Source organism: Tachypleus tridentatus, chromosome 9 (genome assembly GCF_004210375.1).
Source record: "Tachypleus tridentatus isolate NWPU-2018 chromosome 9, ASM421037v1, whole genome shotgun sequence".
Lineage (NCBI taxonomy): Eukaryota > Metazoa > Arthropoda > Merostomata > Xiphosura > Limulidae > Tachypleus > Tachypleus tridentatus.
Genome location: NC_134833.1, coordinates 167484284 through 167628462, shown reverse-complemented (window position 1 = coordinate 167628462; position 144179 = coordinate 167484284). Strand labels below are relative to the sequence as shown.

Here is a 144179-nt window from a genome sequence, read left to right as displayed (position 1 = left end):
AGTAGAAATATCACAGAAAAAGGAATGATCATTGGGGAAATATCACAGGAAAAGGAGTGGTTAAAGTAGAAATATCATAGAAAAAGGAATGATTATTGCGGAAATATCATAGGAAAAGGAATGGTTAAAATAGAAATATCATAGAAAAAGGAATTATTATTGCGGAAATATCACAGGAAAAGGAATGGTTAAAGTAGAAATATCATAGAAAAAGGAAAGATTATCAGGGAAATATCACAGGAAAAGGAATGGTTAAAGTAGAAATATCATAGAAAAAGGAATGATTATCAGGGAAATATCATAGGAAAAGGAATGGTTAAAGTAGAAATATCATAGAAAAAAAAATGATTATCAGGGAAATATCACAGGAAAATTAAAGTAGAAATATCATAGAAAAAGGAATGATTATCAGGGAAATATCACAGGAAAAGGAATGGTTAAAGTAGAAATATCATAGAAAAAGGAATGATTATCAGGGAAATATCACAGGAAAAGGAATGGTTAAAGTAGAAATATCATAGAAAAAGGAATGATTATTGGGGAAATATCACAGGAAAATTAAAGTAGAAATATCATAGAAAAAGGAATGATTATTGGGGAAATATCATAGGAAATTTAAAGTAGAAATATCATAGAAAAAGGAATGATTATCGGGAAAATATCACAGGAAAAGGAATGGTTAAAGTAGAAATATCATAGAAAAAGGAATGATTATCAGGGAAATATCACAGGAAAAGGAATGGTTAAAGTAGAAATATCATAGAAAAAGGAATGATTATCAGGGAAATATCACAGGAAAATTAAAGTAGAAATATCACAGAAAAAGGAATGATCATTGGGGAAATATCACAGGAAAAGGAGTGGTTAAAGTAGAAATATCATAGAAAAAGGAATGATTATCATGGAAATATCATAGGAAAAGGAATGGTTAAAATAGAAATATCATAGAAAAAGGAATTATTATTGCGGAAATATCACAGGAAAAGGAATGGTTAAAGTAGAAATATCATAGAAAAAGGAAAGATTATCAGGGAAATATCACAGGAAAAGGAATGGTTAAAGTAGAAATATCATAGAAAAAGGAATGATTATCAGGGAAATATCATAGGAAAATTAAAGTAGAAATATCACAGAAAAAGGAATGATCATTGGGGAAATATCACAGGAAAAGGAGTGGTTAAAGTAGAAATATCATAGAAAAAGGAATGATTATTGTGGAAATATCATAGGAAAAGGAATGGTTAAAGTAGAAATATCATAGAAAAAGGAATGATTATTGGGGAAATATCATAGGAAAATTAAAGTAGAAATATCATAGAAAAAGGAATGATTATCGGGAAAATATCACAGGAAAAGGAATGGTTAAAGTAGAAATATCATAGAAAAAGGAATGATTATCAGGGAAATATCACAGGAAAATTAAAGTAGAAATATCACAGAAAAAGGAATGATCATTGGGGAAATATCACAGGAAAAGGAGTGGTTAAAGTAGAAATATCATAGAAAAAGGAATGATTATCGGGGAAATATCACAGGAAAAGGAATGGTTAAAGTAGAAATATCATAGAAAAAGGAATGATTATTGGGGAAATATCACAGGAAAATTAAAGTAGAAATATCATAGAAAAAGGAATGATTATCAGGGAAATATCACAGGAAAAGGAATGGTTAAAGTAGAAATATCATAGAAAAAGGAATGATTATCAGGGAAATATCACAGGAAAAGGAATGGTTAAAGTAGAAATATCATAGAAAAAGGAATGATTATCAGGGAAATATCACAGGAAAATTAAAGTAGAAATATCATAGAAAAAGGAATGATTATTGGGGAAATATCACAGGAAAATTAAAGTAGAAATATCATAGAAAAAGGAATGATTATTGGGGAATTATCACAGGAAAAGGAGTGGTTAAAGTAGAAATATCATAGAAAAAGGAATGATTATTGGGGAAATATCACAGGAAAATTAAAGTAGAAATATCATAGAAAATGGAATGATTATTGGGAAAATATCACAGGAAAAGGAATGGTTATAGGGGAAATATAATGGAAAAAGATACAGTAATAGGATAAATTCCATAGAAAAAGAAATGATAATAGAAGAAATATCATAGAAAAAGAAATGGTAATAGGATAAATATCATAAAGAAAGGAATGCTTCCAATGAATAAACAAACAGAAACCATACATGAAAGCAATACAAGTCACATGACAGCAGAAAACCAAGATAGAACATAATATGTAATCCAGATGAAAATGAAGATAAAGGTGGAAAATGAGTGTGAAGACAAATTTTCCCCCATATGTGGCCAAAATTTTGGGCAGTAAAAACCAATCCAGGTAAAGTATGACAAGAGAACTGGGATAAAATGTGCACAAGGTATTATGAGTGAATAAATCCTAACTCTGGAATCTGTATGTCAAAAGACAGAGGAAAAAAGATCATTGAAGAGATATGATATACACATCAGGAATGTATGGGCTCAAATGATGGAAGTGTGAGGGCATAGAGGGCAACAATGAGATTCCAAACAGGAAAGCAACAGAGTGCAGAAGAAGGTGTAGGTAAAATATTGAAATTTCCAAGGTAATGAGGAGATAAGAATGTAAAACCAAGGATTCAAGACTTCCACCTTCATCATCCACAGACCAGGAGTATAAACTCTAGGAATAACTTTATGGTGAGTTGAGGAAAGTCAAAAAAGCAGTTCAAGGTCAATAGTGAGGCACCAGTCCTTGGTCTTCTTGGTGATGGTGAACAAACTGGAATATAATTCTGGCTGAGAATGATCTACCTGTACCACAGCACTGTTGAGAACAACCTTGGAGAGATGCTGGGTAGAAATGGGATGAGGGAACAGAGAAAAAGAAGAAAAATGAAGAATGTGGTCTGTGATAAAATCCAGAAGTCTTGCCCCCACCAGACCTGTATCTACAACATAGTCATCAGGACCACTGTCACTGATGAAAAGTCAAAAGTTTACCTCAGAGACCTGTCAGGTAGGAACCAGTAAAGGAGACAAAGGAAAGGGATGAGAAATGGGTATCAGTTCAGAAGAAGGACGAGACAAAAGGGAAAACAACAAGAAGACGTGCAAAGGGTCAGACTGGACTCTATATTCTCTAATTCTTTATTTGAAAATTTTGTTTCCTGTAACAAACTGTTATTTTCATTAAAAAACTTTTGCCTTAAAAAAACACTTACTGAAAATGGATAGCAGGGCAAATGATAACTTATCTCTAACTGATAGCAAAATTATGTATGTTGTAAAGGTCTCTTTACACTTATATCCCTACAAGCACACCTGTATACTGTAAAAGTCATTTTTCATGTACTTCCTCACAAGAACTACATCACCTGTATACTGCAAAAGTCATTTTTCATGTACTTCCTCACAAGAACTACATCACCTGTATACTGTAAAAGTCATTTTTCATGTACTTCCTCACAAGAACTACATCACCTGTATACTGTAAAAGTCATTTTTCATGTACTTCCTCGCAAGAACTACATCACCTGTATACTATAAAAGTCATTTTTCATGTACTTCCTCACAAGAACTACATCACCTGTATACCGTAAAAGTCATTTTTCATGTACTTCCCCACAAGAACTACATCACCTGTATACCGTAAAAGTCATTTTTCATGTACTTCCTCACAAGAACTACATCACCTGTATACTGTAAAAGTCATTTTTCATGTACTTCCTCACAAGAACTACATCACCTGTATACTGTAAAAGTCATTTTTCATGTACTTCCTCACAAGAACTACATCACCTGTATACTGTAAAAGTCATTTTTCATGTACTTCCTCACAAGAACTACATCACCTGTATACTGTAAAAGTCATTTTTCATGTACTTCCTCACAAGAACTACATCACCTGTATACTGTAAAGGTCATTTTTCATGTACTTCCTCACAAGAACTACATCACCTGTATACTTTAAAAGTCATTTTTCATGTACTTCACCACAGGAACTACATCACCTGTATACTGTAAAAGTCATTTTTCATGTACTTCCCCACAAGAACCACATCACCTGTATACTGCAATGGTCTTTTTATGCATATATTATCACAAGAACTACATCACCTGTATAGTGTGGTGATGGATAATGTAAAGGTCTTCTTAAATCTCCAAAAGCATTACATTACCCTTAGAGTGTGCTAGAAAGATTTATTTTATATGCATATTACAACAAAAATTACAGGAGTTTGTTGCTTCAGGTCACTAGTGCAAAGAGTACAACAGATCTGTTGAGGTATTCAAATAAGAAGTTAAATTCTGAAGCTACTTTGTCAATGTTGTTTTGAGAAATCTAATTACAGTTGTAATTTTGTGAGGGCTGTCAACTTAAGAATCTTGGATTTAGCTGTATTCTGTGGGGGACACTCTCTTTACCTTTCACACTACGGTTAGAATAAAGATTTACTGAACGATAAAGCTGTTGGATCTTGAGGAAAGGTGGGATCTGTATGTATGTTTAAAGGTTTTATTAGTATTTTACTGTATTTCATACAAAGAAAGCCTAAAAAGAAACATAAGCTGCATTATCTGAAAAATATTTTTAAAAGATAAACTGAAATTTAAAAACTTACTGCTAACAAATCCATCTTTCCTCCATCATGAACATCCAGGATGGCATGGTTTCGTGAAACTTTTTTGTCTGCACACTGTGAGAATGTAATTACTGTTAATGTTGGTAATTAAAGCACAGTGATAAAATATAATCAAAGTATAGCACAACAATTATGAAACATAACTATCATAAAGTTGAACACCAAACATTGGTCCTATCCAAGTTTAATTATCAGTTTCACATTGTTCTTTCTTTCAATCTTTAGAACATAATGTGGGACTTGAACACTTTATATATAACACATATATCTGTGGTAATTACATAAAACATTAAGTAATGTGACCTGTACATAATGTTACAAACATTCATACACAAAATAAAAACTAAATACTGGTCACCTATGTGATGACCCTGTATTGATACAAAACAATTATGTAGTCATTTCTCTTTCACTAAACATACCTCGGGCCCATACACAGAATGTGTGAAGTCCTAATTTATAAGGTTAAAAGCTTTGTGCTGAGCACAATTGACATGTAAAGCATGCTAATGCTATCATATCCTCTCCCCAGAAAATATATAAAACATGGGTGCTAAGACAGTAAATATGGAAGTTATCTTGTATTAAATACAGTTTAAACAACTGTATGGGTGTTTACATAAAATCCACAAACATCTAAAGAGAAGTCAACAAATCATATTTCTTCATTGGAGTTATACTTAAATCAGAATAAATATGTTTATTTTATTATAGTTAAGTACCATACTATCTACATGCAGTGTAGTTATTAATTTTATAAAATGTTAAATACCGTAAGTGACTGCACCGTAACTATACAAGCATCATTTTTTTACATCACAAAAGAGGAGGTTTGCTAAACTCTATCTACCTATGAGCATGTGTGTAGTTACGGTAACTTATTTTCATCATTACATATGCAGTGTTATGTAAGTGACAAGATAGTTCAACTAGTTAAACTTAAGTTAGTGTTAGTAAAGCTTCTAAACAGTTGTGTATATAAAAATAATTATACAGTTAAATAATGGTCAGTGGTAGTTAAACTTAAATATACTGACTAATATACTTAAACTTTAAGTACACAGATAACAATAACACTGATTTTAACACAACCATACATGTAGATGAACCCAGTTTCTGGATTATTTATTATAATGTAAATTAATAATCAGAAGAAAGTAAGTCATATTCAAGTATAACCAAGACTTTCACAAACCAAAACTACATACATTTAAGTTTTTAAATTACATGACACAAGTTATAAACAGCCTACAAGTAATGTAATTTGCATTTCTGTAACTTAAAGATACTAAGTATAATTTACTAAACTAGTAACAATGATTAGGAGTCTAACACTAGATGTATTACTCTACTTAGTACTATGGTAGTACTAGTATTAGATATAAAGATTAAAATACTTTTAAGGGCAAATTAGATATGAAAAGCATAAAACATAAAGTTAATTATGTGACAGGTTTTTTGAAACACAACATGAATCAAATTAAACTTGATGCATCAAATCTAGTCAGGTAATTATCTTTATATCTGTGTTGTTGTTTTTACTTAATTTGTGGCAAATTGTTCATTAATGTTTATAAAATTGATAAGTATTTTAAAAACTTAATTGAGAAAATGTGGAAAATTTTTAAAGAAACATTTTTCAATATTCAAAACAAATATATTCCTTACAGAGAGAAAAAGGTAGCTGCTAGTAAGAAAAAACAGGTTGGTTCACAAAGTTTAAGAGAGAAAATTAAAGAAAAGCATTACAAATTTAATAAATTCAAAGTGGCTGGTGCTGTTAAACATAGGATTACAGAAGATTAATGAAGTTAGTGAAATTAGGACATACAGAAAAAAAAACATTAATGGTGAACAAAGGATAGAGACAGGACTCTTAAGGGGTAACAAAGGAAGACTTGTATCTGATGATTATGAGATGGCTAGTTACTAAGTTCTACTTTTCCCTTAGTTTTTATTAATGAAGACTTGAGCAGTATTCCTCATCTTGAACAACTGATAAATGAAAACAAAGTTTAACAAGACAACTAAATAAATTCTGAACTTATTAAAATAAAATAGAGATATCTAAAGAATCATAAGACTCATGGGGCAGATAATATTTCCCAATGGATTTTAAAGGAGGTCAAGGATTAGATATGTGAGATGCCACAATACTTTGTAAGTCTTTGAACAGTGGACAAGTATAAACAAATTGTAAATTAGCTATTGTCACTCGTATCTTCAAGGGAGATAATATAAGTTGACTCAGTAAGTATAGGCTTATTAGTCTTACATCAAATGTGGAAAAAGTTTTAGAAAGTCTGATAAAAGATGTTTAATAAATGTGGTTTTATCGAAGGGAAATATTTTTATATTCTTCATATGTACATGAGGGAAAGGGTGTAAACTTGGTTTACCTAGATATTCAAAAAGCATTCAATAAGGTGCCACATTAAAGATTTCTAAAGAAACTTATCTCTATAAGTGTGGGTTATAAGTTAACTAAGATAGATACAAGTGTGGGTTGATGTAAGAAAGTAGAGGTTTCTAATAAATACAGTTCAGCCACACTGGTTTAATGTCACAAGTGGTGTACCTCAGAGTTCAGTCTTAAGACCAATGCTCTCTTTAATTAACATTAATGACACAGATGAAGAAGTGGTCAATAAATTGTATGAATTTACTGATGATATCAACATCTTGGTTGTTGTTTGCTGTGAAGAGGATATTGTTGATTTAGATCATTTAGTGGGCTGGGTAAATGTCAGATTGGTTGTAATAATGATAAATGCATGACACTATATGTGGGTTATCATAATCTAATTATAAGTTGGATGAGAATAACCTTAACAGTATCATGAAAAAAAACAGTCTTGGTGTAATGGTTGGTCAGTCTCTTAAGCCATCCAAGCAGTGTGCTGTTCCTGATAGTAAGGTAAAAATGATTTTAAGTTATATCTACAGAAATATTTAATACAAGTCTAAATAGGTTATAATTTCATTGTATAGACACTGGTTAGGCTACATTTGGAGAATTGTGTTCAGTCTTGGGTTCCTTACCTCAGGAACCAAATTAAATTGTTGGAAATGGTTCAGAGGAGGATTACTAAAATGATACCTGGACGGATGGTTAGTCATATAAGGATAGATTAAAAACCTAAAAATTGTTTTTATCCTAAAACGAGAAGAGTTAGAGGAGATATGTTTGAAGTGTTTAAGATTGTAAAAAGAATTGATGATTTTTTTATACTTAACAGTGAGAATTATAGAACTCAGGAACGCAAAATATAGATTTAGGCAAGGTAGAAGCTGTCTTCAGCCAAAACAATTTTATTTTTCAGAGTGGTTAGCCTCTGGAATGGGTTGCTGTTGAATGTTGCAGAAGCAGTAAGTTGAAGTGAGTTCAAAAGAAAGTTAGATAGATATATGAATAATGAGAGACGGCTTTAATTTCTTTTTTTCAGTTTGGTTTTGAGGACATGGACCAACAGGTCTGTTGTCCCTAAACATTATGTTATGTTAAACTTGTACTGCCTAATTTAATTAGCAAATATTAGTAATACTAACGCCAAGCAGAGGTCCTCTTCCTATAACTGTTTTTCCTGATGGTATTTCAATATCTTTTTGCCTCTTGTCAAGGCGTCTTAAAAACATTTTGACCATTGTAACTCGCGTATTATTACCGAAAGTCGACAAGTTCACAACGAAATATATCAACAAACTGCACCAAACAAATAGAATGATACCGATAGTGCTGGCATCTAGATAAAGATAATAGTATTCAAAATTTAATGTTATAAATATTTATCACATATTTATATAGGCCAGGGGTTCTTAACCAGGGGTGCGAAGATGATTCCCAAGGGGTGCGAGGATGCCCATGAATAATTAAAGCAAATCTATATTTTTACATAAGAGTATGCTTTATGTTTCTCCTAAGAAGAAGTTTCCTAAGTTTCCAGGGGGTGCGAGAAATGATTACTGATTTGAAAGGGGTGCAAACAATGAAAAAGGTTAAGAACCACTGATATAGGCACTGAGTGTTTAAATTCAATATGTTTTGACGTATTTTATACAAATTTTAAAATTTTAGTGACACAACAAAAATATTTTATTTGAGGAGGTTTCAAAAGGAAACACTGTGATCCAATGCTAGCAATCTAAATAAAGTATTAGCATTTCTAAACGCAAATAAATATTATGATTTTATTAATTCTTACTCTAAAGGTTTGACCGAAAAATAATTTTGTTATAAGCTATATTTTCAATGTTTCAATTTGGATGTTAGCAAGATGGTGCGATATATCAAAATCAAATAAGTTTATAAAAGCAGGCATGAACGAAAGAATGATTTGTATTCAAGTTCGGTTTATTTGTTTGTTTAAGCAAAGGAGAAAGGTCGAATATCTCAGCCATGCTACACTGCTATTTTCAATGCTGACGAGGCCTTACGCCAAATCCCAGTGTTCATGAGTTCTTTTGGTATATCTAAGTTTAATATTTATATATAGTAAAATTTTATGAACAACGACTATAATGATAAGAACCAGACCGAGTAAGTGACTTGCTCAGCGATTATCACTTTCTGCAGTTCGATTCAATATTTATAAACAATTCTGATCATTCTAACTAAGTCATTTTTAGAAGAAAACAAGTGTGGAAACAAGACTCAGAAATAAGTGCCCTATTACTTTTAAAATAATAAACAACCAACAATAGGACAAAACTATGAGCAAAACAATATAAATGTAATAGTTCTACAAACTCAAATACTTGCACACCGTTATAAATTTGCTGTAAACCTAAGTTAAGAACGACGTTAATTAATGTAAAACAAATCAGTTTGTTTGTACCACGATAACTAACACACTAACTGACCCATTTCTAACTTTAATAAAACTTTACACATTTAACAACATTTCATATTTATAACCAAGCTTCTTATATAACATCATATACATATAATATTTTTTGCCATTCTACACTAAAGGGCCAGGCATGGCCAGGTAATTAGGGCACTTGAACGTAATCTGAGAGTCACGGTTTCGAATCTTCGTCACACCAAACATGCTCGCCCTTTCAGCCATTGGGGTGTTATAAGTAACGGTCAATCCTACTATTCGTTGGTAAAAAAGTAGCTAAAGAGTTAGCGGTGGATGGTGATGACTATCTGCCTTCCCTCTACTCTTACACTGCTAAATTAGGGACGACTAGCGCAGATAGCCCTCGAGTAGCTTTGCGCGACATTTAAAACAAACCAAACCCTCTAGTCTTACACTGCTAAATTAGGAATGGCTAGCGCAGATAGCCCTCGTGTAGCTTTGTGCGAAATTCGAAACAAAACAAACCAATACTGCCCCATTACTGGATTGGTAAGTGCTCTGGACACTTCTAATACAAGAAAATAAAACACTACACTAAATTGTTCACTGACCAAGTCTTTTTCGCAGTTGTCTCTAATGAGAACTATTCATTTTAAACGTTGTTCACGTCTTCTTCTACTGCTATTTACAACGGCACGATCCTGGCTGGCTTGCCAGATGTCAGGATTTTGAATTTAGGCTGCGATTCTTAACCAGATATGTCTGTGACGTGTTGGCGATAAATTCAAACAATAAATAGATGCCACAAAATCCACTTGTTTTAAAATAATATATTAAAAATAAGACAAATATATGTATAAACATTTTTTTACGCTACGGAATATCACATTTGTGTAAACAATTCTAAATAAGTATATTTTCTTGTGAAAAGTCCACACAGACTAATTCAGTTACTTTATAACTAAACTGAGAAAAAATCATTATTTTACTCTACACTGTTTCTTAGTATACAGTCTGTAATAAATTCACTGAAGTTGCCCCGTGGGTTATCATAGTTGTATCCATAACGTTAAGCCTGCCAGTGGCACAGTGGTATTTGCAAATTTATACCGCTATAAACTGGATTTTCATCCCCGTGGTTGGCAGAGCACAAGAAGCTCTTTCTCTAGCCTTGTGCATAATACTAAGAAAAACTAACAAACAAACCAGAATTTTAAATAATTATCTCATTTTTACCAAAGCTTACGCAGACGAATTCAATTAATTTAGAACACCCTTTGACGAGACAAATTATTCTCCTTATCTCTCTCTCTCCAGGTGTTTGGGTATATAAATTTGTATACACTAAACCTCTTCCTCCTTCCTTTTCATTGTTAGAGTGGACTTATTAATACATTTAAAGTAAATACACGGGGGCCAGAGTGATGAGCATAACTCAGGCCCTTTTCAGGGCAATGTCCATGTATATTGTTCTTTCAGATTTTTTTAGTCTAGAACATAGGTGGCCTGTTTTGTTTTAGCACTTGTATTTTTTTATTTATATTTACTGTTATTATTTTTTTACATTGCTTTTTATTATTTTTATTGTTTTTTATTTTTTTAGCTTAATGATCTAATGTATAAATTTATCGGTGAGACGTGTTTAGGATTCTCTTCATATATGCAATATATGTTTAGTTTGCATAATAGCTCATTTTTTCTCCAATTTTTTATCAACATATTTTATTGTACTATGTAGAAGTCTATCTGGTATTGTTTGTGTATTAGAGTATTTGTGCATGAACTTTGAGGAAGTGGTTTTGGGTACTCTATATGCTGTTGTAATTAATGTATATTGCAATAATTGTAGTTTGTTTTGCAGTTGTTTTTTACTTACCTTAATCTATGCAGGAGCTACGTAGTGTACTACTGGTCTTATATATGTTTTGTATATTTTAAGGATGTTTTCAGGTGTTATTCCATACTTTTTACCAGTTAGACTCCTAGCATAGTGTATTCTTCGCCAAATTTTAGTTTTTATGTTATTTACATGTTTTATCCAGGTAAGTTTAGAATCATATGTTAGTCCTAAAAATTTTGCAGATGTAGCAGTCTGGAGAAGCTCTCCGTTCGTGTAAATTTGTGGTTGTACTTTTTGATGTTTCGTTGATTTTGAAAACATCACTAATTGTGTCTTTGCTGTGTTTATTTTGATTCTATAATTTTGGCAGTATTCACTTAATCTGTTTAGTTCAGGTTGTATGTTAGTGGCTGCAATTTCTGGTGTTTTCCTTGTCTCTGTTAGTGTGAAACCCTGTTTAAAATACTGCCCATTACGACTAAACTAACAATCACGCAGTCTAACTGAACTTTTTATGAATTAATTTCACTTAATTTCTTTAGAAATCGACCGTCACAACTAAACTGACAATCACTCAACACTGATCCGTCTAACTATCTCTCACTTAACTTTTTCTCTCTATTTATAACACGTAATAGAAAAACCCAGAAATTTCTAACCCTCTCTAGCAGCAATAATATTACACATAAATAGAAAAAGTTGGAAACTTCGAGTAAGATGACGTAAAAATATTAACAAAGTCTTATAAGATGGTTAAACTCCATACTATGACTCGTATCGAGATATGTAATGAAACTTGTCATAACTACTGCTCTTAAAACAATAAACCTTCAACATTATTGTCATGAAACCTGGAACAATCATTAAATGCTAAATCACTAAATAATAATTCATAAACTGAACAGTCTTGTATATCCAATATTTTTCATAATATACACAGACTGTTTTCAGTTCATATGCTCAGCCTCCTCATGTGATCATGCTCAGCTTCCTCATGTAGCCTACACCAACATTTACAGTTCCTTTCTTGACATGATATATCCAGTAGAACCCCATCTTAACAGAATGACTCATCTCCACTTATTGTCTTGCCTGATACACCTGTATACTGGCACAATATTCATGCAGTATGTTCTTCACTTTTGTTGACATCCTTGTATGTTTTATTTCCAAACAATGGTAGTATGCTTAATAGGTCTTTATCTTCTCTGGCAAAGTTATTGTAGCTTCTGGTTCTTCATCTTTAACCACCACACCCGCCATGTCTATTTGTACCCTAATAGCTGCATCCATTGTGGGTTTTTTTCCTCTCAAAGTACCTCCTTAATAAACTGGCATGATAAATATTTGTTTTCTGTCCACTTTCACCTGCACAGCAAAATGTCTTTCCCACTGAAGGGTGAGTTTTTGTTAGCTGTGGGTATCACACCTTCTGTCTGACATCAAAATGTCAGTCCCTGACGTTTTTGTCATATGAGTATTTCTTACTGCCTTTGGTAGATATATCTTCACCAGCAGAACTGCTTTGACAGGTCTGGTTCAACCTTCCTTTCTGATCTTCTGTTTAATAAGTCTCTTTTTATCTTGTATTTTGCTCAACATCTTCTCAGACATTGTCACAAAGTTGGTACAGGGAAAAGTCTTTCTTCTGCACTTCCTTCAGCTCTCATAAACAAGTCTGATTAAAACTTCCATCCTTGCTCCAAGTGAATGTCCTTGAGTACACCAGAGCTTGAAACAGGTGCAGTGATGAATTTCCTTGTTAGTGATTTCTGGCTTCTGGTTAAAAAACAGTATTTGCATCTGGTAATCTTGTGAAATGGTCTACCACAGCCATAATGTATCTGTTCCCAAATATTTTAACTATCTTAAGTGATGCTCCAATACAATACTGTTGTAAATGTCTATGCTGTTTCTTTTGTGAACATTTTTGCCCACATCAGAGATCACACGTTTCACTACAATTATCTATAAACTCTTGTATATCCTTTTAAACACCTATATATTCAATCAATGTAAAGTTGTGAAGATAATGGAGTTCTTTAAAATGTAAAGACTGGAAGTACTAACCATAACCATTGTTTGTCTTTATGTTTACAATGTAATAAACCCTCTTGTAAGAAAAAGGAAATCTATTGAACATATTTGGTTTCTTGCTTTACAGAACAACTGTTTAATGTGAAGATTTTTATACGATTATTTAGCTACCGCATAACTGATTTTAAACTTGAAACTTTTTCTTAGCATTAAATATCACTAATGAATGCAACATATTGGACAACATTTTGATAAACTTTAAATCAAATAACTCTACTATTTTATTTTCTCTTTTCATTAGCACATTATCATAACTATGGGTATGTCCAGGGTGATGTATGATTATATTCCTGGAGTTTTTGGAGTCATCTTGCTATCTGGTCTTTGGAGAAGCAAAAATTCATAAACCATTTCATTCCTGTATGGAATGCACCCCTTTGTCCTTGTAGAAAATTATGGAAATGAACAGCACTTAATTACTCGTTTAGAGTCGTAAAATACTTTTTCTGTGTCATTCATTGCCTTGTTACAGTAGGCAATTACATGTTTTCATTTTTTTATTATAATTATGAACTGTGTAAGGTCGTTTTCAAGATAGAGACTTCAATCAGTCAGTTGGTTTTTGTGTAGTGTTTGTATCTGTGTTCATTGAATTGCTTTGCACAAAGAAGGTGATGACTTGTTAGTTAAAAGCAACTTGTAATGTGGACCTCCAATAATTTACTACAGCATACGAGTATTCAAATTTATAAATATGTTAAAAGAGGAAATAAATTAATTTATTTGAGTTTACATGGGCTAGAATTATTTTCACTGGATAACTTGATCAAAAGAACCCGCTAACAAAATAATAAACGTATATGTAACAAGTAAACACATACACTACAGAGTAATGACAGTATCACAAATAAAATATTGTTTATAATATAGCACACTATATGTTACACTTAATGTTGTCAAAAATAAAATATTGTTTATAATATAGCACACTATATGTTACACTTAATGTTGTCAAAAATAAAATATTGTTTATAACATAGCACACTATATGTTACACTTAATGTCATCACAAATAAAATATTGTTTATAATATAGCACACTATGTGTTACACTTAGAGTCGTCAAAATCTTTCAATACATTGTTGTTTTGAATTAAGTACAAAAATACACAAAGGGCTGTTCGTGCTCTGCCCACCACTAGTATCCAAACCTGATTTTTACCGTTTAAGTCCTCAGACATAAGCTGTGCCACTGGGAGGCCTTCTAATATGTTCACATGTGACAGGAAATATGCTTTCTAGTAATACTTGAGCAGTATATTATAACAATAAGTTAACAAACAATAATTTATAAGCAAATTCAAGTGAATTATTTTGGGAGAAACATATTACACGTTTTGATAGAACACTTGTTTGTGTTTATAAGTTATGATTTTTCTCGTAATGCTTCTTATGAGTATTTTTGTTAATAAGGTAACAGACCTATGCTATTTGTGGTTTTAAATACTTAACATAAGGAGAGTTACATACAATTTATTTTGTTTGATCTAAAGGGCAGATGTGCTGTTTTCATAAGTTAATAATATCAATCATCTAGAATTGTTACTACAGTTGTAGAGAAACACATGTAGAGGGCCCAATTAATTTTTAAGCAGGATGGTCCAACCTTTGTACTTATACCATTGGTTACAGGCCAAGGCCTCAATTAATTTATAAGCTGTAAGTGATAATGTGAAAACACATCATTAAACTGCTATTTGCTAATTTCCTGACTACATGTTTTAATATGTAAGGTACATAATGCATCATAAATAATGAGACGACACGTATTATTACCGATACTGAAACATCATTCCATACAATATCTTGATGACATAGGCTGGTTAGAAATCATGATTAATTTTGTTAACTGAATCACTTATCGTTTTTCCTTTCAAACTTAAAGAACGTTCCAGAACATCTAATAGTTGCATACTACTAGGCATTTAGTAAAAATTCCTGATAGCTTAAAATTCATACTATAGCTCTGTTATTTACTAAATACTCAGAGACCATTAGTGTAGTGTTAAAGCAATGAATAGCTAACTCTCTGCAATCCTAGGTGTATTTTCTGTCCATAGGTTGCCTTGGTAGGATATCTCTAGAAATGCTGTTTTCTCTTCCATACATGGTTTGTGATCTTTGTCAGTTGGTGCTTATTGTCTCATGTGCCACAAAGAACTTTGACTAGAAGAGGACATTCGCTAACAACATGTCCAGTTATTCTCAGCTGGTTTTGACCAAAGCTGAATAAATAACTATGACTGAGCAGCACTTACGTTTTCTGATTGCCATGGTTGTGTGATTGAGTTACTATGGCTGATGACAACCTGGGAATCCTGCATAGACAATCTAACAATCTTGGACTTCATTGGTTGGTCTTTAGAATTTATTGGTGCAAAGCCACAGGGCCATCTGTACCTAACAACTGGTATAATAATTTAAGAAATAACAACTACAAAATGGACACATGCTAAATACTAAACATCAGATAAAAATCAAAGAGAACCAAACGTTCTTCCTACTGATTATTACGGGAACTAGACACCCAAACAACAACATTAGAAATGATTTGGAGAAGCTTGTTATAGAGTTACCCCAAATCAACTACCAGTTGGTGTGAAGCTGTACCTTGACAACAGTCTATATACATGAGTGCAGACAGACTTTGTAAAAGGAGATAAGAAGAATACTTTCTACTGACCTTCCAAATCCTGTCAAGACAATCTTGGAACTGGTAGAACTAAAAATGCTGATAATGAAGTTAAATCAAGATTTCTTTTGAATTTAATGCATGATGTTGGAATGTGCTGGTCAATCAGTAGTGTCATACCTTCATGAACTTGTTCATAACACAACCTGTCATTTCTATATAAATAAAACTACCAAAATGCAACAACATAAGGATCCCTGAGGAAATTTTCTTGTAAGGAGAGATACACGAGATGACAAAAGTTGATCAAGGCCTTAATTTCATCCAAATTTGAAAGCAAACTTCGACAGTTCCATATATTGAAGAGGACATTTTGATTAGAAGTAGAAATACTGGGTAGAGAACCATTTTTTTGTGATCGCAATGTTTTTCTTAAGTAGAAAAATATATCGACCTCTGTGGAACCTGCTTTGAATTGATTTGTCAGAATAAGAACACTTCAGAGATTGAATGTGTGACTGAATAATGCACATTGAGACTGAATGAGAGGGCCCTGAGCAGTCACTCAATGTGATGTTGGAGACTGAAGCAGGAGTAGATGTAGAGTTTTCAACTCTTGCATTCAAAGAGGGCAAAAGAAGATTTACATGGTGAGAGAAAGGCTCTGTTGGAAGATATGTTTGTGTTCACTCTGTAGCAGAAGAACTGAGTGCAGTAGCGTATCTGAGATGAAATGGGGGACAAAACCTCTGGACCTGGGAATATGATATGTTATTAACAGTGCATAAAAGTCATATGTCTTTCTATTTCACTCATTCTGGGAAAGAACAGAAGTATGAGGGGTTAAAACCAGCATAACTGACACAGTAAGAGTTGAACTGCCACTTGTAATCACCATGGTCTTTTCACCACAACAAGCAAACTTCAAAGGACCATGACAAAATGCCTAAGAATGTTCGAACCACTGAAAGTGTTAAAAATATAGAGCCATAATTTAGGATCAGATAATCTACCTTGACAGATGCAGGTGGATTTTGCAATGTAAACATCAGTATAAGAACATTAGTAGCTAGCATAATTCCATCCTTATTAGTGGACATACATTGTACAGTACAAACTCCTTGGCTGGATAATCAGTGAGGATTTCTGATGAGGATGTTCTTTAAATCCCTCTTAGCAGTAACTTCTCATGAGTAATTCATGGGAAGTAACCTCAATAGGTGTATCCCCAATGGCATTCAATTTCAGGAGTTTGCTATGATATTGCAAAAATGTTTACCCCAAATTGTCCCCAGAGTGTAATTTCTTGACAGACATTAGGGAGCCAACCAGGCCCTCTAATCGTTTTTGGATAGAAAGGTAGACATTTGCTTCAAAGGTTTGTTAGATGTAGAATGAAAGATCAAAAAAACAAGCTACAAGAACAATCTGGGGTAGTGACTGCAAACAAGAGTCTTCCATATGATATCACTTTTGAATCAACTGTTTTTCATTTTGTTTTTATTATATGGAGCCATACAGTGGGAGCACTATATTGCCAAACAAAGGCAGTGCAGTTATGCCAGGGTTTCACAGGCATTATAACCAAACATCAGCATCAGACACAATGTTCATGACACCTGTTGAGAATGTCCAATACTGGCATTTGGTTGATCTGAGCCGAACCTGTTGACCTTGGAGGAGCCACATGTCTACAGTTGTCTGTGTTCCTCTTGCACTGAGATTAAATGTCAGATGAAGTGCATGACCTGCCATTCAGGACACATAAAATGTTTTCTAACCTTTGTCAGTGACTGGTCGCAGTGCAGAGAGATCATCAGTAAAAGTCTGACATCTACAATAAAACTTATCTATATTTGATAAATCTGTTATAACTCGTAAAAGGCTTGGCATGGCTATGTGGTTAGGGAGCTTGACTCGCAATCTGAGGGTCGCGGGTTTGAATCCTCGCCACACAAAACACACTCGCCCTTTCAACAGTGGGAGCAATCCTACTATTCATTGCTGAGAGTAGCCCAGGAGTTGACAGTGGGTGGTGATGATTAGGTGCTTTCTTTCTTGTCTTACACTGCTAAATTAGGGACAAATGGCACAGACTCTTGTAGTTTTGTGTGAAATTCAAAATCAAACTAACTTACAAAAAATCTCGCACCTAAAGTCAGAAGCATTTTCTAAACTTGACACAAAACATCAAATACAGCAATACACATGTCATCAGAAAATAGAAAAAAACTTTGCAGTATGAGTCTTTCTTCTAGAACATTATGTGGTATTTCATTAAAAACTAATTTTCTGAAGTAATAAGTATGGTAGATCTATTGTATAACAACAAGAGCACCAAGAATATTTCAAAGTAATACAGAATTTTTCTAAAATTAACTGAACCCATGCTGAGAAAATAAGGGATTGTACATGATGATGTGGATACACAATGAAGTAATCTGTATTTATGTCAGAAACACAAATAGTGTGCGACTTGTTTTCTTGTAGAACTGTTCCTTTTATTAGAACATTGAATATCTTTCATCAGATAATATACATCAGACATTTTAAAGATATGTTTCAGTCTTCCACTATTTAAACTCAGCATTTCTCAATTAACACATAATGCCAGTTTTACCCGGAAAAACTAATGCTATCCCTGTGACTTGGTATTCTCATTCAAATATAAAGGAAGTTATAACCTAAGATACCACCTACCTTACCATCAATATGTATACAACATGAGTCATTACGATCATGCTCTAATAAACAAAATGTATAACATTTGAAGAGAATGAAAAAATAAAGGCACTTAGAGTGAAATAAACTGAACAACATTCTTAACCATGTGTTTTCTAAAACCTTTACAGCTTTAAAGTAAATGAAAAATTATAACATATTCTATATTAAAATTGGAAGGTATAAAATATGTATCTGCATAGCCTGGTCAGATTTGAGATAACCAACTACTTCTATTATATCAAGTCACACTTGTATATTTTCATACCAGATGGTATGATTTGTTATATGTATTAAAAATATGCTACAAATATAGCTGTTATTTCATTATAGCATAGTAGTGGCATTGTTATTTTGTAAAGCTATTGAAACTGGACAAATTTCACATCAATGTTTCTTTATTAAGCCAGCACCCAGTATGTACTCTTCTTCACTCCCAATTGTCACACAAGTTCCAATAATTCTTGTTTTATAATGTTTGGTTAACTATTTCTTGTTTGTTGGCTTTAAAACTCATCTTTGTGGTATTATCACTTTAGGTGAATAACACCTATTTATAGTTTTGTCTGTAATGGAGAGGTTTCCAAATCTATAACAATTTCTTCTTTTTGGCATACTTTAGAAGGGATTTTTATTTTTCGTTTCTAACAATATATCCTTTGAAGTTACATTTAAACAATTATTGTCTTATGGCTTATTTCCTCAATTTATTATAACTAATCTTTTTGCTTCTTTTACACTATTATCAGAAGTTCATATTTCAATAGTACTCAACCTAAAAATTTTCTGACTTTAAAATGGAATGTTTAGTCATTTATCTGCAATTTTAATAAATTCTAGTTTAATTTCTAACTACAGAAATTCTCTTAAAGACCTACACCTACTTTGTTTCAGCCTAATTCTATAAACTGGTTGCATGTGAACGATATATTAGATAACTGACTAAACATTTTCAAATATGGCCAAGGTTACTTCTCTGTATCTTATGAAATTTACTTTGGATACTTCCTTCTGGTGTGTCAGTGTCATTTTACTCACTCACTAAAACTAAATACTTCAAAGGCATTCTACCTGGAAGCAAACTTGACCAATTTGATGCTAGCCTACTAACTGACAAGCCAAGCCTACTAACTGACTAGCCACCTTGTGAACTGACAAGCTAAGCCTACTAACTGACTAGCCAAGCCTGCTAATTGACTAGCCACCTTATTAACTGACAAGCCAGGCCTACTAACTGACTAGCTGGCTTACTAACTTACTAGCCAGCTTACTAACAGACTACCCAAGCCTTCTAACTGACTAGCCACCTTATGAACGGACAAGCAAAGCCTACTAACTGACAAGCCAGGCCTACTAACTGACTAGCCAAGTCCATTAACTGACTAGCCACCTTATGAACGGACAAGCAAAGCCTACTAACTGACAAGCCAGGCCTGCTAACTGACTAACCAAGTCCATTAACTGGCTAGCTGGCTTACTAATTGACTAGCCAGCTCACCAACAGACTAGCCAAATCTTCTAATTGACTAGCCAGCTAACTAGTATCTATGCCTGATGTTTTACTTCTATATATTTTTTTTAATTTAAAACATTTTTTGCATTTAATTTGTTTGAAGGTAAGCACAAAGAAACACAATGCCCATCACAGGTATTGTAATCTGGGTTCTAGCATTGTAAGTCTGCATACATGCCACTGTGAGGCCTGTAATGGTAAGAATAACAGGAATGTATATTCTGACTGGGCAGGAGTCATCTTCATTTAAGATAGTGTTATTCTTCTAACAGAATGGTCAGTCTCTGACAGGACAGGATCTAAGATAGTGTTATTCTTCTAACAGGTTGGTCAGTCTTTGGAATGTGTTACCTTCGAATGTGAGGGAACCAATACACTTATGAGAGTTTAAAAGACGGTTTTATAAGTATTTGAATGGTAAGGACTGACATAGAGTTAGTTATCTCAAGTTTAGTTTAATAGGTAGGATATTCCAAGTAAGATCCCTTAATGTTCCTGATTTTTCCACTATAGCTGAAACTGTTGTTTTGATTATGTTTGCAAGTTACTATTTCTGCTACTACTTTGAACACCTGTAGCAATACAATGGAGTGTGGTGACATGTACTTAAACAAGAAGCATCACTAAGACACGAAAGGACAATTTGTATTACAACTACAATAACTTCCATTCTTTATGATCAAAACTTGGTAGAAACAATCAGTGGATGTTACACCACCTATTATGTGTGATGTTTGTGCAAGTAGTAACAAGCCTACATTGTGAGATAATCCATTGATGAAATACTATCTGATTATCAGTCCATTTCAAACTTAATATTTTAATGGATTCCCACCTGTATTAGAAACAAACAGTTAAACGAAACAGTAAAGCCATCATTTATGATGATGCTAAGTATTGGATAAAGGTGTTTATAAGAATATACAGTTTAATTCTGATAACACTATAATGGTAGCATTATCAGAACTTATGTTTGCTGAAAACGGTATAACGCTATAATGATAGCTAAACCAGCTCAAGTAATTTTGAAAAAAATGAATAATGCAGAATAAAATTGTAGAATGATCCATTTGTTTTGAATGCATTGACATTTCTAGTATCCTTCATCTGGGAGGCAAACAGTTAGTTTGGATGAAGACAGAAAAATTAACGTTTTCCTTTAATTAAGTGGAAGTCCCAATTTCGGGAATTTAAAACTCTTTAAAGACTAAATCTCAGATGATTGAAATATCTTGTAGGCAGAACGTTGTAGGGGTGTCTGCCACCCATTCTTGTGGATATATCCCTACTAGAATGATCTACAAATCAGCTAATTCTTACAATGTGTAACAGTATTAACATAATATTTTACCCTTCTATAACCAGTGTAGATTTATAAGTTTTCAAGTTGTTATGCAGGTGTTCTGCCTATAGTAAACATTAGATATACATGGATGTTTACACTTAAGTTCAACTTAAGTTAAGTATAACTGGCACATTCGAGAATAACCAGCTAATGTCAAAACCAGGGATGGCTCACCAGAAGCAGGATGCCACCAAAGGTAACAAGAAGTCAACAGGCAAAATGGAGAAGAGATGCTATACTTGTTATAACATAGGACAGAATACAAGTGAGTTCAAGTTTGTCACCAACAAGCAAACATAGAAATCTCAAATTAAAGAAGGTGGAACAACCAATAAACATGGTGTTAGCAATAAACAAGAAAAGAGTGCCTGGCACCAAGAAACAGAATAAAAACAACTCATTGGATTCATTATAAGAAGGAACTATTATCACCATGACTAAACAGATTGATGGTCAGAAAATGGATCAACAGTGCCAGTAGGGATTGGAGCATGGGACAAACATAGAGAGGTGCTAGACCTACAACACAGATGAAGGCTATGTTGGGTACAAGAAAGTGAAGTCTTACAAGACACTGGGTGTAGCAGTGAGAGTCAGTCTATTAATTGATGAACAGATGGTAGGCAAGGTACATCTATGTTTACTGATCAAAGAGACAGTGAGAAAGTTTCCAACAGCAAAAATAAAGATGGAAACTCCATACTGCATGGAAGATCTTGTATGAAGCCACTCATCTATGCCTTGGTGATTGGCAATATACCAGGCAGAAGTAGTTTGGAGGAACCAGACAGAAAGGAGGTTGATAAGACACCTGCAATCACCACCAGAACTCAAGTAAAGAAAAGCAAGCAAAACATCAAGTCGTTGCAAGTCTAAAAAGGTGACACCCCAAATGTAGATCTACAAGAACTGAAGGAAGATAGGTGAAAGATCCTTTACTGTAAAAACTTTGGGACAGTGCCCTGAAGAAAGCAAAACAAGACAAAGAAAATATGGACTTGTAAAATAGAGGACTGGAAGGAAATGCTGTGCCAGTTCTATCAATGAAGTCATACAGATCATAGCACTAAAAGAATACAGGACTCAAGTAAAGATGTCTCAGTAACCAACTGGAGGAAACCCATCAACTTGCTAGACAGAACTTGTATGCAGCTCAAGACATCAGAAGCACTTTTATGACAAACAGGCCAAGAACTGATGTTTCAAGATTGGACAGAAAATCTTAGTTCTGTTACCCACAGACAACAATGGGAAGGATTTTGTTGAAATGCAGGGAGTGATAAACAGATTGGTGAATGTGGATGGGAATACCTAGATCTACCATGACAATCTATTGAGGAGCACTTCAAGAGAGAAGCAAACCTAACAGATGCAACCATTGAGACACAGATGGAAATTATTTTGTTGGACATAAGGTGGAGAACGAACAGGTAGAGATGGAAGTAAATAAGCTAATCCACCTCCAGCAACTAAGCACCAAATTAGTTCCTTCCTGGAGTACTAAAGGAAGTTCTTCCTAAACTATGTATACTCTTCATCCCAGTGTAAAATGTGGAGAAGATAATGGCAATAAAGAAGAGGAGCACATCAGAGTGAGAGATAACAGTGTCAGGCTTGTGTTCTGAATCATAGAAAATAAATATATTTCATTCCCATGAATAGAAGTGAATAAAACAACTGGTGTGATCTTTGGTGTAGAGTGGCTAAGGTGTGATGATAAGTCAACTACATCCAAATCCCATGCTGCTGGGAACTGTAATCCCTGCAGAGGAAGGAGATGAGAATCATACCATCTTCATCTTCAACCCAAGAGACTGGGGAAATTGAGAGTCACTCTTTCGTCCAGTTATGACACAAGTATTGACACTGAGCTATCAATCTAGGGACCTTACATCTGGTATTGAAAGGATGTCTATTGCATGTAATCAACTTCCCCAACCAGGATCTGCCCAGAACCATCCAAAAGGCAATAACATCCCTGTATGAAAATAAAATGAGGGTGCCAAAAGGTCAGAAGTGTTACAATCCCACTTACCATGTCTTTGGCCCACACAAAGACAGAAGAAATCAAAGAAGTTAAGACAGACAATCTAAAACATAGTTTAACTCTAAATCCAAAATCCAGCTACGGGATACTGACATCCGCATGGGGTAAGATGAGGGTTACCAATTAAAGGGGTAGACTGCATTTTTTGACATACAACTCGTTTGTAATTGTATATTACAAAGAGAAGGACATTATGTCAACTACACTCACACAACACCACCACTATACTCTCACTGAATGGTTATAGTCATCTTTGTGTGGAACCATCCATGGTCAAGCAGCTTGGAACTGGAAAGTTGTAAGGACTCCTATAATCCACTAAAAAGGAAGATGAAAAGGCAGTGGAGAGTTTAGAGGAACATCGTAACCTGAGACAGTGCTACGGGTGACCACAAAACCCTATTTTAAAAAGCAGACCATACCAAGCTATTCACTACAGGGATGGACAGCTATTCTCTTATGCTTGTAGCCTATGGGTGGTATGGTCTGGGACTTGCATGTTTATGAAGCAAAGTATCACAAGGTTATTCATCTACAAGTGATCTTGTGGAACAACCCATCTTAACTGTGAGCATTGTGAAGCCATGGAATATAAAGCACAAGTCAGCATGGCACTACAGAGCAGATTTCAAGTTAAAAAATACCTTACCATTACTTGCCACAGAGTGGAATCTATAAATGGTGAATGAAGAAAAGGCCTCTGAAAATAAATTTCAACATCTCATGCATCAGCCTGAATGATAAAATGGTTCAGAAGTCATGAGGTTCCCCTCATCTGATCTTTAGATCTGACCCTCTCATTTCTGGAGGTTTCAAAGCTCTTGGGACTACTTCTATCATTCCCTCCTCCTCATCAATATGGGATTGTAGCTAATTTTGTGAGAAAGACAAGTATCACATCACAGGTTTTAGTTTTACTGTTCTGAAAGTGTATTTCCTATGGGTAATTACTTCCTTCCTGACTTTAATCTTATGCTTATGTCTTCTGCCATGGATTGGTGATGGATCGGTAGAGAGGTATAGAGAGAGTCACAAGCATCACAACAACATGTCATGTTCGTACTGGTGAGGAGTGATGCATGGATAATGATCTTATGCTTATGTCTTCTGCCAAACATTGAAGTGACGGATCGGTAGAAAGACATAGAGAGAGTCACAAGCATCACAACATGTCATGTTTGTACTGGCAAGAAGTGATGCATGGGATCGGTAGAGAGGCATAGAGAGTCACAAGCATCACAACAACATGTCATGTTCATACTGGCGAGGAGTGATGCATGAGATCGGTAGAGAGACATAGAGAGAGTCACAAGCATTACAACAACATGTCATGTTCGTACTGATGAGAAGTGATGCATGGGATTGGTAAAGAGACATAGACAGAGTCACAAGCATCACAACAACATGTCATGTTTGTACTGGAGAGGAGTGATGCATGAATAATGATTTCCATGAGAGATGTAGAATCTTTTAATTCTATTTTGGGGAGCAAATAGCTTGTGGCATGTGTACATAAAAAGTTCTTATATAGAGGGCAGCAGTGAACGAGAATAGCTAATTCTGTGAGAGGAAGCAAGCACTGTATCGGAATAAGTATTAAAATAACTGTATGTATCGGAATAAGTATTAAAATAACTGTATGTATCAAAATAAGTATTAAAATAATTGTATGTATCGAAATAAGTATTAAAATAACTGTATGTATCAAAATAAGTATTAAAATAACTGTTGTATTGGAATAAGTATTAAAATAACTGTATGTATCAAAATAAGTATTAAAATAACTGTATGTATCAAAATAAGTATTAAAATAACTGTATGTATTGGAATAAGTATTAAAATAATTATGTACACCTACACTAAAATTAATATAAATGTATATTTCCAAATAAGTACTAAAGTTTTTGGTAAAGTACTGATTCCAAAGGAAAAAGATTATCAGGAGGACTTACTAATTTTTATTTTCACATATCAAGTTAGGTGCCATGATTCTGAACTTTTCAGTCCTACACATATGTAAGATTTTCAGACTCAGCCAACACTGATGAAGTTAATAACTCATACACTAACAATTTGTTATTTGAAGATTTTACACAAAGAGGGCAGTAAATAATGTACAGTATAAGTTATTCAACCCAAAGTGTGCTTTTCTAACCCATATTTAGATTGTATTATATAAGCACTGAAAAATGTTGTACATATTAAAATGTAGTTTCTAAGTAATGTTGGAAGAAGACAGTTAATAAAAACACATCATTCTTACATCTGCTTGAGAGAATCAAAAAAACCTTTATTTACTGCTAATACAATTGTTCAAACATGAGAGATAAGCTATCAAGAAAAACAAAACGTTGGAAGAAAGTATCTGTGCAGTTTGGTAAAACATGTAATACCGTATTAAATAAAGGATGGTATTACAACATGAACTGATTATACTAATTTATTTTAATTTTACCAGGTTTATCATTAATAAGATAAATAAAGCCTAGATAACCTGGTTACAATCAATGACATCATCAGAGTCTTCATCGACCTCAGGACATGCACATGTTCGTTGTCCAGTTCCATTTGGTAGACACAAGTACTGACATCCACCGTTATGGCTGCCACATAGAGTTGTGACTGTGTGGGCAAAAAATAAGTTTAAAAGCATGAAGATTAGTAATATTATTTACTTATTTTGTAAATATAACATTTTCCTTTACCAAATTCTTAGTAACAATAATACTGATTAATGTTGTACCTCTAGGACACTGAGATGGCACTGAAGTGATTCCATATAATTTTCCATTGCCACCTAGAGGAAGTTCGAGAGGTTCAGCATCTCCCCCATTTCGATTCACTCGTTGGATAAAGTGACTACAATAAAAAAAATAAATAATATGAATTAAAAGGAAATAATCTACAAAAGAGAAAAATTTTAAACATTCAAGATACACACATTATTTATAGTGTGAAAACAGTGCCTGCAAGTGAAAAACCAGGTCGAGGCACAAAGAGTATAACAGATAAACATAAAAGATAAGCACTATAAATTTAATAACATTAACTTAACTGGTGTAGCAGCAGACATAGAAAAATAAAAGATTAAGATAGTTCATGGAACAGGACATCAAAGAGGATGTATGAGAAAAAGTTAGCTGAAAATCAAGAGTAAGGATTTATTTAAGTGTATTATTGGTAAGATGGAATCCTTGAGGGATGACAAGGATTATTTAAGTGTATTATTGGTAAGATGGAATCCTTGAGGGATGACAAAAGAAGACTTGTATCTGATGATTATGAAATAGCTACATTATTAAATTTTCCTTTTTCTTTGGATTTTACTAATGAAAGTTTAAACGGTATTTCACATCTCGAACAATTGATAGATGGAAACAAGAACAGATGAGGTAAATGCTTCACTTCCGAGTTAGTTAAAAGAAACTGGGAACTTCAAAAAGAAATAAGGTTCCTGGATCATAATTCCCAAATAGTTGTGGAGGAGATTAAAAGGATTGGATAGTGATCCACTAACTACTATATTTTGTCAGTCCTTGAATAATGGACAGGTACCAGAGGATTGGAAGTTAACTAATGTAACTCCTACTTTCAAGGCAGGAGATAAAATTTGTATCAGTAACTATAGACCCATTAGTCTTACATCAGTTGTGGATAAAATATTATGGAAAGTCTGACAAAAGATACCTTATGAAGTCATTTAACAAAGTTTATAAGATAGTAAACATAGTTTTATTAAGGGGAAAGTGTCATATATAAACTATGACATTCTTTGAACAGATTATATATATCTTATATAAATAGGGGTAAGGGTGTATATGGATTTTCAGAAAGCATTTGAAAAGGTGTCATATTTTTATTTTACTTATAATAATTTAGTTTGGAGGATGTGACAGCCAAGATGTTGCACCTAAACATTATGTGTTATGTTGTCTTAAGTTAGAAACTATAAAAGACTACATTACCTATACATCATTTCATATTGTGTTTCAAATTATAGCAGGATGTAATAACTGAAGATGAATATAACACATACTATAGCAGGTAACTGAAGATCAATACAATCTGCACTATAGGAGGATGTAATAACTGAAGATGAATATAACACATACTATAGCAGGTAACTGAAGATGAATACAATCTGCACTACAGGAGGATGTAATAACTGAAGATGAATATAACACATACTATAGCAGGTAACTGAAGATCAATACAATCTGCACTATAGGAGGATGTAATAACTGAAGATGAATATAACACATACTATAGCAGGTAACTGAAGATGAATACAATCTGCACTACAGGAGGATGTAATAACTGAAGATGAATATAACACATACTATAGCAGGTAACTGAAGATGAATACAATCTGCACTACAGGAGGATGTAATAACTGAAGATGAATATAACAGATATTATGGCAGGTAACTGAAGATGAATATAACACATATTATAGCAGGTAACTGAAGATCAATATAATACATACTACAGCAGATAACTGAAGATCAATATAATACTACAGCAGGTAACTGAAGATTAATATAATACATATTATAGCAGGTAACTGAAGATCAATATAATACATACTACAGCAGGTAACTGAAGATCAATATAATACATACTACAGCAGGTAACTGAAGATCAATATAATACATACTATGGCAGGTAGCTGAAGATGAATATAATACATATTATAGCAGGTAACTGAAGATCAATATAATACATACTATGGCAGGTAACTGAAGATCAATATAATACATACTATGGCAGGTAACTGAAGATTAATATAATACATATTATAGCAGGTAACTGAAGATCAATATAATACATACTATGGCAGGTAACTGAAGATCAATATAATACATATTATAGCAGGTAACTAAAGATCAATATAATACATATTATAGCAGGTAACTGAAGATCAATATAATACATATTATAGCAGGTAACTGAAGATCAATATAATACATATTATAGCAAGTAACTGAAGATGAATATAATACATACAATAGCAGGTAACTGAAGATGAATATAATACATACAGTAGCAGGTAAGTGAAGATTAATATAATACATATTATAGCAGGTAACTGAAGATCAATATAATACATATTATAGCAGGTAACTGAAGATCAATATAATACATACTACAGCAGGTAACTGAAGATCAATATAATACATACTACAGCAGGTAACTGAAGATCAATATAATACATACTATGGCAGGTAGCTGAAGATGAATATAATACATATTATAGCAGGTAACTGAAGATCAATATAATACATACTATGGCAGGTAGCTGGAGATGAATATAATACATATTATAGCAGGTAACTGAAGATCAATATAATACATACTATGGCAGGTAACTGAAGATCAATATAATATATATCATAGCAGGTAACTGAAGATCAATATAATACATACAATAGCAGGTAAGTGAAGATTAATATAATACATATTATAGCAGGTAACTGAAGATCAATATAATACATATTATAGTAGGTAACTGAAGATCAATATAATACATATTATAGCAGGTAACTGAAGATGAATATAATACATATTATAGCAGGTAACTGAAGATCAATATAATACATACTACAGCAGGTAACTGAAGATCAATATAATACATACTACAGCAGGTAACTGAAGATCAATATAATACATACTATGGCAGGTAGCTGAAGATGAATATAATACATATTATAGCAGGTAACTGAAGATCAATATAATACATACTATGGCAGGTAACTGAAGATCAATATAATATATATCATAGCAGGTAACTGAAGATCAATATAATACATATTATAGCAGGTAACTGAAGATGAATATAATACATATTATAGCAGGTAACTGAAGATGAATATAATACATACAATAGCAGGTAACTGAAGATAAATATAATACATACAATAGCAGGTAACTGAAGATGAATATAATACATACAATAGCAGGTAACTGAAGATGAATATAATACATACAATAGCAGGTAACTGAAGATTAATATAATACATATTATAGCAGGTAACTGAAGATCAATATAATACATACTACAGCAGGTAACTGAAGATCAATATAATACATACTACAGCAGGTAACTGAAGATCAATATAATACATACTATGGCAGGTAGCTGAAGATGAATATAATACATATTATAGCAGGTAACTGAAGATGAATATAATACATATTATAGCAGGTAACTGAAGATAAATATAATACATACAATAGCAGGTAACTGAAGATGAATATAATACATACAATAGCAGGTAAGTGAAGATTAATATAATACATATTATAGCAGGTAACTGAAGATCAATATAATACATATTATAGCAGGTAACTGAAGATGAATATAATACATATTATAGCAGGTAACTGAAGATGAATATAATACATACAATAGCAGGTAACTGAAGATGAATATAATACATATTATAGCAGGTAACTGAAGATGAATATAATACATATTATGGCAAGTAACTGAAGATTAATATAATACATACTATGGCAGGTAACTGAAGATGAATATAATACATATTATAGCAGGTAACTGAAGATCAATATAATACACACTATAGCAGGAAGTAAAAACCAAAGATGACTATAATAATAATTGAAGATGAATTTAATATACACTATAACAGGAAGTAATAATTGTAATGATTAATATAATACATACTATAAGAGAATGTAATAATTTGGTTAAGTACTAACATTTCCCAATCTGTCCAGTATATGTTTCCATTTATGATAGTGATGCCAAATGGATATGCAGCAGGTGTGTACACAACCCTTCTGTTTTCTCCAGAGAACCCAGCACATTCAATGCGGGCAAGTCCTTCACAAAAATAAAATTATGGTATTTAGTTGGTATTCTATATTGGAAAATTAGTTATTTGTCTTAAGATTCATTCAAACAATTATCTTTCAAAAGGTTTTGTTTACTGGTTGGCAGGAATTAAAAGTTCCTTGATGTAAAATAAATTACAAAAGTTGTTACTTATGGTTCAATATTTGGTTTAGAACAACATGGAAAGTACAGTAACCTTCTATAAGTAGAGAAATAACTACAAAACCAAAGCTTCTAGTTTATAACAGCATATAGCTTGTCATATACAGAGAAATAACTACAAAACCAAAGCTTCTAGTTTATAACAGCATATAGCTTATCATATATAGAGAAATAACTACAAAATCAAAGCTTCTAGTTTATAACAGCATATAGCTTGTCATATATAGAGAAATAACTACAAAACCAAAGCTTCTAGTTTATAACAGCATATAGCTTGTCATATACAGAGAAATAACTACAAAACCAAAGCTTCTAGTTTATAACAGCATATAGCTTGTCATATATAGAGAAATAACTACAAAATCAAAGCTTCTAGTTTATAACAGCATATAGCTTGTCATATATAGAGAAATAACTACAAAACCAAAGCTTCTAGTTTATAACAGCATATAGCTTGTCATATATAGAGAAATAACTACAAAATCAAAGCTTCTAGTTTATAACAGCATATAGCTTGTCATATATAGAGAAATAACTACAAAACCAAAGCTTCTAGTTTATAACAGCATATAGCTTGTCATATACAGAGAAATAACTACAAAACCAAAGCTTCTAGTTTATAACAGCATATAGCTTGTCATATATAGAGAAATAACTACAAAACCAAAGCTTCTAGTTTATAACAGCATATAGCTTGTCATATATAGAGAAATAACTACAAAACCAAAGCTTCTAGTTTATAACAGCATATAGCTTGTCATATATAGAGAAATAACTACAAAACCAAAGCTTCTAGTTTATAACAGCATATAGCTTGTCATATATAGAGAAATAACTACAAAATCAAAGCTTCTAGTTTATAACAGCATATAGCTTGTCATATATAGAGAAATAACTACAAAATCAAAGCTTCTAGTTTATAACAGCATATAGCTTGTCATAAAAGATGGAACAGATACCACCACCCCCACCCCAATTGTATGCTCTAACCTCACATTACATTGTTTTGCACATGACTGTAGGCTAGGTGATACAACACTATGTCTTTACTTTAAGATAATTATACCAACATGCACTACACTTATAAGATTTTGTGGCACCCCCTATCACTGCCCCCTAGCACTCATATCACTAAAGTTGTAACCAAACTATTCTATCTGGATAAAGGTTTTGGCTTTTTATGACTCCTCCTATTTTGAGAAATGAAACATGATGTGACACACAATGGATTTAATACAGCCTAGATAAAATATATTATCATTGCTGTTATATTCCTTTACTAATTTTTATTGTTTCTGTACAGTTTTACCTCGTTGTAGAAAAAAATAGCTTCTGCAGTACTGACACTTCTATCACATTATTTCAACAGCTGTTACATTGTTTAAAGTTTCAAATACTGTTGATTTCAATGTTTACTTCTGATTTTCCGTGTGTTTGAAGAACAGCCTTATGAGAGATGGTTGTTGAAAACATCCATTGAAAAAGTAACATAACATTGTTGAACTATTGGTAGGTTTTTCAAATCACTTGGTGAAACCATACAGTCCAAATAAACTACAGTGACTTATTTTCTTTCTGAAACATTCCTACACTTATACACTGTTAAAATTGTTAAAAGTCTTTGTTACAAATAGTGTTCAAACCTCTTTAACAACACTAAAACTAATTTAAAATACATTTACTTGTACAGAGCAATTCAGTAAGTTTGATAGCTAACACAGTCCAACAACTTTATCTGCAGTCCAACATGTCTGATCAAAACTATTTACATATGTCAAATGAAACTAACCTGAGTCAGTCCAACAGATTTCACTTCTTTCATAGTCAACTGCCAACATGTTTGGTAACTTGAGATTACTCCCAATCAAAATACTTCTTTCTGTTCCATCCATGTTGGCTGTTTCAATCTTTGGTGATTCTCTGTTCCAGTCTGTCCAGAAGATGCGTCTACAAATATTGATTAACCAGTTAAAAATTAAAAAAAACATATAATGAACTTAACAATTCTGAATAAACAACAAAGGTAAATGTTTTCATTAATTTCTTGATTAAAGGACAAGCTAGAGTCTTGTCAAGTACACTTTTCAACCAACCAGTAACTGTTAAATAGGATTAAATCATTCTTAAAATCCATACCAGACATCTGATTGTGATCCCATCAAATCATTGTCAAAAAACACAAAAAATTCTGATTGACATTTAATTAAATCATTTTACACTATAATACAATGGCCACACAAATACCTGTTTAAATGTTTAAAGACGGGATCTTTGCTTTGTTCATGTAGTGTTTCTATAAATACATGTAGTTTACACTATAATACAATGGTCACACAAATACCTGTTTAAATGTTTAAAGACAGGATCTTTGCTCTTCATCATAATGTGTTGCTATGAATATACAAAGTCAGAATGCTGGTACAAGGACCTCATAAGTACCTATGTAAATGTTTATTGTGCATGACGAGGTATAATCCACATTGACCAACCAGTGATCATGCTTGATTTCAGTTATATTATAGCCTTTCTTATCATGGACCAGATCTACAATTCCAGATGCTGCCATTGTTGTGTGTATACTGTCATCAATTTCATCAGATAGTTGGATAAAGGGACTGACATCAGTAAAGCAGAGAATGCTGATACCCCATAGTGTTATCTCTTCTTACCACATCTACATATACTTACATAGCTCTAAATTACATCTACACACACTAGTATACATTTACACAGCTACTGTACATCTACACACACTAGTATCCACTTACATTACATACATCTATGAACACTAGTATCCACTTACATTACATACATTTATGAACACCAGTATCCACTTACATTACATACATCTATGAACACCAGTATACACTTACATTACACTATTGTACATCTATGAACACCAGTATACACTTACATTAGACTATTGTACATCTATTAACACCAGTATACACTTGCATTACACTACTGTACATCTATGAACACCAGTATACACTTACATTACATTACTGTACATCTACACACTAGTATATACCTATATTACACTACAATACATCTACAAACACTAGTATACACTTACATTACACTATTGTACATCTACACACACTAGTATATACTTAAATTACACTATTGTACATCTACACACTAGTATATACTTACATTACATTGTTGTACATCTAAAAACACTAGTATACACTTACATTACACTATTGTACATCTACACACTAGTATATACTTACATTACATTGTTGTACATCTACACACACTAGTATATACTTACATTACACTATTGTACATCTACACACACTAGTATATACTTACATTACACTATTGTACATCTACACACTAGTATATACTTACATTACACTATTGTACATCTACACACACTAGTATGTACTTACATTACACTATTGTACATCTACACACTAGTATATACTTACATTACATTGTTGTACATCTACACACACTAGTATATACTTACATTACACTATTGTACATCTACACACACTAGTATATACTTACATTACATTGTTGTACATCTAAAAACACTAGTATACACTTACATTACACTATTGTACATCTACACACTAGTATATACTTACATTACATTGTTGTACATCTACACACTAGTATATACTTACATTACATTGTTGTACATCTACAAACTAGTATATACTTACATTACATTGTTGTACATCTACACACTAGTATATACTTACATTACATTGTTGTACATCTACAAACACTAGTATACACTTACATTACACTATTGTACATCTACACACTAGTATATACTTACATTACATTGTTGTACATCTACACACTAGTATATACTTACATTACATTGTTGTACATCTACATACTAGTATATACTTACATAGCTCTATTGTACATCTACACACTAGTATATAGTTACACTACACTATTGTACATCTACACACTAGTATATACTTACATTACATTGTTGTACATCTACAAACACTAGTATACACTTACATTACACTATTGTACATCTACACACTAGTATATACTTACATTACATTGTTGTACATCTACACACTAGTATATACTTACATTACATTGTTGTACATCTACACACACTAGTATATACTTACATTGCATTGTTGTACATCTACACACCCTAGTATATACCTACATTACACTACCATACATCTACAAACACTAGTATACACTTACATTACACTATTGTACATCTACACACTAGTATATACTTACATTACATTGTTGTACATCTACAAACACTAGTATACACTTACATTACACTATTGTACATCTACACACACTAGTATATACTTACATTACATTGTTGTACATCTACACACACTAGTATATACTTACATTACACTATTGTACATATACACACACTAGTATATACTTAAATTACACTATTGTACATCTACACACTAGTATATACTTACATTACATTGTTGTACATCTACACACACTAGTATATACTTACATTACATTGTTGTACATCTACACACTAGTATATACTTACATAGCTCTATTGTACATCTACACACCAGTATATACTTACATTACACTATTGTACATCTACACACTAGTATATACTTAAATAGCTCTATTGTACATCTACACACTAGTATATACTTACATTACACTATTGTACATCTACACACTAGTATATACTTATATTACACTATTGTACATCTACACACTAGTATATACTTACATTACATTGTTGTACATCTACAAACACTAGTATACACTTACATTACACTATTGTACATCTACACACTAGTATATACTTACATTACATTGTTGTACATCTACACACTAGTATATACTTACATTACATTGTTGTACATCTACACACTAGTATATACTTACATTACACTATTGTACATCTACACACTAGTATATACTTATATTACACTATTGTACATCTACACACTAGTATATACTTACATTACATTGTTGTACATCTACAAACACTAGTATACACTTACATTACACTATTGTACATCTACACACTAGTATATACTTACATTACATTGTTGTACATCTACACACACTAGTATATACTTACATTACACTATTGTACATCTACGCACACTAGTATATACTTACATTACACTATTGTACATCTACGCACACTAGTATATACTTACATTACATCGTTGTACATCTACACACACTAGTATATACTTACATTACACTACTGTACATCTACAAGCTAGTATATACTTACATTACACTATTGTACATCTACGCACACAAGTATATACTTATATTACACTATTGTACATCTACACACACTAGTATATACTTACATTACACTATTGTACATATACACACACTGGTATATACTTACATTACACTATTGTACATATACACACTAGTATATACTTACATTACATTGTTGTACATCTACACACACTAGCATATACTTACATTACATTGTTGTACATCTACACACACTAGTATATACTTACATTACATTGTTGTACATCTACACACACTAGTATATACTTACATTACATTGTTGTACATCTACACACAGTAGTATATACTTACATTACACTATTGTACATCTACCCACACTAGTATATACTTATATTACATTGTTGTACATCTACACACTAGTATATACTTACATTACATTGTTTTACATCTACAAACACTAGTATACACTTACATTACACTATTGTACATCTACACACTAGTATATACTTACATTACATTGTTGTACATCTACACACACTAGTATATACTTACATTACATTGTTGTACATCTACATACTAGTATATACTTACATTACACTATTGTACATCTACGCACACTAGTATATACTTACATTACATTGTTGTACATCTACATACTAGTATATACTTACATTACACTATTGTACATCTACGCACACTAGTATATACTTACATTACATCGTTGTACATCTACACACACTAGTATATACTAATATTACATTGTTGTACATCTACAAACTAGTATATACTTACATTACACTATTGTACATCTACGCACACTAGTATATACTTACATTACACTATTGTACATCTACACACATTAGTATATACTTACATTACACTATTGTACATCTATGCACACTAGTATATACTTACATTACAATATTGTACATCTACACACACTAGTATATACTTACATTACACTATTGTACATCTACACACACTAGTATATACTTACAGTACACTATTGTACATGTACACACACTAGTATATACTTACATTACACTATCATACATCTACACACACTAGTATATACTTACATTACACTATTGTACATGTACACACACTAGTCTATACTTACATTACACTATTGTACATATACACACTAGTATATACTTACGTTACACTATTGTACATCTACACACACTAGTATATACTTACATTACACTATTGTACATCTACACACACTAGTATATACTTACATTACACTATTGTACATATACACACACTGGTATATACTTACATTACACTATTGTACATATACACACTAGTATATACTTACATTACATTGTTGTACATCTACACACACTAGTATATACTTACATTACATTGTTGTACATCTACACACACTAGTATATACTTACATTACATTGTTGTACATCTACACACACTAGTATACACTTACATTACATTGTTGTACATCTACATACTAGTATATACTTACATTACATTGTTGTACATCTACACACTAGTATATACTTACATTATATTGTTGTACATCTACAAACTAGTATATACTTACATTACATTGTTGTACATCTACAAACTAGTATATACTTACATTACACTATTGTACATATACACACACTGGTATATACTTACATTACACTATTGTATATATACACACTAGTATATACTTACATTACATTGTTGTACATCTACACACACTAGTATATACTTACATTACATTGTTGTACATCTACACACACTAGTATATACTTACATTACATTGTTGTACATCTACACACACTAGTATATACTTACATTACACTATTGTACATATACACACACTGGTATATACTTACATTACACTATTGTACATATACACACTAGTATATACTTACATTACATTGTTGTACATCTACACACACTAGTATATACTTACATTACATTGTTGTACATCTACACACACTAGTATATACTTACATTACATTGTTGTACATCTACACACACTAGTATACACTTACATTACATTGTTGTACATCTACATACTAGTATATACTTACATTACATTGTTGTACATCTACACACTAGTATATACTTACATTATATTGTTGTACATCTACAAACTAGTATATACTTACATTACATTGTTGTACATCTACAAACTAGTATATACTTACATTACACTATTGTACATATACACACACTGGTATATACTTACATTACACTATTGTATATATACACACTAGTATATACTTACATTACATTGTTGTACATCTACACACACTAGTATATACTTACATTACATTGTTGTACATCTACACACACTAGTATATACTTACATTACATTGTTGTACATCTACACACTAGTATACACTTACATTACATTGTTTTACATCTACAAACACTAGTATACACTTACATTACACTATTGTACATCTACACACTAGTATATACTTACATTACATTGTTGTACATCTACACACACTAGTATATACTTACATTACATTGTTGTACATCTACATACTAGTATATACTTACATTACACTATTGTACATATACACACACTGGTATATACTTACATTACACTATTGTACATATACACACTAGTATATACTTACATTACATTGTTGTACATCTACACACACTAGTATATACTTACATTACATTGTTGTACATCTACACACACTAGTATATACTTACATTACATTGTTGTACATCTACACACTAGTATATACTTACATTACATTGTTTTACATCTACAAACACTAGTATACACTTACATTACACTATTGTACATCTACACACTAGTATATACTTACATTACATTGTTGTACATCTACACACACTAGTATATACTTACATTACATTGTTGTACATCTACACACACTAGTATATACTTACATTACATTGTTGTACATCTACATACTAGTATATACTTACATTACACTATTGTACATCTACGCACACTAGTATATACTTACATTACACTATTGTACATCTACACACACTAGTATATACTTACATTACACTATTGTACATATATACACACTAGTATATACTTACATTACACTATTGTACATCTACACACATTAGTATATACTTACATTACACTATTGTACATCTATGCACACTAGTATATACTTACATTACACTATTGTACATCTACGCACACTAGTATATACTTACATTACACTATTGTACATCTATGCACACTAGTATATACTTACATTACACTATTGTACATCTACACACATTAGTATATACTTACATTACACTATTGTACATCTATGCACACTAGTATATACTTACATTACACTATTGTACATGTACACACACTAGTATATACTTACATTACACTATCATACATCTACACACACTAGTATATACTTACATTACACTATTGTACATGTACACACACTAGTCTATACTTACATTACACTATTGTACATATACACACACTAGTATATACTTACAGTACACTATTGTACATGTACACACACTAGTATATACTTACATTACACTATCATACATCTACGCACACTAGTATATACTTACAGTACACTATTGTACATGTACACACACTAGTCTATACTTACATTACACTATTGTACATATACACACACTAGTATATACTTACAGTACACTATTGTACATGTACACACACTAGTATATACTTACATTACACTATTGTACATCTACGCACACTAGTATATACTTACAGTACACTATTGTACATCTACACACACTAGTATATACTTACATTACACTATTGTACATGTACACACACTAGTCTATACTTACATTACACTATTGTACATATACACACACTAGTATATACTTACATTACATTATTGTACATATACACACTAGTATATACTTACATTACACTATTGTACATCTACACACACTAGTATATACTTACATTACACTATTGTACATATACACACACTGGTATATACTTACATTACACTATTGTACATATACACACTAGTATATACTTACATTACATTGTTGTACATCTACACACACTAGTATATACTTACATTACATTGTTGTACATCTACACACACTAGTATATACTTACATTACATTGTTGTACATCTACACACACTAGTATATACTTACATTACATTGTTGTACATCTACACACAGTAATATATACTTACATTACAGTATTGTACATCTACGCACACTAGTATATACTTACATTACACTATTGTACATCTACACACACTAGTATATACTTACATTACACTATTGTACATATACACACACTAGTATATACTTACATTACACTATTGTACATCTACACACATTAGTATATACTTACATTACACTATTGTACATCTACGCACACTAGTATATACTTACATTACACTATTGTACATCTACGCACACTAGTATATACTTACATTACACTATTGTACATCTACGCACACTAGTATATACTTACAGTACACTATTGTACATGTACACACACTAGTATATACTTACATTACACTATCATACATCTACACACACTAGTATATACTTACATTACACTATTGTACATGTACACACACTAGTCTATACTTACATTACACTATTGTACATATACACACTAGTATATACTTACATTACACTATTGTACATGTACACACACTAGTATATACTTACATTAGACTATTGTACATATGCACACTAGTATATACTTACATTGCACTATTATACATCCACATGTGAATATACAGAAGTATAAGACGTAAGGCTGATGGAAAACATTGAAAATTGCAATTTCATGAGATATGGTGAGACATCAAACTAAAAGCATATATTTAATAAGAAGGTCTCAGCTTTATAAAGTCACAAATATCTCTGTATACATTTGGAAAGCTGCTTCACAAAGTTGCAGCTACCTGACTAAATGTATAAGAACAGAAATATCCTTGACATAATAACAGGTATCTGTTGAAAGAGATGCCAAGCATGAGAGATGTTACAAGTGTCTTTAATGTTTCCTACTTTAACATGTCTCTTCCCAACATACCCTATCCCAGGATGAACAGCTATTCCTCGAGGGTTAACAAGATCTTCTCCAATAAGTACCATGTGTTCTCTTCCATCCAAATTGGCTACTTCAATAGTATCTTTGACTGAATCTGTCCAGTAAATGTTCCTAGAAGCCCAGTCAATAGCAACTCCCTCTGGTGATAAAAGATCTGTGAACAGGAAACAAGAGAAACTACATGATAAAAAATATGCTGCCTCAATTTCGTATAATTGTTTAATTTGAATGTCTGTTTTACTGCAACAAAGGTGCACTACTGTTGATTCTAGCTTCAGTAATATAATATTCTAGTCATCATGGATTAATATAATATTACGCTTACACACAAGCATAATGTTATATTACTCTATTGTGCAATTACGTATACTAGTATTCACTTAGCTCTATTATTCATGTACATACACCTGTATACACTTAAATAGTTGTATTGTATATTTACATACACTAGTACACACTTAAATAGCTGTATTGTACATTTACATACACTAGTATACACTTAAATAGCTGTATTGTACATTTACACACACTAGTATAGACTTAAATAGCTGTATTGTACATTTACATACACTAGTATACACTTAAATAGCTGTATTGTACATTTACATACACTAGTATACACTTAAATAGCTTATTGTACATTTACATACTCTAGTATAGACTTAAATAAATGTATTGTACATTTACATACACTAGTATACACTTAAATAGCTGTGTTTTATATTTACATACACTTGTATACACTTAAATAGCTGTATTGTACATTTACATACACTAGTATACACTTAAATAGCTGTATTGTACATTTACATACACTAGTATACACTTAAATAGCTGTATTGTACATTTACATACACTAGTATACACTTAAATGGCTGTGTTTTATATTTACATACACTTGTATAAATTGACAGTCAATATTTAAAATATATTGATTGGTATGTACTTCAAACATAGCTATACAATGATTAGAATATATAACATAAAAAGCTGTTTACAAGGAAACTGTATATATAATATGTAAAGTTGGTTTGACTAGGTGGTGAATGAAACTTTATTATATGTAACAAATATATAATGTTTACCATCATCAGTGTATAATCATTACATATATGAAACAATGCTATATAATAAATAGTACATATATCAAAGAAAGATTAATGGTCATCACTACATATACTAACAGAACTGATTCAATGTACACAGCTTAAAATCATCATAAATTTTACTGATTTAAATGGTAAAACGTTTATGTAATAAAAGTGTTAGTATTTACTGACAAAAGTTAACATTTTCCTAAAATGAAAACTTATTTTCAATAACATTTAGTTCCATAAACACTATAGCTATTTCCCATTCTCCAGAGATTCCACTATTTGCCCATCTAAGCATCAAGAACACTTGCTTCAATCGTTTATACCCTACTCCAATGCTTTAGATAAATTATAATTTGCAAATTTCTTCACCAATTTCAATGTGCCCTCTATCTAGATACTGTACATGGCACGTTATTCATATAATGTAATCACTTTTCCAAGAAATAAACTGGCTTATAGGAGGGAAACAGAGTTAGGGGGTGTCAACAGAGGTAAGTGTTATCAAAAATACAATTTTGTTATGACAAGAAATTCACTTGAAGTAAAAATGTATTCTCAAGATGGCTGGTATGGGTATTAAAACTTTAATTAAAATAAAGTACAGAACAACGTTTCAATCTTTGTAGGTCATCTTCAGATATATATGTACTCTGGTTGGATCCAAACCTGTAGCCAAAGTGATGCAATTCAAACAACATGAATCATGACAAGAATGTAACCAGAACCTAAGTGTACAAACTTTCTTTTCCACCTGAAGAGGTTCAAAAGGCGATACCCCAGGCTTGGAATGACAGGATTATGTACACCATAATCAACCAAAGAAACAGAACTCATCTGGTCTGGAATTATGTACATTTATCCTCACACCCCAACCAAGTGGTGAAGAAGTATTCCACTTGGCTATGGGATTATAAAGATAATATGGAACCTGTGCTCAACCAATGACCCAGGATAGTGCTATAAACAATATACAAAACTGACATTGATCAAAGAGAAGGGCCATGCACTCCACAACTGAATAGCTTCATGTCAAATCTGAACTGGAATAAGAGGAGGCTCCTGATGAAGACTGGTGCCACTCTTACTGACACCTGGAAAAAACATATAGAGACCCTTGTACGAGGGCTCCTTTCTCCAAATGTGGAGAAACATGTTTGAACACTGGAGGAAAACCTTCGCCTGTTTCCTCAAGCAAACAGGAACTGAGGAGGATAAGGACCCCAACCCACTAGTAGAGTTTGGGGAGAGAAAGGGATAAGATACATTGAGCAGCCTAAGGAACAGTGCACAGGAAACTTTGCAATAGGTGAACCAGGTTTCGTGCATGTTTTAAAACAAATCAATCCTAATTTATTCAACCTGAAGACCTGCAGGGACAGGCAGGATCCCTTTACCTTTACTCATGGCTGTCCATAAGTGGTAGTGTGTAATAAAGTAATACCATCTGGTAGGCACCTAGACAGTCTTGTGCAACCACCTTATTTCAACATAGCAAGGTGCAATCTGTAGATATTATAACAAAAGTGGTTGATAATTGATAATAGAAAGCATACCTGATGGGGCAACACTCACCACAGAGTGGGAACCAGTGAAAAATAAAGGGGCCCTTGAAATAAAAGATTATATGATTGAGGAATGTATTACCAGTAGACCACTTATTAGCCCACACAAGATCTTTCAGAGGAAAATTCAACCTTTAGCTAATGACACACTTAATACCAACACTAAATGATAGATTATTACTCTATTAACAGACTACAACATTTTATAAAATAAAACTGTTTTCAATACCAACACTAAATGATAGATTATTACTCTATTAACAGACTACAACATTTTATAAAATAAAGCTGTTTTCAATACCAACACTAAATGATAGATTATTACTCTATTAACAGACTACAACATTTTATAAAATAAAACTGTTTTCAATACCAACACTAAATGATAGATTATTACTCTATTAACAGACTACAACATTTTATAAAATAAAGCTGTTTTCAATACCACCACTAAATGATAGATTATTACTCTATTAACAGACTACTACATTTTATAAAATAAAGCTGTTTTCAATACCAACACTATATGATAGATTATTACTCTATTAACAGACTACTACATTTTATAAAATAAAGCTGTTTTCAATACCAACACTATATGATAGATTATTACTCTATTAACAGACTATTACATTTTATAAAATAAAGCTGTTTTCAATACCAACACTAAATGATTGATTATTACTCTATTAACAGACTACAACATTTTATAAAATAAAACTGTTTTCAATACCAACACTAAATGATAGATTATTACTCTATTAACAGACTACAACATTTTATAAAATAAAGCTGTTTTCAATACCAACACTAAATGATAGATTATTACTCTATTAACAGACTACTACATTTTATAAAATAAAGCTGTTTTCAATACCAACACTATATGATAGATTATTACTCTATTAACAGACTACTACATTTTATAAAATAAAGCTGTTTTCAATACCAACACTATATGATAGATTATTACTCTATTAACAGACTATTACATTTTATAAAATAAAGCTGTTTTCAATACCAACACTATATGATAGGTTATTACTCTATTAACAGACTATTACATTTTATAAAATAAAGCTGTTTTCAATACCAACACTATATGATAGATTATTACTCTATTAACAGACTACTACATTTTATAAAATAAAGCTGTTTTCAATACCAACACAATATGATAGGTTATTACTCTATTAACAGACTACTACATTTTATTAAATAAAGCTGTTTTCAATACCAACACTATATAATAGATTATTACTCTATTAACAGACTACTACATTTTATAACATAAAGCTGTTTTCAATACCAACACTATATGATAGATTATTACTCTATTAACAGACTACTACATTTTATAAAATAAAGCTGTTTTCAATACCAACACTAAATGATAGATTATTACTCTATTAACAGACTACTACATTTTATAAAATAAAGCTGTTTTCAATACCAACACTATATGATAGATTATTACTCTATTAACAGACTACTACATTTTATAAATTAAAGCTGTTTTCAATACTAACACTATATGATAGATTATTACTCTATTAACAGACTACTACATTTTATAAAATAAACCTGTTTTCAATACCAACACTATATGATAGATTATTACTCTCTTAACAGACTACTACATTTTATAAAATAAAGCTGTTTTCAATACCAACACTATATGATAGATTATTACTCTATTAACAGACTACTACATTTTATAAAATAAAGCTGTTTTCAATACCAACACTATATGATAGATTATTACTCTATTAACAGACTATTACATTTTATAAAATAAAGCTGTTTTCAATACCAACACTATATGATAGGTTATTACTCTATTAACAGACTATTACATTTTATAAAATAAAGCTGTTTTCAATACCAACACTATATGATAGATTATTACTCTATTAACAGACTACTACATTTTATAAAATAAAGCTGTTTTCAATACCAACACAATATGATAGGTTATTACTCTATTAACAGACTACTACATTTTATTAAATAAAGCTGTTTTCAATACCAACACTATATAATAGATTATTACTCTATTAACAGACTACTACATTTTATAAAATAAAGCTGTTTTCAATACCAACACTATATGATAGATTATTACTCTATTAACAGACTACTACATTTTATAAAATAAAGCTGTTTTCAATACCAACACTAAATGATAGATTATTACTCTATTAACAGACTACTACATTTTATAAAATAAAGCTGTTTTCAATACCAACACTAAATGATAGATTATTACTCTATTAACAGACTACTACATTTTATAAAATAAAGCTGTTTTCAATAACAACACTATATGATAGGTTATTACTCTATTAACAGACTACTACATTTTATAAAATAAAGCTGTTTTCAATACCAACACTATATGATAGGTTATTACTCTATTAACAGACTACTACATTTTATAAAAAAAAGCTGTTTTCAATACCAACACTACATTTTATAAAATAAAGCTGTTTTCAATACCAACACTAAATGATAGATTATTACTCTATTAACAGACTACTACATTTTATAAAATAAAGCTGTTTTCAATACCAACACTATATGATAGATTATTACTCTATTAACAGACTACTACATTTTATAAATTAAAGCTGTTTTCAATACTAACACTATATGATAGATTATTACTCTATTAACAGACTACTACATTTTATAAAATAAACCTGTTTTCAATACCAACACTATATGATAGATTATTACTCTCTTAACAGACTACTACATTTTATAAAATAAAGCTGTTTTCAATACCAACACTATATGATAGATTATTACTCTATTAACAGACTACTACATTTTATAAAATAAAGCTGTTTTAAATACCAACACTAAATGATGGATTATTATTCTATTAACAGACTACTACATTTTATAAAATAGTTGATTGATTGATTTAGTGTTTTATGGCACAAAGCAGTGAGGCTATCTGCGCCAGACATTCGGTAAAAATATAAAAAAAATAAATAAATAAATAAATAAATGTAGTAATAGACATAAATGGAAATGAAGATAAAACAAAAAAGTATAAAACCAATGTTGACACCTAGTCTACAATGTTAAGATAGAAGGCAGAGTATAAGAAGTTGTAAGGTATTTACTCTAGCAAAATGGTAATGATCATAACCCGGCAGGAAGACTAACAGGTAAGTTCAGGAACCACCATCAATCACCTGAAGTTAGCCTTTCCAGTCCTGGTCCGAGTTATGTGTCATAGCAGCTATTATCAAAATGTAAAAGAATAAAAGTTTTAAAAGACACTCCGCAAAATCTTAATAATGAGTAGCCAAATGTCCAGTAAAAAGATAAAAGTCAAGTAAATGGAGTAAAATTTGTAAAAGTAATTGAAGATAAAAGCAAAACGGCAATTAAAACAGAAAATGGCGTAAAAACCAATGTTGACATTCTATATGATAGATTATTATTCTATTAACAGAGTAGAACATTTTATAAAATATATTTTTAATACCAACACTATGTAGTAGATTATTATTCCCATAACAAACTAATATATTTTATAAAATATATTTTTAATACCAACACTATATGGTAGATTATTACTCCCATAACAGAGTAGTACATTTTATAAAATATATTTTTAATATCAACACTATATAGTAGAATATTATTCCCATAACAGACTAATACATTTTATAAAATATATTTTTAATACCAACACTATATGGTAGATTATTATTCCCATAACAGAGTAGTACATTTTATAAAATATATTTTTAATAACAACACTATATAGTAGATTATTATTCCCATAACAGACTAGTACATTTTATAAAATATATTTTTAATACTAACACTATATAGTAGATTATTATTCCCATAACAGACTAATACATTTTATAAAATATATATTTAATACTAACACTATATAGTAGATTATTATTCCCACAACAGTATAGTACATTTTATAAAATAAAGATATTTTTAATACCAACACTATATGGTAGATTATTATTCCCATAACAGACTAGTACATTTTATAAAATATATTTTTAATAACAACACTATATAGTAGATTATTATTCCCATAACAGACTAATACATTTTATAAAATATATTTTTAATACCAACACTATATGGTAGATTATTATTCCCATAACAGAGTAGTACATTTTATAAAATATATTTTTAATAACAACACTATATAGTAGATTATTATTCCCATAACAGACTAGTACATTTTATAAAATATATTTTTAATACTAACACTATATAGTAGATTATTATTCCCATAACAGACTAATACATTTTATAAAATATATATTTAATACTAACACTATATAGTAGATTATTATTCCCACAACAGTATAGTACATTTTATAAAATAAAGATATTTTTAATACCAACACTATATGGTAGATTATTATTCCCATAACAGACTAGTACATTTTATAAAATATATTTTTAATAACAACACTATATAGTAGATTATTATTCCCATAACAGACTAGTACATTTTATAAAATATATTTTTAATACTAACACTATATAGTAGATTATTATTCCCATAACAGACTAATACATTTTATAAAATATATATTTAATACCAACACTATATAGTAGATTATTATTCCCATAACAGACTAATACATTTTATAAAATATATATTTAATACCAACACTATATAGTAGATTATTATTCCCACAACAGTCTAGTACATTTTATAAAATAAAGATATTTTTAATACCAACACTATATGGTAGATTATTATTCCCATAAGAGACTAGTAGATTTCATAAAATAAAGATATTTTTAATACCAACACTATATGGTAGATTATTATTCCCATAACAGACTACTACATTTTATAAAATAAAGCTGTTTTCAATACCAACACTAAATGATAGATTATTACTCTATTAAGAGACTACTACATTTTATAAAATAAAGCTGTTTTCAATAACAACACTATATGATAGGTTATTACTCTATTAAGAGACTACTACATTTTATAAAATAAAGCTGTTTTCAATACCAACACTATATGATAGGTTATTACTCTATTAACAGACTACTACATTTTATAAAATAAAGCTGTTTTCAATACCAACACTATATGATAGATTATTACTCTATTAATAGACTACTACATTTTATAAAATAAACCTGTTTTCAATACCAACACTATATGATAGATTATTATTCTATTAACAGAGTAGTACATTTTATAAAATATATTTTTAATACCAACACTATGTAGTAGATTATTATTCCCATAACAGACTAATACATTTTATAAAATATATTTTTAATACCAACACTATATGGCAGATTATTATTCCCATAACAGACTAATACATTTTATAAAATATATTTTTAATACCAACACTATATGGTAGATTATTATTCCCATAACAGAGTAGTACATTTTATAAAATATATTTTTAATACCAACACTATATGGCAGATTATTATTGCCATAACAGACTAATACATTTTATAAAATATATTTTTAATACCAACACTATATGGCAGATTATTATTCCCATAACAGACTAATACATTTTATAAAATATATTTTTAATACCAACACTATATGGTAGATTATTATTCCCATAACAGAGTAGTACATTTTATAAAATAAAGATGTTTTTAATACCAACACTATATGATAGATTATTATTCTATTAACAGACTAGTACATTTTATAAAATAAAGATATGTTTAATACCAACACTATATGGTAGATAATTATTCTACTAACAGACTAGTGATTAATGTCTAAAATTTTAATAAATAATTAAAACCAATGTAGAATGCTTCAATGTTATGCATGTGCTTCTTTCTTTAATTAGATAAAGTACATTTTTAAAGTGAGTGGCCTTGAGGTTTCAATAATTATTTGAATTTGTAAAAATATGAAATGACTAATTGTTTGTTACATATTAGGTTAATATTTATTACAAGATATAGTTTTCAAAAGAGCAACACTATATGCTATTTAATAATCTGATTGACATGCCATTCTAATATATTTTTCTTACTTTTCCTTATAAATACTTCAGAGCTTGATCCATCATAGTTAGCACGCCGAATCACCCTGTGAGCAACATCAGTCCAGTAGACATGACCCTTCTGACAATCGGTAGCAATGCCTATGGCTGTCTGGTAGGGTTCCATTAATACCAACTTTCCTGGATTATTTCTTGTGGGATTGAATGGCATCTGAAGTAAGGACATCCCTTGGGTAAAGAGTAGATACTGTCCCTCAAACTTTGGAGTAGCTGTCCAAATTACAAAGATTTTAATCACTGCCCTCTAGCACAGTGACTGATAAAGTTATGAATAAATTAATCATTACTTAAACACAACAGAAACACATTCTGATTACTTAACTTCATGCACGTAACAGATACACATACATTACACAGTAGTGACTCAATCATTAGTTCAACACTACAGAAACACATTCTGATTACTTAACTTCATGCACGTAAAAGATACACATATATTAATCAATAGTGACTCAGTCATTAGTTCAACACTACAGAAACACATTCTGATTACTCAACTTAACACACATAACAGATACGCATACATTACACAGTCGTGACTCAATCATTACTTCAACACTACAGAAACACATTCTGATTACTCAACTTAACACACATAACAGATACGCATACATTACACAGTCGTGACTCAATCATTACTTCAACACTACAGAAACACATTCTGATTACTCAACTTCACACACATAACAGATACACATACATTACACAGTCGTGACTCAATCATTACTTCAACACTACAGAAACACATTCTGATTACTTAACTTCATGCACGTAACAGATACACATACATTACACAGTAGTGACTCAATCATTACTTCAACACTATAGAAACACATTCTGATTACTTAACTTCACACACATAACAGATACACATACAATACACAGTAGTGACTCAATCATTAGTTCAACACTATAGAAACACATTCTGATTACTTAACTTCACACACATAACAGATACACATACATTACACAGTCGTGACTCAATCATTACTTCAACACTACAGAAACACATTCTGATTACTCAACTTAACACACATAACAGATACGCATACATTACACAGTCGTGACTCAATCATTACTTCAACACTACAGAAACACATTCTGATTACTCAACTTCACACACATAACAGATACACATACATTACACAGTAGTGACTCAATCATTACTTCAACACTACAGAAGCACATTCTGATTACTTAACTTCACACACATAACAGATACACATACATTACACAGTAGTGACTCAATCATTAGTTAACACTATAGAAACACATTCTGATTACTTAACTTCACACACATAACAGATACACATACATTACACAGTAGTGACTCAATCATTACTTCAACACAACAGAAACACATTCTGATTACTCAACTTCACACACATAACAGATACACATACATTACACAGTAGTGACTCAATCATTACTTCAACACAAGAGAAACACATTCTGATTACTCAGTTTCATGTTAATCACAAGTACACATACATCACAGATATTACTAACTCATTACTTAAAGACAAGAGTAATGTATGTGTTTTCTCATAACATATACATAAAGCACAAACAAAGCATTTGGTCTCTGTGGCAATGGTGTTTTCATAAATTTGACAACTCACTGCACTGTTTGGGTAAACATTTCCATATTACACATATCAACACTGCACACTCATATAACTAACTATTATCTTATTTTATCACAGTTAAAGCAATTATTTTCTTATTATATGTTATCATGATAACATTACTAAGTTTTTGCTGAGAGGACAGTACAGAAAAGAGAAGAAATTGGGAAGATAAGATGTTATATTGTTATAGATTTTTGAATATCATTTGATATTAATATTATAATTTGTAGTCATTTGGGTTGAATAAAAATAATTAACTACATTCAGTATGATTGGTAAATAAAAATAGTATAGTTAAAATTTTAATTTAAAGGTTTGTGTTATAATGTGCACTACAATGTTAGATTTAGGATGTGTGATTGGTATTTCAAACTTTGGTGTAATTTATATGACTGGTTAATCAAAAATTGGTTCAAACTGACTGTTTTATTAAAAGCTGGTATGCAAAGACTAATTAATAATATCTTCATGTTATAAACTTAATGTGTTTACTTGACTTTTAAATTTGTTTATAAATTATAGGAATGTTATAAATCATGCTAAGCAGACTGTGTATTACTGGTGTTACATAAATGCTAAATAATGTAAAGACTGGTTATTTGTCACTTCTGTAAAATTAAAGTTAAAATTGATTACTTTAGTGTGAATATAAAGTAGTGGTGAAGAAACATATCTGATTCTAGAATATTAGGCTTAACAACAAAAGTGTTGGCAGTAGGCTAATGGCACTTACAGTTAGTATTGAACATTTATTTCTAGGCTACAAATACAGTGGTTAGGTCTGATGTTAGTGTTAATTATTCACAGTTTGTTAGGTTTGATGGGTGAAAGGAATGTTTCATTTGGGAAATCAAGAGTGGCATATACTTATAAGGAAGTAAGTACTAGTAGTGATGTGTAATTTGTACATAGATTTTATAGGTTGAAGGAGAAATAGGAGACTATCCTAATAAGAGTAGATATAGAGAAGTGTAGACTGTGGGAAATGGCAGCAGAATTGCAAGAGGAGCTTAGGCTTTGAACAGTAAACAGGTATCAACAGATTGGAAAGTAGCTGATATCACTCATATCTACAACAGAGATAACTAAGATAATGTAAGACTAATAAGCCTATAATTACTGAGTCAGCTTATGTTATCTCTGTTGTAGATATGAGTAACATCAGCTACTTTCAGGCTTATTAGTGGGAACAGTTTTAGAAACTCTGTTAAAAGATGCTTTGTGAAGTAATTTAACAAAGTTTAAAATTTACTGGAGAGTCAACATGGTTTCACTAAGGAGAAATCTTGCTTTACAAATTTTTTTTACATTCTTTGAAAATGTTACTGCTTATGTAGATAAGGGAAAGGATGTAGATTTGGTTTATCTGGATTTCCAGAAAGAGTTTGATAAAGTGCCACATTAAAGATTTCTAAAGAAACTTATTTCTATAAGTGTGGGTTATAAGTTAACTAAGATAGATAGAAGTGTGGGTTGATGTACGAAAGTAGAGGGTTATTACAAATGTAGTTCAGTCACACTGGTTTATTATCACAAGTGGTGTACCTCAGAGTTCACTCTTAGCACCAATGCTCTTTTTGATTTACATTAATGACATACATGAGGAAATGTTCAATAAATTGTATAAATTTACTGATGGTATCAAGATCTTGAATGTTACTGGCTGTGAAGAGGATGCTGCTGGTTTACAAAAGGATTTTGATCATTTAGTGTATTAGGTAAATGAATGACAGATGTATTTTAATTATAATACATACAATACAATGCATGTGGGTCATCATAATTTGAATTACAAGTATAATCTGATGGAAACAACCTTACTTGTGCCATGAAAGATGAGGATTTTGGTGCAATGGTTGATCAGTCTCTTAAGCCATCCAAGCAGTGTTTGTTGCTAGTGGTAGGGTAAATAAAGTTTTAGGCTGTATCTACAAAAATATTAATAAAAGTCTAAACAGCGCATAATTCCATTCTATAGGTTACTGGTTAGGCCACATTTGGAGTATTGTTTACAGTCTTGAGTTACTTATCTTAGAAAGAACATTAAACTGTTGGAAGGGTTACTAGAATGAAGCCCGGGATGGAGGATTTGTCATATGAGAGATTAAGATCTCTGAAATTGCTTTTTTATTGAGAAAAGAAGAAATAGAATGTATTTGATGAAGTAGGTACGATATTAAAGGGTTAGAATATATCTGATGAAGTGTGTACGATATTAAAGTGTTAGAATGTATTTGATCAAGTGTGTATGATACTAAAGGGTGAGAATGTATTTGATGAAGTTTGTATGATATTAAAGGGTTAGAATGTATTTAATGAAGTGTGTAAGATATTAAAGGGTTAGAATGTATTTGATGAAGTGTGTACAATGTTAAAGGGTTAGAATGTATTTGATGAAGTTTGTATGATATTAAACGGTTAGAATGTATTTGATGAAGTGTGTACAATGTTAAAGGGTTAGAATGTATTTGATGAAGTGTGTACAATGTTAAAGGGTTAGAATGTATTTGATGGAGTGTGTAAAATGTTAAAGGGTTAGAATGCATTTGATGAAGTGCGCACAATGTTAAAGGGTTAGAATGTATTTGATGAAGTGTGCACAACGTTAAGCTGGGTTAGAAACGTATTTGATGGAGTGTGCACAATGTTAAAGGGTTAGAACGTATTTGATGGAGTGTAAGATGTTAAAGGGTTAGAACGCATCTGACGAAGCTGATATTACAACGTCAGCCGGTTAGAAACGTATCTGACGAAGTGTGTAAGATGTCAAAGGGTTAGAACGTATCTGACGAAGTTTGTATGATATAAAAGGGTTAGAACGTATTTGATGAAGTGTGTACAATGTTAAAGGGTTAGAACGTATCTGATGAAGTGCGTACAACGTCAAAGGGTTAGAACGTATTTGATGAAGTGTCCAGGATAAACAAAAGGGTGAGAAACGTATCTGATGAAGTGTATATATGATATTAAAGGGTTAGAATTTATTTGACGAAGTGTTTAGGATAATAAAGGGTGAGAACGTATCTGATGAAGTGTGTATGATGTTAAAGCTGGTTAGAACGTATCTGCCGAAACGCAACGATGTCAGCTGGTCCGAACGTATCTGATGAAGTGCGCACGATGTCAGCTGGTTAGAACGTATCTGATGAAGTGCGCACAACGTTAAAGGGTTAGAATGTATTTGATGAAGTGCGTACAATGTTAAAAGGGTTAGAACGTATCTGATGGAGTGTGTAAAATGTTAAAGGGTTAGAACGCATCTGATGAAGTGTGTACAATGTTCAAAGGGTTAGAACGTATCTGATGAAGTGCGCACAATGTTAAAGGGGTTAGAACGTATTTGATGGAGTGTGTACAATGTCAGCTGGTTAGAATGTATCTGATGGAGTGTGCAAGACGTCAGCTGGTTAGAACGCATCTGATGAAGTGTACAATGTCAAAGGGTTAGAAACGTATCTGATGAAGTGTGTAAGATGTCAAAGGGTTAGAACGTATTTGATGAAGTTTGTATGATATTAAGCCGGTTAGAATGTATCTGATGAAGTGTGTACAATGTCAGCTGGTTAGAATGTATTTGATGAAGTGCGTACAATGTCAGCTGGTTAGAACGTATCTGATGAAGTGTCCAGGATAACAAAGGGTGAGAACGTATTTGATGAAGTGTGCATATGATATTAAAGGGTTAGAATTTATCTGACGAAGCTGTTTAGGATAATAAAGGTGAGAACGTATTTGATGAAGTGTGTATGATGTCAAGGGTTAGAAACGTATTTGCTGAAACGCGCAACGATGTTAAAGCTGGTCCGAACGTATCTGATGAAGTGCGTACGATGTCAAAGGGTTAGAACGTATTTGATGAAGTGCGCACAACGTTAAAGGGTTAGAATGTATTTGATGAAGTGTGTATGATATTAAAGGGTTAGCATGTATTTGACCAAGTGTGTATGATATTAAAGGGTTAGAATGTATCTGATAAAGTGTGTAAGGTGTTATATGGTTAGAATGTATTCGATGAAGTGTGTACGATGTTAAAGGGTTAGAATGTATTTGATGAAGTGTGTACAATGTTAAAGGGTTAGAATATACCTGATGAAGTGTATATAATGTTAAAGGGTTAGAATGTATTTGATGGAGTGTGTAAGATGTTAAAGGGTTAGAATGCATTTGATGAAGTGTGTACAATGTTAAAGGGTTAGAATATACCTGATGAAGTGTGTACAATGTTAATGGGTTAGAATGTATTTGATGAAGTGTGTATGATATTAAAGGGTTAGAATATATCTAATGAAGTGTGTACAATGTTAAAGGGTTAGAATGTATTTGATGAAGTGTGTACAATGTTAAAGGGTTAGAATGTATTTGATGAAGTGTGCAACGATGTCAGCCGGTTAGAATGTATTTGATGAAGTGCGTACAATGTTAAAGAGTTAGAATGTATCTGACGAAGTGCGCAACGATGTCAAAGGGTTAGAACGTATCTGACGAAGTGTGTACAACGTCAGCTGGTTAGAACGTATTTGATGAAGTGTGTACAATGTCAGCTGGTTAGAATGTATTTGATGAAGCGTGTACAATGTTAAAGAGTTAGAACGCATCTGATGAAGTGCGCACGATGTCAAAGGGTTAGAAACGCATCTGACGAAGTGTGTACAACGTCAAAGGGTCAGAACGTATCTGATGAAGTGTGCATACGATGTCAGCTGGTTAGAACGTATCTGATGAAGTGCGCAACGATGTCAGCTGGTTAGAACGCATCTGATGAAGTGCGCACAACGTTAGCTGGTTAGAACGTATCTGATGAAGTGTGCGCACAACGTAAAGGGTTAGAACGTATCTGACGAAGTGCGCAACGATGTCAAAGGGTTAGAACGCATCTGACGAAGTGTGCACAACGTTAAAGGGTTAGAAACGTATCTGATGAAGTGCGTACAACGTCAAAGGGTTAGAACGTATTTGATGAAGTGTGCAACGATGTCAAGAGGTTAGAATGCATCTGACGAAGTGTGCAACGATGTCAAGCTGGTTAGAACGCATCTGATGAAGTGTGTACAATGTTCAGCTGGTTAGAACGTATTTGATGAAGTGTGCACGATGTTCAGCTGGTTAGAACGTATTTGATGAAGTGCGTACAACGTTAAAGAGTTAGAACGTATTTGATGAAGTGTGTACGATGTTCAGCTGGTTAGAACGCATCTGATGAAGTGTGCACAATGTTAAAAGGGTTAGAACGTATTTGATGAAGTGTGCACAATGTCAAAGGGTTAGAACGTATTTGATGAAGTGTGTACGATGTTAAAGGGTTAGAACGTATTTGATGAAGTGTGCACAACGTCAAAGGGTTAGAACGTATCTGATGAAGTGTGTACAACGTTAGCTGGTTAGAATGCATACGATGAAGTTTGTATGATATTAAACCGGTTAGAACGTAGTTGATGAAGCGCACAATGTCAAAGGGTTAGAACGTATCTGATCAAGTGTATGATACCTAAAGTGTGAGAACGTATTTGATGAAGTTTGTATGATAATAAAGGGTTAGAACGTATTTGATGAAGTGCGTAAGATAATAAAGGGTTAGAACGTATTTGATGAAGTGCGTACAATGTTAAAGGGTTAGAACGTATTTGATGAAGTGTGTATGATATTAAAGGGTTAGAACGTATTTGATGAAGTGTGTAAGATGTTAAAGGGTTAGAACGTATCTGATGAAGCCTGTATGATATTAAAGGGTTAGAACGTATTTGATGAAGTGTGTACGATGTTAAAGGGTTAGAATGTATTTGATGAAGTGTGTACAATGTTAAAGGGTTAGAATATACCTGATGAAGTGTATATAATGTTAAAGGGTTAGAATGTATTTGATGGAGTGTGTAAAATGTTAAAGGGTTAGAATGCATTTGATGAAGTGTGTACAATGTTAAAGGGTTAGAATATACCTGATGAAGTGTGTACAATGTTAAAGGGTTAGAATGTATTTAATGAAGTGTGTATGATATTAAAGGGTTAGAACGTATTTGATGAAGTGTGTATGATGTTAGCTGGTTAGAACGCATTTGATGAAATTTGTATGATATTAAAGGGTTAGAATATATCCAATGAAGCGCAACGATGTTAAAGGGTTAGAACGTATTTGATGAAGTGTGTACAATGTTCAAGAGGTTAGAACGTATTTGATGAAGTGCGCACGATGTTCAAAGGGTTAGAACGTATCTGATGAAGTGTGCACAACGTTAAAGAGTTAGAACGTATCTGATGAAGCGCAACGATGTCAAAGGGTTAGAACGCATCTGATGAAGTGCGTACAATGTCAGCTGGTTAGAACGTATCTGATGAAGTGCGTACAACGTTAAGCTGGTTAGAACGTATTTGATGAAGTGTGTACGATGTTAAAGGGTTAGAATGTATTTGATGAAGTGCGTACAATGTTAAAGCTGGTTAGAACGTATTTGATGAAGTGCGTACAATGTTAAAGGGTTAGAACGTATATGACGAAGCCTGTATGATATTAAACGGTTAGAACGTAGTTGATGAAGTGTGTACAATGTTAAAAGGTTAGAATGTATTTGATGAAGTGTGTACAATGTTAAAGGGTTAGAATGTATTTGATCAAGTGTGTATGATACTAAAGTGTGAGAACGTATTTGATGAAGTTTGTATGATATTAAAAGGGTTAGAATGTATTTGATGAAGTGTGTAAGATATTAAAGGGTTAGAATGTATTTGATGAAGTGTGTACAATGTTAAAGGGTTAGAATGTATTTGATGAAGTGTGTATGATATTAAAGGGTTAGAATGTATTTGATGAAGTGTGTAAGATGTTAAAGGGTTAGAATGTATTTGATGAAGTTTGTATGATATTAAAGGGTTAGAATGTATTTGATGAAGTGTGTACGATGTTAAAGGGTTAGAATGTATTTGATGAAGTGTGTACAATGTTAAAGGGTTAGAATATAACCCGACGAAGTGTATATAACGTTAAAGGGTTAGAACGTATTTGATGGAGCGTGCAAAACGTTAAAGGGTTAGAATGCATTTGATGAAGTGTGTACAATGTTAAAGGGTTAGAATATACCTGATGAAGAGTGTACAATGTTAAAGGGTTAGAATGTATTTAATGAAATTTGTATGATATTAAAGGGTTAGAATATATCTAATGAAGTGTGTACAATGTTAAAGGGTTAGAATGTATTTGATGAAGTGTGTACGATGTTAAAGGGTTAGAATGTATTTGATGAAGTGTTTAGGATAATAAAGGGTGAGAATGTATTTGATGAAGTGCTTATGATATTAAAGGGTTAGAATGTATCTGATAAAGTGTGTAAGGTGTTAAAGGGTTAGAATGTATTTGATGAAGTGTGTACAATGTTAAAGGGTTAGAATGTATCTGATAAAGTGTGTAAGGTGTTAAAGGGTTAGAATGTATTTGATGAAGTGTTTAGGATAATAAAGGGTGAGAATGTATTTGATGAAGTGCTTATGATATTAAAGGGTTAGAATGTATCTGATAAAGTGTGTAAGGTGTTAAAGGGTTAGAATGTATTTGATGAAGTGTGTACAATGTTAAAGGGTTAGAATATACCTGATGAAGTGTGTACAATGTTAAAGGGTTAGAATGTATTTGATCAAGTGTGTATGATACTAAAGGGTGAGAATGTATTTGATGAAGTTTGTATGATATTAAAGGGTTAGAATGTATTTGATGAAGTGTGTAAGATATTAAAGGGTTAGAATGTATTTGATGAAGTGTGTACAATGTTAAAGGGTTAGAATGTATTTGATGAAGTGTGTATGATATTAAAGGGTTAGAATGTATTTAATGAAGTGTGTAAGATATTAAAGGGTTAGAATGTATTTAATGAAGTGTGTAAGATATTAAAGGGTTAGAATGTATTTGATGAAGTGTGTACAATGTTAAAGGGTTAGAATGTATTTGATGAAGTTTGTATGATATTAAAGGGTTAGAATGTATTTAATGAAGTGTGTACGATGTTAAAGGGTTAGAATGTATTTGATGAAATGTGTACAATGTTAAAGGGTTAGAATGTATTTGATGAAGTGTGTAAGATGTTAAAGGGTTAGAATGTATTTGATGAAGTGTGTATAATATTAAAGGGTTAGAATGTATTTGATGAAGTGTGTACAATGTTAAAGGGTTAGAATGTATTTGATGAAGTGTGTATAATATTAAAGGGTTAGAATGTATTTGATGAAGTGTATACAATGTTAAAGGGTTAGAATGTATTTGATGAAGTGTTTGGGATAATAAAGGGTTAGAATGTATTTGATTAAGTGTGTACGATGTTAAAGGGTTAGAATGTAATTGATGAAGTGTGAACGATGTTAAAGTATTAGAATGTATCTGATGAAGTTTGTACAATGTTAAAGGGTTAGAATGTATTTGATGAAGTGTGTACAATGTCAAAGGGTGAGAATGTATTTGATGAAGTGTGTACGATGTTAAAGGGTTAGAATGTATTTGATGAAGTGTGTACAATGTTAAAGGGTTAGAATGTATTTGATGAAGTGTGTACAATGTTAAAGGGTTAGAATGTATTTGATGAAGTGTGTATGATGTTAAAGGGTTAGAATTTATTTGATGAAGTGTGTACAATATTAAAGGGTTAGAATGTATTTGATGAAGTGTTTATGGTTGTAAAGAGAATTGGTAGTGTTGATGCATTATCTTTTTTTGTAATTAATAATGGGAATAGTAGGACTAACACTAGGACCAACAGATACAAATGTAAATTTTGGCAGGACAAGAGTCACCTTCAACTAAAACAGGTCTATTGTTTGGTGGTTGGTTTTTGGAATAAGTTGCCTTCAGATGTTGAAGAGATTATTTCATAGTTTCAGCTATGATGGATCAATAGATCTCTTGCTGATTCAAACATTATATCACAACTTTCCTAATTTCTTTTTGTATGTGTGGTATGTCATTTTTATTTCAATAATATCTGTAAAAAGTTAGTTATGCTCTACAAGTAATCTATGATAAGTCAACTTACCTTTAGCAATAAAGCCATATCTCAAGTAGACTGTTACAGGTAACAACAATATCTGTTAGGAGTCAACTTACCTCTAGCAGTGAAGCCATATCTCAAGTAGACTGTTACAGGTAACAACAATATCTGTTAGGAGTCAACCTACCTCTAGCAGTGAAGCCATATCTCAAGTAGACTGTTACAAGTAACAACAATATCTGTTAGAAGTCAACCTACCTCTAGCAGTGAAGCCATATCTCAAGTAGACTGTTACAGGTAACAACAATATCTGTTAGGAGTCAACCTACCTCTAGCAGTGAAGCCATATCCAAAGTGCTTGTTATAGATTATAATTTATATGTCAGAATTAATCTTACCTTCACAAGTAAAGCCATCTCCTGTATACCCTGATGCACAACGACAGTAGTACCTGTCAGAATCAGGGCTGTACACACACTCTGCATGAACATCACAGACATCTGGTTTTTCTCTGCAAGATGTTCCTGGATGACATGTAAAACCATCACCTTCATAGCCTTCCCAACATCGACACCGGTACCCTTGAGAACCAGGGTCATAGAGACAGTCTGCACGAACGTCACATCTATTCACCACGTTACAAGGTATTTCCACTTGTCTACATATCTTTCCATCTCCTTGAAATCCTGACCTACACTGACAATGGTACTGAAGACTGAGATAGTCATACACGCATTCTGCATTGACATCACAGTTGTTCACAATATTACAGCCTACATCTGTTTATAAAGAAATATATACATAGAAATGGTGAATTATCTTACTGTAAACATAGTTGTTGACAATATTACAGCCTACATCTACCTGTGTATGAAGAAATATATATATAGAAATGGTGAATTATCGTACTGTAAACATAGTTGTTGACAATATTACAGCCTACATCTGTTTATAAAGAAATATATACATAGAAATGGTGAATTATCGTACTGTAAACATAGTTGTTGACAATATTACAGACTACATCTACCTGTGTATGAAGAAATATATATATAGAAATGGTGAATTATTTTACCATAAACATAATTGTTGACAATATTGCAGTCTACATCAGTGTATACAGAAATATATATTTTTAGAAGAAAATAATACTGATAGAGTTAGGTAAATCAAAACAAAATCAACAGGAAGGACTGCATTTAAAATAGGAAATATAAACCTCTGACTACAACAAACCAAACGAAAAATAAATTAAAATAAAAACAAAAACTGTACTAATTTAAATGATAGCATGACAGTAAAATGTGGACTATTGTGACATGAGTGTCACACAGACCACGCATTGGTGCATCTGTCCCAGATGAAAGAAAACAATGAGTTAAAAATCTGTGACCAAAGTGTAGTCTAGTTAGGACAACTTCTTCTTTCTGATCCTTATGGAAACAAGATGACCAAAGTCAAATAGAGAACTTTATCTGAAAAAGCTTGTTTTCACATTGCTCATTCCAAGTTAACTGCTAACTGGCTCACAGCTGAGCCTTAAATACAGGATCATAGTCCATATATGAAACAGGTACAGCAGTGACAGCACCAGAGCAGACAGACATAGCAGAAACGTCAGGTACAGCAGTGACAGCACCAGAGCAGACAGACATAGCAGAAACGTTAGCAAGCTCGTTCCCATCAATACCAACATGGCCTAGTATCCAGAAGTAGATGTCAGAGTGAAATGGGCCAGTCAAGTTTGAATATCGGTGAGAACTAATGAAAAGCAATTCCAGGATCAGTAGAGAGTTAAGCAAATCAGTATAAATTGTACAATTTGAGTAATGCTTAGCTGGTATGTGATCCAAGACAAAGAACTGGTGTACAGTTTAGCACTGAACACAGAAACTGTAAAAGGATTCTGTGCACAACCACCGAACTATGGCAGAGCCCACAGAGTCACCTAATTTTGAAACATCCATGTAAATGGGAATAGAAGGATGGTTTGAAAGATGTCCAGCAAACAAAAGATGGTACTTCTAACAGGGAGTGTCTAATTTTCTTAGATCACTCAAAGTAAGGTCACACTTGGGGATGGTAATAAGCCATGGTGGGATGGGTTAACCAGTGGACACAGCAATGACAGACCCAATTCATCCAATTGTGCCCAGATAAGAAGGTCAAAATGAGCAACAGCATGTTGTCTCTTCCGAAAAAGCATGGCTTAATGAGAATGGAAAACACAACCCCTGGTGGGATGTTGTTGTAAGGATCAAAGTTTTGAGGCATACAGTAAAGACAGTTGCTGATGGCAGAAGTGTGGAAGAGGTTCATGAAACTCTGTGTACAAACACTGGACTGGGGAAGTTTGGAAAGCCTCCATGCAGAGCCAAAGTCCCTGATGATGAAGGGGGTACAGAATCTTGTACTGTAATAATCACTGCCCTGTGGGTCACTTTCAACTGTCCACAAAAAGTGGGAGAACAGTGAAGGAGAGCAGACTGAGAGATCAATAGAAGTAAAAGGCTCACCAGGCACGTGAAAATAAGTATAAAAACAAAGACTGAAGACAGAAAAGTTGTGATCTGAGAGCATAAGCTCTAGGAACTTATCCCTCCCATCAATATTGACACCTCCTCAGAGGGTATTATGTCCAATAAAGTCCCCCAAGATGAAAAGGGGGATAGCAACTGTACAACGAAAGCATCAAGGTCTGATTGATCATAGTTCTTGACAGGTAAAGAGAACAAACAGAGATGGTACAGCCCAAAGAAACATGGATGGCATCGGCCTACAAGGGTGTGTCGATTGGCAAAGACAGGGTGGGCACATGCTGATCAACCAGAGGTGCCATCTCTCCATGCACTTGTCCATCACACAACCTGTCATTTCTGTGGAAAGAAAACAGCCAAAAGGTGACTGTATCAGCAGGTTTCAGAAATGTTTCCTGTAAGAAAAGACAAATAAAATAGTAAGAATCAATTAGTGCTTTGATGTCATCTAGATTAAATGTAAACCTCAACAGTTCACTGTATCAAAGTGGCCATTTTTACTTATGTATAGGTGAATTGAGTGGAGAGCCCTTCCATTTACAATCATGTCTTATTTTCTTCATCTTAAAGAGGACTGATCTCCAAGGATCCTGCCCTGGGTCGCTTGGGCAGATCTCTGTCATTAGAAGAAGATTCCAGTGACTGAGGATTGTTCTGCATCTTGGGGCCAGAAAAGAAGATGGAACAGAGGAAAAACCCGAACCAGGAACTAAATGAAGTGGATCCAGGGATCTGCAGGAAAGAATAGTAGGGACAGAGATGGGTGTTGACATTGATTCATCAACTTTCTAAACCACTGAGGTCAAAAGACTTCACGTGTTTTAAGAATGATTCTTTCAGAGGCACTGAGAGATCTCCCTGCTCTCCCGCCGTAACAATTGAACGTAGTGCAGTGGCATACATCCAAGATGGAGTGGCAGACAGCAACTTTCGAGCCTCGGGGAAAGAAATGTTGTGAAACATTTTCAAAGACTGTAACTCTTTTTCTTCCACCCACCTAGGGCATGAACAAAAGTGAGAGGGATGACAGCCACTACAATTACCACACTGAGGGTCTATTTCACACTCATAGGCATCATGGTCCTATCCACTACAATTACCACACTGAGGGTCTATTTCACACTCATAGGCATCATGGTCCTATCCACTACAATTACCACACTGAGAGTCTATTTCACACTCATAGGCATCATGGTCCTATCCACTACAATTACCACACTGAGGGTCTATTTCACACTCATAGGCATCATGGTCCTATCCACTACAATTACCACACTGAGGGTCTATTTCACACTCATAGGCATCATGGTCCTATCCACTGCAATGCGCACACGTCAAGGAACTATGACAAGATGTCTTTGAGTGACCAAATTGCTGACATTGGAAACGTCTGAGAGGGTTTGGAACATATGGCCATACCTTGGAATTAAGATATCCTACCTTGATGGTGGCAGGAGATATGCCACACTGCAGAAACTCCCAAGTGGAGAAACCAGTGAGGATGTCTGACTCGGGGATTTTCTTCAAATTTTTTTCAACAATAACTCCTCTTGAAAATTCAAAGTAGCATGGAGAGTAGCCTCAATGGAAATATCCCCCAAAGGCTTTGAATGCAAAAGGAATTAAATGCTGTTGAGATGTGGATGTTTCCACCAGAATGAAGCTTTATGACTGACTTAGGAGAGCCAGCAAGTCCCTTCTGAATAAAAGAAATAGAGACATTTACCCTCATAATTTGTCTGATAAAGACTTTAATATCAGAAAATGAGGTACAAGTTTTGAAGAAGTTGAAGATTGCTGTTCAGAATCATCAAGATGTGGTTGTTTACTAATGGTCTGTTTTTACACTATTTTATTTAGATTTTGATTAAGAAAAACCATAATAATGAAAGAATGTTTTGATGCCAACTGACCCAACCCCTCATGGAGCTCTATGAGAAGACACACTACAGTGCCAAACAAGAACACCGCAGGGTTTCATGAGCACTATACCCAAACACCAGCATCAGATACAATGTCCACAACACTTGTTGAGAACATCCAACACTTGTACTAGGTTGACCCTAGCCAAAGTGAACCAGCAAACTGACCCTGGAAGGGCCACCTCAAGGCCTCCCATCTAAAGAAATTCAAGCCCAAAGTGGTGGGTTAGACTTAAACCCCTCAACCACCAGGATCATCTCCTCCCTTCCACAGGTTGCCATGCATAGCAAACATGTAGGAGAATGTTTAGATCCTAGAAGAGGTAAACTGAAAGAACAGAACCTTCTCTGGGAGGTCCCCTCACCACATATAGAAATCCACACCAAGGGATGTTGATAACGTATATCTGTTACAGTACCTATATTGATAACGTATATCTATATCTGTCACAGTATCTATGTTGATAAAGTATATCTATATCTGTTACATCACCCATGTTTATAAGGTATATCTATATCTGTTACAGTACCTATGTTGATAAAGCCTATCTACATCTGTTACAGTACCTATGTTGATAAAGCCTATCTACATCTGTTACAGTACCTATGTTGATAAAGCCTATCTATATCTGTTACATCACCTATGTTGATAGAGTATATCTATATCTGTTACATCACCTATGTTGATAAAGTATATCTATATCTGTTACACTACCTATGTTGATAAAGTATATCTACATCTGTTACATCACCTATGTTGATAAAGAATATCTATATCTGTTACAGTACCTATGTTGATAAAGTATATCTACATCTGTTACATCACCTATGTTGATAAAGTATATCTACATCTGTTACATCACCTATGTTGATAAAGTATATCTATATCTGTTACAGTACCTATGTTGATAAAGTATATCTACATCTGTTACATCACCTATGTTGATAAAGTGTATGTATATCTGTTACAGCACCTATGTTGATAAAGTATATCTATATCTGTTACAGCACCTATGTTGATAAAGTATATCTATATCTGTTACAGTACCTATGTTGATAAAGTATATCTATATATGTTACAGTACCTATGTTGATAAAGCCTATCTACATCTGTTACATCACCTATGTTGATAAAGTATATCTACATTTGTTACAGTACCTATGTTGATAAAGTATATCTACATCTGTTACAGTATTTACATTGAGAAAGTATATCTACATCTGTTACAGTATTTACATTGAGAAAGTGTATCTACACATGTATGAGCATTTATATTAATAAGTGCTGTCTAAGGCTGCAAAAATACTGAAGGTATGTTATCTCTTACATGATACAAGTTCATTGATTGGGTTTGTTGCTCATTTAACTACCTAAATCACACAACTGCAGTTGTTGTACATAAAACTGATAATACAAATGGTGTGTCTACTGCAACTGTGTTTGCCATATCTCTTATAACCAGAGAAGCCCTGATACTGAGAAAGAAAACTGGATACAGCATGTTTTATATATTGCTATGCATTATTCTATACATTCACTCACAAGATAACATGTATGTCTGTACCTTGAATCACATGTTTAGAGAACAGACTGAGAGATAACAATGATTAACGTTTTATCACTCAAAAGTATATAAAATGGACGAGTGTGGTTCTTTACCTTCTTCAAGCTGACACGACTTTCCGTCTCCCAAGTAACCAGGATTACACATGCACCGGTACCGGTTAGAACTGCTGTCATATGTACATTGTGCATTCCTGTCACAATTCTCTACAGTGTTACATTCATCTGATAAAAACAGACAAACAAGATGGTTAGTAAATACAGCCAACAGTTCTACATAACTCAAAAACAATGTACATTGTTGAACAAGAAAAAAACCTACTGAATAAAATAATTCACTGCACCTCCTTAAAAAACTAGATCTAAAAATTCATTTGACCTTGTTTGAAATAATAAAAAAAACAGATTGTAACTACATGGTGAATAATGAACTGTCTCTCTATACCAAGAGAAAGCTGCAATCTATATAAGCTATCCCTCAATATTGTGAGAACCTGTTCCCCTAGTATGTAGCTGCAACTTTTTCTTTTACTAAAGCCTAAACAAAGCTCAAGCATATGAATTATCTAACCTTTTCTATCTATAAAGAAAACTAAAACATGTTCTTTTAAACTCTTCTATTCATAAACAGAGCTAAAACATGTTCTTTTAACCTCTTCTATGTATAAACAGAGCTAAAACATATACTTTTAACCTCTTCTATGTATAAACAGAGCTAAAACATGTTCTTTTAACCTCTTCTATGTATAAACAGAGCTAAAACATATACTTTTAACTTTTTCTATCCATAAACAGAGCTAAAACATATACTTTTAACTTTTTCTATCTATAAACAGAGCTAAAACATGTTCTTTTAACCATTTCTGTCTTTAAACAAAGCTAAAACATATACTTTTAACTTTTTCTATCTATAAACAGAGCTAAAACATGTTCTTTTAACTTTTTCTATCTATAAACAGAGCTAAAACATGTTCTTTTAACCATTTCTGTCTTTAAACAAAGCTAAAACATATACTTTTAACCTTTTCCATTTATAAACTGAGCTAAAACATATTCCAGAGATGCCAACAATTACGATCTGAATGTAATCATTACAATTTTGGTGTATACATTACGACTATATGCTCATACAGACAAATATTATGACTTGCTGCAACTTCCAAATTATTATATATTATATAGGCCCATACAATAAAGTGATAAATTGTTCCCCCAGGGCTTGAAAGGGGTGAAAAGAAAATTTCTAGTGAGATACAAATAAATTTTGATCATAAATAAAAGACATAGTCCACATGGCTACTTGCGATAATCATGTTTGTGATTGAAATAATAAAAAATATTTGTATGCAAAAACGGCTCGTTTGGGTTCAGAAAATATTTTACATAGAAGAGCGAACAACGTTTCGACCTTCTATGTAAAATATTTTCTCAACCCAAACGAGCCGTTTTTGCATATAAATTTCTCAACAAGTGGGTTTCTCGACATCACTTAAAAAATATTTGTATCTCTGAAGTTTGAGTGCGGTGCTTCTCCATACTGGGTACGTAGGGGAATCCATAGTTACGTCATCAGTGCTTGTCAGCCAATCATCACTCGTGAAAATGGGTATTTCTCGTTTTCTAAGCGGCAAAGAAACGCCAATACGATCGTTCACAAGTTGGAAAAAAAGAGGCCGTGTTCACCAGATTGTTATGTTTCTGGCAAATCGCCAGGTGACAATGACCGAAAAAGGTCGAAAGGTTGTTCGCTCTTCTATGTAAAATATTTTCTCAACCCAAACGAGCCGTTTTTGCATATAAATTTCTCAACAAGTGGGTTTCTCGACATCACTGATTAAAATATACGTAGTGCATGCATTGTTTAACTTTTCTCCATTATCAGAGACAACTAAAGCATACTTAGTGTATGTGTTGTTTAACATTTTTCATTGTTAGAGAAAGCTAAAATCTACCTCTGGTATGAACTGTTTTGCCTTCTCTACCTCTAGACAACTAGAATCTTCTTCCTGTACATAATACTAAACATTCTCTATACCTATAAACAACTAGAATCTTCTTCCTGTACATACTACTGAACATTCTCTATACCTATAGACAACTAGAATCTTCTCTCTGTACATAATACTTAACATTCTCTATACCTGTAAACAACTAGAATCTCCTTCCTCTACATAATACTTAACATTCTTTATACCTATAAACAACTAGAATCTTCTTCCTGTACATACTATCTAACATTCTTTATACCTATAAACAACTAGAATCTTCTTCCTATACATACTGTTTAACACTCTCTATACCTATAAACAACTAGAATCTTATTCCTCTACATAATACTTAACATTCTCTATATCTGTAAACAACTAGAATCTCCTTCCTGTACATACTATTGAACATTCTGTATACCTATAAACAACTAGAATCTTTTTCCTGTACATAATACTTAACATTCTCTATATCTGTAAACAACTGCAATCTTCTTCCTGTACATACTGCTGAACATTCTCTATACCTACAGACAACTAGAATCTTCTTCCTGTACATAATACTTAACATTCTCTATACCTGTAAACAACTGGAATCTCCTTCCGGTGCATACTACTGAACATTCTCTTTACCTACAGACAACTAGAATCTTCTTCCTGTACATAATACTTAACATTCTCTATACCTGTAAACAACTGGAATCTTCTTCCTGTACATAATACTTAACATTCTCTATATCTATAGACAACTAGAATCTCCTTCCTCTACATAATACTTAACATTCTCTATACCTATAAACAACTAGAATCTCCTTCCTGTACATACTACTGAACATTCTCTATACCTACAGACAACTAGAATCTTCTTCCTGTACATAATACTTAACATTCTCTATACCTGTAAACAACTGGAATCTCCTTCCTGTGCATACTACTGAACATTCTCTATACCTACAGACAACTAGAATCTTCTTCCTGTACATAATACTTAACATTCTCTATACCTGTAAACAACTGGAATCTCCTTCCTGTGCATACTACTGAACATTCTCTTTACCTACAGACAACTAGAATCTTCTTCCTGTACATAATACTTAACATTCTCTATACCTGTAAACAAATGGAATCTTCTTCCTGTACATACTACTTAACATTCTCTATACCTGTAAACAACTGGAATCTTCTTCCTGTACATACTACTGAATATTCTCTATATCTGTAAACAACTAGAATCTCCTTCCTGTACATACTACTTAACATTCTCTATACCTGTAAACAACTAGAATCTCCTTCCTCTACATAATACTTAACATTCTTTATACCTATAAACAACTAGAATCTTCTTCCTGTACATACTATCTAACATTCTGCATAACTATTCAGAACTAGAACCTTCTTCCTATACATACTGTTTAACACTCTCTATACCTATAAACAACTAGAATCTTCTTCCTGTACATAATACTTAACATTCTCTATACCTGTAAACAAATGGAATCTTCTTCCTGTACATACTACTTAACATTCTCTATACCTGTAAACAACTGGAATCTTCTTCCTGTACATACTACTGAATATTCTCTATATCTGTAAACAACTAGAATCTCCTTCCTGTACATACTACTGAACATTCTCTATACCTGTAAACAACTGGAATCTTCTTCCTGTACATACTATTTGACATTCTCTATACCTATAAACAACTAGAATCTTTTCCTGTACATAATACTTAACATTCTCTATACCTATAAACAACCAGAATCTTTTTCCTGTACATAATACTTAACATTCTCTATACCTGTAAACAACTAGAATCTTCTTCCTGTGCATACTACTTAACATTCTCTATACCTACAGACAACTATAATCTCCTTCCTGTACATACTACTTAACATTCTCTATACCTGTAAACAACTGGAATCTTCTTCCTGTACATACTACTGAATATTCTCTATACCTATAAACTAGAATCTTCTTCCTGTACATAATACTTAACATTCTCTATACCTGTAAACAACTAGAATCTCCTTCCTCTACATAATACTTAACATTCTCTATACCTATAAACAACTAAAATCTCCTTCCTGTACATACTATTGAACACTCTCTATACCTATAGACAACTAGAATCTTCTTCCTGTGCATACTACTGAATATTCTCTATACCTATAAACTAGAATCTTCTTCCTGTACATAATACTTAACATTCTCTATATCTATAGACAACTAGAATCTCCTTCCTGTACATACTACTGAACACTCTCTATATCTATAGACAACTAGAATCTCCTTCCTGTACATACTACTGAACATTCTCTATATCTATAGACAACTAGAATCTTCTTCCTCTACATAATACTTAACATTCTCTATACCTGTAAACAACTAGAATCTCCTTCTTGTACATAATACTTAACATTCTCTATATCTATAGACAACTAGAATCTCCTTCCTGTACATACTACTGAACACTCTCTATATCTACAGACAACTAGAATCTCCTTCCTGTACATACTACTGAACATTCTCTATATCTATAGACAACTAGAATCTTCTTCCTGTACATACTATCTGACATTCTGTATATCTATTCACAACTAGAATCTTCTTCCTATACATACTGTTTAACATTCTCTATACCTATAAACAACTAGAATCTTTTTCCTGTACATAATACTTAACATTCTCTATACCTGTAAACAACTAGAATCTTCTTCCTGTGCATACTACTTAACATTCTTTATACCTATAAACAACTAGAATCTTCTTCCTGTACATACTATCTAACATTCTGCATAACTATTCAGAACTAGAACCTTCTTCCTATACATACTGTTTAACACTCTCGAGAACCTATAAACAACTAGAATCTTGTTCCTCTACATAATACTTAACATTCTCTATATCTGTAAACAACTAGAATCTCCTTCCTGTACATACTATTGAACATTCTGTATACCTATAAACAACTAGAATCTTTTTCCTGTACATAATACTTAACATTCTCTATATCTGCAAACAACTGCAATCTTCTTCCTGTGCATACTACTGAACATTCTCTTTACCTACAGACAACTAGAATCTTCTTCCTGTACATAATACTTAACATTCTCTATACCTGTAAACAACTGGAATCTTCTTCCTGTACATACTACTGAACATTCTCTATACCTACAGACAACTAGAATCTTCTTCCTGTACATACTACTGAACATTATCTATATCTATAGACAACTAGAATCTTCTTCCTGTACATACTACTGAACATTCTGTATATCTACAGACAACTAGAATCCTCTTCCTGTACATACTATCTGACATTCTGTATATCTATTCGCAACTAGAATCTCCTTCCTGTACATACTATTGAACATTCTCTATACCTATAAACAACTAGAATCTTTTTCCTGTACATGATACTTAAGATTTTCTATATCTGTACACAACTGGAATCTTCTTCCTGTACATACTACTTAACATTCTCTATACCTGTAAACAACTGGAATCTTCTTCCTGTACATACTACTGAATATTCTCTATATCTGTAAACAACTAGAATCTCCTTCCTGTACATACTACTTAACATTCTCTATACCTGTAAACAACTGGAATCTTCTTCCTGTACATACTACTGAACATTCTCTATACCTATAAACAACTAGAATCTTTTTCCTGTACATAATACTTAACATTCTCTATACCTGTAAACAACTGGAATCTTCTTCCTGTACATAATACTTAACATTCTCTATATCTATAGACAACTAGAATCTCCTTCCTCTACATAATACTTAACATTCTCTATACCTATAAACAACTAGAATCTCCTTCCTGTACATACTACTGAACACTCTCTATACCTGTAGACAACTAGAATCTTCTTCCTGTGCATACTACTGAACATTCTCTATATCTATAGACAACTAGAATCTTCTTCCTGTACATACTATCTGACATTCTGTATATCTATTCACAACTAGAATCTTCTTCCTATACATACTGTTTAACATTCTCTATACCTATAAACAACTAGAATCTTTTTCCTGTACATAATACTTAACATTCTCTATACCTATAAACAACTAGAATCTTTTTCCTGTACATAATACTTAACATTCTCTATACCTATAAACAACTAGAATCTTTTTCCTGTACATAATACTTAACATTCTCTATACCTATAAACAACTAGAATCTTTTTCCTGTACATAATACTTAACATTCTCTATACCTGTAAACAACTAGAATCTTCTTCCTGTGCATACTACTTAACATTCTCTATACCTACAGACAACTAGAATCTTCTTCCTGTACATACTATCTGACATTCTGTATATCTATTCACAACTAGAATCTTCTTCCTATACATACTGTTTAACATTCTCTATACCTATAAACAACTAGAATCTTTTTCCTGTACATAATACTTAACATTCTCTATACCTATAAACAACTATAATCTCCTTCCTGTACATACTACTTAACATTCTCTATACCTGTAAACAACTGGAATCTTCTTCCTGTACATACTACTGAATATTCTCTATACCTATAAACTAGAATCTTCTTCCTGTACATGATACTTAACATTCTCTATACCTGTAAACAACTAGAATCTCCTTCCTCTACATAATACTTAACATTCTCTATACCTATAAACAACTAAAATCTCCTTCCTGTACATACTATTGAACACTCTCTATACCTATAAACAACTAGAATCTTCTTCCTGTGCATACTACTGAATATTCTCTATACCTATAAACTAGAATCTTCTTCCTGTACATAATACTTAACATTCTCTATATCTATACACAACTAGAATCTCCTTCCTGTACATACTACTGAACACTCTCTATATCTATAGACAACTAGAATCTCCTTCCTGTACATACTACTGAACATTCTCTATATCTTTAGACAACTAGAATCTTCTTCCTGTACATACTACTGAACACTCTCTATATCTATAGACAACTAGAATCTCCTTCCTGTACATACTACTGAACACTCTCTATATCTATAGACAACTAGAATCTTCTTCCTGTACATACTACTGAACATTCTCTATATCTATAGACAACTAGAATCTTCTTCCTGTACATAATACTTAACATTCTCTATACCTGTAAACAACTGGAATCTCCTTCCTGTACATACTACTGAACATTCTCTATATCTATAGACAACTAGAATCTTCTTCCTGTACATAATACTTAACATTCTCTATACCTGTAAACAACTGGAATCTCCTTCCTGTACATACTACTGAACATTCTCTTTACCTACAGACAACTAGAATCTTCTTCCTGTACATAATACTTAACATTCTCTTTTCCTACAAACAACTAGAATCTTCTTCCTGTACATGATACTTAACATTCTCTATACCTGTAAACAACTAGAATCTCCTTCCTCTACATAATACTTAACATTCTCTATACCTATAAACAACTAAAATCTCCTTCCTGTACATACTATTGAACACTCTCTATACCTATAAACAACTAGAATCTTCTTCCTGTGCATACTACTGAATATTCTCTATACCTATAAACTAGAATCTTCTTCCTGTACATAATACTTAACATTCTCTATATCTATAGACAACTAGAATCTCCTTCCTGTACATACTACTGAACACTCTCTATATCTATAGACAACTAGAATCTCCTTCCTGTACATACTACTGAACATTCTCTATATCTATAGACAACTAGAATCTCCTTCCTGTACATACTACTGAACATTCTCTATATCTTTAGACAACTAGAATCTTCTTCCTGTACATACTATTGAACATTCTCTATATCTATAGACAACTAGAATCTTCTTCCTGTACATACTACTGAACATTATCTATATCTATAGACAACTAGAATCTTCTTCCTGTACATACTACTGAACATTCTGTATATCTACAGACAACTAGAATCCTCTTCCTGTACATACTATCTGACATTCTGTATATCTATTCGCAACTAGAATCTCCTTCCTGTACATACTATTGAACATTCTCTATACCTATAAACAACTAGAATCTTTTTCCTGTACATGATACTTAAGATTTTCTATATCTGTACACAACTGGAATCTTCTTCCTGTACATACTACTTAACATTCTCTATACCTGTAAACAACTGGAATCTTCTTCCTGTACATACTACTGAATATTCTCTATATCTGTAAACAACTAGAATCTCCTTCCTGTACATACTACTTAACATTCTCTATACCTGTAAACAACTGGAATCTTCTTCCTGTACATACTACTGAACATTCTCTATACCTATAAACAACTAGAATCTTTTTCCTGTACATAATACTTAACATTCTCTATACCTGTAAACAACTGGAATCTTCTTCCTGTACATAATACTTAACATTCTCTGTATCTATAGACAACTAGAATCTCCTTCCTCTACATAATACTTAACATTCTCTATACCTATAAACAACTAGAATCTCCTTCCTGTACATACTACTGAACACTCTCTATACCTGTAGACAACTAGAATCTTCTTCCTGTGCATACTACTGAACATTCTCTATATCTATAGACAACTAGAATCTTCTTCCTGTACATACTATCTGACATTCTGTATATCTATTCACAACTAGAATCTTCTTCCTATACATACTGTTTAACATTCTCTATACCTATAAACAACTAGAATCTTTTTCCTGTACATAATGCTTAACATTCTCTATACCTATAAACAACTAGAATCTTTTTCCTGTACATAATACTTAACATTCTCTATACCTATAAACAACTAGAATCTTTTTCCTGTACATAATACTTAACATTCTCTATACCTGTAAACAACTAGAATCTTCTTCCTGTGCATACTACTTAACATTCTCTATACCTACAGACAACTAGAATCTTCTTCCTGTACATACTATCTGACATTCTGTATATCTATTCACAACTAGAATCTTCTTCCTATACATACTGTTTAACATTCTCTATACCTATAAACAACTAGAATCTTTTCCTGTACATAATACTTAACATTCTCTATACCTATAAACAACTATAATCTCCTTCCTGTACATACTACTTAACATTCTCTATACCTGTAAACAACTGGAATCTTCTTCCTGTACATACTACTGAATATTCTCTATACCTATAAACTAGAATCTTCTTCCTGTGCATGATACTTAACATTCTCTATACCTGTAAACAACTAGAATCTCCTTCCTCTACATAATACTTAACATTCTCTATACCTATAAACAACTAAAATCTCCTTCCTGTACATACTATTGAACACTCTCTATACCTATAAACAACTAGAATCTTCTTCCTGTGCATACTACTGAATATTCTCTATACCTATAAACTAGAATCTTCTTCCTGTACATAATACTTAACATTCTCTATATCTATACACAACTAGAATCTCCTTCCTGTACATACTACTGAACACTCTCTATATCTATAGACAACTAGAATCTCCTTCCTGTACATACTACTGAACATTCTCTATATCTTTAGACAACTAGAATCTTCTTCCTGTACATACTACTGAACACTCTCTATATCTATAGACAACTAGAATCTCCTTCCTGTACATACTACTGAACACTCTCTATATCTATAGACAACTAGAATCTTCTTCCTGTACATACTACTGAACATTCTCTATATCTATAGACAACTAGAATCTTCTTCCTGTACATAATACTTAACATTCTCTATACCTGTAAACAACTGGAATCTCCTTCCTGTACATACTACTGAACATTCTCTATATCTATAGACAACTAGAATCTTCTTCCTGTACATAATACTTAACATTCTCTATACCTGTAAACAACTGGAATCTCCTTCCTGTACATACTACTGAACATTCTCTTTACCTACAGACAACTAGAATCTTCTTCCTGTACATAATACTTAACATTCTCTTTTCCTACAAACAACTAGAATCTTCTTCCTGTACATGATACTTAACATTCTCTATACCTGTAAACAACTAGAATCTCCTTCCTCTACATAATACTTAACATTCTCTATACCTATAAACAACTAAAATCTCCTTCCTGTACATACTATTGAACACTCTCTATACCTATAAACAACTAGAATCTTCTTCCTGTGCATACTACTGAATATTCTCTATACCTATAAACTAGAATCTTCTTCCTGTACATAATACTTAACATTCTCTATATCTATAGACAACTAGAATCTCCTTCCTGTACATACTACTGAACACTCTCTATATCTATAGACAACTAGAATCTCCTTCCTGTACATACTACTGAACATTCTCTATATCTATAGACAACTAGAATCTCCTTCCTGTACATACTACTGAACATTCTCTATATCTTTAGACAACTAGAATCTTCTTCCTGTACATACTATTGAACATTCTCTATATCTATAGACAACTAGAATCTCCTTCCTGTACATACTACTGAACACTCTCTATATCTATAGACAACTAGAATCTCCTTCCTGTACATACTACTGAACACTCTCTATATCTATAGACAACTAGAATCTCCTTCCTGTACATACTACTGAACATTCTCTATATCTATAGACAACTAGAATCTTCTTCCTGTACATAATACTTAACATTCTCTATACCTGTAAACAACTGGAATCTCCTTCCTGTACATACTACTGAACATTCTCTTTACCTACAGACAACTAGAATCTTCTTCCTGTACATAATACTTAACATTCTCTTTTCCTACAAACAACTAGAATCTTCTTCCTGTACATACTACTGAATATTCTTTATACCTATAAACTAGAATCTTCTTGCTGTACATAATACTTAACATTCTCTATACCTATTCACAACTACAGGGTGTTTGGAAAGTCACTGTGCACTTACATATGTATATGATTACAAAACTGCACAGTGACTTTCTGAATACCCTGTAGAACCTTCTTCCTGTACACGGTATTTAACATTTTCTACATCTATAGACTACAAGAACCTTCTTTCCGTATAAGCTGCAGTAGAACCTCTAACATTAATGGCACCTTACCAATGCATCCAAATGTCCTCTATAGCAAGGTGTTTTTAATATAAAAAATGAGTCACATGAGAAATGGATTCTACAGTGACTGTACTGAATTACTGTATTTAAATGCCCCCTCATTTTGTTTAGTGCATTCAGGACACAGGAGTTTATGAGTTGCAAACTGCTATGAGAAGGAGCATTGTCAAAGACAGATGCAGAGAGTACATTTGCTGTGTCCTATTTCTTTACTATTGGTCCTAAAGTTTCAAAGTACTTCTCTTCAGAGTTAGAACGGCTAACATTCCACACTTATTTATAATGACTGAAGTAAACATCCACTGACAATAAAACAACAAGTCACTCCTTGTGCCTTTATACTGTTTATGTGACACTGTATGTAATACAAAACTCTCTGGAGCAACAAAGCATGTGCACAGAAATAAGCTGATTTAACCATGTGTGGAATTTATCAGTTTATTATCCTACAGAATTCTCCAGAGCAACAAGACTGTACTTTGAATCTATTATAGAATATTGAGATAACTACTATTATACGATTTACGTTGGTTACAAAATACAAGAAAAACGAAAGAGAATGAAAAAGTCTGCCCTTAATGATATGTTCTCTGTTAATCAATACTCTACTATATTTCACATTCTCTCTACCTACGGACAATGAGGATTTACTTCCTATACTTACTATTTAACATTCTATTTATAGACAGCATGAATCTACTTCCTATACATATTATTTTATGTTCTCTACACTTATAGACAGATTTTGGAAAGCTGTTTTTCAAGCTGTTTTACCTGAGTATAGCTATTGCTTTGATTATAGAAAGCTCTTGTTCTTATTACCTATTGGTTCACAGTTGATTCCATCTCCATCATACCCTTCTTGACACTGGCACACATGTTTGAGAACAAAGGAGTCATACACACAGTCAGCATGGATGGAACAAATGTTGTTTACATCACAGGTCAATTCCTCTAGAAATAAACTTATACATGAATTGTTGTTTTAGTGAGATACTAGAAACATGATAGTCATACATATTGTTATAACTAAACATTAATCATTAAATGACAGGAATTCACTTTGCATTTCACAAAAATAAACTGTTTCACACAGGACAGTAATGCTGTTATATAGATTTTTGTCCATGATGGACATTTTAATAACTCAAAAGTTATTAAAATTTGTTAACTTAAAAAGGTAGAATAGAGATCTTCGAAAATAAAGAAATGAAACAGATATTTTAAAGTGAAAATGCAAAAAAAAAGTGAACAAACAAGCTTAAAGTGTGAGACATAGCGTTGACATTATTTCTTCAAGTTACAAATCTCTATCATGACTCCATATTTAAAAGTTTAACTGTCAGGAGAACCTAAACATGGGTTCACAGCTTGAGAAAATAGCGTAAACACTACGTCTCAAACCTTAAGCTTGTTTGTTTTGTTTTTTTACAATTGCACTTTCAATTTAAGCTACTTATAATAATGTACTGCTTGAATTTACTAGATTCTTATTGCATAAGTTAGAACATTCTAAAGTATTTTAGAATTACTTTTACAAACTTCCTAATTTCAACAACATGTGTCCCCTGGCTAACATCAAAATTAAAGCATTGACAACACAGCTTATTTAGTTAACATAATCACTTTTATAACAATGAAATTCATTCCTTTCATTCACTTATCTAACAATGTTTAGTTTAAATTATTTATGTAAAATCAGCTGGTTAGGGTTGAGAAAATTTTTTACGTGGAGGAGTGAACAACGTTTGACTTTCTTAGGTCATCGTTCACAAAGTTTAAAATGCTTCTTTTACAAAATTCACTTCCAACCTTCATCTACTTATCAATATCTACATTAATATTCATCTAATTCACACAATTTGTAATAATAGCAACTATTGTCCTGACCTCAAAGGCACTGGTATCTCTTCTTTTGTATATTTATGTCCTGAAACATACAGTAAACATAACCATACTCTTAGCTTTGAGTTAAATGATACATATCCCTTATGTATTTTTACCTCCTAAAATGCACAGTAAACATAACTGTACTTACGGCTTTGAGTGCACTGATATCCATCTCCAACATACCCAGCATTGCAACGGCATTTGTATTCATCAGCTGAGGAGTCATACACACATAATGCTTGTGGGTGGCATATGTTTTCAATGTTACAGCTCACAGGAGCTGGTGCTGGGAAATGAAGAACGTTCAAAGAATTCTATAAATATTAACAATTGTTTCCAAAGGCCAAAATGGAAAGTTTGGATAAATATATCTCAGTTGCCAAAGTATTTTAGTATATAAAAACTAATAAACATGTGTAAATGAGCTATTCCTACAATTAATAAATTTCTCAGTAATTAATCTGAACTAACTTTCATAATTTCTCAACTCACAACTAACTCAATGTTTTACAAAATGTTATTTTTACAATCTACCATTGTTCTAAATAAGTCTAAAACTAACACAAATTTCATGTGACATTACATCATAAAACCCACATCTTCCTCTAGCTAACAAATAAATTACACTATATGAAAAAAATATAAATCTAGACTTATAATAATAAAAAAGGCATGTCTGTGGGTCTGAATGTGTGTGTGTATGTGTGAAACCATCATAGTGCCAAAGGAAAGAACTTAGATACATCAAATTTTGCCCTAATGCTAAGTGGACCATGAGGGTGTGCACCTGGGTATTATTACTCATTCACATGCATGTGCACCTATTAATGAGGCATGCTACATTGAAAAGTAGTTGTTTCTTACATAAAAATACTAAGTGGGCTCTGAGGGTGTACATTTGGGTATTATATTACTTATTCACACTGAAGAAAAATATAAATAAAAACATTGTGGATGTTATGTACATTAATAGCTGACCAGATGGTAACTGCATTAATTCTTTGTTGGCTAACCCTATTGCTACAGGCCATAGATCAAAGGACATGTCATTGTGTTTATTAACTTGCATTCAAAATTTTATTGAACTTCCATTTTATGAATTTATGTCAATGTTTGGTATCAAATTGTAAATTATAATTCAAATGTTAATATTATGCATTACTCAGTGTTATGTTAAATGCAGCACTGGTTCAAATTAGATGTTTGTAATTTCACAATACACATTCTCTATTTTTGTATGAGTTAGGAACTCAAATTATCAATATCACAAGCTACAATAATAAAAATAACTTCCTATCTTTTCTATTTGCTGAAATATTGCTCATGTACTGAATCAAACACAGTCGCTCTGCTCAACTCTTTCAATTTTGTATATTTCCCTTATATACAATTACTTGTGGATATGACAAATAAATCACCAAACAAAAGCTTAGAATGACCTCCTTGGGGATTTTATCAGCCATTTTTATGTGTTAGGATGCCTTTATTATTATTTTTTTCCAAACAAGAATTTAAGAAAGCAGGTTTTGTCTTTAGAGTGCTTGAAATTTCATATTTTTCAGACAAAAATACAGTTTGGTTACAAAACTTGATAATCCTCTATAAGCAAAATGTCTTAAGGCTTAGCAAGCTAAACAAAGCAACAACCTAGTACAAAGGTCACAACAAGAAAGGGTAATTGCTTTCCTCTAAATTTACTGTTTCATGTTTTAAAAAAAATACATTTAAGAACTCGTTTGTAAATAGTAATAATCTATATACATATATAATGTATAATAACTGAAATGTGACTGTATTTTACAATGTACTAGATCATTTAAACACAGCTAAGACAGGTCACTTTGTAAAGACTAAAGGTCAGGTTTATATTACTGGATGTTGTAACATGAAAGCACATGCATCACATTATTGTACCTTCTGTATCATTATCCAGACAATGGCTGAAAGGTTAATATAATAAATTTAATACATATATATGAATGTATAACTGTATGAGATTAAAGCTATTTGGACTAAACACTGTCTTCATTTTATAATTAGTAGTCATTTTACAACAAAAAGGAATAACATATTTATTTCCTAATTTTTTATGGTAGTTATGAGGTTAGTCAAACTGACAGGACCCCCCATCCATAGTTAGTGTAGAGAACATAACAACCAAAGCAAACAGTTTTACTGAAAACAAACATATGAAATGTATTTAATAGGTTTTAAGAGATTACACAAATATATTTGAGATTTTTGGAACAAAGACTTGTTTTTTTAGTCATGGCATGAAAATCACTTCACATTTGCACTAGTAACAAAACAGATTTGAAATTTTCACAAACAAATACTTTGTTAAGAAATTTGAATTTTTGTGTACAATAGACTTGGTATAATTACTAAACATCTACCAGATTTTGTAAAGGTACACATACTGCTTAACTTGTACAAATATGTAGATGAACTCATTTATTTTGTGAAGGTACACATACTGCTTAACTTGTACAAATATGTACACGAACTCAAGTATTTTGTAAAGATACACACACTGCTTAACTTGTACAAATATGTATATGAACTTGTATTTTCTACCACGCCTGCTGTGAAAAGGATAATAAAAATTGAGAAGTGAATAGAACAATATGTCTCTGGGCCAGGTAATATTTCCCCAAAGGTTTTGAAGCATGTTAAAGTTTGGATGTGTTCGCCACTTGCAGCTATTTTTTGTCAGTCCTTGATAAGGGGACAGGTACCAGATGATTGGAAGTTAACTAATGTAACTCCTACTTTCAAGAGAGGTGATAAAAATTGTCCCAGATATTACAAGCCTGTCAGTTTTAGATCAGTTGTGGGAAACGTTCTGGAAAGCCTGTTAAAAATGTTTTGCAAAGTCACGTGACAAAGTTTATAATTTTATTTGATAGTAAACATGGTTTTACAATTTTGGAATTCTCACCTTAAAAATGTATGCTCAAGACGAATGGTATGAGTATTGAAACATTAATTAAAAAAAGTACAGAACAATGTTTTGACTTTCTTAGGTCAGCTTCATGTTAACAAAGAGAATTTGCATACCAGCCATCTTGAGAATACATTATTACTTCAAGTGAGTTTCTCATCACCATGAATAACCTTACAAATCTTCTGTCATACTTTGAAAAAGTTATTGCTTATGTAGCAGAGTGTAAGGGTGTAGATTTAGTCTATTTGGATTTTCAGAAAACATTTAACAAGGTGCCAAATAAAAGCCTTGCAAAAACTTATTTCTATCAGTGTGAAAGATAAACACCAAATTGGACAGAAGAAAGCAGATGGTTGTTACAAATGTAGTTCAGTCACATTAAATAATGTCACAAGTGGGGTACTTCAGGGTTAGAACCATTGCTCTTTTTAATCATAGAATCATCAATAAATTACTCATATTTTCATATGTTATGAAGGTCTCAAGTGTTGCTAACTGTAAAGAGGATGCTGATGATTTACAAAAGGATTTAGATCATTTAGTGAGTTTGGTAAATAAATGCCAGATGGGATTTAATTATGATAAATGCAAGATAATACGTCTGGGTTATTACAGTTTGGTACAGCAAACGGAATTTTAGGTTGTAACTACAGAAATATTGAATACAAGTATAAATAGGTTCTAATTTCATTGTACAGGGTGCTGGTTATGCCAAATTTAGAGTATTATGTTCAGTTTAGGAAATAAACTGAATTTTTAGAAATGGTTGAGAGAAAGGGAGGTCATAATATGAGGAGATGCTGAAATCTCTCATTTTTTTCACTTCAAAAAAGAATAGTTGGGGGAGATATGACGGGTATTGAAGGTTGTAAAGTGACTGTTTATATTTAACATTGAGAATAGTACAACTAGGAGAATATAAATATGAGTTTTGATAGTGTAGGAGCCAGCTTTAGCTATGTTTGGGTTGTTTGGAATTAAGCACAAAGGCTATCTCTTCTTCGCCCACCATAGGTATCAAAACCTGATTTCTATCAGAGTGAGCTCACAGTCATACTACTGTGCCACTGATGGGTCTTTAGCTAAGACAGTTCCATTTTTATAAGAGGATGGTTGGCCTTTAAAATGAGTTGCCTTCAGATGTTATAGAGGTTGTAGATTTAAGTAAGTTTAAGAAAAAGCTTTATATGAATGATAAAGAATGGCTTTAAGATTTTTTAAATTTATTTACTAATAGTTCAGTTTAGAGGATTGAAAAGATTCCATGTTTTCCCAAAATGTTATGTTAAAAAACGTAACTTCAGCCCAATCTTCTGTATTACTTACTTTCAGGAACACACTTGTACCCATCTCCACTAAAACCACTTTTACACTCACACACATATCCTCCATACTGGTGTACACAGAGGGCATTTTTGTCGCAGTTGTTAGCTACATCACATGTACTGGGAGAGATTTCTTCAATGCAAACAACACCATCACCAGTATATCCAGGGTTACATTCACACTGAAATTTCTGTGCAGTGGGATTGAAGTTACAGGAGGCATGAGAGTCACAGTAGTTCACGATTCGGCAGTCCTCACCAATACCACTCACGTGTTGGCAGACGTAACCATCTCCTTCAAAGCCTGCTTTACACCGACAAACAGGAATGTCATTTGGTCCAAGGTCACATTCAGCATTAACATCACAATTTAGGTCATTACAGGTCAGGGTTCCTGAAGTGAAAATAATGTTTCACCACCTACGTGAAAGTACTGTCCAACTCAAATAATCCACTAAAAATATGTAACTGCTACATCATAATCTAAATAATACAGTAAAGAATAATGCAGTAAATTATAGTGAATAAAACTACTTTAGTTCCAAAACCAATCCAAATAATTTTGTTTCAAATAATACATCTAAGAATGGTCCTTTTTATCAAAAACAATACAGTTTTACTTTTCTTGTTAACTCACTAAAGCTAACATTTTCCTAAAGTGAAAATGTATTTTCAAAAGATACTTATATCTCTCACACGAAAAACTTTCTCAATTTGTACTGCCCTGTATTAGTGCAAATTTGTCACTAGCCTTGCTACTCCCACTTATTACTGCATACTAACTTGAAGTGATCTTGCAGCATCCCTCCAAAAACATGAATGCAATTCTATCCAACTCTACCCCTATTGTAACTATAGCCATCCTTCTCTATTGATGCCCATTTAATCACTTCAAGACCGATCGTAACTAACCAGACCAAATCACAGAAGAAGTAGGAAGTTTGGGTGGGAAATGTGAGGTAAGTATCTATTGGAAGTACATTTTCAGTTTAGGAAAACGTTAACTTCTGATATAATATACTACCTTCTCTCACTAAAAGATATAATTCCACACTGAACTGGCAAAGGGCCAGTTAGATGTTCCCTTTCAAAAAGCACCCAAAGGATGACCATGAGGTATGAGAAGGGATTAAAAAGAACACAACTGTAAGAGACCATACCACTTCTGAGCCAGGTATACTCTTCATCCTTTACCAAAATACAAAAAGTACAAACTTGGAAGAGTCCTCCCAAAAAAAACACAGAAATAATGAGACCCCTCGTGTAGAGTGGTTAGGGTGTAACAAACTATAAATGTGAGTTTGATCTCAACCAACACCTGACAGCATCTGAAACTGTGCATCAGGTCCATGATAAGATGAGGATTCTTTAACTTTCATCTCAAAAACAGGTACCAGCAGGGAAAAGAGGCTCCTGTATCAAGAACCCACCTCTTCATGTGTGCACCTTCAATACAACCAACAACTACCAGGAATTGACATCCAACAGATGACAGGAAATAAGAGATACCAGGTAAGGTGTTCATTTCTAGTCCAAAACCTGGTGCCACTGAGAATTTTCTCCAGCTATCCAGCAGTAGGAGAAGTGTATACAGCCTTACACAAGTAGGAAATCATGTGTCTTGTCCAGTGACAACCAACACTGGATCTACCAGAAACTGACATTTAACAGATGATAAAAAGGTGGGCCACAAGTCTGAGGTTGTATCACCAATCCAAAACCTGGCAGCACTGGGAATTTATCATCCAGGCCACAGAAAGAGAAGAGTACCAATCAAAGCCATGTGAAGACTTATGTTGCTGGACCATCTCCAACTGATACCCACTCTCTGGGAACAGATATTCAGATGATGGTATGATGGATGGTTTTTCAGCTAGAAGGGCAAAATATAACATATTCAGTGATGATGAGAAAACCCACTTGTAGAGAAAAATATATATGTAAAAACGGCTGGTTTAGGTTGAGAAAATTCTTTATGTAGAGTAGCGAACAATGTTTCAACTGAAGAAGATCAAAACGTTGTTTGCTCCTCTACATAAAACATTTTCTCAACTCAAACCAGCCGTTTTTACATATATATTGTTCTATAACATATTTATATATATACAAGTGTATAGCCCATCAAAAATGACAGAACAAGTACCACCATTTCTACCCATAGTATATTCTAACCTCCAATTTTATAGCTAACTGAAATAAATAAATTTTGCAAAATAAAACTCAACCAACAATGAAGCAGAAAAGAGCAGTTGAGGCAGTCAAATGTCAGTCATTTCCTTAGTGAGCCAAGTCAAATTAAGATCATTCATGAAATGTGACACATTGTGACACATTCATAGTGGAATTATTAGTAAAAATCAGTTAGATTAATAACTTATAATACATAGAAAAGCCAGTGCATTTTGGTAATGCTAATAATGGCTTTTATGTCACATTGCTTAGCACCAAAACTATAATCTAATGTTATATTGTTAGTCTATGTATTGAAAATATAAAATGAAATGTATAGATAACAAAACTGGAAATATATTTGTTGATTTTTAATTCAGTCTCCATTGGTTAAAAAGGTTTGTTTTTTATTAAAAATGTAAATGATATAACAGAAATTATTTAAGTTTAAAAGTCCATCAATATTTTTCCTTTCATGATAAATTTTTTGCACTTGGCTTTAGGCCAGGTGATCCTACACTACATATTTAATCTTATTACACCAGCACTCACCACACTTACAAATTTTCACTGTATCCCCCTTATGGGCCCCTTAAATACCATCACTAAAATAGTAATACACAGACAATAATCAAACTCTTCTATCAAAATATATGCATTTTTACTTTTATGATTCCTCCTATTTCAAGAAATTGCATGTGATATGATGTAGCAAACACACATACTGGCTTTTATATAGGTTAGATATATACATGTAGTGTAGTGCTACACCTATACCCTTGCAGCAGTGGAATTGTATATCAGGTCTGTGGTAGGAAGGGCATCACCTAACCCACAGAATGCCACTGTCCAACTCTCAAACTGAGTGGTATTGGGCCCACTCAGGAGGAGAGGCCTCTATGATGGGCCACTTCCCCAGTGGCTAGAATTTGGTAAGTGGCAAGGACTCCCATAGTCCACTAGAAGAAGGAAAGAGAAAGCGTGTTGGAGAGTCTCAAAAATAGCAGCCCTGACAACAGTGCAGTGGGTGAATGCAGAGAAAAGCAGATAAAGCACATCATCCAACACCTGGTGGTGTCTGGAATGAGAAGTTATGTCTGTGATACAAAGAGCCTTAAATACCACAGATGTTTGGAGATGGGCAGTAATCTCTCCTTTATTCATGTTAGTGCACAAGTGTACCATCTGGGATGAACAAACTTATGAAGCACAACACTGCAAGGCATACCTACAAATGGTGTTGTGAAACACCCCATCTCATTGGTTGGTGCAATATGACCTGGATGAGTGTTATAGATTATTTTTTGAAATCATAAAAAAAATACAATGATAAATTCAATCAATAAACATCGAGGGGCAAACTGAATGGTACATCAGGGCAATGCTAGAAAGAATTTCAATGTCACAGTCATCTAGCATGTTCACAGGTCGTACATTGTTAATTTAAGACTAAGTATGCTTGGTCAGGCAACCCTCACCACTGAATTTGACCCAAGTATATGAAAAAGCCTCCTGCATAGGTAAAAACAAATTAGCTGATGTACTTATTACACAGACAAACAATTACAGCACTGATGATGTTCAGACCTGATGAGATGATAAGTTGAAAAAAGACAACAATTATCAAGAGAAAAGGAAAGAAAATGCCAAGGTAAAGTACTGATGAATTCAACCCAGAAGGGTAATGGGAAAAAGGTCATGGCTGAGGTGAGGATTTCATAGAAGAAACAAATGGACTTTGGAACAATATAAGGTGGCAGTGCACATCATATATCTGAAGAGAGCCATGACCAGACAAAGGAGGTTGGTGGAATTGGAACAGTCATAAGGGTGGGAAAAGGAGAGAAAGGAATGGATTGTGAGACGACAGAACAGATGAATGGACATAGATAACTAGACTTACTGAAACAACTTTCAGAATCCACAAACCAACCTCCAGATACCTCCAAAGGTGGCCCCACCAACCATAGCACAAGAAGGGTGGTCAAAGTAAGATGAATATGAACAATGTAATTGAATTATTGGGGTCTGAATCCTACTAAGGGAGAAACAACACCAAATGAAGTGAGCCCAAATAAGGAAAGTTGGAACAACAATAATCAGAAACATGATCACCCACAGTACATGGGAGTCAAAGCATACTGATCCCTGAATACAAATAGCCTCAAAGACATCTCACATGAACTCCAACATCCATGGGAGGAAAAAAAACCCTAAATAATAGCACGAATGCTCATTCCTGAGAAAGACATGGGTGGAAACTGAGAGATAAGTAAAGAACATTGCATAACTGAATAACACCTGAATTACAAATCCACTAAAAGAGGAAAAAGGTCTGAGCAAGTCCCCCCAAAGCTACACATAACTAAGAAGTATATTCAGCAGGGATGAAATATAAAACCAAAATATTACTGAAGACCTTATGAAGACAATCATCACCATTGTGTCCGGATTGTTGCACAAAATTGGTCAACTCCTGATGAACCAGAGCTGTCACTTCATAAGCCAAGAATCATCATTTTAACCCTTTGGACATGGTTGGTACTTTTGCTGCCACAGTAAGTTGTCTTGACCACCTAAAACTGAATGTTCGTAACTCCCAAAACTGAATGAAGGGATAAGATAAAATAAATCGTTATAACTCTCCAAGAAACAGAATGGAAACATGTGATAATAAATTAACTAATGTAGAAATCCCTAAAATTAAAACTTGTGGATATGTTAAGTAATCTGCAAGCACAAAAGATATCTAATCTGTAGGACTGCCAATTGGTAACTAATTAATATGTGCATGATTATAGGGGCCAGTAGTTAAAATAAGGGTAGTGTTGCACTCCTGTAGAGGGATATTACATGATCATTTGCTTGTTAGTATGCAATAATAAGTGGGAGTAGTGAGTGAAAAAGTATGCTAATAGAGGACAGTACAAATTGAAAATGTTTTTTGAGAAAAAAAATGTAAAATATCATATCAGAATAAATGTTTCTTAATAGCTTATAAAAGAAACATATAATTTTTTTTCTAAATGTTTTATTTATACAATGAACACAAAGTTTCAGCTTAAATTCTAACAGAAACTTACGTTCACAATTCACACCATTACCCGAATACCCACGGAGACATCTACATGCAAAACTTCCAGGCAGGTTAATACATTCAGCATACAGGTGACAGTTGTCTCTTCCAGAAGTACATTCATTTATATCTGAAAACGTTAATGCAGAAGTGACAGTTAGTTCTTCCAGAAATACTTTCATTTATAGAATAAAAATAAGTATAGGAATGCAAGTTGTTCTTTTAATTTATACCTGAAAACATACCCATGAAAAGGACGATTTATGCTCCAAGTGTAGAGTATTTCATCTGCATAAGTAAATCATCCGAGAATCCAACAAACATGTTTCTCGTCAAAATTTCCCGATTTGATTCTTACCTAAGCATGTTGCCTTTTCACCATTCACATCATCTTCATACAGATATTCATATCCTTGTTCACAGACACATCGGAAATTATCTCCTTCTTCCACACACTTACTGTTTGGTCCACACTGGGAGCTTCCTTGTCTGCAGGGGGCCTTCAGCTGTAGGATGGGATGTTGATTTAGAACTTATCAGTAAATACAGTTAGGACTAATTAGGTTAAAGATAAATGTGTTCAGCTGTTTGACAGGATACTAAAAAAAACCTATTAGCCAATAAAGTTATGAACATGTAGATTACGGCTTAGGAATTTCAGCTATTGTACAGAACATTAATTGAAAATGTACTACACAGTAAGGTTAGGAATAATTAGATTAAGGTTAAAACCTTCAGTTGTCAGACATGATATCAAATTAGAACATGCTACTTAAAAAGGTTAGCGATAATTAATTAAGGTTTGAACCTACAGATGTGGAACAGGATATTAATTTACAGGACTATATGCAGAATTCTTGAAGGAGGGGTGGTATCTATTTTGTGAACTCAAAAGCCAACTTAACTCGTACTGTGGAAGGCAAAATCAGTATGCAAGGCAGGTTAATGCTATGGGGATATACAGCCTAGAAAACATGTATGAACTAGGCATTGTGATATTAAATAAGGAAACAAATTTGCATAAAATGTAGCTTAAAAACTGAGTGGCTGCTTACATAAAATATTTTTACATCACAAACATAGGGAGTTTGGTCAAAACTCCCTCAAACCCTCCTTGTGTGCATGCATGATTTAGAATACCATTAGATAAGTTTTAAATTCTGCATTTATAGAATCATACAAAGTATTTCTTTCCTTACAAAAATCTTCAGGTTCTAGATAAAATTCCCAAAGAATCTATTAAAAACATTATGGTTAGTAAGATGAAGACCTGGTTTAATTATCAGAAATCACTGGGTAGTTTCTATTAAAAAAACAGCCAAATGAATCATTTAGCATGGAATCTTTAGTGTTTCTAATAGAAAACCATAAAGTTATTAACTACCTTTCTCCCATTAATCCCCCAACTGCTAGCCCACAATTTCACTTGAGCAAACTGGTACCTTTTCAAGCTCTATTTCAGTTTCAATCATCAGCTTCCAACACACTCAATGAAAACAGTTAAAAAGCTAGCAACTAAAATTATAACAGCAATTAAATGTGTAATGACTTTCTCTCATGACAGAAAGTTCCTCTCAAACTTAAAGCATGGAAATACACCCCAGCCATTCATGTACACATCATCAGCAGCTATACTCTCATGACAGAAAGTTCCTCTCAAACTTAAAGCATGGAAATACACCCCAGCCATTCATGTACACATCATCAGCAGCTATACTCTCATGACAGAAAGTTCCTCTCACACTTAAAGCATGGAAATACACCCCAGCCATTCATGTACACATCATCAGCAGCTATACTCTCATGACAGAAAGTTCCTCTCAAACTTAAAGCATGGAAATACACCCCAGCCATTCATGTACGCATCATCAAAAGCACAGTCTTACATGCAAATTAATTAATATACAAGATTTACAAATAAAAACCCTAATTAACACACAACACAGTTACACCCAGACATTAATCAAACAGCAACATAAAACCAGCTGTGATAATTTCTGCCAATCAATAGACCAGCACATATCAATAGTATGTAATAATGTAACTGCCAACACCAATGTAAGTAAAGCTAACAAGTTCACTAATTATCTCACTGAGTTCTTTAAAATGCTGGATCTCATGTGATTTGACAATTATCACTTCAAAACCATAAATGCCTTTATCTCCATCAACTGCTCCCTATTCAACCCACATTTCCCTGCACCCTCAGACACACATATCAAGACTTCCTACTCCAACAATAACATCATTCACCCAGTTAGCTGCACCAATGTTAAAATTCACATTAAAATGCTCAAAAACTTGATACTGGAAGAAGGTAAAATCATCAATCTCATTTTTAAAATCTCCCTAAGGGACATATCTGCTACCTCACCACTCTCTATATCACTTAAAGCAAGGTTTTAATCCAAGTGCTGAAAAATAGTTGTCATTCCCAAAACAACTGACAACTAATCAGCTTGCTAAACAGTACAAGTAAACTACTTATGAAAATAATCTCTGACAGACTATTTGTTGTATATACAAGACTGTTTAGTATAAGTGCTATCATTTAGTTTGTTTTGTGACTTAATATTTAATGAGTTTTTAGGTTTCACGATAGGAGTGTTGAAGGTTCATCATTTTTAAAATGTTAGTTGTGACAAGTTTTGTTACATAACTCTATACGAGTTGTACATTGTTTATACAGTTTAATTTTTGTCTTAGGTTTTGTTATATTGTTGATGGCACTTTTCTCATTGCGTTAAGAGAATATTGTTACATCATAGTATCTCATAGCTTCTGGATCGTTTGATGCCTCAGTTGGACAACATACAGCTGTATTGTAACAACAGAAATAGGAAAAATAATCTGTCTTGTCAGTTGGGTAAAACGTAATTGAACCACTCTGTGTGAACTTTGACAAAACAAAATAATATAATTATTTAAAGCTCTGGATATAACTGTGGTCATAAACAGAAAAAAACGTTAAGTCAGTGAACGTGAAACTAAGTCACATGATTTTTTAGTTTAGCCAGAATGAGCAATATTTTAAAATGAGTTTCACAGTTTAATAGAAGTCAAAAGAATGGTTTATCTTGCCAAAGCATGTTCTAAAGTAATTGAGTCAACTGTGTAGTCTTTGATGAAAAGGAGTCATTTATTTAAAGTTTTGGATACAATAATGGCAAAGAAAGTGGTAACATGAGTGAATGTACAGTGAATAAGAGTGACACAAATGAAGAATTCTTCTTGTTAACTGACTTATAATGTAACAGAATCAGCCTCTGTGGATTTTTAAAAGGTAACATGAGTGAATGTACAGTGAGTAAGAGTGACAGAGAAGATGAATTCTTCTTGTTAACTGACTTATAATGTAACAGAATCAGCCTCTGTGGATTTTTAAAAGGTAACATGAGTGAATGTACAGTGAGTAAGAGTGACAGAGAAGATGAATTCTTCTTGTTAACTGACTTATAATGTAACAGAATCAGCCTCTGTGGATTTTTAAAAGGTAACATGAGTGAATGTACAGTGAGTAAGAGTGACAGAGAAGATGAATTCTTCTTGTTAACTGACTTATAATGTAACAGAATCAGCCTCTGTGGATTTTTAAAAGGTAACATGAGTGAATGTACAGTGAGTAAGAGTGACAGAGAAGATGAATTCTTCTTGTTAACTGACTTATAATGTAACAGAATCAGCCTCTGTGGATTTTTAAAAGGTAACATGAGTGAATGTACAGTGAGTAAGAGTGACAGAGAAGATGAATTCTTCTTGTTAACTGACTTATAATGTAACAGAATCAGCCTCTGTGGACTTTTAAAAGGTAATGAGTGTTACTTATAGTTTTAGATACAATAATGATATTCTACAGTCTAAAGAATTTTTTGTACATACAAATATAGCCATGGACAAACTTTGCTCTTGTAATACATTGGTTTCCTTTTACTCTGTGGTTGCTTTGGCTTCACTTTCTTTAATGTAGTGTGTTCTTTAACATCTTTTATTTTCTCTTCAATTTCTGATTTTTTCATCTTGTCTTAATGCATCCTTCAGTTTACTTATTACAGAAATAGTTGTCATTCAATACATACTTTCACTGAGTGTATAATAAACTGATTTAATGCCTAACTATACCCCAAAGGACCTCACTACTTATTGCTTGATGAGTGCATAAGGAAACCTAAACAATATCTCCTTTGAAAACCAACAACTATGATTCTTAAATATGAACCCATCCTGCCTTGGCAATATACTTGATATTTAAAATTTAATAGCTTACAAAGTTTTATTATCTGACAGAATAGATATACCAGAATAATAACTACAGTATTCTAGACTACAACTAGTTTATAAACTGAACTAAATTACTATAATTTGTAAATTCTGTATTACATTATATACTTTAATAATTACTTCTAAACTTAAACATCTCTCATATTTCTCTAACATAATCCAGTGAACAATACAAGCAACAACTAGTCACAGGACCTGCTCTGGTTCTAATGTAACAGATTTATTTATGGTATTAGGTCCTTCTCTGGTTCTAATGTAATGGACTGATTTATGGTCAGGTGACTTCATATGGTTCTAATGTAATACACTCATGATATTAGAACCTTCTCTGGTTCTAATGTAACAGAATGGTTTATGGTACTAGAACCTTCTCTGGTTCTACTGTAACAGACTGGATTTTGATATTAGGACCTTTACTGGTTCTAATGTAATAAACTGGTTGATGGTATTCTCAGGTTTTAATGTTACACACTGGTTTATGTCATAAAACCTTCTTTGTTTCCTATGTACCAGACTGACCTGAGCGAGGAGATATTTTACTTGTCATGGCATATCTCAGTATCTCTTCTTTCTCGTTGTACACAATGAATGTTCTTCCATGCTTGAGTTTCATCGAGTCTAGATCAGGATCGTTACTACCAAACTTACATTCCAAAAATGAAATGGTTTGATCTACCTGGAAAGGAACTTCTAAGCCATTGTCTTGAAGACGGTATGTACGTGAGGAGTGAGAGCGAATCAACCCTGTAAAGTAAATATAAATAAAATTATTATAACATAGCATGTCATAGTAAACCATTATTAATACTGCAATGTAAGTTAAATAATCAGGAGATGGGAACAGCTTGTAAACTTGAGTAGCTCACATACATTCTTATATCATTTTAGTGGTTGTGTAGCAGTCTAATTAAATAGTACAACAAAATTATTATAATATTTTGGTGGTTGTGTAACAGTCTAATTATATAATAAAACATAATTATTATACCATTTTAGTGGTTGTTTAACAGTCCAATTAAATAATACAACATAATTATTATACCATTTTGGTGGTTGTGTAGAAGTCTAATGCAGTGATATAACTCCATTACTATGTCATCCTGATGCTGGTACAGTAATTTTCCAGTGACTGAAATAGTTTTCCTACATTATACAGCCATAACAAGTCACAAGTTTGATTCCTTGTGTTTTCACTTCTTTTGAAAAATCCTAATTTCTAACAGTTGTGTTCTACCCACCATTCAGATTATAATAAATCAACTTAACTCTCATATCATGTTCTTTTGTTATATGGTATCTATTCTATTATAGCTACCAGTGAACATAACTTGTTATTAAGAATACATTAATTACTGTTAAACATTATACTATGATAGTATATTTGATTATCCTTTGTATGTAACTTCCACAATTTCATTTTTGGATTTTGCATCTTTTCTTGTCCATTCTAATGAACATTACTCTATCATATTCCACATATTTATTATTTTACCATTTGAGATTCTTGTAAATTCCTCCTCATACTCATTCAGAATTATCTTCGATCCAATTGGGACAGTTGGAAGTGAGCCTCTGATTTGTGTAACTACCTGCATTTGGTTGTAAACATCAGGTCCTAAGAAGTGATCGTCAATTGTCACATGATGGCCAGTCTGTGGAAATTCAATTTCCACTGTTCTGTTAAAAGCTCCACCTATTGAGAAATGTCAATATTCTATATCAGATTGGTATAGCAGTTTTTTATACTGAAAAACAATCACGTTAAAATATAGCTGTAACAGTACCAATCATAGTTTCAAATTACTTTTTAACAATGTAAGGCTTAACTATAAAAAAACACACAAAAAATGACATTTTCTGACATAATGAGTGTAGAATTTATATTATTAGTTTAAGCCAAATAGTTTCAGTAACACAATTACCATCATCACAGTAATAACTTTATTACCAAAAATAGTTAGCTGTAACTAAATATTATAATTCTCATTGTGCCAAAAACACTCAGGTTTCATGTTTTTACTCTTAATGTAGTAGCACAATATGCCTGTAAAAATTTAAATTAATGTTTAAGTTTCTCACTATGTTAGAAATCCTTCCTGAAATTATGTATTAGAAGAAAAAAATAGCAGCTGTGTTGACAAAAATAGCTTCTTAAACTTTAAACTAGGATTAGCCAGTAGAGAGGACCAGAATAATGAAGTGAAAATGAGAAGCACAGAAAGAATGTACAAAGGTAGTTTTAATTGTTATTATTGTAATGTTAAAAGTATAAAAAATCATGACTTCAGAGTGCTGGTCAGAACAGAGAATTTTGACATAGCTCTTTTAACCCAGTTATCCTTTACTATGCATGAAAGTTGTAGTGTCTCACATTCAAAACTATATTAAACTACTTTTTTGTTTGTGTTATACCAGTTAGTAATCTAACAATCTACATATAAATAGTATATAAATTTTAAGTTCTTAATTCTACAGAAAAATTGTAAAAAAATTCTTAATTTCCTCTGGTATGACACATATGACACATATTTTCTCCAGACATCTTGTCTTTTCAATTTTTCACCACCCCTTGAAAAAGTAAGAAAGTACAGTGGTACCTTGGTTATCAAACTTAATCCATTCCAGAAGGCTGTTCGAAAACCGAATCAATTCTTCCCATAAAAAATACTGTAAATTAAATTAATCCGTTACAGACCTCCAAAAATTACGCATTATGAAGCATTTTAAATAAAAATATTGCTTATTTATACCTGTATAACAATACTTACATGCATAAAGTCAACCACAAAAACTATAAACACAATAAAAAACAATAAATGAAAGTTTAACTGCACTTTACCTTGTGCTGAGGAGAGCTATGGCTTAATAAAAGGTGGTGAGGAGAGTAGGAGGATTATTATTGTTTGGAAGTCACCTTCCATAAAAACGTCAGGTAACTCTCCTTCTGGGGTTTTTTTCTGTCTCTTTGCACTGCTACAACCTGCTTGAGACTCACTGTACCTATTTCTCACGAAAGACTTGTCTAATGAGGTTTGTTTCTGCTTGCATTTTAAAATGTTTCTGAAGTAAGACATGACATTGTCATTGAAAAGGTTTATGCTGCAGTTTTCTACAGCTTTGTCAAAGTGAAACTTTTTCACAAAACTTTGTCCTTTTCCCCATTTTCCACACGTTTCCTTGATTAGTGAACTAGGAACATCCTCCCTTCCCTCCTCCTCATCTGAAGACACTTCCTCAGTTAATTCTTTCGTTGCTCCTTCTGAAGATCTTGGAGTTCTTCCATGGTGAGCTCAGTGTTGTGGTCTTCCACCAACTCCTCCACATCGTCACCACTCAAATTCAAGCCCATGCACTTGCCTAGTGAGACAATATCCTCAACAACAGGCTCAGGCTCAAAGCCTTCAAACTCTCTATCTGCTACTGAGCCTGGCCACAATTTCTTCCAGGCTGAGTTCATGGTCCTCAAAGACACTTCCTTCCAGGCTTTGTCTATGATCCTCATGCAATGGAGGATATTACAGTGATTTTACCAGAACTCTCTGAGGGTTAACTCTGTGTCAGAAGTCACTTCAAAGCACCTTTGAAACTGTGCTTTGTTGTAGAGTTTCTTAAAGTTCGATATGACCTGCTGGTCCATGGGCTGAATGAGAGGAGTCGTGTTAGGGAGCAAGAGCTTCACCGTAATGAAACTGTACTCCTCCACCAACCCGTCCTCCAAGCCTGGTGGGTGAGCAGGTGCATTGTCCATCACAAGAAGGGCCTTGAGTAGCAACTGTTTTTCCGTGAGGTAATTCTTTACACTTGGGGCAAACACTTCATGGACCCACTCCATAAAAAATTGCCTGGTTACCCATGCTTTACTATTAGCCCTCCACATGACATTTAGTTTACTTTTCAGGACATTATTTTTCTTAAAAACCCTCTGGTTCTCAGAATGGTACACAAGCAACGGCTTAAGTTTTAAGTCCCCACTTGCATTACTACATAACAATAGAGTTAGCCTGTCCTACATTGGCTTGTGTCCTAGCAGTGACTTCTCCTCCTTGGTGATGTAAGTCCTCTTTGGCATTTTCTTCCAAAAGAGGCCTATTTCATCACAATTGAACATTTGTTGGGGAATAAAACCCTCAGCTTCTACATAGTTCTTAAATTCCCTAACAAATTTATCAGCAGTGTTTTTGTTAGAACTGGCACCCTCCCCATGTCTCACCACACTATGTATGCCACTTCCTTTCCTAAATTTTTCAAATCACCCCCTAATAGCCTTAAAGGCATCACTTGTATCAGCATTCATTCCAGGGGTGTTTTTCAGGAGGTCAGCATGCAACTGCTTTGCTTTCTCACAAATGATGGTCTCAGAAATACTATCACCAGCTAACTGTTTTCTCTTTACCCAAATCAACAACAGTTTTTCTACCTCTTCCATTGTTTGTGATCTTTGTTTCGTAAGCACTGTCACTCCTTTTGCAACATCAGCTCCTTTGATGACCTCTTTATTTTTCAGTATGGTGCAGACTGTAGACTTCACCACACCAAACTGTGTAGCAAGGTCAGACACGCGAACACCACTCTCATACTTCACTATGAGATCTTTTTTCACCTCTATTGTGGCTCTAACAACGTTTCTTTTTGGTTTGCTGGTTTCATTATCCTTTTTTAACCCCATGGTGGCTTATTTAATCAGAATATTTAGAAAAACAACAAAAGAAAAAGAAAAATGAGAATGTTCACAGCAGATTTTAGCGGGGGTGTGGACTGAGCAACAGGTGTGGGTAAAATGTTATAGCCGAAAATGGTCGAAGGGTCATTCGAGTCATCAGTCGGGTTATTTCAGGGGTTCCGGCCACAACCGCTTGGTTCGGGAACTGAGTTTATGTTCGGCAACCGAGACATTTTTTTCTCAAACAATATGTTCAAAAACCGAATTGTTCGAGAATGGAGTCGTTTCAAAACCGACTGTAAATGTAAATTACTCTCTATAGAGCAGTTATTACTCAGACAAACCATGTGTACATATCTCTCTTTCAGAATATACCAATAGTTCTTTCTTTTGCTTAACTATACATTCAACCAACAGAAATCCAAGGTCTACATCTATCTGTTTTGAACAGATAATACTCAATTTCTCTCAATGTTCCAGTGAGAACCTTAACAATTAGCTTGAGTGAATTTTTAATGGCATTTTTACATGACATTAGTCGATGTTTTTGGTGCATTATTTAACTGAGCAAAAATTATTTAGTGCATTGCTACCATCAGTATAGAAAAGTAGGGTTAACTGTCATCAACAATCAAAAGCATGAAAAAAAATCTGTCAAGTAATTCATTTCTTGTTTTTCATAAAAATCTGTCAAGTAATACATTTCTTGTTTTTCATAAAAATCTGTCAAGTAATTCATTTCCTGTTTTTCATGTTTATTCTTTATTTATTGTTATAAAGTGAAAAATAGGATTATTTTTAGTTTAGTTAAGATTAGATTTGGTAAAATAAATTAGAATAATATAATAATATTTCAAGAGACAATGCAGCACATTGGTAATGTAATTTGATAGCATAACAGAAAGTAATCGATAAAATATAAAGTTGTACTGAAAAACAAAAACATGTGAAATGTATTTTGAAAGTTTTAGAAGTTATAAAAAGGAAACTTGACATTTTTGGGATGATATAAGTATTTTTAATCTTAACATGAAAACTGCTTTACACATTGACTATTAAAACAAATACTTAATGCATTAATGGACAAATACTACTTTTAATTTATTAAAAATAATTCATTAAAAAGATATGATTTTTTTATGTGTGTAAAATATGATTACAAAACTGCACAATGAGTTTCCGAACACCATGTTGTAAGTTTGAATCTATTTATATTTCTGTTAGTGGTTATAAGGGAAGAGAATGTTTAGTTGAAAGTTGTTATAGACAATTAGATGAAACTGATAAAGAATTCAGCTGTCAATAAAGGTTATAATTATAATTTCATACTTATAGATTAGAAAACATTAAAATCGCAACATAAGGAAAACATGTTTCACAAACTTTCCAAGATTTTTATTTATTTATTATTATTTACTGCAACAGTTGCTTAGGGAACCTACGAGGAACAAAGTTATTTTAGAATCACCATTAATTTCTAATGTAGTAATAGCTGATATGGTAGGAGATATGAAACATCTGGATGGAAGTGATCATAACTTAACTAGATTTGATGTCTTGTTCAGTGTAGAAACAATGAATAATAACAATTTGGTTACAACTTTTAAAAAAATAAATTTTCAAAGAAATGAGACTAGAATTATGTGAAATGGGCAACTGGAGTGATTGAAGACTAAAGTTCTTAGATATTCAAAACAAACATGTTTGTCAAAGACAAAAAATGGTTGGCTACAATAAAAGAACCTGACTGGCTCACAATAGGTATAAAGGATAAATAAAACAAAAGTTTTGTATACATGAGAAATTTAAATTCATTCCTACAATAGGAGACTTGGAGGACTATAGAAGATGAAAACAACTTGTCAAATGGAAAGTTAAAAACTGAAAAAATACTGGCTGAAAATCTAAAAATACATAGTAAGGATTTTTTTAAAATACATTAAGGGAAAGCAAAGCGATATGATAGAAGTAGGGCCTTTAAGGAATGATACTGAAAGGTTAATATCTAATAATTAGAAAAGGGATGGATTATTAAATTATTATTTTTATTTAGTTTTTTATTAACGAAAACTTAAGCAATATTCATCAACATGGACAGTTATTAGATGATAAAAAGGTTGAACAAGATGATAAGTTAATTCTGAACTTGTTAAGAAAACATTCAAAATTTATAGAATGATAAACGGTGTTGAAGGAAGTTAGGGATTCTACATGTGAGCAACTGGCTACCTCTTTTTCTATGTTCTTAAAAAGAGATCAGGTGTCAATGGATTGAAAGTTGGATAATGTCATTTGTATGGTAGCTAATAATAATTGTTCCAGTAATTACAGACCCATTAGCCTTATATGAGTTGTGGGACAACTTTTCAAAACTCTGATAAAATATACTTTGTAAAGTTATTTAACAATGTTTAGAAATAAATCAGATAGTCAACATGGTTTCACTAGGGAAAAATTTGCTTTACAAATCTTTTGATATTCTTTGAAAATGTTACTGTTTATATAGATGAGGGTATGGGTATAGATTTGGTGTATCTGGATTTTCAGAAACCATTTGGCAAGATACCACATAAAGAACTTGTTATTTCTTTAGGTGTGGAGGAATAGGTTGGACAGAAAATTAGACAGATGGAAAATAGCAGAGGTTTGTCATAAACAAAGTTCAGTCTAACTCAATTCCTGTCGTAAGTGAAGTGTGTCAGGTGTTAGATATATATACAACTGACTCTGCTTTCTCTTGAAAGAGTTAAAAGGGATTTGATTTCAGTGCTTAATGATGAAAATTGTAAAGATATGAAACATCAATATAAATTTTGGCAAATTAAGAGTACTTTCAGCTGAAACAGGTTCAATTCTCTAACAGGATAGTTGACCATTGGAATGGGTTGTCTTTGAATGTTGTGAATACAATTAATTTAAAGAAGATTAATGTAAACCTTGATAAATATTTGAATGATACAGACTGGTTTTGAGTGTTTTTTTCTTTCAATTAGTTTAATTTAGTGGATAGGATAGTTCAGATGAACCAAAAGGTCTCTTGTTCTCACTTAATGTTAACTGAATTCACTCAGTAAATACATTTCTTGGTATTACATGCTAGAAAAAAATTAGTCTAAAGTTACTTCCTTATCTCCTTTCAAGACTAATAATAAGATATATTTGTTTCTCACATCTTACCTGTAACCATAAAACCATTTTTTGCACCACTGTGAGGAACAGCAAAAAGCCAGCCAACAATTTCTCCTATTGTGAAAAGGGCCTGCATGTCATACCCCACCTCAAGTGGAATTTTACTCACTGCTGTGTAAGTTCTCCCATCTGACGTCACCACATAGGTGTGGATGTCGACATCATCAAACTTAAAATTATTTAAAGTACCTTTTAATTTTCCATTCATTCTTTGGTCGATACCTGAAGCAGCAATAAAAATAATAATGAACTATACTGACAAAAAATACCATCAACTTTATAATGACAAATTATTAACATCACTATCTGAGCAACTGCTACATGATGAGAACAAAATACTTAGAACATTGATAATATAATTAAAACATTTAACACATTAACAACTGGCATTCAAATGTTCAACAACTAACATTTAACTCTTTGAGAGATAACTTAAAAATGTTTAATGCATTGACAGTTCACTTGTGAAAACATTTTTAACTTAACAACTAATTTAAAACAAAATAAACAAGCTGACAGCTACACTTACTAAATATTTCAGAAAGTTTACCTTTGTTAGAACTTGTTTAAGCATAGTGAAATCTATCATTCTATGATGCTATTAACTCCCTTAACATAATTTTTACTAGAACTTGTGTACTTCAAATTTATTATTACATACACACATACATATATTATTACATACACACATACATATATTACTACATACACATACATATATTATTACATACACACATACATATATTATTACATACACATACATATATTATTACATACACACATACATATATTATTACATACACACATACATTAATTATTACATACACATACATATATTATTACACACACACACATATATTATTACATACATTAATTATAACACATACACATACATATATTATTACATACACATACGTATATTATTACATACATTAATTATAACACATACACATACATATATTATTACATACACATACATACATATATTATTACATACACATACATACATATATTATTACATACACATACGTATATTATTACATACACACATACATATATTATTACATACATCACCTTTTTTGAAACAGTTTATTCCATTTCCAAAATAATCTTCACCACACTCACAACAGAAGCCTTGTTTGTAGTCGATGCAGTTGGATGTGGGTGGGCAGGGAATGATGGCATTAGCACACGTCTGTGCACTTAAAATGGGTGGTTCTAAACCTTGATCTGCTGGTATCACATTACCATCTTGCCCAGTTTTACCCACATGGAACATCCAAACTCCACTTTTGTAAACATTTGACATCCTAAAAAGAGACATCATTAAGTTTACAAATATGTCGTGAACTTAATGTTTTTAAAATATGTCTAGAACTGTAAAGAAAGATTATTTGTTTCTTTAAGTGAGCAACAAGCAATCTGTGCTGTGACCACTGCAGAGATCAAATCCTGATTTTTAGTAATTGTAACACTTCAAGTTTACTACTACAACTGCATCTAACTAAATATAAATACCTGAGATATAAACAGATACCAGTCAATGTTTGTTTTCACTCTTACTAGAAATACTATTAACTCCAACTCTACTGTTAAGATACTACTAACACCCAGTCTATGGATAAGATACTACTGATACAAAGTCTACTGTTAAAATACTACTGATACCAAGTCTACTATTAAGATACTACTGATACCAAGTCTACTGTTAAGATACTACTGACACCAAGTCTACTGATAAGATACTACTGATACCAACTCTACTGTTAAGATACTACTAACACCCAGTCTATGGATAAGATACTACTGATACAAAGTCTACTGTTAAAATACTACTGATACGAAGTCTACTATTAAGATACTACTGATACCAAGTCTACTGTTAAGATACTACTGACACCAAGTCTACTGATAAGATACTACTGATACCAAGTCTACTGTTAAAATACTACTAACACCCAGTCTACCGTTAAAATACTACTGATACCAAGTCTACTGTTAAAATACTACTGACACCAAGTCTACTGTTAAGACACTACTAACACCCAGTCTATTGTTAAGATACTACTGATACCCAGTCTACTGTTATGATACTACTGATACTAAGTCTATTGTTAAGATACTACTGACACCAAGTCTACTGTTAAGAAACTACTGACACCAAGTCTACTGTTAAGATACTACTGATAGCAAGTCTATTGTTAAAATACTACTGACACCAAGTCTACTGTTAAGATACTACTGATACCAAGTCTATTGTTAAAATACCACTGACACCAAGTCTACTGTTAAGATACTACTGATACCAAGTCTACTGTTAAGATACTACTGATACCAAGTCTATTGTTAAAATACTACTGATACCAAGTCTACTGTTAAGATACTACTGATACCAAGTCTATTGTTAAAATATTACTGACACCAAGTCTACTGTTAAGATACTACTGATACCAGTACTGATATTTAGTTTTTACTAATAAAACTTTAAGCAGTATTCCTCAACCTAAACAACTGAAAGATATAAAGAAGATTGAACATGTTGACACACTAAATCTGGTCTTGAGAAGATTGAACATGTTGACACACTAAATCTGGTCTTAAGAAGATTGAACATGTTGACACACTAAATCTGGTCTTAAGAAGACTGAACATGTTGACACACTAAATCTGGTCTTAAGAAGATTGAACATGTTGACACACTAAATCTGGTCTTAAGAAGATTGAACATGCTGACACACTAAATCTGGTCTTAAGAAGATTGAACATGTTGACACACTAAATCTGGTCTTAAGAAGATTGAACATGTTGACACACTAAGTCTGGTCTTAAGAAGATTGAACATGTTGACACACTAAATCTGGTCTTAAGAAGATTGAACATGTTGACACACTAAATCTGGTTTTAAGAAGATTGAACATGTTGACACACTAAATCTGGTCTTAAGAAGATTGAACATGTTGACACACTAAATCTGGTTTTAAGAAGATTGAACATGTTGACACACTAAATCTGGTCCTAAGAAGACTGAACATGTTGACACACTAAATCTGGTCTTAAGAAGATTGAACATGTTGACATACTAAATCTGGTCTTAAGAAGACTGAACATGTTGACACACTAAATCTGGTCTTAAGAAGATTGAACATGTTGACACACTATATCTGGTCTTAAGAAGATTGAACATGTTGACACACTAAATCTAGTCTTAAGAAGATTGAACATGTTGACACACTAAAACCTGGTATTAAAAAGACTGAACATGTTGACACACTAAAACCTGGTATTAAAAAGACTGAACATGTTGACACACTAAATCTGGTCTTGTTATTAAACACTGGATAAGGCATCTGGTCAGATAATATTTAGCCAAGGATTTTGAAAAGTGTTGAGGAATAGGTACATGCACCACTTGCTACTATATTCTTCAAGTCCTTAATAAGGGGACAGGTACCAGAGGATTGGGAGTTAGCTAAGGTAACTCCTACTTTCAAGAGAGGTGATAAAAATTGTATCAGTAATTAGTTGTGGAAAAAATTATGGAAAGTCTGATAAAAGATGTATTGTAAAGTTATTTAACAAAGTTTGAAAGTTTATCAGATAGTAAACACTGTTTTATTAAAGGGAAATCTTGCCAGACATATTTGAAAAATGTTACTGTTTATATAATGAAGATAAGTAAGGGTGTAGATTTGGTATATCTGGATTTTGAAAAGCATTTGACAAGGTATCACTTAAAAGACGTGTGAAGGAACTTTCCTCTATAGGTGTGGAGATACATTAACAAATTGAGTGGCTGGATGGAAGAAAGCAGTGAATTGTTATAAATGACAAAAGGAATTTGACTGTGTGGTATTTAAGATTGTTATGGAAGTTGATGTTGTTATTTACTCATATTTAGTGGTGCGAATGGTAAAATTAGGAGCCACAAGTATGACAGGAAATAATTTATCTTTAGATACGACAGTTTAATTTTTTCTAAAATAGTTTTGGTCTTTGAAATGGGTTGGTTACCTTTGGATGTGGTGACTACAGTTAATTTTAGGGATTTCAAAGAAAAGCTTGAAAGATATTTGAATGACAACAGCTAGGTTTAAGTTTATTTTGTATTAAGTTTAATCTAGTGAATAGGACCCAAAATCTGTTTTGTATCATTGCATTTAGACAGACCTGGTTGATTTCCTTGTAGCTAACCTGTTTGGTGCACTGTCTCAGCAATCTTCGTTTCATTTTCTTATGACAGATTATAACGTACATGTACCAGCAATCTTAGTTTCACCATCTTATGATAGATGATAATGACCATGTCTTAATAATCTTAAGTTTATCTTCTTATGATAGATGATAATGTACATATCTCAGCAATCTTATGTTGACCTTCTTATGAAAGATGATAATGTACACATCTCAACAATCTTATGTTGACCTTCTTATGAAAGATGATAATGTACACATCTCAACAATCATAGGTTGACCTTCTTATGAAAGATGATAATTTACACATCTCAACAATCTTAGGTTGACCTTCTTATGAAAGATGATAATGTACACATCTCAACAAACTTAGGTTGACCTTCTTATGAAAGATGATAATGTACACATCTCAACAATCATAGGTTGACCTTCTTATGAAAGATGATAATTTACACATCTCAACAATCTTAGGTTGACCTTCTTATGAAAGATGATAATGTACACATCTCAACAAACTTAGGTTGACCTTCTTATGAAAGATGATAATGTACACATCTCAACAATCTCAGGTTGACCTTCTTATGAAAGATGACAATGTACACATCTCAGCAATCTTAAGTTGACCTTCTTATGAAAGATGACAATGTACACATCTCAACAATCTTAGGTTGACCTTCTTATGAAAGATGACAATGTGCACATCTCAACAATCATAGGTTGACCTTCTTATAAAAGATGACAATGTACACATCTCAACAATCTTAGGTTGACCTTCTTATAAAAGATGACAATGTACACATCTCAGCAATCTTAAGTTGACCTTCTTATGAAAGATGATAATGTACACATCTCAACAATCTTAGGTTGACCTTCTTATGAAAAATGATAATGTACACATCTCAACAAACTTAGGTTGACCTTCTTATGAAAGATGATAATGTACACATCTCAACAATCTTAGGTTGACCTTCTTATGAAAGATGACAATGTACACATCTCAACAATCTTAGGTTGACCTTCTTATGAAAGATGACAATGTACACATCTCAACAATCTTAGGTTGACCTTCTTATGAAAGATGACAATGTACACATCTCAGCAATCTTAAGTTTATCTTCTTATGAAAGATGACAATGTACACATCTCAACAATCTTAGGTTGACTTTCTAATGAAAGATGACAATGTACACATCTCAGCAATCTTAAGTTGACCTTCTTATGAAAGATGATAATGTACACATCTCAACAATCTTAGGTTGACTTTCTAATGAAAGATGATAATGTACACATCTCAGCAAACTTAAGTTGACCTTCTTATGAAAGATGACAATGTACACATCTCAGCAATCTTAAGTTGACCTTCTTATGAAAGATGACAATGTACACATCTCAACAATCTTATGTTGACCTTCTTATAAAAGATGACAATGTACACATCTCAGCAATCTTAAGTTGACCTTCTTATGAAAGATCACAACGTACACATCTCAACAATCTTAGGTTGACCTTCTTATAAAAGATGACAATGTACACATCTCAGCAAACTTAAGCTGACCTTCTTATGAAAAATGATAGTGTGCATATCTCAGCAAGCTTAGGTTAACTGATTTATGAAAGATGATAATGTATACTTCTCAGCAATTTTAGGTTGACCTTCTAATGAAAGATGATAATGTATACATTTCAGCAAACTTAGGTTGACCTTCTTATGAAAGATGACCACTTATTTAACTAGCATTTTAGCATAGTTGCTTTAACCTTTTTTGAGATATGCATGCCAAATTTTTTATGCTAAACAAATAAAGCCCATAATAAAACCTACAAGTTTATTGAAGTAACTAAGTATGATTCTTTTTCTTGAAGTTGAAAGCAGGATCACACATTCATTCATGAGGTATTATGAAAGAGAGAGTCAGTTGTATTACTTGGTTAAGAGTAGCCTTGTAGATAGTTCATGAGGTATTATCAAAAAGACAGTCAGTTGTATTACTTGGTTAAGAGTAGCCTCGTAGATAGTTCATGAGGTATTATCAAAAAGACAGTCAGTTGTATTACTTGGTTAAGAGTAGCCTCATAGATAGTTCATGAGGTATTATGAAAGAGACAGTCAGTTGTATTACTTGGTCAAGAGTAGCCTCGTAGATAGTTCATGAGGCATTATGAAAGAGACAGTCAGTTGCATTACTTGGTTAAGAGTAGCCTCGTAGATAGTTCATGAGGTATTATGAAAGAGAGAGTCAGTTGTATTACTTGGTTAAGAGTAGCCTCGTAGATAGTTCATGAGGTATTATCAAAAAGACAGTCAGTTACATTACTTGGTCAAGAGTAGCCTCATAGATAGTTCATGAGGTATTATCAAAAAGACAGTCAGTTGTATTACTTGGTTAAGAGTAGCCTCATAGATAGTTCATGAGGTATTATGAAAGAGACAGTCAGTTGTATTACTTGGTCAAGAGTAGCCTCGTAGATAGTTCATGAGGTATTATGAAAGAGACAGTCAGTTGTATTACTTGGTCAAGAGTAGCCTCGTAGATAGTTCATGAGGTATTATGAAAGAGACAGTCAGTTGCATTACTTGGTTAAGAGTAGCCTCGTAGATAGTTCATGAGGTATTATGAAAGAGACAGTCAGTTGCATTACTTGGTTAAGAGTAGCCTCGTAGATAGTTCATGAGGTATTATGAAAGAAACAGTAAGTTGCATTACTTGGTTAAGAGTAGCCTCGCAGATAGTTCATGAGATATTATGAAAGAGACAGTCAGTTGTATTACTTGGTCAAAAGTAGCCTCGTAGATAGTTCATGAGGTATTATGAAAGAGACAGTCAGTTGCATTACTTGGTTAAGAGTAGCCTCGTAGATAGTTCATGAGGTATTATCAAAAAGACAGTCAGTTGTATTACTTGGTTAAGAGTAGCCTCATAGATAGTTCATGAGGTATTATGAAAGAGACAGTCAGTTGTATTACTTGGTCAAGAGTAGCCTCGTAGATAGTTCATGAGGCATTATGAAAGAGACAGTCAGTTGCATTACTTGGTTAAGAGTAGCCTCGTAGATAGTTCATGAGGTATTATGAAAGAGAGAGTCAGTTGTATTACTTGGTTAAGAGTAGCCTCGTAGATAGTTCATGAGGTATTATCAAAAAGACAGTCAGTTACATTACTTGGTCAAGAGTAGCCTCGTAGATAGTTCATGAGGTATTATCAAAAAGACAGTCAGTTGTATTACTTGGTTAAGAGTAGCCTCATAGATAGTTCATGAGGTATTATGAAAGAGACAGTCAGTTGTATTACTTGGTCAAGAGTAGCCTCGTAGATAGTTCATGAGGTATTATGAAAGAGACAGTCAGTTGTATTACTTGGTCAAGAGTAGCCTCGTAGATAGTTCATGAGGTATTATGAAAGAGACAGTCAGTTGCATTACTTGGTTAAGAGTAGCCCTGTAGATAGTTCATGAGGTATTATGAAAGAGACAGTCAGTTGCATTACTTGGTTAAGAGTAGCCTCGTAGATAGTTCATGAGGTATTATGAAAGAAACAGTAAGTTGCATTACTTGGTTAAGAGTAGCCTCGCAGATAGTTCATGAGATATTATGAAAGAGACAGTCAGTTGTATTACTTGGTCAAAAGTAGCCTCGTAGATAGTTCATGAGGTATTATGAAAGAGACAGTCAGTTGCATTACTTGGTTAAGAGTAGCCTCGTAGATAGTTCATGAGGTATTATGAAAGAGACAGTCAGTTGCATTACTTGGTTAAGAGTAGCCTCGCAGATAGTTCATGAGGTATTATGAAAGAAACAGTCAGTTGTATTACTTGGTCAAGAGTAGCCTCGTAGATAGTTCATGAGGTATTATGAAAGAGACAGTCAGTTGCATTACTTGGTTAAGAGTAGCCTCATAGATAGTTCATGAGGTATTATGAAAGAGACAGTCAGTTGTATTAATTGGTTAAGAGTAGCCTCGTAGATAGTTCATGAGGTATTATGAAAGAGACAGTCAGTTGCATTACTTGGTTAAGAGTAGCCTCGTAGATAGTTCATGAGGTATTATGAAAGAGACAGTCAGTTGCATTACTTGGTTAAGAGTAGCCTCGTAGATAGTTCATGAGGTATTATGAAAGAGACAGTCAGTTGCATTACTTGGTTAAGAGTAGCCTCGTAGATAGTTCATGAGGTATTATAAAGGAGACAGTCAGTTGTATTACTTGGTTAAGAGTAGCCTCGCAAATAGTTCATGAGGTATTATGAAAGAAACAGTCAGTTGTATTACTTCGTCAAGAGAAGCCTTGTAGATAGTTCATGAAGTATTATAAAAGAGACAGTCAGTTGCATTACTTGGTTAACAGTAGCCTCATAGATAGTTCATGAGGTATTATGAAAGAGACAGTCAATTGTATTAATTGGTTAAGAGAAGCCTCGTAGATAGTTCATGAGGTATTATGAAAGAGACAGTCAGTTGTATTAATTGGTTAAGAGTAGCCTCGTAGATAGTTCATGAGGTATTATGAAAGAGACAGTCAGTTGTATTACGTGGTTAAGAGAAGCCTCGTAGATAGTTCATGAGGTATTATGAAAGAGACAGTCAGTTGTATTACGTGGTTAAGAGTAGCCTCGTAGATAGTTCATGAGGTATTATGAAAGAGACAGTCTGTTGCATTACTTGGTTAAGAGTAGCCTTGTAGATAATTCATGAGTTATTATGAAAGAGACAGTCAGTTGCATTACTTGGTTAAGAGTAGCCTCGTAGATAGTTCAAGAAGTATTATGAAAGAGACAGTCAGTTGTGTTACTTGGTTAAGAGTAGCCTCGTAGATAGTTCATGAGGTATTATGAAAGAGACAGTCTGTTGCATTACGTGGTGAAGAGTAGCCTCGTAGATAGTTCATGAGGTATTATGAAAGATACAGTCAGTTGTATTACGTGGTTAAGAGTAGCCTCGTAGATAGTTCATGAGGTATTATGAAAGAAACAGTCAGTTGTATTACTTGGTTGAGAGTAGCCTCGTAGATAGTTCATGAGGTATTATGAAAGAGACAGTCTGTTGCATTACTTGGTTAAGAGTAGCCTCGTAGATAGTTCATGAGGTATTATGAAAGAAACAGTCAGTTGCATTACTTGGTTAAGAGTAGCCTCGCAGATAGTTCATGAGATATTATGAAAGAGACAGTCAGTTGTACTACTTGGTCAAAAGTAGCCTCGTAGATAGTTCATGAGGTATTATGAAAGAGACAGTCAGTTGCATTACTTGGTTAAGAGTAGCCTCGTATATAGTTCATGAGGTATTATGAAAGAGACAGTCAGTTGCATTACTTGGTTAAGAGTAGCCTCGTAGATAGTTCATGAGGTATTATGAAAGAGACAGTTGCATTACTTGGTTAAGAGTAGCCTCGTAGACAGTTCATGAGGTATTATGAAAGAGACAGTCAGTTGCATTACTTGGTTAAGAGTAGCCTCGTAGATAGTTCATGAGGTATTATGAAAGAGACAGTCAGTTGCATTACTTGGTTAAGAGTAGCCTCGTAGCTAGTTCATGAGGTATTATGAATGAGACAGTCAGTTGCATTACTTGGTTAAGAGTAGCCTCATAGATAGTTCATGAGGTATTATAAAAGAGACAGTCAGTTGTATTAATTGGTTAAGAGTAGCCTCGTAGATAGTTCATGAGGTATTATGAAAGAGACGGTCTGTTGCATTACTTGGTTAAGAGTAGCCTCGTAGATAGTTCATGAGGTATTATGAAAGACACAGTCAGTTGCATTACTTGGTTAAGAGTAGCCTCGTAGATAGTTCATGAGGTATTATGAAAGAGACAGTCAGTTGTATTACGTGGTTAAGAGTAGCCTCGTAGATAGTTCATGAGGTATTATGAAAGATACAGTCAGTTGTATTACGTGGTTAAGAGTAGCCTCGTAGATAGTTCATGAGGTATTATGAAAGATACAGTCAGTTGTATTACGTGGTTAAGAGTAGCCTCGTAGATAGTTCATGAGGTATTATGAAAGAAACAGTCAGTTGTATTACTTGGTTAAGAGTAGCCTCGTATATAGTTCATGAGGTATTATGAAAGAGATAATCAGTTGTATTACTTGGTTAAGAGTAGCCTCGTATATAGTTCATGAGGTATTATGAAAGAGACAGTTGCATTACTTGGTTAAGAGTAGCCTCGTAGACAGTTCATGAGGTATTATGAAAGAGACAGTCAGTTGTATTACTTGGTTAAGAGTAGCCTCGTATATAGTTCATGAGGTATTATGAAAGAGATAATCAGTTGTATTACTTGGTTAAGAGTAGCCTCGTATATAGTTCATGAGGTATTATGAAAGAGACAGTCAGTTGTATTACTTGGTTAAGAGTAGCCTTGTAGATAGTGGGTTGTTGTTCTTCATTTTCCTTCTTCTCATTGACAGTTTAGAATGCTGGATAGATATGCTGGAGCCCCTTTGATCTATACCTCACAACCACATGTTGCATATGGTATCATTATAATTAATATTAGGATATTTCCCATTTAATAAACATTAACAAAGGCTAGCAAGTTAAACTCCTACCTATCAAAATTCTTTGTTTGGTCTGTTCCTGAACCACGTAAAGTGTACAGTCTTCCATCTCCCGACATGAACCCCGACTGAGCTCTCGGGTCTGGCCGACCACTTGATTTTCCATCACCTTGAATCCACTGAACACCACCCTCAGGGAACAGAAAGAAGACAAAACTGTCCACACCGTCAGTCGCAATAACCACTTGAAAGGTATTTACCTGGAACCAGAAGAGAGAAAATTCAAATAAAATATTTAGAAGAACCAATAAATGTACTGCACTGATGATACAAAACATAAAAGAACACAGTACAGCGAACATTAACAACTATCTGTAGGAATACAGATATGTGATCATCAGTGGTAATGAATGTCCTGTTCAATATTTTATTAACGTGAAATCAATTCATCAATTTAAAGACAAAAAATAATAATTACAATTAAGAAATGTTTACCAATTTCATTTATTAGCAAGGAACACACTGGAACACAAACTTAGTTACTAAATTAAGCTTCTAATCTCTTACAAAAATGTTATTATTCATTTTACTCTGCAATATTACTTAAGGAGAGTTGGATATTCTGGGTCACTAAACACAGAAGTCTCTGATATCCCACATCCTTAACTGTGACCTACTACACAGGTCAAGATATTCTACTTGTGAAAACTAGGATTAGTGCAAATGTAATAACCTACACTATTCCATTTGTGGTGTAATATAACAAATTCTATTTTTATGTTGTCATGGGTTTACCATTTATTTACTATTCCCTTATCATTTAGTTAAACTATGAATCTTTAGTTACATAAACTACTAATTCACCTACTATCTGGAGCATGTTAATTTTAATTATGTATGTAATATGAAACTGACACAAGCTTCCTCTAGTGGTGACATAAAGATATCAATGTTTTAAAAGATCAGGTAGATTTACAGCTATAATTAGTCACGTGAAATGTAACCTTATAGTCTAATATATAGTAATAAGTTGTTACAAAGGGTTATTACTGATTATCTCTTGATAAGTGGTTTAATTATGGAACATTCTGTTATTCTCTGGTGAATCAGGTTTCTGATTATTTCTTGATAAGTGGTTTCATTATGGAACATTCTGTTATTCTCTGGTGAATCAGGTTTCTTTATTATTCTACTTATTCCTTCCTAATTCCTTTGACATTTACTGAATTATATTGAAATTACTGTTGTATTGTTTATTACTGTTTATACCTAGTCCTAGCCAGACAAGGATTTACTAATCTTTCTTATGAATGATTAAACTTTATATTTAGTCGTAAACAAGTTTTCTGGGCTTTTAGTGTTACACAATAAATCGTTGTTTGTTTTTCACCCTGATTGTAAAACCACTTAGCTTAGACTATTACAGTAGGAACAATGACTCACTGAACAAACTGTAAACTGAGATACCTTAAATATAGTTTTCTACTTGTTGGAATTGTACATGCTCTGAAAATAATTTACTACTTTGTAGATACCTTAAATATAGTTTTCTACTTGTTGGAATTGTACATGCTCTGAAAACAATTTACTACTTTGTAAATAAACTGTCAACAAACTTGTGATTCAACATCCAACAAACAAGACCAACTAGTTACTCTGTAACCAAGCTATTAACAAACTTGTGATTCAACATCCAACAAACAAGACCAACTATTTACTCTATAACCAAGCTATTAACAAACTTGTGATTCAACATCCAACAAACAAGACCAACTATTTACTCTGTAACCAAGCTATTAACAAACTTGTAAAGGCTCTTGAACAAGCGTATTATATTGCATGGTTGTTCCTTCGTTGGAATTTTTTTTTAATTATCTTGTAAAAAAAAAAAAAAAAATTCAACATTCAATACACATAATGGGCTTAATAATTATCATAATACCCACTATTCGTTGGTAAAAGAGTAGCCCAAAAGTTGGCTAGTGAGTAGTGATGACTAGCTGCCTTTCCTCTAGTCTTATACTGCTAAATTAAGGACGGCTAGCACAGATAGCCCTCGAGTAGCTTTGTGCGAAATTCAAAAAACAAACAAACAAACAACCTTTCATCCCTCAACTCACTCTACTCTTCAAGCAGTTACCGGTATCACTTATTTATCAGGTACTAAGATAATGATTCATAATAGAGATTGCACGGTAATTTGCTCAAAAATCTAATATAACATACAGGCAAAAATTATCTTATTCTTGAAACACTCAAACCTTTCTTTACAATAGTTAAAACCACGCGAACGTTGGTGATAAACAATAAAAGATATTTTATGATTATACAGAAAATTAAAGTTTGGCCATTTCTTCATATTAATAATATTGTTTCAGAAATCGATAAAACCTGAACAGATATTCTATATGAAATCCTAAAAATATCCATAAGTTACTAATTTAATATTGGCCAATGATGCTTTTTCTTCACTTCACCTATCTAGTGTATAGATTTTTCTCATAGTGATTACAAAGTACGTTCACATCAACAGTACGTTTGACACTTTTCACTATGATATATGTTGTTGTTTTTTATCTATCTTCGTTTAATTAATTAATTAACTTGTGTTCAGGGTTACTGACGAGGAATTGAAATCTCCGAAACTAGTATAACCCAGTAATACACGTCAGTCAAAGGGTACACCTAACTGGAATTTCCTTGAACTTAGACTTTGAAATTAAGCCATTTTCGGAATACTAAGTTTATTTATTAGGTAAATTATGGTGGAAGATAGAATGAAATCTTGTCCTCTTGCTGTCATGTTACTGATCAAGTTCCACTTAGGTAAACTGTCTAAACAATTCACTGGTTTCTCCATGCCTGGTGATTTTCTGGAAGTGGTCTCACAGGAACATCAAACTGTTCAGTGGATACTTTATTTCTGATAAAGCTTTCTCTTAAGTTAATCAGAAGTCCATTCTCTGTCCCAAAATGATCGTGTGTATGCACTTTGGTTTGGAACACGACTTTTTCTGGTTTCTACTCTGTTGCAGTTTAATTTAATGTGTTAATTATTGTTTGATTTAACCTTATTATCACTGGAAGTACAACCTTCCATGTTTTATTTGTTGGATCATGAACAGAAATGTTCTGCTCATACACAGTGTTTCGACATTCCTTAACTTTAATTACTCATTTATCTTTATATTAAGATATTTCCTACAGTGAGGGTGACTTTAAACTTTTCTATCTCTGGATCTTAATGTCAACATGCTGTTTGCATCAACCCATTCTCTTGCTTCACTTTTGGGAACAATGTCTTTTGTTTCACTAACAAATCGGGCAAGCAGAGGTAACTGTAGAATTAGGTTGGTCAATGTACAACGAAGTTTTCGTTCAAAGAACCAACTGAGCAGTGGACTAGTCGTTTTAAATAATGCACTTTTTATCTCAATTGCAACAGATGGCAGGTATATCACACTGTTTCCTGTATTATTTTTCATAATGAATATTTGTTTAAGATAAACTAGACAAGTCATTACACGAGTTCACCTTTACAAAGTTCCCTTTGATGCGACACTCAGACACTCCATTTCGATTTCATAAAGTAGCCATCAATATCTGGTTGCTGTTATGGCTTTCTGTTGGAAATGCGCGATTAGAGAAATAGCTTGTTATTCACTCCTCCACCCATTAACATGGGAGATCGTTTTAATCTATGCCTCCCACGATACCTTTCCTGCTAAATTTCCTAGCTTGGTGACGTAGTTAAAATAGTCCAGAAGCATCTGTCAGCTGTAGGTGTTACAATAATAGCAACATATTCATTTGACGGCATCAACAACAAACATTTGACACAGGTGTGTACAGTTACATATTTATATCTTGAACGTTTTGTGACACACATATTTAATCTTCAGCAGGCTATATTAAACAGGATATACTATTAAGCACAGGTATTTATAAAACTTGAAAATTTTATAAAAAATATTTAAAATACAGAATAAAAGAATGAAATAAAAGATAACTAAATAAACAAAATATCAGATAACGAAACAACATTATAATACAAATATATTCAGAACATATTTAACTGTAGTGAAGTTGTGTTGTTTTTTAAAGTTGGGAGTTCATTTATAATGGATAAACTTTCTTTAATTAAAATTTCAATACTGAGTAATCCAGATGAGATTGCTTTGAAATTCATAATCCGGATGGGGTAGTTGGATTTTTTCACTATGTGTAAGAATTGTGGACTTTGGTAGATTTGATATTTTATTACCTGTTCTGTTTGATACTCCCATATTATGAGGCTCGCAGACATAATTTGTAATATGGTTTTGCTCATGTAAGTGACATTACAACCAACCTTTTGTAATTATATATGATCGTGGAATACACAGGGATAAATAATAGATCTTTAGTTCTGAATAGATTTTCTATCTTGAAAGGTGATTTAAACATCATTTGTAGTTGAACTTGGGGATAAAGCATTTTAATTAGTCTTAAAATATGTGACTTCAGTGTGAAGCGTGGCTTACATGAGGAAGAAACAATCAGTCTTAGTGGGTATTTGTCAACAGTGTATCATTTCTTTGAGGGCTCAAATTTGTGAGAAAGTGTCTTACGTGTTTGGGCTTGAATAAAACATAGGGGATAGCTGTTGTTTATTAAAATGTTTGGTTTGGTTTCTTTTAAATTTCGCACAAAGCTACACTAGGGTTACCTGCGTTAGTCATCCCTAATTTAGTAGTGTCAGACTAGAGGGAAGGCAGCTAGTCATCACCATCCACCGCCAACTCTTGGGATACTCTTTTACCAACAAATAGTGGGATTGACCGTGACATAATAACGCTCCCACGGCTGAAAGGACTAGCATGTTTGGTGCGACAGGAATTCGAATCCACGACCCTCAGATTACGAGTCGAACGCATTAACCCACCTGGCCATGCCGAGCCTTGTTTTTATGTAAGCCCGTATATATTTATTGTTTATCGATAAATAGATGTTGTGAATTGGTTATCTGATCTGAATATTAAGAAAAGGCAATTTGCCGTTTGTTTTGTTTTTGTTTTTTGTGTTGTTGTTTTTTCAGTTTCACAAGCAAAATTAATATCAGTGTGTTTCACATTTAAATAATCTAAAAATTGTTTGATGTGAATAGAGCTCCAAAAGAGTAAAAACGTATTGTCAACACACCTTCTATATTTTGTTTTTTAGTGTTAGATTGATTAAAATTTACTGAAAAATAATAGTTAATAGAAAATTTACCAATTTTGTGAATACATGACAATTTCAGGTCGTATTTTAAACTGTCGGCCAAACTATTTTTACCTCAGATTTATTCGTCCAAAAATAATACCAATCAAGAGAGTTGGGTGCATTTTTATATTAACGTAAGTATTAATTGGATACTGATTCAAATTCATAAAGAATAAACCATAACTTCCATACGTCCGACAGACAGTTGCAAGAAGCAACTGAATCAGTTAGAGAGTAAGAGTGCAGAGAGCAGGCGAAGTTTAGCTTTTTTTAGTGGTGGGCTCTAAATTATGTTCAGTCCCCTGACACCAGACACCCTCACTATGCCGGAGCTCATAGATAGTAAAATGCCCCCAAAAGCTGATTGCTTTTCGAAAGGGTATGTGATAATTCTATCTGACACAAGGTACAAATACCATAATGTCATAAAGATGTTTTCATATTGGCGAGTTAAAATTTCCATGATGGTCAATATCTGTTACACCTGATGGCATTGAAAAATAAAGAAATATGGTTCAACTTGAAGCATCATAACCATCCAGAAAGAGATCTACAAGAAGTTGAAACTCAACCATGGTAAGCAACTTGTTACATCTAATAACAGATGAGATTCCACAAACCCAAGTGTCAATAGCAAAGCTTGTCCTCTGACCTCCAACCTAACTGGCATTTTGCTCTGCTCAAAACGTTTTTCGAACTTTCAAAATATTCTAGTAATTAATCCATGCCTATCATGTAAGTGAAAACTCCTTGTAGGCCTAAATATGTGTTAAAAAAACAACATAAAGTACAAGAACACTAATAATAACATGCTGTAACTCACTAAGCTTGTTTTTTGGTCAAAATGTCCTACGTTATCCCAGGTGGCGATGAATAGACTAGTGGCTTGAAAATCTCTTCCTTGACTGAAGTGTCTTTGGATGTCATTGTTAGCCCTTGTCAAAAGCCTTTGCGATTTGGTTTCTCTGAGAGATATATATAAAACAGAATATTTGTTATACACACACACATGTTTAGTTCGGAAGTAAAATGGAAAAAATAAATCGAGTTTCTGTAAATATGTTTTGCCACACAGCAAACCTGCAATTATGGTCTAAAAATAAGTTTTTGAAAGCTCAATAGTTTAATATAAAAAAAAAAATACAAATGTGACAATCAAATAGAGCAATAAAGATATAGTCTAGTAAAGAAAATGTTGCAGTGGTTTTCTGTCATATAGGGGGTTATTTTGGAATATTCGGATAGAAAAAAAGAGAAAGAAGAAAAGGTCCAGTCGAATTAACCGTAATCAAAATATCTTTTCCTTCAACTGTTAGGCTTTAGAAGATTGCGGTACTGCAGCAGACGCTTTCTTCTGACCCTTTTTCATATCTTTATTTTACTTCGTTGAAATTTAAAGCATATACTCAAAATTTACAAAACTGTTTGTATGCGTGTGTTTTGACACAAATTATATTTTAAGCGGGTTCTGTTTGAATATTCTTGAAAAAAATAATGAAAAGTCTAGCACACGTGACAGTGATGAAAGTAATTGTTTTCCTTGGGCTGTACTATATTAATTTAATAAAGTATGTCCTAGCTCACAAATAAAACTAAACAGTCATTTTCGTGTAATATTTTTTATTTTTTTGAAATGCAAATTCAAAATTTACATGAACCAGGAGAAAACGTGGAAGGAAGCCCACAAACTTATGATAAAAATTACAAAGATAAACATATAAAAATTATATGTAATTAAATGTTAAAACTTGTCATACATGGTTCACACGATCAGTAATTTTGAAAATAGAGGCGTCGTTCATTTTAATTCTTCAATTAAAATATTTTCAAGTTAATCCTTCTTGTTGTATATTATTATTGGAATAATTAACACACATGTTAGGGTAAATGTTAATAAGTAATTATTTTTCTCACAAAGTATTAAGCTTTTTTTTTTTTTTTTTTTACGTACTTATCCAAGAGATCTCATTACAGTTGACAGTGTAATCTCAGGGCCGATACAACTGCGCATGACTATTATAATACATAAAACTAGATGTATTTCCACTGTATCCTTGAAAATGTTCTGTTGAGAACTAAATAAAACCAAAATTGAGAGTAACAAGTATTTTTGTTTCTTGTTTTTCAAGTATTCATCACATGTTGTGTTGTAGCTTACAGAGTGCGTGAGTCTTCTTGTGAATCTTGGTATGCACTTGTTTTATTGACGTCATTACAGTACAACTATCCCTTATATGCCAACCGACTGACAGAATGCACAATACTGTATCGTAGTGCGAGTGGTTAAAACTGGTGACTCCTTCGGGTGGCGTTTAGCCTCTATCGGGGAAATTAAATCTTTTGTTTTCAAGCTTTTCTTACTAGCCTACGTAAAGTAATATAAGCCTAACATCTCATTAATGATGTGTGATCTCAGAAATTATTTACTAACTAATCATAACATGTGTAAATGTTCTCCTATTTACTTACTAACTAACACACACACGCACTTTGTTTTTCTACAGTGTTTTCTCTGAACCTCACAGAAATCCAAGACTTCACCTGAAATCTGGATCTTCAGAAAATTCCTAGATGTCACACTTGCTCATAATAATAATAACATTTGTTTGATTGTTCGTTTATAGTTTAAACAAAAAACTATACAATGGAAAAGGAATCTGAAGTCAAAGAGCTTTGACCGAAAACTAAACTATTGTTATACAACATGATAAACGGACCTGTTGTGTTAGTGCTTGCTACAAATGTAGGCCTATCAGCGAGCTTTACTAGTTGTTGTTTTATTTTAGCACAGATCCGTACTATTGACTATTTACGTGCTGTCCACTGTGGTGAAATGAACCCCACATTTTAGAGTTGTAACTTTGTAAATATATTTTTTACCCATCGGCAGACATATTAAAGATAACTTGTAGAAATAAGTTTAAGAAGGAAAATAATTTTGTCACCAGTAAGTGGAATGGACTTTGAGCTCTTTTATATCGAATAATACATATGGGCCCACCCAACAAAACAAATCATTAAAACATTAGTTAAATAATCCGATTTCACCTAAACTTCTAATAATTATAGTTATTTAATTAATATATAAAAATACTCTGTCATAACCTAAACTTCTGTGCTGATCATAGGCATGTCTGGGGCAGTGGCTTTGGTTTATCGCGGTTATATATATAATAAAATAAATAGCTTCAAAACTATTATTATATTACTTATATTAATTGCTCATAGGCGATTAGAGTTGTTTTATTTTATTTTATTTCATTTTTAAATATTAGAACCTTTAAGAGTAACTGGCTTCCCACAACTGGCTGCAGACAGAGAGCGACAGTAAAAGTTGAGACGTTGCGGAAATGTTTTTCTTCTGTGGTTCAATATTCTCTGATAGATAGAATATCCTCAATGTTTTTGGGTGCTATCACCGCAGGTAATTTCTGTTATGACTTAAGATACGACTGGAAATGATAATGGACCTCTTAATATAATTTTAAAATTTATATTATACTGTATATATATTTACTTGTATAATAGTAAACAAAACATATAAACATATGCAAAATCATCATGAAATATGTGCAACTAAAATAACTTAACATTATAAATATTACTAAATTAGCGTTATCTGCCATTTTCTACCCACGTTTGCACCGCTATCATGAGCAGTGCACGTTTTAAGATGTTTAACGCATACTGATAGGCTAAATTGTCTAGGCTGCACCAATCACTACAGGCGACACATATAATCAGTACTAGCGCAGTCCTTACTGTCAACGATGGCTATATCTCGTGTAAATTACATCATGTGTCACTGTTTTTGAAAGCTGCAGTAATTGTATATTTGTGCTAGTGATGGATGAAATTCAGATCTTTTTATATCGACTAAAGACTATATTTTCTTAATTCTCCCGAGGCTGGTTCACTGTCGGTAAACGCAGTAACACAGAAAATACGCCACTGGTGCTGATGTAGTTACAAACTTTAGACTTCCAACATGATCTAGGCTAGTAGGTGCCACTTTTATCAAGGTCGTGTTGTAAGCTACAGTGTTTTATTGATACATTTGTATTGTTATTGATAAGAGCGAAATTTTAACGTCATCTTGCACCAGGACTGAAGTCTTATTATCAAAACTTGACTATCTGGGAATCTATTATTTCATTGAAATTTACATTAATCAGTTAATTAGAAATGGGTTCACTTCGAAATACAAAAAATACAGGCTATTTTTAAAACTTTGGCTTTAATTTCTCAGTGTTACGTTACCTGTAATAAACACGTCCCGTGCCACGAATATCTACGTCTGTATATAATGGAGAAATAATAGGATAGGATCGAGGTAGTTGCCCGTTGTAAAAACTTGGAACTTCGGTCAGAAAAGACAATATACCGTTGTCGTTCACCTGAAGAGAAATAAACATTTTTCTCGTGTAAATTCTAAGCCATCATATTGACTGCTGAAAACTATAAAACTAAGGAAGATATTTATACTGAAATATATATATAATAAAATAAATATCACCAAAATCTTAATTCATCATAAAAACACATTTCTCTTTCTGAAAGTGAATTTCAAATGTTAAGGAAGCGGTTGATGCCATGTTTTACTGATACTGACCAAGCAGTTGGACTTCACTCTTCGTAATAAACGTTGTACAGTTTTCACGTGTCTTCAAAATAATACTGAAGGTTACCTGTCTTGTAACTATTATATTAGAGATCATGTGTCTTGAAACTGTAATACTAAAGATCACGTGTCTTGAAACTGTGATATTAAAGATCACAAACATTAAACCATCATACTGAAGATTACGTGTTTTTATATTGTAACACTAACAATCATGCCTCTTGAAAATGTAATAATGACAATCAGGTGTTAAAAGCCAATGTCTACTTGAAGGTCGCTGTAACGGTCACAAGAACTGGTCAAACAAATACAGTTAAAAGAGTCAAGTCAGTCTAATGAACATAGCGATAAGAATGCTCTAATAATTACAAAAAATGATAATAGAAACACGTCAGGGCAATCAGGCCAGTGTAATGAATACAGAGATCTTCTCGCTGTAACATTTATAAAAAACACAAGTAGAGTTAGTGAGAATGGTGTAGAATAAAACGTACCCTTTAGCGGTTGTTGACAATTTATATAACTGAGAAAAAGGTCACTTGAAAACTATAAAGGTAGGGATTGGGGTTCATTCAGTCGTCACTGGTTTAGATGAAGTGTTGAAGGAGTATTAATCAGTGATGTCGAGAAAACCCGTTTTTACATATATGTTGAAGGAGTATTGTTCTGTTTGAATGATGTATTTAGGTAACTATATGTAAAACGGCTCGTTTGGGCTGAGAAAATATTTTACGTAGAGGAGCGAACAACGTTTCGACCTCCTTCGGTCATCGTGAACCTGACGATATATTTCTCTGCAAGTAGTTTTTTTCGACATCACTGATTGATATTTAGGTAACTGTTTAAAGATGTTTTGAATGAAGAACTTAGGTATATGTGTAAGAACGTTGTTGTTATTTTTTTGATATATTAAAGAAAAAGTGTTTGATAGAAATTTTCCAAACGACAAAGTACATACTTTCCCTGAACCATGCGTGATTTATTTTACCTACAGTTCTGCTAAACTGCATTGAAACTTTACTTAAACTCACATAAATCTTTTCTAAGTAAAATGCACAATCTATTCATTAATAATTAATTAAAATATTCAAACAAAATCAAGTTAAAATGCTGTTCACAAGACTGGGAAGATTTAACAATTATGACACCTCTAGGAGAAACATAACACTCACAAATATACTTCTGTAGACAATTTCGTAAAACACGATGGGAACTGTGATCTGGACTTCCAGTGAGCTGACATCATCAGCTTGTGGTAGAAGGTCGTCCTGGTTTCCATAAGGATAAAGTTCATCTCGACTAATAGACTGCACGAGCTGTTGGCTTCCTAAAACCAGAAGAACAGAAAATAGTAAAGTTTCCATCACGAACAGTTTACCGTGACCAGAAGCACATATCCATACAACTGCACAAAGCACTCTCGTAACTGGTTCTACTTACATATGTTATTCACACAAGACGCAGCTATGAAACATGAGATTCCTGTGGGGCAAAGTGTGCTGAACCATGACCTCTGGATTGAGGGTTCAGAAAGAGCCACGGCATTTGTCCGTGGGAAAAATTACATGTAGTATACCAGTCGAAGAGGCTTCATTTACACTGAAATCTTCTTTGTAGCAACTGACAGAAACACTTGTAGGATAGAACACCTTAAAATATTTCTTGTAATCTAGAACAGACTAGAATGTTTGTTGTATGCTGCAATAACTGAAAATGTTTCTTTTGTTGTATAATGAATCAATATTTTATTTTTCTACAGTGGACTGGATTAAGAATTTTCTGGTATTATCATTTCACAAATAAACAAGCTATAAGCTAAGTTATAAATTAATGAAATCAGATATTCGGTAGTAAAAAACTTATATTGTAGATTAGAAGAAACAAAAACATGTCTTATAGAGTAGAATACATTCATAAATTTATTTTAGGGTGAAATCTAAAGAACTGTTTCTTGTATGGTAGGAAATGACAAAATATTTCTTTCAAAGCTAGAATAAGTCAAAACTTTATTGCAAGGAATATAAACCAAATAAATTATTAAGTTAATTTAAAGAGCTAATGAGTTTGTTGCTTGAGAAACTATTATAAATCTAATTCGACTTGTGTTTACATTAGAAGATCGTTTCAAATAGTTTAATCAATGAAATGATAGCTTTGGTGAAAGATATAGGTTTCAACGCTGGAAGCTACAATGTAAATATTTACCACAACGTACATGCACAAGTACAAAGAGAGCTTTCTGTTACAAAACTTTGGTGGCGATGCCCTAAGCAGTTGGATCCGAGTGAAAGTAAGTTCATCCTAAAGTATCAACTAAAAACATGACGTTACTTCCGCTTATTCTTTCGGCAAAATGTTTTAAAGGAAACTTTATCAACTTTAGAAACTCTATCAACCCAAGAAACTATTTTAAAATGTAATCAGCTCGATAATATCTGCCACCTAACAACAATATCAACTTATTAATATCTTCCACCTAATAACAACAGCATCTTGGTAATATCTTCCATGTTGTTTCACTCGGTTACAATAACGAATCAGTAATGTTTCCCACCTTACAACAACAGCAACTTAGTAATATCTTACACCTTGTTTCAGTTAGTTACAATAACGAATCAGTAATATGTTCCACCTAACAACAATAGACAGTACGTTCTTCCTGACTGCAATATAATGTATTCTGACAGATCTCAATAACTGTACAATAATATATTCCACTTGAATACAACAGCCACTAAATAATGTATGCTAACAGTTTTAAGCAGTCACGTAATAATTGTTCATATCTGGTCAAATTACTCAGACAATAATGTGTTATAACACTTCTAAGAGATTAATCGATAATTTGTTCCAGCTGACTACACTAATGACTCCTTAATATGACTAAATAACCAATAAATAATTTGTTCCATCAAGCTAAGTTAACCAATCAATCATGTGTTACAACAGGCCACAACAAATATTGTTAAACCTGTTCAAACACACCACAGAAACTACTATTTAAAGTGTGTCAAATTACCACATTAAGTGTTGCTAAGAATGTTACAACTGACTACAATATCCACAGCTAAACAACTAAAGGCTCCATCTAACAGTTACTGGATAATTAGCTAAAATGGTATTGAAACACTAGTTCAGTATCGATAGTTTAAAAGCACTGAAAGTGTAAGCTAAATAACTAATTATATAACATTGAGCAAAAAAAAACCGGACGACAGTGGGTGTTTTAAATGTTGCTGTGGGTTGTATGAAAGTTATATAGGAAATATAACTCTTTCTAAAGAATGTCACAAAAAATATAACTATTATAAACGTGGGAAACATGGCCATTATAACCAAGACTGTAAGGAATGAATAGCTAAAAATATGCTATATGCTTTTTTTAAACAGGCATTGGAAATTCACCAAATAATTTCTCTCCCTTAGATCAGAAACATTGAATCTTTACCATTTGCAGAAATGTGTTTAAATCTTTTGGATACAGAAAGACTAAGACAAATTCCTTCTGACAGAATGTTGAAGAGTTACAAAATTTATATTGATGAATATCAGAAAACATGGGATCGAAACATTCCACTGCTACTTATGAGTTATTGAATGACTGTAGATGAAGCTACAGGTAATCTTTCAGCATTACTGATGCTTATGAGGAACATTAAAGAGCCCTTGAACCTTTTGTATTCATATAGACTTATACAGTATATGCATAGAAACGAAGGAACACCATTAATACCATAGATGACTTTTTTCAAGAAAGTCTTAAATCAAATACTGGTTAAACAAAAGTCACTATGATGTTAATGCTGGATTCCATCGACGTGGCATAGTATGTGAGTACGACCCAACGTCATTAGAGGGCAAAGTTTAAAGTTAAGCAGGTGTTGGGAAGAATCATACTATGTATTGAACAAAAATCAATGATATGATTTACAAGATGTAGAGGAATAGGTAATCCAAGCCAAGGGACACCACCAGGATTGTTGGTAAAAGAAAGATTAACCATTTAACTTTAGAGAAGAATCAATCAGTCTTAATTTAGACTATTGAAAAGTCCGAGGTTCTTGTCAAGACAGCGTTAAGGAAGAATTTGCCAGCAGAAAATGGGTTTGCTTGAAGAGTCCAGTGTTCCTGTCGAGTCCAATTCTAGAAAATCACTAACCAAAAAGTCAATATTGGATTTGCGCAACCATCCCCCGAGAGAGAACTCATCCAGTAACAAGACAATTAGTAACAAGACAATTAGATAAGGGGGATAAGGGAAAAGAAGTTGTCCAATCTGCATACCATAAGTACCAGAAAAGAAAAAAAAAACACCAAAAGACTGGGAGAATGAAGAATTTAGACACATGAAACTAAAATGTCAAAAATCTCATTCTGTCACTAAGAATTTTAGTGTACTTTGTTGAACACCTTTAATGAACAGTTTAGTACTATGTATAAAACTGGTACAATATATAACTGCCAAACTGAGTGAGTTTGATTAATTATTCTGATCAGAGTTATTTAACGATTTAGTGTGTCTGTTCGCCAATGTTTGAGTTAGTAAGCTAGTCCATGAATTAGTTATTGTGCTTTCTACTAATAAATTAATAAAGAATTCTTGCAGTTACGTGATTTTAGCGTTATTTATTTAGAAATTTTTATTGAAACGTTGTTTATGAAATTAGACCTATCTGTGAGATAGCGAATTCTACTTCTATTTTATGGTTTTGTTTACCATTCTTTATTATTGTTTCTATCATTTAGTTCAATTAAAGCTCTAACTAAAGCACGTTAAACTTGAATATATTTGTATTATTAAACTGATACAAGCTTTCCTAGCAGTGACGTACAGATATTAATATTGTGAAAGGTTCTGTAAATTAGCTAATTACATGAGATGTAATCTTGTGGTCTAACTACTAGATAAAAGCCTTTTCTTGATCTTAAACGAGCTTGTTAATGAGATACACTCAGAATTATTGATGATTAATATTGTTATTCATCTCTCCGTGTTTTAATATTGGAATATTGTGTGTGTTTTTCAGAATTAGGTATTTTTTCTTGGGGTTACTTTTCCTGATTTCTTTCTTTATTGAAATCAATCACATTGACACTTCATGTTGTATTGTTTAAAATGTTTATAACAAGCTCTGGCCGGAAATGGATATACTAATTGTTGTTGTTGCTGTTTTGTTTGTTGTTTTTTTTGTAAATGATAGCATTTACATTCCAGTTGTTTAAACGTTTTATTCTGGACTTCTGTTTTCACAGATTAACAAATTGTTTCTTTGGTCGATCCCAGTTGTAGCGACATTTTATCTTAGTCCACTACATATCCTTGAATACAGCGTATATAAAACGCTGTTGAAGAAATAAACTTATCCTTCGTCCTTAAGTGGATTGGATTTAGTATCGTGTATTATTACAGAATACTTCTAAAGAATCCATCCTACGTACATGTACATTTGAATTTGAAATATTCACCGTTATTTTTATGTGTCATGTTCGACATTTGCTGAAATTATTCTACGTTAAATACGTTTAATTATTACATTAGCGATGGGCTATTATTATTTATTGTTATAGTATTTTTAATATCAGTATCATATGTCGTTATTTTTGTTTTGCGTGAATTTTCTTTAGAGAGTTTAACTTAGTAATTAAAATAAATGCTTTCATTACATTTACTGTTGTGGCAGATTAAATTTAATATTGAAAGTTTTGGTTATCTAAAAAAGAAAATTATTACAACTTTATTGAAATTATTTAAAACAATTATAATTATTATTTTACGAGTGAGGGCAGATCAGAGAAGGGAGTAAATATACATGTATAATGTTTGTTTGGACTTTATCCTGAGTTTGAAAATGGTGGCTTTAGGTTATTTTTTATATTGAGTAGGACGTATTTTTATTTAAGTATTTTAAAATTAAATGTATCGTTTTATTGGTACACGTTTAACACTGTTAGGCCTTCGACTTTCAGTAAAGCCGAAACTCAGACAGTTAGGTAAGTAATTGAAAGGCTGATTAAAATCCAATGCTAACAATAAGATGGAGATACAAATTACATTTAAAGAACATATTCATTACGCTTGGCATTGTATTACTATTAGCATTCCAGCTCTTCTTCGTTCCTCATTTCTGGATTTTACCGCGGCCGCACTCAACACAATTTAACATTATCAGCTCATTTATAACTTTAAAATTTGATTAAATAACTTTAATAAATTTATCATTTATAGGGAAGCACTGAATAGTAAACTTTGAAGTTACGCATATCTAACTGTATTTGTTTACGTATTCTTTGTTATGAGATATTTTATGATTGAGAAAACCTGTTGCACATTCTTCGTGATTTTGAAACAGTCTCAGACTTCTGACAATTGTAATTTCTAGGACAGTGTTTCAGGTCACATTTAGGTAGTGTTTATCCTGAATTTAAGTTAATTGTTTATTTTTTAGTGTCATTTAATATTTTGGGAGGAAATCTCTATTCTAGACGTCTGTCGTTAATTTGATAAGTGTATTTTCTATTTTATTAGGTTTTTAAAAGAAATGTGTAAGCCATTAATGATGGCATTAGGTAAAACGTGGAATGTTTAGTTTCATTGACTGGTGAAATAATGTTCAGAACCAAACCATAAGTTTTCTGTAAGGTTTGTAAAAAGCAGAAGTTTAAACTTCTGAAAAAATTGCTTTAAGATTGAAGCTACAAACATCATATAATACTTTACTTGGTTGAGCTTCTACAATATATATGCAAAGGTATAGAGTCTTACATGTGGTCTGATGTTTATTCTCCTGTTTGTGGGTAATCAGGGTTGTTTTTTTTTGTGAGAAATTAGACTTGATTTGCAACACTCTCCTTTGCTCAGACATTTACTTGTGAACCACTGACAGGCATCTTGCTGCTTGGGTCTTTTTTTACAACTAGTATGTCATATTTTGAGTATTTCTCCTGTGGTTTATGAATTGTCATCTTCTTTATTTTGAGAAACTAATTTGTATGATTAATTAATCCTTCCAGATCACTTAGGGGGGTGATGCCATGTCTTTTTCTCCCCATTCATTGGATCAGCATGCCTTTGCTTTCTATCATCTGGTGAACCTCCACATGGATGTTTAGAGGTGAGACCTTCTACTTCGTATTTGGGGCTCAAAACAAAATGCTACTGTTAATCTTAAACAATGTCAATTTTCCAGAATGTGTCTGTCACTTAACAACAGTTTTCTGTTTTTTTTTTATCATCTTTGCAACTTTTGTCAAGAGCCTATCACAGGTCTTTTGACCAACTTTTGAGGGATCTTAGTCCTTTATTGGCTTCCACTTTGGTCATGTTGTAAGCTTCTACTCTCTCCTTTGTATCTTGGTTGATTTGTTGTTGGTAGCATTTAGAGAGAAATGCCTTGTAAGAGGGAATACTCCTTCCTTTCTTGATCTTTAGAAATTTAAGAGAAGCTCCTTTTCTCAGTATGTTTTTGGAGGAATTCTAAAATCTGTGGGATCTTCTAAATTCTTGATTTTCTACACTGACTTTTTGAATCTTGCAAAGCTCTACAACAGCATGGTTTATCACATCTATAATTCATGTTTTCAAACCTTCTGCTTTGGAGTTTCAATCCATTGGAACACAAGGGTGATTTTTTAACCTTACCAATGAAGATTATCCTCTAGGATGGAATGGAGATTTCAGTGTTGGCAACTGCCTTATGGGGTCAGATTCTGTTGTGTCTCAAGAGGAGATATTTGATGGAGATCAGTGAGTTAGTTAACTTCTCAGGAGTGGATTGGACATTCAGTTCAAGTTTTTTTATGTCTCATTATTCTTTGGTTTCCACTCTCCAAAAATCTTCTTACATCCAACTGTCAAGTAGAAGTCTTCCAAAATCTGCACAAAGAGACCATAAATTTAGCCACCTCATTTCTGGAGGGTTTTTATAGTAGGCTGTTTGTAGTACCAAATAAGACAGACAATTGATAACTGGTCATCAGGTGTGACGTCTATGATAAAGGCTATGAACTGCCTGGAACTTATAATATTAAATACATATTGCTTGATCTGTATAAATAATACATGCACATGTTGCTTGACCTTTATATACAGTATGTACCCACAGGCCAGGTATCGCTTGCAAGTATTCATGCACACGTTGCTTGACCTCTATACACAGTACGTACCCATGGGCCAGGTATCACTTGCACTCATTCATGCACACGTTACTTGACCTCTATACCCATGGGTCATGTATCGCTTGCACTCCTTCATGCACACTTTGCTTGACCTCTATACACACGGGCCAAGTATAGCTTGCACGCATTCATGTAAACGTTGCTTGACCTCTATACACACGGGCCAAGTATAGCTTGCACGGATTCATGTACACGTTGCTTGACCTCTATACACACGGGCCAAGTATTGCTTGCACGCATTCATGTACACGTTGCTTGACCTCTATACACACGGGCCAACTATTGCTTGCACGTTTTCATGTACACGTTACTTGACCTTTATACACACGGGCCAAGTATTGCTTGCACGCATTCATGTACACATTCTGTAATAATGATGTAACAGAATAATTATTAAATAAAAATATGAGATTAAAGAAATGAATTACTTGAAATGTGATTCTCTTAAGAAATTAAGTGAAAGTTTGCTACTAGAAATACATTTTAGGAACATAAATGTTTTCATGGATAAAAGTATGTTAAGTTAGGTAGTATTAATGTTTATCTTGTTATTTCAGTCTTTACTTATGGTTACTGGTGAGGTTATTAAACTTTTGTCTAATGTAAGAACATTTGAAATAAAAGTTAATGTTTTCAGGTATCTTAAAAATGACAAACATTGTGGAAGCTCTTTCTTGTTTGATAAGATCATTGGAAAATTCAGTGACTGAAGTTGAAAATGTTACAGAAGGTAAGAAAGTTTGATGAATAAATAGTCACAGTAACAGAACCACGTGTTTGTTTGTAAAGTCAGATATTACATTTTAAATTTGAGTGAATAAACAGTCACAGTAACAGAATCAGGTGTTTGTTTGTAAAGACAGATATTATTTTTTAAATTTGAGTTAATAAACAGTCACAGGAACAGAACCACATGTTTGTTTGTAAAGTCAGATATTATTTTTTAGATTTGAGTGAATAAACAGTCACAGTAACAGAACCACGTTTGTGTGTGAAATCTGATAACATCTAGTGTAGCTGTTCATTTGTAATATTATTTGAATTGTTCTCTTGGTGATAAGAATAACATAAACCTAATTTTTTAAGAAGAGGAGGTACTTGAAGCTGCATCTGTGTGCAAAATATTCAGGACTTCAAATTGGTCACCATACATACTGGCTGCTCATAGCCTGTGAGCTGTGTTTTAAAATATAAAAAAGTAATTCTTGTATGCTTTGCTCCAATTACACTGCTCCATTTGATAAATTGTGGAAAGAAGTGTTATGAGGTTAAATTATGTCGCCATCTTGTGTTTGTTTTGCTGACTTACTTTGAACTAATTTACAACAATCTTTGAACTGTTGCCTTTAAAAAATATACAGAATGATTGCCTTCATGTCAGACAGGTCAAGTGAACTGCCTATCAAGGTGACCATGTTTGGCCATACACAGGACGCTCTTGACTAGGAAAGGATGGAAACAGACTGTAAAATATATTTTTTATTATAAACTACTATCTTTAGAAAATCACTGAACATCATAAATACATTTTTCAGTATTTCTCTTTATTGAGTAACCTTCTGTTGTATTGGCTGATATTGAGCCAGACACTTAAGTCATTTCTCTAACTCTTGTTTAGTTTCACATATGGTGGGAAGTTTGAAAAGCTTCCCACTATAGAAATAAGCACTTTAACATGTAGATCAAATGTGTTGCATTTGGTGCTTTTATCACAAATGCACAGTTACGTTGACTATTTGTCCCACTAATCATACAAACACAAGTTTTACTTGGCAGGAGTACAAGGTTTTTGACTATTTGTCCCACTAATCATACAAACGCAAGTTTTGCTTGCCAGGAGTACAAGGTTTTTGACTATTTGTCCCACTATTCATACAAACACAAGTTTTACTTGTCAGGAGTACAAGGTTTTTGACTATTTGTCCCACTAATTATACAAACACAAGTTTTACTTGTCAGGAGTACAAGGTTTTTGACTATTTGTCCCTCTAATCATACAAACACAAGTTTTGCTTGCCAGGAGTACAAGGTTTTTGACTATTTGTCCCAATAATCATACAAACACAAGTTTTACTTGTCAGGAGTACAAGGTTTTTGACTATTTGTCCCACTAATCATACAAACACAAGTTTTACTTGTCAGGAGTACAAGGTTTTTGACTATTTGTCCCACTAATCATACAAACACAAGTTTTACTTGGCAGGAGTACAAGGTTTTTGACTATTTGTCCCACTAATCATACAAACACAAGTTTTACTTGTCAGGAGTACAAGGTTTTTGACTATTTGTCCCACTAATCATACAAACACAAGTTTTACTTGTCAGGAGTACAAGGCTTTTGACTATTTGTCCCACTATTCATACAAACACAAGTTTTACTTGTCAGGAGTACAAGGTTTTGACTATTTGTCCCACTAATCATACAAACACAAGTTTTACTTGCCAGGAGTACAAGGTTTTGACTATTTGTCCCACTAATCATACAAACACAAGTTTTACTTGTCAGGAGTACAAGGTTTTGACTATTTGTCCCACTAATCATACAAACACAAGTTTTACTTGTCAGGAGTACAAGGTTTTTGACTATTTGTCCCACTAATCATACAAACACAAGTTTTACTTGTCAGGAGTACAAGGTTTTGACTATTTGTCCCACTAATCATACAAACACAAGTTTTACTTGTCAGGAGTACAAGGTTTTTGACTATTTGTCCCACTAATCATACAAACACAAGTTTTACTTGTCAGGAGTACAAGGTTTTGTCTATTTGTCCCACTAATCATACAAACACAAGTTTTACTTGTCAGGAGTACAAGGTTTTTGACTATTTGTCCCACTAATCATACAAACACAAGTTTTACTTGTCAGGAGTACAAGGTTTTTGACTATTTGTCCCACTAATCATACAAACACAAGTTTTACTTGTCAGGAGTACAAGGTTTTGACTATTTGTCCCACTAATCATACAAACACAAGTTTTACTTGTCAGGAGTACAAGGTTTTTGACTATTTGTCCCACTAATCATACAAACACAAGTTTTACTTGTCAGGAGTACAAGGTTTTTGACTATTTGTCCCACTAATCATACAAACACAAGTTTTACTTGTCAGGAGTACAAGGTTTTTGACTATTTGTCCCACTAATCATACAAACACAAGTTTTACTATTTGTCAGGAGTACAAGGTTTTGACTATTTGTCCCACTAATCATACAAACACAAGTTTTACCAGGAGTACAAGGTTTTACTATTTGTCATCATACAAACACAAGTTTTACTTGTCAGGAGTACAAGGTTTTTGACTATTTGTCCCACTAATCATACAAACACAAGTTTTACTTGTCAGGAGTACAAGGTTTTGACTATTTGTCCCACTAATCATACAAACACAAGTTTTACTTGTCAGGAGTACAAGGTTTTTGACTATTTGTCCCACTAATCATACAAACACAAGTTTTACTTGTCAGGAGTACAAGGTTTTGACTATTTGTCCCACTAATCATACAAACACAAGTTTTACTTGTCAGGAGTACAAGGTTTTGACTATTTGTCCCACTAATCATACAAACACAAGTTTTACTTGTCAGGAGTACAAGGTTTTGACTATTTGTCCCACTAATCATACAAACACAAGTTTTACTTGTCAGGAGTACAAGGTTTTTGACTATTTGTCCCACTAATCATACAAACACAAGTTTTACTTGTCAGGAGTACAAGGTTTTTGACTATTTGTCCCACTAATCATACAAACACAAGTTTTACTTGTCAGGAGTACAAGGTTTTTGACTATTTGTCCCACTAATCATACAAACACAAGTTTTACTTGTCAGGAGTACAAGGTTTTGACTATTTGTCCCACTAATCATACAAACACAAGTTTTACTTGTCAGGAGTACAAGGTTTTTGACTATTTGTCCCACTAATCATACAAACACAAGTTTTACTTGTCAGGAGTACAAGGTTTTTGACTATTTGTCCCACTAATCATACAAACACAAGTTTTACTTGTCAGGAGTACAAGGTTTTGACTATTTGTCCCACTAATCATACAAACACAAGTTTTACTTGTCAGGAGTACAAGGATTTTGACTATTTGTCCCACTAATCATACAAACACAAGTTTTACTTGTCAGGAGTACAAGGTTTTTGACTATTTGTCCCACTAATCATACAAACACAAGTTTTACTTGCCAGGAGTACAAGGTTTTGACTATTTGTCCCACTAATCATACAAACACAAGTTTTACTTGTCAGGAGTACAAGGTTTTGACTATTTGTCCCACTAATCATACAAACACAAGTTTTACTTGTCAGGAGTACAAGGTTTTGACTATTTGTCCCACTAATCATACAAACACAAGTTTTACTTGTCAGGAGTACAAGGTTTTTGACTATTTGTCCCACTAATCATACAAACACAAGTTTTACTTGTCAGGAGTACAAGGTTTTGACTATTTGTCCCACTAATCATACAAACACAAGTTTTACTTGTCAGGAGTACAAGGTTTTTGACTATTTGTCCCACTAATCATACAAACACAAGTTTTACTTGTCAGGAGTACAAGGTTTTTGACTATTTGTCCCACTAATCATACAAACACAAGTTTTACTTGTCAGGAGTACAAGGTTTTGACTATTTGTCCCACTAATCATACAAACACAAGTTTTACTTGTCAGGAGTACAAGGTTTTGACTATTTGTCCCACTAATCATACAAACACAAGTTTTACTTGTCAGGAGTACAAGGTTTTGACTATTTGTCCCACTAATCATACAAACACAAGTTTTACTTGTCAGGAGTACAAGGTTTTTGACTATTTGTCCCACTAATCATACAAACACAAGTTTTACTTGTCAGGAGTACAAGGTTTTGACTATTTGTCCCACTAATCATACAAACACAAGTTTTACTTGTCAGGAGTACAAGGTTTTGACTATTTGTCCCACTAATCATACAAACACAAGTTTTACTTGTCAGGAGTACAAGGTTTTGACTATTTGTCCCACTAATCATACAAACACAAGTTTTACTTGTACAGGAGTACAAGGTTTTGACTATTTGTCCCACTAATCATACAAACACAAGTTTTACTTGTCAGGAGTACAAGGTTTTGACTATTTGTCCCACTAATCATACAAACACAAGTTTTACTTGTCAGGAGTACAAGGTTTTGACTATTTGTCCCACTAATCATACAAACACAAGTTTTACTTGTCAGGAGTACAAGGTTTTGACTATTTGTCCCACTAATCATACAAACACAAGTTTTACTTGTCAGGAGTACAAGGTTTTTGACTATTTGTCCCACTAATCATACAAACACAAGTTTTACTTGTCAGGAGTACAAGGTTTTGACTATTTGTCCCACTAATCATACAAACACAAGTTTTACTTGTCAGGAGTACAAGGTTTTTGACTATTTGTCCCACTAATCATACAAACACAAGTTTTACTTGTCAGGAGTACAAGGTTTTGACTATTTGTCCCACTAATCATACAAACACAAGTTTTACTTGTCAGGAGTACAAGGTTTTTGACTATTTGTCCCACTAATCATACAAACACAAGTTTTACTTGTCAGGAGTACAAGGTTTTGACTATTTGTCCCACTAATCATACAAACACAAGTTTTACTTGTCAGGAGTACAAGGTTTTTGACTATTTGTCCCACTAATCATACAAACACAAGTTTTACTTGTCAGGAGTACAAGGTTTTGACTATTTGTCCCACTAATCATACAAACACAAGTTTTACTTGTCAGGAGTACAAGGTTTTGACTATTTGTCCCACTAATCATACAAACACAAGTTTTACTTGCCAGGAGTACAAGGTTTTGACTATTTGTCCCACTAATCATACAAACACAAGTTTTACTTGTCAGGAGTACAAGGTTTTGACTATTTGTCCCACTAATCATACAAACACAAGTTTTACTTGTCAGGAGTACAAGGTTTTGACTATTTGTCCCACTAATCATACAAACACAAGTTTTACTTGTCAGGAGTACAAGGTTTTTGACTATTTGTCCCACTAATCATACAAACACAAGTTTTACTTGTCAGGAGTACAAGGTTTTTGACTATTTGTCCCACTAATCATACAAACACAAGTTTTACTTGTCAGGAGTACAAGGTTTTTGACTATTTGTCCCACTAATCATACAAACACAAGTTTTACTTGTCAGGAGTACAAGGTTTTTGACTATTTGTCCCACTAATCATACAAACACAAGTTTTACTTGTCAGGAGTACAAGGTTTTGACTATTTGTCCCACTAATCATACAAACACAAGTTTTACTTGTCAGGAGTACAAGGTTTTGACTATTTGTCCCACTAATCATACAAACACAAGTTTTACTTGTCAGGAGTACAAGGTTTTGACTATTTGTCCCACTAATCATACAAACACAAGTTTTACTTGTCAGGAGTACAAGGTTTTGACTATTTGTCCCACTAATCATACAAACACAAGTTTTACTTGTCAGGAGTACAAGGTTTTGACTATTTGTCCCACTAATCATACAAACACAAGTTTTACTTGTCAGGAGTACAAGGTTTTGACTATTTGTCCCACTAATCATACAAACACAAGTTTTACTTGTCAGGAGTACAAGGTTTTTGACTATTTGTCCCACTAATCATACAAACACAAGTTTTTTGTGTACAAGGTTTTGACTATTTGTCCCACTAATCATACAAACACAAGTTTTACTTGTCAGGAGTACAAGGTTTTGACTATTTGTCCCACTAATCATACAAACACAAGTTTTACTTGTCAGGAGTACAAGGTTTTTGACTATTTGTCCCACTAATCATACAAACACAAGTTTTACTTGTCAGGAGTACAAGGTTTTGACTATTTGTCCCACTAATCATACAAACACAAGTTTTACTTGTCAGGAGTACAAGGTTTTGACTATTTGTCCCACTAATCATACAAACACAAGTTTTACTTGTCAGGAGTACAAGGTTTTGACTATTTGTCCCACTAATCATACAAACACAAGTTTTACTTGTCAGGAGTACAAGGTTTTGACTATTTGTCCCACTAATTTGTCATACAAACACAAGTTTTACTTGTCAGGAGTACAAGGTTTTGACTATTTGTCCCACTAATCATACAAACACAAGTTTTACTTGTCAGGAGTACAAGGTTTTTGACTATTTGTCCCACTAATCATACAAACACAAGTTTTACTTGTCAGGAGTACAAGGTTTTTGACTATTTGTCCCACTAATCATACAAACACAAGTTTTACTTGTCAGGAGTACAAGGTTTTTGACTATTTGTCCCACTAATCATACAAACACAAGTTTTACTTGTCAGGAGTACAAGGTTTTGACTATTTGTCCCACTAATCATACAAACACAAGTTTTACTTGTCAGGAGTACAAGGTTTTTGACTATTTGTCCCACTAATCATACAAACACAAGTTTTACTTGTCAGGAGTACAAGGTTTTGACTATTTGTCCCACTAATCATACAAACACAAGTTTTACTTGTCAGGAGTACAAGGTTTTGACTATTTGTCCCACTAATCATACAAACACAAGTTTTACTTGTCAGGAGTACAAGGTTTTGACTATTTGTCCCACTAATCATACAAACACAAGTTTTACTTGTCAGGAGTACAAGGTTTTGACTATTTGTCCCACTAATCATACAAACACAAGTTTTACTTGTCAGGAGTACAAGGTTTTTGACTATTTGTCCCACTAATCATACAAACACAAGTTTTACTTGTCAGGAGTACAAGGTTTTGACTATTTGTCCCACTAATCATACAAACACAAGTTTTACTTGTCAGGAGTACAAGGTTTTGACTATTTGTCCCACTAATCATACAAACACAAGTTTTACTTGTCAGGAGTACAAGGTTTTGACTATTTGTCCCACTAATCATACAAACACAAGTTTTACTTGTCAGGAGTACAAGGTTTTGACTATTTGTCCCACTAATCATACAAACACAAGTTTTACTTGTCAGGAGTACAAGGTTTTGACTATTTGTCCCACTAATCATACAAACACAAGTTTTACTTGTCAGGAGTACAAGGTTTTTGACTATTTGTCCCACTAATCATACAAACACAAGTTTTACTTGTCAGGAGTACAAGGTTTTTGACTATTTGTCCCACTAATCATACAAACACAAGTTTTACTTGTCAGGAGTACAAGGTTTTTGACTATTTGTCCCACTAATCATACAAACACAAGTTTTACTTGTCAGGAGTACAAGGTTTTTGACTATTTGTCCCACTAATCATACAAACACAAGTTTTACTTGTCAGGAGTACAAGGTTTTGACTATTTGTCCCACTAATCATACAAACACAAGTTTTACTTGTCAGGAGTACAAGGTTTTTGACTATTTGTCCCACTAATCATACAAACACAAGTTTTACTTGTCAGGAGTACAAGGTTTTTGACTATTTGTCCCACTAATCATACAAACACAAGTTTTACTTGTCAGGAGTACAAGGTTTTGACTATTTGTCCCACTAATCATACAAACACAAGTTTTACTTGTCAGGAGTACAAGGTTTTGACTATTTGTCCCACTAATCATACAAACACAAGTTTTACTTGTCAGGAGTACAAGGTTTTGACTATTTGTCCCACTAATCATACAAACACAAGTTTTACTTGTCAGGAGTACAAGGTTTTGACTATTTGTCCCACTAATCATACAAACACAAGTTTTACTTGTCAGGAGTACAAGGTTTTTGACTATTTGTCCCACTAATCATACAAACACAAGTTTTACTTGTCAGGAGTACAAGGTTTTGACTATTTGTCCCACTAATCATACAAACACAAGTTTTACTTGTCAGGAGTACAAGGTTTTGACTATTTGTCCCACTAATCATACAAACACAAGTTTTACTTGTCAGGAGTACAAGGTTTTTGACTATTTGTCCCACTAATCATACAAACACAAGTTTTACTTGTCAGGAGTACAAGGTTTTTGACTATTTGTCCCACTAATCATACAAACACAAGTTTTACTTGTCAGGAGTACAAGGTTTTGACTATTTGTCCCACTAATCATACAAACACAAGTTTTACTTGTCAGGAGTACAAGGTTTTGACTATTTGTCCCACTAATCATACAAACACAAGTTTTACTTGTCAGGAGTACAAGGTTTTTGACTATTTGTCCCACTAATCATACAAACACAAGTTTTACTTGTCAGGAGTACAAGGTTTTGACTATTTGTCCCACTAATCATACAAACACAAGTTTTACTTGTCAGGAGTACAAGGTTTTGACTATTTGTCCCACTAATCATACAAACACAAGTTTTACTTGTCAGGAGTACAAGGTTTTGACTATTTGTCCCACTAATCATACAAACACAAGTTTTACTTGTCAGGAGTACAAGGTTTTTGACTATTTGTCCCACTAATCATACAAACACAAGTTTTACTTGTCAGGAGTACAAGGTTTTTGACTATTTGTCCCACTAATCATACAAACACAAGTTTTACTTGTCAGGAGTACAAGGTTTTGACTATTTGTCCCACTAATCATACAAACACAAGTTTTACTTGTCAGGAGTACAAGGTTTTGACTATTTGTCCCACTAATCATACAAACACAAGTTTTACTTGTCAGGAGTACAAGGTTTTGACTATTTGTCCCACTAATCATACAAACACAAGTTTTACTTGTCAGGAGTACAAGGTTTTTGACTATTTGTCCCACTAATCATACAAACACAAGTTTTACTTGTCAGGAGTACAAGGTTTTGACTATTTGTCCCACTAATCATACAAACACAAGTTTTACTTGTCAGGAGTACAAGGTTTTGACTATTTGTCCCACTAATCATACAAACACAAGTTTTACTTGTCAGGAGTACAAGGTTTTGACTATTTGTCCCACTAATCATACAAACACAAGTTTTACTTGTCAGGAGTACAAGGTTTTGACTATTTGTCCCACTAATCATACAAACACAAGTTTTACTTGTCAGGAGTACAAGGTTTTGACTATTTGTCCCACTAATCATACAAACACAAGTTTTACTTGTCAGGAGTACAAGGTTTTGACTATTTGTCCCACTAATCATACAAACACAAGTTTTACTTGTCAGGAGTACAAGGTTTTTGACTATTTGTCCCACTAATCATACAAACACAAGTTTTACTTGTCAGGAGTACAAGGTTTTTGACTATTTGTCCCACTAATCATACAAACACAAGTTTTACTTGTCAGGAGTACAAGGTTTTGACTATTTGTCCCACTAATCATACAAACACAAGTTTTACTTGTCAGGAGTACAAGGTTTTGACTATTTGTCCCACTAATCATACAAACACAAGTTTTACTTGTCAGGAGTACAAGGTTTTGACTATTTGTCCCACTAATCATACAAACACAAGTTTTACTTGTCAGGAGTACAAGGTTTTACTTGTCAGGAGTACAAGGTTTTTGACTATTTGTCCCACTAATCATACAAACACAAGTTTTACTTGTCAGGAGTACAAGGTTTTGACTATTTGTCCCACTAATCATACAAACACAAGTTTTACTTGTCAGGAGTACAAGGTTTTGACTATTTGTCCCACTAATCATACAAACACAAGTTTTACTTGTCAGGAGTACAAGGTTTTGACTATTTGTCCCACTAATCATACAAACACAAGTTTTACTTGTCAGGAGTACAAGGTTTTTGACTATTTGTCCCACTAATCATACAAACACAAGTTTTACTTGTCAGGAGTACAAGGTTTTTGACTATTTGTCCCACTAATCATACAAACACAAGTTTTACTTGTCAGGAGTACAAGGTTTTTGACTATTTGTCCCACTAATCATACAAACACAAGTTTTACTTGTCAGGAGTACAAGGTTTTGACTATTTGTCCCACTAATCATACAAACACAAGTTTTACTTGTCAGGAGTACAAGGTTTTGACTATTTGTCCCACTAATCATACAAACACAAGTTTTACTTGTCAGGAGTACAAGGTTTTTGACTATTTGTCCCACTAATCATACAAACACAAGTTTTACTTGTCAGGAGTACAAGGTTTTGACTATTTGTCCCACTAATCATACAAACACAAGTTTTACTTGTCAGGAGTACAAGGTTTTGACTATTTGTCCCACTAATCATACAAACACAAGTTTTACTTGTCAGGAGTACAAGGTTTTGACTATTTGTCCCACTAATCATACAAACACAAGTTTTACTTGTCAGGAGTACAAGGTTTTGACTATTTGTCCCACTAATCATACAAACACAAGTTTTACTTGTCAGGAGTACAAGGTTTTGACTATTTGTCCCACTAATCATACAAACACAAGTTTTACTTGTCAGGAGTACAAGGTTTTGACTATTTGTCCCACTAATCATACAAACACAAGTTTTACTTGTCAGGAGTACAAGGTTTTTGACTATTTGTCCCACTAATCATACAAACACAAGTTTTACTTGTCAGGAGTACAAGGTTTTGACTATTTGTCCCACTAATCATACAAACACAAGTTTTACTTGTCAGGAGTACAAGGTTTTGACTATTTGTCCCACTAATCATACAAACACAAGTTTTACTTGTCAGGAGTACAAGGTTTTGACTATTTGTCCCACTAATCATACAAACACAAGTTTTACTTGTGTACAAGGTTTTGACTATTTGTCCCACTAATCATACAAACACAAGTTTTACTTGTCAGGTACAAGGTTTTTGACTATTTGTCCCACTAATCATACAAACACAAGTTTTACTTGTCAGGAGTACAAGGTTTTTGACTATTTGTCCCACTAATCATACAAACACAAGTTTTACTTGTCAGGAGTACAAGGTTTTTGACTATTTGTCCCACTAATCATACAAACACAAGTTTTACTTGTCAGACTATTTGAGTTTTACAAGTACAAGGTTTTGACTATTTGTCCCACTAATCATACAAACACAAGTTTTACTTGTCAGGAGTACAAGGTTTTGACTATTTGTCCCACTAATCATACAAACACAAGTTTTACTTGTCAGGAGTACAAGGTTTTTGACTATTTGTCCCACTAATCATACAAACACAAGTTTTACTTGTCAGGAGTACAAGGTTTTTGACTATTTGTATTTGTCCCACTAATCATACAAACACAAGTTTTACTTGTCAGGAGTACAAGGTTTTTGACTATTTGTCCCACTAATCATACAAACACAAGTTTTACTTGTCAGGAGTACAAGGTTTTTGACTATTTGTCCCACTAATCATACAAACACAAGTTTTACTTGTCAGGAGTACAAGGTTTTGACTATTTGTCCCACTAATCATACAAACACAAGTTTTACTTGTCAGGAGTACAAGGTTTTGACTATTTGTCCCACTAATCATACAAACACAAGTTTTACTTGTACAGGGAGTACAAGGTACAAGGTTTTGACTATTTGTCCCACTAATCATACAAACACAAGTTTTACTTGTCAGGAGTACAAGGTTTTTGACTATTTGTCCCACTAATCATACAAACACAAGTTTTACTTGTCAGGAGTACAAGGTTTTTGACTATTTGTCCCACTAATCATACAAACACAAGTTTTACTTGTCAGGAGTACAAGGTTTTGACTATTTGTCCCACTAATCATACAAACACAAGTTTTACTTGTCAGGAGTACAAGGTTTTTGACTATTTGTCCCACTAATCATACAAACACAAGTTTTACTTGTCAGGAGTACAAGGTTTTTGACTATTTGTCCCACTAATCATACAAACACAAGTTTTACTTGTCAGGAGTACAAGGTTTTGACTATTTGTCCCACTAATCATACAAACACAAGTTTTACTTGTCAGGAGTACAAGGTTTTGACTATTTGTCCCACTAATCATACAAACACAAGTTTTACTTGTCAGGAGTACAAGGTTTTTGACTATTTGTCCCACTAATCATACAAACACAAGTTTTACTTGTCAGGAGTACAAGGTTTTTGACTATTTGTCCCACTAATCATACAAACACAAGTTTTACTTGTCAGGAGTACAAGGTTTTTGACTATTTGTCCCACTAATCATACAAACACAAGTTTTACTTGTCAGGAGTACAAGGTTTTGACTATTTGTCCCACTAATCATACAAACACAAGTTTTACTTGTCAGGAGTACAAGGTTTTGACTATTTGTCCCACTAATCATACAAACACAAGTTTTACTTGTCAGGAGTACAAGGTTTTGACTATTTGTCCCACTAATCATACAAACACAAGTTTTACTTGTCAGGAGTACAAGGTTTTTGACTATTTGTCCCACTAATCATACAAACACAAGTTTTACTTGTCAGGAGTACAAGGTTTTGACTATTTGTCCCACTAATCATACAAACACAAGTTTTACTTGTCAGGAGTACAAGTACAAGGTTTTGACTATTTGTCCCACTAATCATACAAACACAAGTTTTACTTGTCAGGAGTACAAGGTTTTTGACTATTTGTCCCACTAATCATACAAACACAAGTTTTACTTGTCAGGAGTACAAGGTTTTGACTATTTGTCCCACTAATCATACAAACACAAGTTTTACTTGTCAGGAGTACAAGGTTTTGACTATTTGTCCCACTAATCATACAAACACAAGTTTTACTTGTCAGGAGTACAAGGTTTTTGACTATTTGTCCCACTAATCATACAAACACAAGTTTTACTTGTCAGGAGTACAAGGTTTTGACTATTTGTCCCACTAATCATACAAACACAAGTTTTACTTGTCAGGAGTACAAGGTTTTTGACTATTTGTCCCACTAATCATACAAACACAAGTTTTACTTGTCAGGAGTACAAGGTTTTGACTATTTGTCCCACTAATCATACAAACACAAGTTTTACTTGTCAGGAGTACAAGGTTTTGACTATTTGTCCCACTAATCATACAAACACAAGTTTTACTTGTCAGGAGTACAAGGTTTTTGACTATTTGTCCCACTACTAATCATACAAACACAAGTTTTACTTGTCAGGAGTACAAGGTTTTTGACTATTTGTCCCACTAATCATACAAACACAAGTTTTACTTGTCAGGAGTACAAGGTTTTGACTATTTGTCCCACTAATCATACAAACACAAGTTTTACTTGTCAGGAGTACAAGGTTTTGACTATTTGTCCCACTAATCATACAAACACAAGTTTTACTTGTCAGGAGTACAAGGTTTTGACTATTTGTCCCACTAATCATACAAACACAAGTTTTACTTGTCAGGAGTACAAGGTTTTTGACTATTTGTCCCACTAATCATACAAACACAAGTTTTACTTGTCAGGAGTACAAGGTTTTGACTATTTGTCCCACTAATCATACAAACACAAGTTTTACTTGTCAGGAGTACAAGGTTTTGACTATTTGTCCCACTAATCATACAAACACAAGTTTTACTTGTCAGGAGTACAAGGTTTTGACTATTTGTCCCACTAATCATACAAACACAAGTTTTACTTGTCAGGAGTACAAGGTTTTTGACTATTTGTCCCACTAATCATACAAACACAAGTTTTACTTGTCAGGAGTACAAGGTTTTTGACTATTTGTCCCACTAATCATACAAACACAAGTTTTACTTGTCAGGAGTACAAGGTTTTGACTATTTGTCCCACTAATCATACAAACACAAGTTTTACTTGTCAGGAGTACAAGGTTTTTGACTATTTGTCCCACTAATCATACAAACACAAGTTTTA

At 32.9% G+C, this 144179-nt stretch overlaps 3 protein-coding genes and 1 long non-coding RNA gene across 4 annotated transcripts in view; 2 read left to right on the top strand and 2 right to left on the bottom strand.

Moving 5' to 3' along the window:
* Positions 1-8361, bottom strand: part of LOC143227574 (uncharacterized) — a 49789-nt gene extending 41428 nt beyond the window's left edge. Inside the window, exons 1-2 of the mRNA XM_076459003.1 lie at positions 8178-8361; positions 4608-4682 (exon numbers count right to left, since the gene is read on the bottom strand). Coding sequence (XP_076315118.1) covers positions 4608-4682; positions 8178-8273 — 171 coding nt within the window. The 5' untranslated portion in view covers positions 8274-8361. The remainder of the gene's footprint in view (positions 1-4607; positions 4683-8177) is intronic.
* Positions 8362-10986: 2625 nt separating this feature from the next.
* On the top strand, positions 10987-14102 carry LOC143226891 (uncharacterized). Its single transcript, XR_013014803.1, has 2 exons — positions 10987-11475; positions 13612-14102. It is a non-coding gene; the product is annotated as an uncharacterized LOC143226891 (long non-coding RNA).
* Positions 14103-25891: 11789 nt separating this feature from the next.
* Positions 25892-122769, bottom strand: LOC143226890 (uncharacterized). The gene is made up of 22 exons (XM_076458425.1): positions 122493-122769; positions 120960-121096; positions 117523-117664; positions 111507-111715; positions 101847-102082; positions 100761-100994; positions 94416-94616; positions 93443-93667; positions 93335-93339; positions 89004-89145; positions 88653-88775; positions 83402-83794; positions 79277-79414; positions 78061-78192; positions 66317-66445; positions 60596-60976; positions 49577-49816; positions 40865-41036; positions 32438-32595; positions 30351-30474; positions 26371-26486; positions 25892-26249 (listed from the first exon to the last, which is right to left on the bottom strand). The coding sequence occupies exons 1-22, from the start codon at positions 122682-122684 to the stop codon at positions 26113-26115; spliced, it is 3966 nt and encodes a 1321-aa protein (XP_076314540.1). The 5' UTR covers positions 122685-122769; the 3' UTR covers positions 25892-26112.
* Positions 122770-130857: 8088 nt separating this feature from the next.
* The window catches only part of LOC143227573 (nesprin-1-like), a 65376-nt gene continuing 52054 nt past the window's right edge, over positions 130858-144179 (top strand). Inside the window, exon 1 of the mRNA XM_076459002.1 lies at positions 130858-130902. Within this exon, the coding sequence (XP_076315117.1) occupies positions 130858-130902 (45 nt within the window). The remainder of the gene's footprint in view (positions 130903-144179) is intronic.

Bases quoted from the DNA above. Each gene is read 5' to 3' on its own strand.
- LOC143226890 (XM_076458425.1), bottom strand. From the start codon at position 122,684: ATGGAAACTTTACTATTTTCTGTTCTTCTGGTTTTAGGAAGCCAACAG. The intron at 83,795-88,652 runs GTAAGTTTCTGT...TTTTCACTTCAG, and splicing joins TAATGGTGTGAATTGTGAAC to GAACCCTGACCTGTAATGAC. The intron at 41,037-49,576 runs GTAAGAAAAATA...TCCTGTTCACAG, and splicing joins TGAAGTATTTATAAGGAAAA to ATCTTTTATCACCAGAGGGA.